Here is a 144179-nt window from a genome sequence, read left to right as displayed (position 1 = left end):
AGCTGCATCGAAAATCAGTCAGTATGTACTGTGCACCCCTAGCCGACGACATCAAGCTGGCTCATATTCGTGCTTATAGATGTCCAGCCTAACGTAAATATCTCTGTTCAACTGAATATTCCGTTAGGAAAAGACGATAAAACTGCTCTCCGAGGAGACGCCACAACATCTTTATCTTCTCTCTCTCTCTCTCTCTTTCGTTCATTTTCGAGATTAAAGAATCTTCGCGTGTCAAATAGTAATGCGCCACGGATCGACCGCGGTAGCATTACAGTTTGACTAACCAAAGGGGTAAAATTATTTGCTGTGTTTTGATGTTTGATACACATTTTATCGGGCAGTAAATTTTGCCGTTTTACAAATAGATAAATAAGCAATGGAGTCAAGCATTTATTTTAGGTAGGTTTAATTCCCTAATATCATAAAGTCGCTTTACTGAACGGGCAAACGCAGTAACATACACATACACACCAGTAACATATAGACCGCAATGATCCGAGAGAGGGTGTTTTACACCTGCCACATATCACCGCGGATTTCTCAGGATGCTGGATTCCGCGTTCAACAAGGACCCTTATGTTTAACAGGAGATGGTTCCCCTTCCCCTTTTAGTGCAAGGTGAAATTCGTAGCGCAGCAACAGATGAACAGGATCGAAGAAGCCAGGAGGAGATCCGATCCGCGTGTTTGGTCTGTTCTCCTAACATTGGCAGCCCCCTGCTCTTACCTTGGGGAGGAGCTGACTTGGTGGATGATTCTGTGGCTCTTCACATCGTTCCCGGAGAGTGTCTGAGACAGAGTCTGTCTGACGAGACAGATGTCTGGGAAATCTCATTCCGGGCATTTTCCTTCTGTTATCGCAATACCGTGTACTGAAGCTGGCAGCATACCTAGACGCCCTGACGGCGTCAGGAAAACTTCCGTGGTGCATTTTCACTCCTGGCACAGGTAAGACGTCGGCATGTCATACTGTTTCTTGCATGGGTGCAAGTCTGACTCTAAGAACAAAGTCAAAGGCATCTCGTTTCATGAGATACCTATAGTGAGGAGCGACTTCGAGTACAGTGGCTGAAAGCCATCTCTCGGCCTGACTGGTGCCCCAAAACATATTCATCGGTCTGCAGCCCCCATTTCACGGCTTCCGATTTCAAAGAAGGTTGCAAGACACGTCGGCTGAAAAGGCGTGCGGTTCCGAGTGTGTTTCAGGATACGTACTGCAGACCTCCAGCTCCAAAGAAGAAAAGGGACGACTAATGCCAATATTCCAAAGACTTTCTGCGATTTGCAGACGCCACTTACTGTCCATGGCGTGGAGTTTCTGCAAGAGGGCGAGTTCTCAGCTCCTTATCGGCGCATTATAGCCTCCGTTGCTGCTGCGCCATTAAAATACTAATCATCATCCCCATCGTCGCAAGGTTCCGGTCTCAGTACCGGCTGTGCAGACGTGAACGTTTTCTCGCAAATAGTAAATGTGACACTTACGCTAAGGGACCAAGGCGTCCAAGTCGACATTAATGTCCGCACGTCCGCATCTGTGGTCGAACGTCGCAGGTGGTCACGTAAAGAGAGTGACTTAAAATCCCGGATCAGCAAGCTGCAGCTTTCGCTTGATAGCGTTAAAACTCAACTGAAGAACTTGAAGGAGGGAAGGAATGTGTCCCAATATCTAGATGTGGTAGCCGCCGCTGAGACCAAAGACGTCCGGGCAAGCTTCCTGTTTGACCAGGTCAAAAATTTCAAACGGGAAACACCATCATGGTCCGTCCTGACCTTGCGCCATGTCGTTGTGCTGGAGAGCCTATCCACGCAAGCTTACGAACATCTAAGATCCGAGGACCCCTTAAAGTTGCCGAGACGGAGCACGCTTCAGCGATACACCGGGAAAATTTCCACGGCTGCCGGATAAGTGGGATTCACACCCTTGGTTCAAAAAAGGCTGCAGTAGGAGTCTCACGCAGTAAGCGCGCCTCAAGCGAAAGTTTGCTCCCTGGTCGTCGACGAAACGGAAATCTAAGAGCGTTTGCAGTACTTGAAGCATCGTGACGCATTTGTTGGGGAAGTAGAACTGGGACCTGATCAAGAGCCTACAGAATCCAATGACCCGAATCTGGCCAATGCCCTCCTATGCTTCGTCCTGAATGGACTCCCGCGCCCTCTCAGAATTCCAGTAGGATATTTTCTGACAAGAAACTGCTCCGGCTCCCAGCTTCATGATTCTCTACGTTTTACAAGAGGTGGAAAAGGTCGGGTTCGAGGTTGTTCGCATCGTAACGGACAACCACAAGGTCAATGTCCTTGCTATGCGCTTACTGTGCGGTGGAAACTTGTCGCACATCATCAATCATCCAAATGACCCGGCAAGAAAATTCTTCCTAGTATTCGACCAGTGCCACCTCCTGAAGAACGTCGGATCCAGTTCATAGAACGTGATCTTGGAAAGGAAGGGCAGATCTCCTCAGTACATGTGAAGAACCTGTACAAAATCCAGCAGAACAGTACGGTCAAGCCCGTTCGATGCTTGACGCGGAAACACGTATTTCCAACAAAACTTGGAAAAAATGAACCTGAAACGCGCTGTCCAGCTTCTGTCCACACCGGTGTCAGCAGCCCTAAAATGTCTTCAAGAACAGGCTGGCCATGCCTGTGACCTCAGCTTTGCGAATACTGCTTCCACCATAAAATTCGTGGAAATCATTCACCGCTTGTTCCTGCTCATGGACGTGAGCAACTGTACACAACATATCCTCCAGAATCGGCCTGAGTGCAAAGATTACCGCCATACCGGTGATGAGCGCCTTGGTTGGCTAGAAGACGATTTCCTCAGCTACGTGAACACCATGAAGAAAGAAAGCACAAAAAAGCAATTCCTAAGCCAGGAGACTTATGAAGGCCTCGTATTCACCACGCTGTCGGAACCTCAACTGCGTACGGTACGTTCTGGAGGAATGTTCCTTTAAGTTTGTGCTTACACGAAAAATGTCGCCCGACGCAACCGAATCTTTCTTCGGGTGGGTCAGGAAATCTTCTGGAAGCAGTGACCATCTCGGACGTTACGCCCCCTCATGGAGCACTCCAAGAAATCTTATCGAGTCGTTTCCCACAGCAGGCCTGTCAAGCACTCGAACGATGTCTGTCGAACCCTCAACGACGTCTTGCTACTCCCGACGATGCAGCCTTGTCAATGGTTGGAGGGTACCTTGCGCGCTGCGTAAAGGAAAACCTCGACTGCGACCTGTGCTTTGCTATGCTCGTGAAACCACAGTCTTGTGCTCCAACTGACAGACTAATTCACCACCATAGACCGGGGCGGCCTCTTGTACCCGTCCTATAGCTTAATGCACGTACTCTTTGGTCTGAAAGACTTCATAGAGACATTCCTCAACTGTAGGGGTAGGAAGTTAAAATCACCACTTCAGCAAGCGGTTAACAACGGTGGACATGACAACAATAGGACATGACATGTGATGATTCAGGACAGCACCGCCGTAAAAAAAAAAGAAGGAAAAGAAAACCCGAAAAAAGCATCTGTGCGAACCATGGTGCGCGCATTGCACTAAAGGTGCCACAGAAATTGATGCTGTAGTATATGTTCCGAACACGGGGTGCACCTCACCAATCACAAGTTATAGCGAAAAACCGCAATTCTTCCACCCAAGAAATGCACTTGAACGATGCGACCTCGCTAACTGAAAAGGGAGACTCCAGGTACAGGTAACGAGAACCTTTCCACGCGGTTTTAGTGACGTGGGGCGCGTCGAGATATCTCGGCGTATGCGCGGTGGCAGACATCGCTCGACATATTCGACACGAAACCGAAACACCATGCGCCAGGAAGCCCAGCGATATGATCATCACAGCCCCAGGTATGTGGCGCCGCCGCGCAGAGTGCGCTGAACGGCCGTTCCGCATCAACTGTTCAGGCATGGGTGGTTTTCAAGTTGAGAAGTGGCGCTACGCATGCTGGGTCTTCGAACTTCCGGTCCGAAATTGCGCTCAATTGGAGCAAAGCAAAACTTATACCATCTGGCTTAAAAGACAACCAAGATGAGTTTTCCTGGGAATACCTGCACCTCAAAGAAGTAAGGTACTGTAACAAATACTTCGCACGTACTTTTCTTGCGACAAAGATAATATTTCGTGACACATCGTGCATGTTTCGGTTTCGTTCGGCGTGCGCTTCAAAATCGCAATCTTTTGCTGCGGGAAATGTTCTGTTACAATGCGGTCAATTTGACGCTTCAAATAACAAAGATAACAGACAGCATTTCAGATATGGCACAACAAAATGTGCAGGCAGTATTTTACGCTGCAATCTTCCGCACTCTGACGATAGTACGCATGTAATCGTTTTCTTTTAGTCTGGGAAGAAGCTGTGGCTTTAGTAATATTCTGTTCACATTATGAGTTGATAATCTTATCACAGCCACGCACAATTCAAGGTGATAAGTACACAGCACGGCATTTGGTGACAAGTGCCTACACCCCTTAGTTCAATTTTCGTTCGTTGACAACATTTTTCCAAAGGCGCAGGATCCAAGGGTATGCGATACATTATATGTCCCTTTTCCGCAGAATTAGTGCATTTACGCCCGAAACATTAGCTTATTTTTAGGTTGAAAATCGCACTTACTCTATAAGACTCCAGCAGAACTTCGGACCGGAAGCGTAAATCCACGTGACATTGCTACTTCCCTTACGTCATTTTGACAGGAAGTTGCAAACCACCCATTGAAGTATATAGGATGCTATGGCTTAGCGAAGTACATTTGTGACTTCGAAATTATACGTGACTTTTGGAATTGTTTCGTTGGGGCGTTTGTTTACACTTATCACGTAATGTCCCTACGTAATACATAGAAACAAAAAACAACTTTATTTTCGGCCTTGGAGAGTGGGGAGTTTCATCGCAACAGGCGATACTCTACCCCAGTGCTTGGTGGAATGGGGGAATACATAGACAGTGGTATAAAGGAATAGAAAAAAAGTACATTGTGCCTTTAAAACGACGACGAAGAATTGAGCAATAAATACAACTCCATGCATTGAGCGAATTTTTGCGACGAAGTTCGCGCGGCACGCGGCGGTTCTTTGTATGAAGGACGTCAGAGGCTCGGCGAACGTTGTCGTTCTTTCGTCGTGTATTCGCTTCATGGATGTGTGCAGCGCGTGTTATGTCCTGTGATCTCTAGGTTGGTTGGTTGGTTGGCACCTGACCATTCTGTGATATCTATATTTAGGACATCCTACATGATTTTTCGCCGCGCTTTTTCATTATTACTTAAGAGCGCTTCATGGACTAATTTTACGCATAGGTACATGTACATAGGAACAAATACACAGCGCCCTAACCCAACGAACTACAGGCCTCTTTGTATTCCTTATGCATTGCTTCGATGGAAGTATGTAGGTGAAGCACGCTTTAAAGGGACCGAAAAGTGAAAAATAACCCCCATATTTTTGCCCACTGTCGTGCACAACATCATTGTTTGATAAGATACAGAAAGCATTACTTCTCAATTCTGCATATTTTTTACGTATAAATATTTTGAAGATTGCCGGAACATGGACGGTGCTGCCAACAAACGGCGAAAAAGAGAAACTTAGGTTTCGTCGGTTTCCGGTCCAGGGCTCCCAGGGATTGGTCAATCCTTACCACGTGAGAACTAATTTTGTAGAGAACAAAGTTGACGCACAGGATCTTACAGCGAAACGACATTTTAAAAATGACGCTCGCTTCCACAGTTTCTACGTTAATAAAGCATTCAGCTACTTCGCCGCTACGGGCTACGATCCACCGCACCATCTGCAAGGCCGTCCGTGTTATGGCGTTTATCGTTTACGTCGTGGGTGGTCATGTTGGTCGCGCGAAATAGTAAGTGGAAGTAAATGACATGTCCGTGGCTGCTGTGTCACGTATTCGGGATACCTACATATGCCTGCTGTAGTTTTGGTGTTCGGGGATGCAGAAATCATGATTTTTCTGCCACAAGATTCTACAGGAGAGTGCGCGAGAACGAATGTGGTTCGAAACACTCGGCTATTAGATGCAGCAGTCGTGTCGTGTGTGCTGAGCTTATTTTGCTGCCGTTGACTACGAAGAGGATGTCGTAGACGGCGAATTGAGAAGACGTCCGAAGCAAACTGCCGTTCAGTACCAGTGATTTTGCTTCACCGAGGTGACGAGTTCAACACAACTCTTAGGTATGTACAGGCGTCACACATGTATAAATTAATTATGATATAACGATGACGTATTCCATTTAACATATGTTATCCTACTTGTCCCGTACTCAACATTGTCAACATCAACAAATTTAATTTTAGGGGCCTTCCAGTGTTGAAGTGGCGCCAGACTGCTTCGTGTTGTGTGATCCAGGCACTCAAGTTGACATGACAGAAATAGCTGGAAGCAGGTATGCAAAGTCCAGATATGGAAGCAGTAGACTTGTTAGATGTTGCAGACTTTGTGACATTTGTGGAGTCTTTGGACAGGTGCAGAACATTAGTACGACGTCAACAGTAGGAGAAGAAACCGATGAGAACTACTAGCTTGTTTGAGGGGTAGAAGAATACTTCCTGTGTGAAGAGGTGTAGTTATGACTAAGGAACGCTAATTAATTTTCTAGAGATGCATCCTCTACACTTGAATGACCATTGAAACAGTGAAAGTTCATTGTCTTTTAAGCCCCACTACTGTGTGTGTGTGTGTGTCAGTGTGTGTCACTGCTGCAGTGAGCCATGCAAGGTTACCACATCATATTGGTCCTAAATTTGTAGAGTTCCCCTATCTCAGACGCAACCGTCATTTTTCTTTATTGCTCTCCCGATCCTACCTTCTTAGAGATTAATGTGGTTCTCCATGCATTGCCTGGGCACTGCCTTTTTCTACTCATGCTTTCAGGTTCTTGTTCTGTTAAATAAATCTTCACTTGAGAGTTTGCAGCCATCACGCTGTCTACTGTGTTTGCCTCTATCTATATTGATGTGCCATAACGGTATAGCACATCAACATGCCAACAACAACCAAACAACGTTGCCTACTCCTACTTTTGGATGGAAACTACACGATGTGGTAACATCCACATATATAAAATTTTAGCCGACGGAGATTTGCTGTCTTTGTACAACCTCCATCGTACTTTTCTTTCGTCTCACTCAGCATGCATGAAGAAAAGTTCTCAGCTTCATCAAGATGACAGGTCACTGTTGGATCTGCAGCATTATTGTTCCCGTAATCTTTTCACCAACAGAGAATACAAAAGTGCACAAATGGTAAAATATAACTAGCTGGTTAAATTCAAAATGGAAAGAAGAAACTATTAATACTTCTCTTGTTTATTTTGTTGCAGGTTTTACAACTCTATCCAGTACGTCAAAACATCAGAGGGCAGGAAGTCCTACTCTGTTTCCTAAATCCCTGGACAATAAAAAAGAAAGATATAGTTTTAGTTGTGACAAAATGTTGCTTCTGCTCTTATATTATATTTCAATTAAATGTTACGACGCATTTGTAGTGTACACTGAAGCCAGTTTCAATTTGCACGGCTGTCAAAAGTACTTTACAAAAGTACAGCTCAATTACAGTAACAGAGAACTTATGCAATAAATTATTTAGCCATTTCGGAGTACTATGCGCACAACAATGGTGCATGGTTAACTTTGAACCCAGATCAAGGGTTAATAATACTTTAAGTCAGCCCTCAAGTCCTTCTTTACAAATGTTAGTTGGTGACGTAATAATGAATCAGTTACAAGTACTCCGTTTAGCAAAACAGAGTTAAGTGTTAAATCCCAATCTTGGTTCAAATATTAATTGACATTTAGAAACGTAGTCACTAAGAAGTATACTAAAAAGTTATGAACACAGTTCAGTTGAATGACACTGATGAAAATTATCTTTCTTACTCCTCACATATACAATTGAGACATGAGATTAACCTACAAATACATCTATGCCCACAGGTTACTTAACCCTCCAGGAACAAACTAGTAATTATAATATGCTGTGACAGCAAAGGAAAAGCAATGAGAAAAACTTGCAGCAAACAAAATGGAAATATGCTGACATCAACATTTCTACAAGTCAGCGCACTGATGGGAAAGCATCCCTAATAGCATGCATGACGCAGATCGAGATTCAGTGGAGTACTTTCTATTGTACTTTCTCGGAGCACCCCATATCCTTCTTGTGAATAGCCGACAGGTGGTATAACGGAATTTCCTGCAGAAATAAGGATTTTCCGTCCAGTTTGCCGTTCAAGTAGCGCGTAAAGACCACACGGCGCTGCCGTGTATGTTGCCATGCTCTTCGGTTTCTCGGATGTATGTAAAAGAAAAGACACTTGCAGTACTTCGGTGTCAAGGCACAGCATTTCGAAATATTCATTAGTTCTGATGCAATTGTCTGTCTGCTTTTCACAGGCATTCTCTACCTCTCGGCAGCAAAAACCGTAGTATCCATCCGTAGTGTCCGTCGGTTTGCATTTCACACATGAGCACCTGCACGACGAAAAAACAGCGCTTGTTTCGGCTTACACAAGTGCTTCTCCCTGATACATGGAAACTTCACAAAGCAGTCCATGTTCACGACACGGTGAGCTACTGCTGAGGACGAATGTGACTCCGATTAATCTCTGGACGAGGAATCTTCTGTTGCGAAGAACACACTTTCCAGCACGCTAACGCACAAACCACAGTTCTGTATGAGCGACAGTTCTCGAATGCGGAATTCCATCGCACTCATGTTCAAGAGGCTCGACATTCTCGACGTAGAAATTGGTCACAAATGCCCACTGCCATTTTCGTTTTCGCCGGATTAGCGCCCGGAGGTGCGCGTATTACATGCGTCCTCGACAGATGGCGCGAGGTCATGCAATTGTTGACAGACTACTCGGTTTCCTACTAGGTCCCTGGACGTGCAATTATGGAAAATTCGGTAACAGAAAAACTACAGCAACTTCAGCGGAGTTTTTTTATATTTGAACATTTGAAGGTTCAAGCTTTTCGCTGAACATAAAGTTTCGATAGGTTTAAATTCACTTTTCGGTTTCAGTTTTTGGCACAGAAATGTCGGAATACCGATATGCGGTTGAAGCCTGCTGTACGACTTCCTAAAAAGAAGAGAGAAGGGAGCAATAAAAAATACAGAACAGGGTGTGCTCGCTCATTTGCATCTTATGTAACGACGATACATCATTGCCAGGACCACCTGTAGAATGGAACCTCGAGGGCAGCGTTAATCATATCCAATTTTGTAATAAAATCATTGCTGGGACATAAGGAACGCGCATAACAAATGCACAGCAACATGAACCAAACAAGCAGCCGTTTTTCTATTCATTGCGCATTGCGTCTATGGTAGTACCCATGAGAAGTCTGCGTTACGTGTTCCAGAAAAACGTATAGGAAATGAAACACGTGATCGAATCTGCCTGCTGAATGTAGTATTGTGCGGTATTTCTCCCTGATCCGCAACAGTGTAATACAAGAACGTGTCTAGCGGTATCAACCAAACGAACAACAGGCAATTTCGCATTCCTTATGGGTTGCACCCATGGGAGTATGCAGGTGAAGCACGCTGTAAGCACGCTGTAAGTTTTTGTCACATAATTCTGGCCATGGAGGTCCGTGTTGTCGTCTCTCTAAGCAAAGCGGTATTTGAATCTTAACTTGTGATTAATAGCTTGAATGCGACTTTATCACCTTTTAGCTACATATTAAAACTCTAAATACAATTTCGATGGCTTTCAGAAGGCGGTTGCTCGTATTATTATACTTCAGTTCAGTATGCAATATATTTCCAACTTATACGAGGGTGGTTCCATAAGTTTCCGGCCCGAGGTAGAAAATGCGCGAGAATTTGAAAATGCGATTAAGGACGCGTGGCGCCATCTGTTGGAGGGCCGGAGCACCAGCCTCAACCCTCTACATGCTTTTCTCGGTTGGAGAGCGGCATTTCAAACAGCCAGGGTGCACTATTCAGTTGAAATGGAAAGAATCGAGTACCGCGCTGTGATAAAATTCTTGACAAAAGAGGGACTTTCGCCTACAGAAATTAAAGCGCGACTGGACAACGTGTACAGGGAAGCCTCTCCGTCGTACACAACGGTAAAAGACTGGGCTAAGCAGTTTCGACTGGGGCGGGAGTCCATTGAAGGTGATCCACGCGGTGGTCGTCCAGTGGAAGTGGTGACACAAGAAAATTTGTCTCCTGTCGAGGAGGAAGTTCTGAGCCACAGGCGTCTGAAGGTGAAGGAAATCTCAGAAAGGCTAGGGCTTTCCAAAACAACCGTTTTTCGCATCATCGGCGAGGGCCTTCACATGAAAAAAGTCAGTGCGAGATGGGTGCCACGACTTCTCTCGTCAGTTCAAAAGCAACAGCGCGTCGTCTGTGCCAAAGAGTTTTTGGAGCTCTGTCATGAGAACGACGAAGAAGAAATATTGAAGACAATTGTCACAGGGGATGAGACTATGGTGCTCTACTATGATCCCCTTTCGAAAAAGGAGCCGATGGAATGGCGCAAACCAGGAGAAGCACGCCCAAGAAAAGCCAAGGTCACACAATCCACAAAGAAGATCATGGCAACAATATTTTGGGATTGTCACGGGATCCTCCTCATCGACTTCAAAGAGAGCAACATCACAGTGAATGCGACTTATTATGCTTCACTCCTGCACCGACTGCGAGAGGCCATCAAGGAAAAGAGGCGCGGCAGGTTGAGTCGAGGTGTCCGGTTGCTCCAGGACAGTACCCCTGTCCACACGGCTTATGTTGCCAAGGCTGCACTGAAGGAGTGCGGCTTCGTCGTACACTTGTTTCGTCTCTATGGCTAGTAAAAGTTCTTCGGGCCGGAAACTTATCGAACCACCCTCGTACAACCACATGAGGATCATGCGCATGTGACGGGTTTGCTCACATTTTGACTCTCTTCCTCCGTGCCTCGTCCTCGCCTCGTCACGAAGGAGTCATCGCCATTAGCATCATCGGAATGCCGTCGGAACGGTTGCAACATGTTTCCACTGCCTCAGCGTTCGCTCGCCTATAGATACGAGACGCGTCGTACGGGCAGCCCCGCACAGCTCTTGTAAAATCTGGATCAAAATGCATGTTACTGCACACGGAGCAATCCGTGCCTCTCCATTGGTCGGACGCCACAGGTGTGTTCGGAATGCTTGCCGGAATTCGAAAACGGCACTTCGCGCTTCCTCGCCTGCGTGCTTCGTACTCTCTCGGCGGTTTCATTTGAAATTTGAACGGTGGACGCCGGGTCGGCGGTGTCTTTGGTTGAGAGACAAGTGCGTTCGGCGTCTTATCTGTGTATTATGGTGTCATTGATCGTGTTGTACTGTTTCTCGACGCAAGCATCGGTCTACGAACAGCCAATCGGACTTCAAACTGAAGTGTTGTCGTGAATTCTGACTCGATGAACACGTCCGAGCGCCGTCAGATTTGCATAGCGGTGACATGAAAATGGGATTCCTGAAGCAGCATCATTGTATGTTTGACGTATAGCAGTCAAGGACATGATGATAAAGAGATTGTCCGCAAGTATGTGACAGTTGGTCGTTGTTGGGAATAGGCTGTGTCGATATGCGTGTTTTGCAAGTTTGAACTTTGTTGCAGTGTGCCAGGGAGCACTACGCAATGGACTCAGTACGCTCAGTGCATGTAAATGCGTCAACCTGCCGATTGTGTCGGTATAATGGCTCCAATAAATTTCTGTTCATCACAACACTTTTCACAGTTGTTTTGGAATCACGAAATAACTTTACGGCGTGCATGAAAGCTAAAAGCCTAGAAGTCAGGCGTAGCAGGTACAGACCAGTATGGAAAGCAGAAGTCAGCAAGAGCCAGAACCGGTCAGGCTGCGAGTCGGACGGAAAGACTTTCGATTGGAGGACTGAGGAAGCAAACGCTGCATTCTCATTGGTCGTGTGTCCAATGTTGTGTGAATTTTCCTATACTATGGCCTCTATGGGGAGTTGCGGAGGTCTGGTATGGGGTAAGCTGTGTGATAGAAGCGCGTGATCAAGCTTCACTTGTATTCGTACCATGACTGTTGTGCTGTAGGTTTTTGTTTGTTTCCAGCAGCGGCCGCAGTCTTGCGTCCCGTCAGGTAAGTGTACAAGTATCAGTTCGTGGCCGGTGTTGCTTCTGCTAATTTCATTCTCGTATTTTGCAGGCCCTACTTAACCAACAGTAACTTAACTAACTAAACGTAAGCTGGGTGAAGCAACTTTGTTGTTGCTATGACCATTTTACTCAGTTTTGCTCACTTGCTCATTTGCGATTAAACGCTCTATTTCAGACACATTTCTCTCCAGCGTTTCAGAGACGCCGCTTTCGCCGAAATTCAATGAATTTTGATGTCCAGCGTTTGATCGTGGGTCGCCAGAAGAACTCAAACTGGAGCCGGTCATTGACTGTCAATTGTGCGACGCGACACTGTGTGGCATCAAGTATGTGCACGTGTGAAATACTTCACTACTGTGTGCGCCGGATGTGTTGTATGATTGTGTGGACATTGGATACCACTTTCAAGGTATGCATTTTTGGAATAAAATAGATACATGTATAGTTTTGCAGTACTTCATTTCGAGTATTTTCTCCGTGTTGCTAGTGAGTGAACATACAGAACGGATAAATTCAACTTTGCTCAAGTCACAGAAAGTACACAAAAACTCTTCACATCATACGTGGTATGGTGCAAACTAGAGCTCTGCACGGGCCCAATTTTCAGGCCCGGCCCGGGCCCAGCCCGTACCCGACTGTTTCCATGCTCAGGCACGGTCCCAGCCCGCCTCTGCTCTATGTGCTCTCGAGGCCCGGAGGCGTATTTAGATTTACTAAAAGGACGCAGCTAATTGGTAGAGAGTGAGGAGGTACACTCGAACGGAGCGTGTGTGTTTCTCTGCCTGCAAGCCGCTCTGTGCTTGATGCTTGCTTGCTTGCTTGGGTGGTGACTGCCTTGGCCAGCGTCTCACACTTCTTCACGGAGAGAGCGGTGTCGTGTGCAGTCGTAGTACGCGGCTGCTCCTCTCTGGCTTTGGTGAAGCGAAGGACGCTCCTTCTGTTGGCCAAATCGCACAACTCCTTTCGTCTTGTCGGCAAACATCTCAGCGCCACCGCCACACCAATCGTCCCGAAATGTGTGTGAGTGCACGTGTGGAATCCGGGCCCATTACACAAAATAATCATGATCACATATACAAAACTGATAGTTCTCAGATGAGGATGCCATGATATCCCATACCTAACGGGAAAAAAAGTGACATGAGAAGTCAGCTCTCCAGTCTTGTGTAATACGTACATTCGCGTACATGCCCGACTATGGCCGGCGTTGTCAAAACCGTACCCGGCCCGGCGAAGGCCGCATAAAAAACGCAAAGCCCGGCCCGCGGGCATGGCATGGCCGGGCTTGGGCTTTCGGCTAAGGCTTGGGCCTCATTTTTCATAAGATCCCAAGCAGCACAATGTACTGAAAGTCGAGTGCAATAGGGGTGGACGGGTAGATGGAAGGCCTTGAACAAGCGCATGAAACTAAAGAACACTGATAAGGCACATACCACCCACCCCTTTTGCCCTCGACTTTCAGTACATTGTGCTGCTTGGGATAGCGCTGATTCCCGCACTCACTGCGCGTGTTTGTTCCGTGGGTAAGGCTTGCAGCCCTTTCCCCCCTCGTGTGGCGTTTCAATGTAACCTCCTTCGCACCTAACTCTTCGCAGCTTTCCGCTCGAACTACCAGCCGTCAAAAAAGAGGCGGAGCCAAGCGCTCATTCCCACGGATTTTCGGCGAATTCGTTTCGGCAATTGGCATTGCATTACGAGTGGGATTATGTGGTATACTGAGTAAAATGACCACGGGGAACCCATTTCCGCAAAGAAAACGTTAGGTTGCCTTGGAAAATTTCGGAGTTCAATTCAATAAATTAACTTTCCGTCAATTGAAATGAAATAAAAATTTTACCAATATGTGGCAAAAGTTAATGCCAGGAAAAAATCCCTCGACCGCATGTCTCTCCGGGGCCTCCGTTTTACTAAGAATTTCTATCATGGTTGGTGGACCACCCTGTATATTATATCCACGACTAGGAAGCAGTACGAGAATCGAAGTGCTGTGAAATAATATTTTATTTTACTGAGTATATCTTTCCTTTTGTGTTATTTTTTTACGACATCGCGTATTTGTTTCAGGGAAGCGGTTCTTCAACACTGTATGTAAAGAAAATTGATTGATTTACAAATATGTGGCTGGCATTAGCCTAGGCTCATGGCCTACCATGCCATCCCCCCCAAAAAAAAAAGTAACCGTGATGAAACACACGTAAAGCATGCCATTGTAAGAGCAGAAAGCCGTAGCTTCAGAAATCTTGTAGTTGTATGTGTGGAATTTTCTTTTCTTTTTAACGGAAAATTCGCACTACTTGTTTCTTTTTAGAAACCCCCCGATCTCCTCCCACATTTTCTATGGCACCCATAGGGTTTATAAATTTCAGTAAAGTGGAACGAAATAATTACATGTTCTTCATGGGTGTGCCAACGTAACGCATTTGCCCAGAATCTGTGAACATGTTGCTTTGGGTGCTGTTATCTACACTCTTAAAAATGAACTTCACCACATAGCACGCTCCTAGCCAACCATCACCCCGAATGACAACGTTCTCGCTCTAGATTTGTTGAAAACGGGAGGAGGAGCCTATTTAGTGGCCATTATGCACTGCACAAAATAGGCTCCTCCTCCAGTTTTCAACAAATCAGGGGCGAGAACGTTGTCATTCGGGATGGTGGTTGGCTAGCAGCGTGCTATGTGGCGAAGTTCATTTCTAAGAGTGTAGGTAAAACAACTCCTCATACGTCACATACACTCTAACAAAAAAAGGGAGTCTCGAGGCGTCAAATGCGCGCTCTACCCCTCATTCGCCGTTTCTCCGACAATGACTCCCCCCTTCCTTCTCGCACTCCTTCGAGCGGAACCTGTTGCGTGCGAGAACGGGAGGAGAGTGGACCCGTGGAGCCGCCCGCAGCACAGAAATCTTAAAGAGTATGCTAGAAGAGAACCTCCGAAACTGGGACGTAGGGGCGAGTGGAGCGCCATATTGAACCAGCCAGCATTGTCGCAGCGCAATCTGCTCCGCCACTAACTGTAGCGGATAGCATAACGCAATTAATAGCAACACTTATCATTCGAAAACAAGGTATGTGCGCAAATATAAAGCACATCATAAACGGTACACACACCAACGTCCACGTACACTACGCATAACAGTTGTATCGGGAGTCGAGAAAGTATACGTACCGCATGCAAAAAAGAAGCCGGTAAGCATAGACTACATAACGCAAAAAAGGCTTTTTGGAGCAGTTACACACAGCCGTAATCCATTACTAGACACGAAGACATAGACACGACCAAACATAGACACGAAGAATAGACACGCCACGGACGCGACGTGCGAACACTGTCACCACGCTTTTGGAGCAGTAATACACAGCTGTAATCCATTACTGAAACTCTGAGATTGGGAAAAAACACAGACACGGAGCAACACAGACACAACACGAACGCCACGTGGGAACGCCATAACAACGTTCGTCCACAGGATGCCCACACCCCCACACCACCTTACACAGCCACCGCCGCTGCCACGACCAGCCTTGGCTACGAGCCTGAACGGGAGCGGACAGTCACAAAATCCGTAGCCAACGGAAGCAGCAGAGCAAACGTTGCCAACGGTTTTCGAAATTGCGCCTGTTTTCACGGGCTAAAAATACGCGACATTCCCTCGGCTGATTCAATATGGCTGCCTCCGGGCGCATACATTGAGAGAGGGAAGAGCCCCGTTCGAGTCCTTTGGTCTCCTCCGATCCTCCTCCTCGCCTTTCCTTCTAGCCTCTCTCCATAAGATTTCTATGGCCAGCAGTGGCGTCAAGACGTGAGACTGCGTAAAACGGCTGCTCGCATGCAGTCAAACGCATAGGTAAAATGTTTGCTCTGCTAATGTGCCATGTACAAACAATGATTGTGCACCACTTAGACAATTAAAAAGTAAAACGCAAAAGTGAAAACATACTCATACACGCAAAATGCGCCTCCCAACTCATATTCCAGGCTCCGAGATTTGCCGCTCCATATTTCCGGTCGCGTCAACGGATTTGAAACTCGCGAGGGCGCTTGCACATGGTCTTTCTAGTTTTGCAGCTTTTCGTTCATAATTTTCGCAGGACGTTTGCGTGAGGATAGCAGGAGTGTCACTCTCTTTGTGAAATACAAGTCGTCGACGAAGCAAAATTACAGTGGGAGAATGAGTACAGGGTCAGTTGTGCTGTGTGAGGAAGAGTGTGTGTCTAAGGGTACACGCTTGATGTTTAATGTGCTTACGGAATGCTTTGGCGTTGAATATGCGTGATAACGAGCTGTGTGGCGTTCGCCACACGCACAAAAGTGCACATACACGTCGATCGTACAAACGCACAGGCCTAGAAGATCTTGAAACACTGTCGCGTCTGCCTGCATGGTGCTGTGTCATTGAGCATACAAATCAGTTGTTGTTTCTCCCCCCGTGTTTCGAATGTGCTTGTCTGCCTGTGGTCTGGCTTTCCATTATTCAGGTGAAAGGCAGAGTGGTTGGGGAATTTGCGCAGTTCAACGCAGGATGGAATTTTCACATAATGTCTGATTTTTATATAATACAGTGGCTAGAATAGCAAAATATTAATGTGAAGATTGAGTGATTCATCACGTTCACAGGTTCGCGCCCAGAATATAAGACTTGGGCGTTATGTGCTACTACAAACTCGTACAGAGTATGTCAACGTATAGAATATCACCAGGTAGAAGATAGAGATAGATAGAAGATAGAGATAGAAATAGAATCTCTCTCCAATATTGAATACCTGTCGAGAAAATGCAGGCAAGATTCTCCCTCGACTTCACAGTATGTGTGTACCTCACTCTGGTGTATTTCATGGAAGTGATACATGACAGTACTACTTGACTGTACTACTTGGAATGGCGCCTGCATCCCTGTAGCTCCCGTACATGTCCGCCCGTATCCCTGCAAGTCTTTTTCCTGAGATGGTTGAATCCCCTGCTGTTCCCCCTCACCATTTTATGTTTGTCTTATTGTATTTGTCCTTTGCATAATTTGGCGTCACACCCTCATGGCAGTGGATACAGCTATGTTATGATTTTGTGCACTTTTTGTTGTTATGGAAAGCTTTTCCTTTTTGTGTGTGAAGCATACATGTCTGCTCAGTATACAGCTTCATATGAGCTGTACTTCAGAACACCGTATTGCGTATTATATCTTCATGCATTAAGCATCTGTCTTTTTCAAGCTCCTTGCCTTTAAAATGGAAGCACAACAAGCATGTGCCAACACCCATACATGGGAGGAGGGAGACTGAGCCATGGTTTCGTTGCTGTTGACCTTGGCACCGCAGAACTTAGATGTATCTGTAATCCCCACCTCATCTCCTTTGTACTCTAGCTGTTCAGATAATTCTTCAGCACACCAGAACCATGCGAATGCCTGCTCCTCCCCAGTGGTACATGAACTTGTCTGCTGGTCAGAAAGTAGTGGCTCTCTGTAAGGTATAGCACTGCACAATCTCAATTTATTGTATAAATTACAAGTGTGTCACTTCAGAATATTTAGTGGCCATTGTAATTTGCCCATAGCATTAGGTGCCTTAGTCAGTGCTATATTCCGCCTTCTGCCACCACTGCTCAGAGAGAAGACAGATGGAGTCATCAAGAAGTTAGTAAGCAGTGTTCTTTCTGCTGTAGGCCTATTTTGTTGAGAAGGGGTCGGTGGGGCTCCAAGATATGCGGAATATTTATACACCTATCTGAGTCATTGTGCAACCTCTGTCATAATGAACATGAAGGCGCATATTGAGATTATGCACAAATATGCATACATCAGGTTAATATAGAGGGTTCTTACTGAATACGGATATTTATTTGCAGATCAAAGATAAAAGATAAAATTATTTATTCTAGATAGATTCTATAACTGTCCCTAGGTTACTGAGATTGGACCCTACAACTGGAGCTGTACGATATCGGAGTTAGCCGATTAGCTAAATGTTTGAATTATTCATTTTAGGAGTCGGTAAAGTTTGGCTAGAGTTGGAGCACCCAATTGAGATCACTGCAGTTAATATGCAACTTGGGAGGTCACATTAGAAGTTTGTTTGTGCTACAGTACACAATTATGTTTTAATATGTAGTGCATATGGACACCGTGCGCTAGAGTTTTCAGTCGACGGCGGCGGCCCCTCGAGGGGGAACACGGGGTAATGCTCTGGTACCACCGCACTAGTCAGCAGCGTCAAGTGAAAGGACTGATTAAGTTGGAGCTGCCCGCATAGAAAGTCAAAGCAGAAGATAAAATGGAAATTAATTCTATGTTGTAATCTGCCCAGACTACCAAGTTAGTGTCAAAAACTTGCCGTAAAGTTTTCGTCCTTCTCGCTGTATCGTCCCGCCGGTCACGTATTTGAGAAAGCGCCTTCACAGCAGTCCATCCAACTTCCTGCTCAATCTGTTGTTTCTAACTTAGAGCCAATTTCGTGTACTTAGTATATTTGTCAGTGATCAGTTGAGCATCACGATGCGGACTTATAGCGCAGCAGCTTGCGTGAAATAATTGCGAAATGCAGAAATGAATGACCAAAGAATATAGTGGGCTAAAATTAAAGTCCGCTATGTGTCAGACGTCATTTACTTCTATTACTCGGACCCTAATTTTGCGGCGTGCCGGCGAAGACTAGCTTTGGGAAACCTAGCCAGCCGGTATTCCTTCAATATACAGCTTGCGTGCGAACACAGTGGGAAAATGTGAATTATTTGTCCTCTTCGAGCTGTGTTTCGCAACCCGTCATCATTTTATGTAGGTGCATGCTGTCCCTATGATCTTATCGTCGCCGAACCTTGCTATCTCAGTTTACAAGTGGTTCTTTGCTCCTTCCTATTCGTCCCCCCACACAAAAAAGGAATCATGCGTTTGTTGAACAGCATATATCTGTTTCTTCCTAAAGCATGGTTCACACTAGTGCGTTCTGCTGCGTGCGGATGCGTGCGGGCGCTAGTTACCGTGGCAACAGATACGTGCGCGACCTCCCGCAGCAGAACGCAAGGAGTTCGTCAGAGCTAAACTTTTTCCGACGCACGCAGCAGCCCGCAAGCGGAGAACGAATCGTGAGGCCGCCTCCCGAGCGCGCGCAGTAGGTTTCTCTCTGCTGACTGTTTTCGACATGGCGGCCACCGGAGTGTGGAAGGCGTCGAAAATCCCGCTCGACGCTCATTGGCTTACGGTTTGGTGACGCACGTATTCGGACGCAGGTATGTGAACAGCGGAACGGATTGCTTCCAACGCACGCATACGCACGCAGGCGCCCGCACGCAGCAGAACGCACTAGTGTGAACCATGCTTTACTCTTGAGATTTTTGTTTTATTTTTTAGCATAGTTTGTCGTGTTTTTCTTTTGCATGATATTGCTGGTTGCTTTTATGCTGCATTTTGCAACAATGTCTGATCCTATGTTTGCCTATACAAGGCCCCTGTGGCCGTTCTCTAGCACTAATAAAACGTTATTATTATCATTACATATCCGTTTTCTTCAAACATAAACGCATTATTGATATCTTGAAACAATCTTGATTTGACTGACTGATTTTGATTATTGTGTCTGTGTGTCAGATTCAGGCACAAATGGCTAAAATTTCATCCCCTGCCTTGAGCAACATCTGTGTGAGATATGTGTAGAACGATGCTAGATTGGCATCAAGTTGACTGAGAAACTTATACTCACAGTGCATCATCACGTTAACGGACTATGCATGAGAAAGAAACCTTCGCTACCTTCATAATGTATATTCCAATTTGTTGTTGACTGTATTATTCATGCGAATTCTTGAGTGCGAGATTCCGATCCATAGCGCAGGTACTGCACGTAGCTAGTCTCCGATTAGTAGTCAATCATTAATAGTCCCTTCCGGGTAAATACGCACTTAACTTCACGTAAATACAGGCCACAAATACTGCATGGTTGTCTGTGCTGGACATTGTGCAGAGACACGTAATGTTCCACATGCAAAAAGCTTCCCCCTCGCATACATTTTACGTGTTTGGTATTGCACAGCAGATGCCCTGTCTACAAGTCACTTCCACACAACTAGTCTCATGGGTTAATGTGGCCACAAAGCTGGCAAATAAAATTCGGGAAACCACCCGTACGCACCAAAGCTACATACAGGAAGGCGCCGATACGGCGTCAGTACCAGACCGTTACGCACGAAATCGCCACGGGTGCCGCTGTCGATCAAGCAACAGCAGCGCCCCCCAGCTAGTGCACGGTGCCCATACAGGGTGTTTCATGTAAAGTGATGGGGAAAAAATGGAACTGACGATGTAGGCGCTGCAGCATTGCTTGACTTTTGGTAATTACCAATTCTGGCTTTGGGCAATTTTGAATTGTGGGAAATTTATTTTTAGTCAATTGAACTTCGAAAATTGCCACGCGAACCTGACTTTCTTTTTACAGCAATACGAAGTCCTCCACGGATAAGCGCCCAAGAGGCGCACCAAAACCTATGCACTGTATTGCAACTCAAAATCGTAAAAAAATAAGTTAAAATTACGCTTTAGCCACGCCTGCTTGATTTTTGGGAAGAAGCGTGCGTGTAATGTTGGTCTCCAGGAGGAAGTGTCCCCACCTTCATTTGTTGTGCGTGCTTTGTGGTCAGACTGGTTTTAAATTCTTTGTGACAAGACTTGTCCCCAGCCTCAAGGTCGATGCGGGGTAAAGAAAGGTAAAACAAGAGGGGGAGGGAGTCACTTACTCCTCTCCCCGTATCTTCCATGCGCTTTTCTTTCCGACAATTGAGCAGGCGGGGATAAAGCAGGACTTTTACTATTTCTTTGGCTATTTTTGTTGCGATAATGTTGTGCAAATAAAAACAGTGAGATTCACTTGGAAATTCTCAAAGTTCAATTGAAAAATCAGTTTCCCACAATTAAAAATTGTTCAAAGCCTTCCTGAATTTTGGCAGAAGTTCCCAGTAGGTAATTTCCGAAATTAGCACGATCATCCGGCTAGTACGTCGCTACAGCGGGCTGCAGTCTAGTGATGTGATTGCTCCGCCAATTGCGCCATACAGCCAATCTTGCTACATCCTACTACATTGTCCCAATATATCAGGAATCCGCGCCAGGCCTGCCCGAACATCCACTTGCGCTTTTGAAAGCGAAGGGAAGCCTCCAGCTGAGGCCCTGTGCTTGTTTAGCCTGTGCCTAGTCACTGGGTGGCACTACCTTAGGTAGCTCAAGTCATCGCGGAACAGAAGTCGCGTGTCCTATTTGTACAGTTTCGCTTCTGTTTTGCAGAAGTTAGTGCGGTATCCTGCCGTTAGGAAACCCTTTGCTGACACGTGTTGTTTAAAGCGTGAAACTGAGTTTGTCTCCTACCTGTTGGGGCCAGGCAATAGTAAAGCGATAGATATAAGATCACTATCACCCTTTCTTCCATTTTTAAAGTCGTTGCTGTTTCCGTGCTGTGTTTCCGCTACTTATCGCAGATGTCACATGACGTCTCGAACCCGATAACGCAAAAGACTTGTGAGAACGCTCGTAATTGGTGATCAATTAATTGGTGTTGTGGTACGAGAAGCTTGAAATAAATATTAGTCATGTTCAGCCTATGTAATTCTAGCACTACATGAACGCACAGTGCACAAAATGAGTGCGAAAATAACTAAAGATGGCGTGGTGTGTAGAGCACACATAGTACTTTTTCAACAGTAAGCCAGCTTTGGCATTTTCTTTGACTATTTCGTTTATATTTCGCATTGTGGCTGCCACATATCGGCAGAAAATGACTAATGGGGAATTATTGGCAGTTATCTATATTCTAATGTTTACTGTACTTCACCTGTAATTTTCGAATTCTGACACCGCTCTGGTCGAACACCAAATTTTTGTCGTTGCAGGTAACCTACTTCAAGTGATTCCTGTACATTACAATCGCTACAAGGAGATGGGCTTCGGGTTCGATGGCCACATGCACATCAATCTTTTAAAAGTATAAAAATAAAGTAAATAGTGTGTACGTGACGATGTAGCAGATCTGCTCAAAAGCAGAGTTTCTCTTTTTTTTTTGCTTGAATTTTTTTCCCCTGCTGCAGTAGGTTCTCGAAAATGACTTGGGTCAGTCACATCACTACAGTGCTGATGAGAAACATCACCATTTTACCTTATTTCATTCAAATACCAACTCAATTTTAACCCCTGAATTATCGTATGGATTTTCTGTGGAAGAGATAGAATTAAGAAATTATATTATCTGATAATGTGGTATTGTTTTTCTGGCATTCTTCATAATTCAACTCTTAAAATACTTTACTTGCAGAGGCCGGGAGAGGCCCATGTGTATCCTGCCATCATCCATCACACAGCAGATGACATGCAAACTTCTGCATCATTGTGCGTTTTGACCGAAGGGTTCATGGTCGGGCATCCTGCATGCTACCTTCTTTACCGTTAACATTGTGTACAGTTCTAGAGCTTAACTAATTAACTGTTTCATTAACGGGGAATCACTATTTGGAACTTATACAGATTGACGCATTGCAAGAATTTCATAATGTGCATCGATTAAGTACTACTAGTTGCCATAACTAGTTGCTGTGCTTCATTGATTTAATATAACCCTCCATCGTAGAAGGGGGCGCCTTGGAAAGCCGGCAGTTATTCATTTTTTTTTTTTTTTTTTGCGTGCTGCAACTGTGTGACAAACGCTTCTGAGATTGTAAGGACACAGCACCTGTTCTTGTTATCAGGGGACAAACTGGGAATTAATTTGGAATAGCAGTAAAATGTTACTCGAATGTATAAAACAGCATACAAAAAGATTTTGAAAACAGTGCGTAAGTGTTACTAGCACACTTCATATACAGTAACAATGGCAGCATCAACGGAAAGTATGCAAGTGTTACTTGAATTCTGGCGGCAGCATCACCAGCCTGCACATCAGCAAGATGTTCGTGCTGCCAGAAACCTTTTTGCATTCTACTTGGCGCATTTTGTAGGCAATTTTTCATATCGAATCACAACCCAATTGTTCACACAGATAATGAGAATTCGTTTTTTCTCAGTTCGGCAATTCACAGGTATCATTTCCGTATCAGCAGTACAGGAAATATCAGACTGGTAGGTTTTTGAAGGCACCACCTTGTAGATGACATTTTGTTTCACCGCAAATGAAAAAAAAAGAAAAGAAAAATCAAGAACAAGAACATTCATCCTGGTCAAAAAATGAATAATTCAGTCTAATATAATTCAAATAATTCACTCTATAACTGAATGAAACTGGTTTCAAGAAGTATAGGACAGTCAATAGCCACTACGCGCAGCAAATGCTAGTTCATAATCCATGTGGATCATCCATTTGTACAGGGCTGTGAACAAAGCCATAGTTGAATAGGTGGTTCTCAGTTTAAAGGGCAAAGCATGTGCAACTTAGTCACTTAGCCTACTGCTGCTATCTTGTCTCAAAGGAGTGGTAATTGTCAAAGCAACAAAGAGCTCTTATCTTAAGCCTATAGTCTGGAAGCATTCAGTAGCCTGTCAAAAATGGAGAATACCATTTGCAACAGAATATGTATTTGTGCTGTATGTTCGAACTGCCAGTACACCTTGATGTAAGTGACCAAACGGAATTTATATTTGTACGTTCTGGTCAAGAACTGGTGCAGTTAGCGAGTACTGCAGGGAAACAGAACTTATTGCAACGGTGCAAGTTACTGAGTTGCTTGAATTATCGTCTGTATTTCAGGATGTCAGGATGTAATTCAAGCAACTCAGTAACTGGGAGATCGAGGCTCACATGTTTGTATCATCCATATTTGTGGCCTGCCTTGGCTGACTCTAGTTGTTTACACATATGATAAAGCTCCGAAAAATTATTGCACAGGCCGCATTTCTGCACTGTGCGGTTATGCAGTTTGATTGTACAGCTTTGTACTGAGAGATTGTACGTACTATTTCTTGCGAAACAACGCAGTAGCGTATCAAAGCAATAAAGCACACCCAGAGGTGCTGGTTCTAGCATGAATTCTCAGTGCCACAGCAAGCTGCAGCACTGATAATTGTCTGCTCGCTTTCTGTATTGATATGTACCAGACAGTAATAGGAAGTCTACAATGAACAAGAACGAAAATAAGTTGATATAAGGAAAAGAACGTGAAATTAGGTGAATCACTTCGCTACAATGTGCTGCCATTATTAGTATTGTTAAAATTTACATGATTGTTTATCATTCCTCCACATTTTCAGTTATCCCTTGAGGCACTTTAGAAGTCGACACATTGCAGAAGCCGACATATTCATCCAGTTGTGGCAGCACAAATCTATGCAACTGGGCAGTATATTAATGTAGTGAGCATGGAAAACTGGGAATAGTCCGAGAACTATAGCATGACTGGGAAACTAACAAAAATTGTCAAGAAGGCGGTGAAGAGTTTCACAAATAAAAATTCCCTGAATAAGTTTACACAATTGTACAGTGGCAATTATCTTTCTCATGGCGTCACACAAGCCTCTTAGGTCATTTCGCAGTCAAAGTTAAGTGATCTGTGCCAGGTGGATTGATAGCTGCAACTCCATCACCATGCAAAATCTTTCTGAACAAGAAGCCTAAATTAAAAACCTGGCTAAGGAGTGATTTCACAGAGCGCTGTGCATGATGTGCTGTTGGCAGCCGGCATATTATAGCATGGCATGAGCTGTGGGGACCTTTTTGGCATTGGTGGTGATGGTTTGGATGTAATAGTGCGATGATAATGGTAGTGAAATTGTTTACAATGCCAGTACGAAGTCGAGAGAGGAGCTTGTAAAGAATGAGCATGGAAAAAGAGCTAAGTCCCCGACCAAGTGCGTAAAAGTTTTTCCTCAATCATATATGGCTTTTAACAAATAAGCACAATGCAATGCACGTTGGAACTGTTGTTGTGTGTGGTTGTTCCATTCCTGTTTGCTCAATCCTTGAAACTACACTATCGAAACTGGTATAAGTCCTCCTCCTTTATGATATATTTGGTTCATTATAACATTATTGAGAAGATAAATTTTACTTACATTGTCTCAATAAACAACAAATTCTGAACGGCTCGGATGTATTGTAATGGCATTCAAGTGTGGCCTTTTATTTTTGCAATTATAGCGTCTGTACGCTCAATAACTGTAATAACAAGTATATACATTGCAATGGCGTCCCCATTTTGTGAAACTTCATCCCAGCAAGAGACAGTCACAATGTGGGCTGATTCTTTGTGGGCTGAACAGAACAATCAGTTCAGTGCTTGGTGATTTGTACAATAGCCTTATATGTAGAGATGCACAAATCAAAAAGGACAGAGTTAAGCACAGCACCGCACTGACAGGGGGTCGCGACGCTAGCACGTTCCAGGCTCACAAGCAGGTAGTCCCTGTGTAACATGTGACTAAACAGAACACTAAACGCTAAACAAGTCTAAACACACACAAGCACACACAGACAGACAAGACGAGCTTGTGAACAAGATAGCACCCTGAGTACATTTTCGGTATGAGTCGTGCTCCGAAGAAACGCAGCCAGCGAAGAGATGCTCAGTTGTCTCGCGACGTAAACCCCCAATTATTATTATTATAGCTAAGAGATGCTCTAACGCGTTGCAGGTTTGTGACACGCTGAAAGTACAACGTTGATTTCTTGAAAGCATAAGTACGTAAAAGTTGTGCGTGTGGGAGTCCCATGCAGGATAAGGCCACCCTTGTATCAACGTTCTTTGTTTACATAGCTTACCGTGATCAAGCGCTTGGACACATTGTAAACATGACATCAGGCTCAAAAGTGTATAAAGGACTGTGTTGGAATACCCCAGCAATCGACGGGCTATCTTGATCGTTACAATTCACCACACAGGTCATACAACAGGCGATAAAGAAGCGACAAAAGCACAACGACCACCTCCGGGAGTATACGTACTGCTGCGCGCCTTTCAAGTAACCTAGCAAACGCTCTCCTTGTACACTGTTTTAGCGCCCATATCAATCATATGCCGCTGAGCTTTTCATTAGGAAATACAGAGGTAGACCTAACCTCCGATTACTGACACCCTGTCCCGCAACCGCCTGCAGCAGCGTCTTCAAACTTTCCTTCCGCTAACAACCTCATAATCAAAAAAAAAAAAAAAAAGAGAAATAAAGAAAGGAAAACAGGAGCCTTTCTCGACGCAGTCCTGTCGTCTGCTACTTTCTCCCTTCTCTCAACCACCTCGTGACAATGCGAATAATGCGCATGCGTTGTGGTCAACCGTTTGGACCGCTCTTCGTAGCCGGAGAGACACGTCACCGATCCAAACCCGACGTCAATAAACCAATGGTTTAAGTCGGCTGGTGAATACGGGCGAACGACTCGGCCACGACTGAGCCCGCCCCAATTTTTCTTGTGGTGGTTTTCTTGTGGTATCGAGCACGAGATAGATATGATGCGCAACCAACATATTATGTTAATAATTTTATATTACATGTGAATCTACTATGCAGGGACAAACGGTGTCAGGAAAGATGAAAGTGTTGAATGCACTCGGACGTGTATTCGATGAAACCATAATAATGGGTTTTTATAGAACTCGGCAGTGAAATGGTTGAAGGACAAAATGGTTGATCCATGCGGCCTGGTCGATAGTCAGCCCTGGTGCACCCGGCTGTTAAAGAGAGAATTCCAAATTAATTCAGGAATGCGCAATGTAAGTCAAGGTTTGAGCGAAATGGACACGTGTAGGTCAGTTAAAACAGAAACTTGGGCAAGTTGGTGACGCATATTATAGAGAACAAGCGCAGCGGAAGACAGACGTGAAATAAACAAGCACATGCACGAGCAAAATGTGCCTGTTTTTTCGACGCCTGTCTTCCGTTGCACTTGTTCGCTGCAGGATGCGTAGGTCGTTTTACGCAGCCACGTGTTTATACAAAATTTGTACTGATTTCGGTAGACCTGCGGCCGGTTTTACAAATCATTTGCCTCGTGAATACATGACGCTTCACGGACAGGTCAGTGTAGCGTATCCCTGGGCCTCCATAATGTCCCAACGAAAATAATCTTTAGATGACAACGCTAAACAAGCACCCTTGAAGGAGAGTATTCGAAACAATTCGGGAATGAGGTCCACAGATAGGAATGTAGATCATCGTAAGGAACCCCCGACATGGGCAACATAATCCTTTCTACCGCTACGATATAGGGATCTACTAGCAAGCATATATGCTTGTCACTATGGTGGCCTTGCCATAGTAAGCGGAACGAAGATGAATAAATGCTGCCAATAGCCCATACCACACCGCCGTGTTTTGCTTTGCCGAGGTAGGAACATATGTTACGCAAGCGCAAGCCCGTTGGGAAACGCTGTCACAGGTGATCTTCGAAAGGTAATCACAGTTTCTTTTGTTTCTGTTTTTTGTTTTTGTAGTCAAGAGCACTCATATGATTAACATCTGAACTGATATGACGTGACGAGGATCCTACCGTGCAATTGGTCCGACCTTCGCTTGCAATGCGCTAGTGTAGGCAAACTTTGAACGCGAGCAGTCTGCATAATTATCCATAAGGTCGTTCTCGAATCCAGAGAGCACGATGAAGGAATACACATCTCCATCAACCAGGTACGACAGGATCTTCTCTCCCTAGAAAATTAAGAAATCAAAGTGAAGACTTTCTGCCTTCACCACAGTCCATCACCACCTGTAAAGCCCATAGGATCTGTAAAGGAAGAACCCATGGTGACCATTGATGGTCAACAGAGTCCCGGCAACCAGTAAAAGGTGACTAGCTCATCAGGAATGACAAGAGTTTGCAGTCGTGCCACTCGTTTCAAAAGCGCACCATGAATATGGTCAGGTCAGGAATCGTCCTCATTCTGCAGAGGGCGCTGCTGTGGTAGTGGTTCATTTAGATGAAATGTCCGTTCCTTCGAAATATCGGCTGCTCCCGGCCTGATCTACCACGGCCGCATCCCAATGAAATATTCGGCATAAAAGTAACACGTAATTTTAGCAGTAGCGCCTCGTAAAAAAAGCGCGCGAGGTCACATTGAGGATGCCAATGCCAGAACATCATCCGGTTTAATCTGCTCTAGCTGTTCATGAAGCTAGAGCAGATTAAACCGGATGATGGTAAGCTTATACGCAGGGACTGTAAGGGACGTCCCAAAGGGGCCATTGTAGCGATTCAAGCCAACCCACATGATGCGCGTGTGAAACCGCAGAGCAAACCACATCGCCGCGTAAATATGCGGCATTGCGTGAACGCGAGAAACCGCGAGCCCCATGCGAGCCCCGCGAGCCCCAGCCCAATACCAGTTGTTCTCCTAAATCCCCGTTATACATGCGCTTTAGGTTTTAGGTTCGACTGCCTACTGCGCATGCGACACCCTTAAGCGCGACGTTAAATTTCGAACGCTCTTGAAACGCTGTTTCACAAACAGAAAACAGATTATGTGCGTGAAATTTTACGCTGAGCGTGACACGGAACGTATCGTGCGCTGGAATACGCACCATGTGGGTCGGCCATTACGTTTCAAGCAGAGACTACTGCTGTACGTACTCGAGCGAGCCACGCACTTACAGGGGCCCGAAAATGCAAAACGATCTCGTCGCGGAATGAAACATGCCACAACCGAGAATATCATGCGAAAATAACGGGACTAATCACGCACTTTTTCACGAACCATAAAGTACAGGATTTCACGCCCATTTTAATCCAAGTGCCATTTGAAATAGTCCACGCTGAATCCGGGGGCCATGTGACATATTCAAGCCGCGTTCAATTTAATCCGGGTGCCATTTGAAATAATCAAGGTTCTGTTCAATTTAATCTGGGTGACCTCTAAATTAATACATTATGTTTTTAAGCACTATAACTGTGCATTCACAGGAGGGACATCGACGGGGAATATTCTAGTGGAAGACAGAGAGAGAGAAAGAAAAAGCCGCTGATGGGTCTGAAGTTCCGCCGCGTTTTAAGCGGCAACCGCATTCGATTTCTCGACAAAAAAACGACCAACTTTCCTACCGGCACGACAGGTCGACGGAAAAACGGCGGGACGAACCGCATGCACAGATTTCCACTGCGGCGGTCGGCGGAGCCCTACCGGGCGTTTCGTTAGTCCGTGTTAAATTTTGACATCAAAGTAACTGATAAATATTTTGCTACACATAGAAAAGTTATAGTGGCACACAGAAGTTCTTGTGGTCAAAGCATATTTGCGAAGCAAGTGCTACAAAAGCGCCCTCGGACTGCAGCGAACGGGCGACAGCATGCTTCCCACTTCCCAGGTTGGTTGTACGGGCATTTCGGATGCCCGTCGGACCAACCTGGGAACTAGGAAGTATGCTGTCGCCCGCCCGCTGCAGTCGAAACGCCACGTCCGCTCGTGGAACGATAGTGCGTGGAGCAGTCCTATTGGCTGCCGTCGAGCGGCCGCTTCCGCTCTTCGCCGGACTTTTCTGTCCACGGCTGTCGTCGAGGAATCGGTGAAATTCCCATTGCTCGCGTGAGCTCACCGGAAAAACGGTGACGGTGGTCGGTTTTCCGTCGAGAATTCGTCGTATGCTTACCGCCGTCGTTACCGCTTTAAGCGGTAACCGCATACGACGATTTCTCGACGAAAAAACGGCCAACTTCCCCATCGGCACGACAACTCGACGGAAAAACGGCGGGTTGAACCGCATGCACAGATTTCCACTGCGGTGGACGGTGGCTTTCCTAGCGGGCGTTTCGTTAGTCCGTGTTAAAGTTTGACTTCAAATTAACTGACAAATATTTTGCTACACATAGAAAAGTTATAGTGACACACAGAAAAGTTCTTGCGGTCAATGCATACTCTCGAAGCAAGCGCTACAAAAGCGCCCTCAGACAGCAGTGAGCGGACGACAGCATCCTTCCCACTTTCCAGGTTAGCCATACGTGCATCCGAATTGCCCGCCACTGGTCCGGCATATCCGCTCGTGGAACGACAGCGCGTGGAGCGATCCTATTGGCTGCCGTCGAGCGGCCGCTTCCGCTCTTCGCCGATTTTTTCTGTCCACCGCTGTCGTCGAGAAATCGGTGAAGTTCCCATTGCTCGCGTCGGCTCACCGGAAAAACGGTGACGGTGGCCGTTTTTCCGTCGAGAATTCGTCGTATGCGGTTAGCGCTTAATGCTGTCCATTCGCTAGGCGCATGACATATCGGGAGTTGTAGTAAGAGCATAGCAGGTGGCACCACTGATGCTGTCGCCTGCTACAGAATGTATTGTTATTGAGTCCGAGCAGTTAGAAGATCACGAAAGGCATGACGCACATAGACGACGACACCATTGGTCCTGTCGTCTGCTACAGAGTATCTCATGACTGAGCTGCAGGATATTCCCAACGGTTAGAAGACTCATATTTTTTTTTACATTTCGTCCGCTTCATGTGTGTATAATATTTCGCAGGCATGTCCCCTTATAGTGCTTAAAAAACATGAATTAATTCAGGTGCTGCCAGGGTTACATGAATACCACCTGGACTATTTCAGGTGGCACCCGGATTAAATTGAATGGCTCGTGTATTATTTCAGATGGCACTTGGTTTCAAATGGGCGAGAAAACCAGTGGAATTAGCCTTTAGGATAAAACACACAAAGGGCAAGGTCTCAATATATTGATATTTTGGTGATCACAGCTCGCGTAAACGTCCGCAAGAATAGGAGAGGGAACCTGACATAGATTTCTGTGGACCGGTATTACGTGATAGTGCAGTACTACGTGACACACTTGAAGCGGATTAGTAATTCTATAAAGTCTACGTTTGAGCGATGACGGAAATTCCTGAGCAATTTGGTTCAGCCAAAACATCAGCGCCCATTGTTTGCAGCTCTGTTTTGCATCGTCTCAACCGGCATTGTCTGTGTCCAGCATCATATGTGTAATGAAAAGTGGACGCCGTTTTCCCTTCGGTGCTGTGCCCAAAACGTTTCGCTGCGAGCACATTCGCGTTGTTACCTCGTTTACCTTGCAATTTTGCTCCTGTTATCTTCCGGCGTGTACAAACTGCCCATTTGTGACGACGCCGGGCCTTCTATCATGAAATGCTCTGGGACAATTCCCAAAGCGGCATCAAATGATCCCGTTTGTTAAAGGACTGTTTGTTCTTAATAGATGGTGCTGCGACATACGCTACTATTGTTATGTGAGACGTTGCATAGAAGCACGGAGAATATGACAAGGTAGCTTGTGTGAACACTGTGATTGGAGGCATTGCCCTGATCTTGGAATGACTTTGTTTGGCGAAACAACTGTTGAAATGAGGTTGCTAAGAAAGCTGTTGAATGCGCGACTGAGTTATCACGTATCTGAGGCATACGAAAAAACAAAAACACCGAGGACGTTTGCATGATTAAGTTATACATAACAGTCACTAAAAAGGAGTACGCATCCTGTTTTCAGGAAATCTGGGGAGAGAACGAGGTCATTCGAGATGATGGTTGGTTGGGATGTGTTAGTAAATTCCATTCCGTTTAATGCATTAATATTGTCGTGTGGCTATGGTATGAGTCGCAAGCTTCCACATGTACATACAACTTGATGTAATGCATGGCAAGAGCAGTCGCCGGATTTTGAGTGTGAGCCGGAATTCCCCCTCTGGATATCGGAGAAAACATCACGTGGACAAGACCAATGAAGGAGCTCGCTTTGGCGCCCGGGAGCGCAGACGTCTGCAAGTCCTGAGAAGTACGTGATGGGCTTGTAGAATGTCAGTTTTGCCTTAGCGTCGGACGTGTGTTACACATCTAAGAGCGTAGCACCGTGTTCCACGCGATATGGTTGGGTCAGAGCTAACAGTGGTAAACGAAAGTCAACGTATCTTCTGAGTACTTTTCGCTTACCGGCCTCGGTGGCTCAGTTGGTAGCGTGTTCGCCTTCTGATCCCGAGATCGGGGGTTCGAACCCGGTCGAGGACGCCTGCAACTTGGTGGCAGGGTACAAGTTGCTTAGACACGCCGTCTTCCGCGAGGGACGTTAAATACGGTGTGCCTCTCATCGCACGTTAAAAAACCCTCAGGTGGGCAAAATCAATCCACAGACCGACCGCTGTGGCGTCGCTCATGATTTCAGTTGTCTCGCGACGTAAACCCCCAATTATTATTATTACTACTTTTCGCTTAGTGGAGTGAAGTAGACGAGCTCGAAGACAATCGCATGCGTACTGCTCTTATTTCTGCGCCTGGCCTGCGTCGCGATGTTATCATCGTTCGGGCGTCATCAGCTGCAGGGGCAGAACAATCTTTAACGCTGACTGATTTAACGTATAAGCTGATATCCGGAGGGAAACTTGGCCACGTAGACTGTGAAACGGTACGACACACTACCGTATCGATGCCATACACACGTTTCCAGATGTAATAGTCCCTTTAACTGCGTGGTGCGGTTTCGAGTCATGAACTGAAATCGGAACGGAACCGAAAAACTTTTTCAGGAACCGTAACCGGAACGTAACCGCAATTGACCACCAGCAATTAACCTCAACCGTAACCTCGACCGAAAAATATGATTTCGATAACCAGTTCTCACGGTTTCGTTCAAACGTGAATGCGAACTACTTTGGCTGCGATAGTTGCATCGCTTTACAACTCTGATTAGTGCTGTAGTACGTGCTTCTGTTAAAATATTCACTTTTTTTTTCGTTCATAATTTGATTTTTATTTGATTGCGTGTTAGCGCCGCGAAGCAACTGTGGCTATGAGCGACGTACAGATGTGGACAGACGGAGAGAGGACAGCAGGAAGGAGTGGGGGACAGGGGGATTAGTATGCGTCCTGAGCCGACTTCAGGGGGAACTGTGCCGACATTCGTCTGGAAAGTCTTCGGAAAACCCAGGGAAAACCTCAGACAGCACAGCCGGCGGTAGGATTCGAACCCACCACCTCCCAGTCTACAGCGCGACCTTGGTTACCAAGCTGGCACGACCTTGGTTACTTAGCCCACTCGGCCATGCCGCTGGTCGTTCATAATTTGTGCGGACAACATTCCACCTTATGCGCTAGGACCCATAATCGGATGACATGCACATCGTATGACATGTATCGCTTACGTCCCTTATGAGTTGTGAACTGTATTATTGTGATCATTTAAGCGACCAGGCGTTACACGTTCTTTGATTCCACATCTGTTTGCCGAACGCACGCAGTTTTTCTAGTCCTGTAGCTTGTTACCGTACGAGCGAAATGAATTCGCACGAGATAATACAAACTGCAACAAATTATTTTCTAGGGATTCTCCAGGGAAACCCAGGAACAACACCGGTTCAACTGTTCGGTTACAGGTACACGCAAATATTAAAACGGCGAACCCCCTTAACCGTAACCGAACCGCGTTTAGACTGCTGACACTGAACCGTAACAGAACCGATATTCGTTTCGGATACGGTCCTTTAATTGGAGCTAACCTATCCCAGACGAAATACGTGTTCTACGTCAACAAATATGCATTTACCTTTGTGGCCAAGGTGTAGTCATTCTCAAAGAAGTGAACATTCTTCCATTTGTTATTGACGGCGGGCGTGTACATCGAAGTCCCCATGCTCCAACCGATGGCTTCAGCTTCTTGGCCTCCCAAATTGCAGAGCTGAAAGTACGTCGCAAATAATATGTAATAGGTGTGTGCACCTGAAAGTAGTGAACAGCATGGAGAGTAACGTAAGAAAAATATGTGAGCCAACCACAGTACTGCCAATAGCTGATAAAGACACTGTTTGACAATAATGGATTCCACACGGGCTATAGCAGCAAACAGACAGACAAACAAAACAACAGACAAACTCACTGTTCGATGCCAACTGAGCTTTTGAATTCTAAGTCTGGCAAATGCTCTATATAATTACTGCCTTCTTCGTTTTTATGTTACAAGCAAAAGAACTAGTGGTCCCATGTTCGACTACCTCCTAAGTGTTCTTTAGCCTATAGAGTTTAGCACGATCACGACTAGAGTAACCTAGAAGACCGAGTAGAGCGAACGGCCGGTGTTTCCAATGGAGCGCGTGAAGCCGCTGCATGTAGACGCCGAGCGACGGCACTGCGGTAGCTTTCGCTTGAAGGTGTTGGCTGTCGTCTGCTACTCCGTTGCTCTGATCTCGGGGTGTTTTGCGCGCCGGATGTGTGACGGCAGTTACACTTATGACTTTTGAGCGCCAATTCGTTCCTTTTATGAACGGCAGTGAGTATATTGTGCCACGTGCAAGAATAATTGGCGGAGCGGAAAAAGAAAACACGGACGTTTTGCTTTGCGCCCGGCTGCAGCACCGGCTACGCCCACACGTTCCAAAAGAGAACCTCAGAAACCTCAGCTGCTGGCAGATATATCAGAGGTATGTGAGCGACATTTCGAGCCGAGATTTATACTGCGCGATTACGTCCACTTCGTGAACGGGCAAGAAGTGAGAGTTCCTCGTGGCAAGCCCGCATTGGCTCCGGCTGCTGTCCCCACACTACTTCCAGATTTTCCCGAGCAGTACTCGAAGAAAACGCCACGCCCGCGTCCCGAAAGAAAAAGAAACACTGCAAGCGAGAGCGCCAGAAGCTCAGCAAAAAGATCCAGGCGAGATCTTGATGAGGCTGAGGCTAAGACGTCGCACACGGTCCAGGACGATGACAGCAGAAATGAAGACACTAAACTGACTTTGGAGCTAGCAATGCAACTGAGGGTACCAGAGCACTGGTCGAAGCTCAGTATTGCGGACTTGAATGATTGGGTTATTTACGTGACATCACAAGTAAGCAAGCACCTGCACGAGATCACGCATCCCAAGGTTGTGTCCTTCTATTTGATAAAGTGTTTTGACGAAAGGACTGTGCTCACAGTCACGCAGGCAGAGCGGGTCCCGGAGGAAGCTGACGCTGCATTCCTATGCAAGGGTGCGACGTCGAGCTACGAATTTTTTCACTGTGATGGGAGACTCACTGAACGGTTGCCGAAATCTGTTGTGTGTTGCGCTGTCCACAGGAAGAAGTGCACATCAACTGTTGCAAATTCAGGTGACTGGATTTTTCCTTGCCGCACTTGCTGTAGTAGTCATCAAAAATTATGCGAAAATTTTCAGTAAAGAGCAATGGGGAAAATTATAAGAGGTAATGAATAGCGATCGAAAGATGGGAGAGGGTAAGAAGGATCTGACACCCAATTTCTTGAATTATATACTGAAATTATGGATGTCACGACAGGCTTTGTAGCACACAGAAAATTGCATTTTACCGCAGTGAGTGAATTGAGACATTGGTCACATTATTTCCTTGCACGTACCTGCTTGCCCTGATGATACGTAATGATATAATACGTAATGATATGATACCTAATGATACGTAATATATATACGTAATGATGCCAGAAATGGAAAAGTTTGACTTTCATGCAAGGAACTTGATACTGAGCATATTGAAACGTGACTCATCCATTCATGTGTCTTGCAGGAACAACATGTCTGGAATGTAGGTTCTTCAGGAAGGCATTACTAACAAGAAAGTCCCGAACAAAAAGACAACGTCCGAAAGGCCTGGACTGTAATGCAGCGCCTGAAGGCAGCCAAACAGAAAGCAAGGTGCCTACGCTCCCGTATTTCGACTATGGAAGAGAAGCTTGCAGCAATGCGAGCACAGAATGAAAAGTCCAGGATGCCGTCGTCGCCGAACACAAAGTCTGTCGCCGAAGCAGCGTGAGCCGGCGCTACATTTCTTCAAGAGTGCAAAGCAGAAGAGCACACGGGGCATGGGGTACACAAGGGAATGGGCAGGAATGACACTAAGGCAGTGAGCAAATCTAGGGGAGCTGGCGCGCTACTGCGAGGTACATTACGCTCAGTCGCTGCACATGGCGCCTCCGGCGTACGTTGCCTGTCTAATCAAAAGCCCAAGCCTTAGAAGAGCACAGGAGGTCTGGTATTGATTAAAAATCTTCCTGTTCGCCTCCTTGTCGTGTCCCAGTTCAGTCAGCTCCAACACTTCAGCTTTGCTCGATGTCGTCTTCTTGTTCCACCACAGGGAGAACGTCGTCGGGGCCCCTTTACACTGAATTAAAACCGGAGCGCGGAACACGGACAAGAACACACAGACGACACTTGCTCCACTATCAAAAGATTTTTTTAATGGTTTTAATTCAGTCATGCACCAACAGGTCCATTCTGCTATTTTGATGAGCCCCTTTACACGTCTTTGTCGTCGGCTTAAAAAGAGAAAGTCACTTCCATCAGTTAAAATGGCTCCGAAAGCAAAGACCAGTGCCTCCCTGGAGTGCTTCAGAAAATGTATGAGAGAAAAACGTTGCTTAATTCCACGACAGTAAATATAGCCTTGCCGAGAACACCTTTACTGGTGATTACGGGTAAGACAAGTCATTACAGAACATAAAATCACTCACAGAGTGTGAGAATCGGTCATACTGCATACAGAAACCGTCATACTGCAATCGTTCAAGGGAAAGCTACAACAATATTGGACCCTCAACAACGGATCTTTTCCGACTGGCCACCATAAATTTTCACACGAAGTTGTAGGGCGATAATACAGCACCATCAGAAAGCAAAAAAAAATGTCAATACAACGGTGCCATCAGCACAAGCACGCGAAATATCGCAGAAACAGAGCGACCGCGCAGAAGACGACAACGCAAAACCTTCACGGGAAAGCTATGACAGCGCCACCGCTCGGCGTCTACATGCTGCGACTTCATGAAAAGCTGCCCGTTCGCCCCCTACTCGGTCTTCTAGGTCACTCTAATCACGACCTACTAGATTACAGCGACCATGTCGTAATCGGCAAACCCAATGAGGAGCCCGTCCGCACGATCCGCTAGGTGTGCTAGTCATCGGCCCGCGAGATCTGCATAAAGGTTGGATAATGGAAATTTGAATTTTGAACGCGTAGAAGCGGACGCACGATTGCCGTAGCAGACGATAACAACAGTTCCTACGAAAACGCGTAGAATGATGATGATAGTCAACTTTAGAAGGAAGCATCTCTCGTGGGATATCCAACGCTTGTATACAAAACTACTAAGGTAAGCTAAAGTACAGAGCACTGCAGAAATGGAGGAATCAATAACAGGGCCGATGCGCTAGCTTCCAAATACGGCGCTCGAAAGGGGTCCGTATGACATGGTCGCTGTAATCTATAGTAGGTCGTGAACATGATGTCTATACAGTTAGGCCAACAAATCCGTGGTTTGTTCCACAGAGTAGCACCGCGGTCTCTTGATCAAGGAACCGTGGTAGCACTAATTATGGATTTCAACGTCTCTCCAGTCAGCTTCCGTGAAATTGCTGTGAAAAAAGGAAAAAAGAGAAAGATAAGAGAAAAAGAGAAAGGAAAGAGAAAATGAAAGAAAAGAGAAAATATTTTATATATTTCAAAATTTTTATTTATATCAACGTGACTTTGTGCAAAGTCACGTTGATATAAATAAAATCGAGTTGATTTTGCTTTTTTCTTGAAGATTTTCTCTTTAATGAACAGTAGCAGCTGGCATGGTAGGTACTTTTGTGAGGTTTATGTTAATTTCATTTATTAACCTTTTTATGACGACTACTTGAATTATGGGTCTGTATGGGTGGTGGGTAGGTAGCAGATAGAAATTTGCAACCTTTTGGGTAGAGCATATGCAACAACTATTACCTCCTAAAAGTGTAACTTCTCCACCCTTTTTTCTAAGAGTGGAGGTACAGGGAAGACATACATGACCACTCCCTCCGCCATTTGTTTTCCTTTTTTTTTTGGTGGGGGGGGGGAGGATGCAACTTGGAATATTGCTCACGAAACCGTATAGATTGACTACATTCATTCAAGCATCGGCTGATGACATGAGCATAGCACCACACTTAAATTTTCTCGCCAAATGTACGGAACACAGTCAAAATGAAAACAGGAATTGGCCTACGCGTTCGGCTACACAGTACTACTTGATCCTCATTCAGAATCACATTACGACAAACAGGCGTGTGGTTAGTGGTTGTATTACCTGCGCCAATAGCGGAGGCCAGGAGCGAGAAGTGCAATTAAGAAAACGCCACTGATTAGAGACTTCTACAGGGTGTTACCCTATGAAAGTCTACCCGCGCCGGCATGCCGTGCTCGCCAATTACTCAATGCATGCGATACAATGTGCTGCCTACGTGTAAAACTCATGAGGACATTCCGTCATGGTAAATATCGAAGTGATTGAGCACCGTAACGCAAAGTTATAGCGCAAAACGTGAGGTTCCTGTAGTCAAAACAGCCAAGATGGCGCCTCTCAGTAAGCAGACGACATCCCTTTTGGGTGCCGTCTGCCGAGTACATCAGCATTTTTCGTTGCTCACGTTGCTTACTTCTGAGCAAAATACGACAGTTACACGAAAGCGAAATGAAAACTACAGTTCCACCCGGCTGGCAGGATATGCGACACGTCGTCGTCTGGGGAGCAGCATGAGTGCTCTTCTCAACGCCGCCATCTTGATTGTTTTGACTACGGGAATTGCACGTTTTGAGTTATAACTTCGTGCTGCGGCGCTCAATCACTTCGAAATTTACAAAGAATAAAGGTCCTTATGAGCTCTATATGAAGATCGCACAATGTGCCACCTGCATTGAGTAATTGGCGAGTACGGCATGGCGACACGGGTATACTTTTATGGGGTAACACCCTGTACTTCGTGGGTATCGAGCGACCCTTGTGTGAAACGCCACACGGAACGAAGGCTGACCACTAAACTTTCATCATTGCAACACTGTACTACGAGTAGTAGTTCAGCTCCCACTTTCGTTGCTCCTTGCACCTTCCCTTCGGAAAAATTCAGTTGCCTTTGCAGGGGGTAAACACGCACAGGCCACGATAGCAGGCTCCGACAGCTCCCCATAGGGCCCATATTTTGATATAACTCACACAACACTAGGGGCGCGACCAATGAGAGCGCAACGTTGTTGAAATTATGCATAGCCAGTCGACCAATCAGGAGCATTTACCTTTTGCTGACCTTTTGGCCGGTTCTGGCTACCATCGACTTGTACTGCATTTTACGCCTGCCACCGTTACTCGGTAAGTGAAGCTTCTTTTGGCTGAAAGAAACATTAATTTGACCCAAACCAGTGATTCAAAAATCTGATAAAATGGGTGCACTGTGAGCATAAAGTTCACTGCGTTGTTGACACGCTGTAACCAAGTTCGAATTTGAAGGAAAACGAACATATCGTTGAATTCCTAATACCGATCCAGTCTCGTGAGTGCGTACTATTTTATGATGAGCTGCTTCTTTCGCGGCTTGAGAGCGGCAAGCCCTCGTGTGGCACGTATTCCTGTCTTTGTTGTCAGTCCTCGAAATCCTACGGGACCCGAACTTGTTCTTTACTCTTTATCCGTTCCAACTCATGAAGCATTCCAGTTTCGCAGTTGATGCACTGTTCGCGGGGTAATAGTCGTGTCCAGAAACAGCACAATATGTGTAGAATACACTGACGCATGAATAACCAGCGAACATATTTCTACAAACTGTTCTGTCGATTGACACCATCGAAACACGGAACACAAGAGGACTGAACTGAGGTGTTGTCGTGAATTATAGCTCGATGAAAACATTCGAGCGCCGTCATATTTGTATAGCGGTGACAAGAAAATTGGGTTCATGAAGCAGCATCATTCTATGTCTGATGTATAGCAGGCAAGGACATGCTCATCAGGAGATTATGCGCAAGTCTGTAACAACTGTTCGTTGTCGGCAATAGGCCGCGTCGACAAGCGTGCTTTGCAAGTTTGAACTTGGTTGCAGTGTGCCGGAAGCGCTACGCAGTGGACCCTGTACGCTCAGTGCATGTAAATGTGTCAACCTGCCAGGCGATTGCGTCAGTATGATTCAAATGAATTTGTTTATCAGAACACTTTTCAGAGTTGTTTTGGAATCACGGAATAACTTTAGGGCTTGCATGAAATATGGTAGACCTAGAAGTCCGTGGTAGCAGGGACCTGCAAAGCCCAAACCAGTATAGCCTACGGCAGTACAGAAGTCAGCAAGAGCCAGAACCAGCCAGGCTGCGAGCAGGACTTCTGATGAGAGGTTGAAGGACACATTGCTGCATTCTCATTGGTCATGTGCCCAGAGTTGTGTGAATTTTCAAGTACTATGGGCTATATGAGAAGTTTAGGGGGTTTCGGTTGTGGTTCCGTTCGCTTCCCTAGTCAACACACATTGTTGGTAGAATGCAGAATTAACGTTGAATATTGCTGAACAATGTAGAACGCAAAATGCGAACATTGATTCCGCGCTGACATTACGTAGTCAATTCAGCATATCAAATCTTTTACATGAATATAACGTGGATTTGTTGCACACAAATTAACAGTAGATTGTCATACGTGAAAACAGCGTCGATAACTGTAATGGAAAGTCACAGAAGGACAGACATCGAATATACAACGTTGCTTTTGCGAAAATTTTGCCTTATGCCTTTAGCAAAAAGATGGATCTGCCGCGCAGACCGTTCAACACCGCTTTACCATGGTTGCTTTTGCGTGACTCTGCTACTGTTAACATTGCAGAAGATAGTACAAAGAAAATATTAATATGGTAGTAATTCGATACGTCGGAAACCTACAGCTGACGGACAGCCAGTAAGTGCTCACCCAGTAATCCAGACACAGGTATTTTATCAAATTCAGAGCATCTTGAAAACCCTACCTATAATCAAATTCTATTCATTTCAAAGAAAAATAAAAGTTTGGGCGTTTCAGCCCCCTTTCCTCCGCCATCCGCCTTCACCCCATCTTCTTAACTCTGCCCCCCTGCCAGCTGAGACCCCCACACCACCGTACCACCAGCCGCCGGCTCTAAAGCGAAACGCACCGCCTCGAAAATATTGTCGCCACCGGCGTGCCAGCTCGGAAGATCTCTCATTGGCTGCGCATTATATGTATAAATATTTGGATGTTCATTGGTCTAAAAAACTGGTGTCAGTTTCCTTCGCGCTGATTGGGCGAGAGTCATTTGACCGAAGAGCGAGCATCCGAACGCGCGAACCGCTCAACGGAAGCAGTCGAACGGAGGAGAAAGAAGAACGACATCGCGTCTGTCCGGCCACGCGTGTTCTCTTGGACTGCAACCGTTGTGCACGTAGACGCTACGTGGTAGTTTGAGGGTTTTGTATGCTTTAGATTTAGATTGTGGCGAACTGCTAATGTGAGAACGGAATGGCACATCCACCTGATCATCACAACAGCGGGAAGACGAACATGACATGGAATCCCTGCACTTCCAAAGGACGCAGAAATCGTCAGAGAGGAAGTCTGCACTCTTTCCGACGTACTGCAGGTGAACGGTAAGACAAGTTTGATTAGTTTTTTTGTGACTGAAGGAAGTAATGCAGGTTTATCACGTTAAGTGTATTACGTACAACATTTACGAGTCACTCGGTACGTTAGCGGCGTTTCAATGTGCAGTGCATTGCCGTAACTTGTACGTTTCTGATATGCTGTTAATCAAATTATGTGTGGTTATGCTAGTTGCCCCTCATGCGCGTCGCAGCCACTGTGATCTACGAACATTCGTGACAAATGCCTCGGTGTTCAAATACGAAATCAAGATAGATTGCCTATCATAGCAGTGATTTTTGTGCAGAGTTACGGATCATCAATATATTTTTTGTTTTGTTTTAGTTCTCCTGCAGCCATCGGCAACAACGACGCACATAGCTCAGCATTGGCTTTTGAACGGCCCTTGGATGTCGAAGCACCTAAAGCTCCAGTGAAGCATGTTACAAGACGTAAAAAGATATGTACTGTAGCTTTTTCGAGGCAGTTCTCGAGGACAAATAAAGTTGATTTGTCATACACAATCGCTTTTTGATTGTCTGCTTCGGGACAGCATGATCGTTGCTCTACAGCAAGACAGCAAGCGCCGAAGACAAACCAACGGACAAGTCTGGAGGGGCAGGGGGGACGAGAGGAGAGACGAAAAACCCGAGCAGAGAAGGGGAAGGAGGTTGGGAAAGGAGGTCGGTGTGCGCATGCGCACTGGGTCTCAGCTTTTTTCCCGCGCAGCAGCTCGGGGACGCTGTGAGTGGCTCTTCGAGATCACGTGGTTTTGGCGCCCGCCATTTTCCCTGGACCATTGCGTAAACGGCAGCTTCCGGCGGATGGTACCACCGCCATGGCGCCCGGCCAGCCGGTCACAGGAGAAATCTGCGCAGAAGGCGTATTTTTTCGTCAGGCGCAGAAGAGAGAATCACGTGATGCCCTCGCCCGTTGCGCCGTTGCAGCGGTTAATTTCAAACTGTTCGAGACGCCGCTGGAGGATGGAGCTGAGGAACATGTCGGCGTCTCGATAGGAGTGCGGTAATTTCCAGCGCGAACAGCTCAAGCACAGGTTGAGTGAGTATCCCTCGTAGGTAACGGATGCACCACATGCGGCCACAGTGTATACAGGTAAACGGGCGTGGTGTCTTTGTTTATTAGCGTTCGTTTGAGACTCTGTTGTTCTTCCAGTCGATTCAGCCCACCGAGTTCATGAAAATGAAAACGATCCTGGCTATGCTTGTAGGCACATTAGCCTGGTGTGCTACTTTTAATTTGTGGTCGATTCACTGTAGTTTTCATCTTACATATTCTTTTAGGACTCGGAAAGTGTCTCTTTGAGCAAGCTTGGAATCATTTACCGTCTAGTGCGCTACAGGTAAGAATGCTGCGTAAATCGAAAAATTATCTAATGTCGAAATGTCTGTATCATGTCTGTGTCGTTTTTCTCAGTGTTCTTTGACGGCGGAACTTCTACTTGGCCGGTGAGTTCCAGCGATTGGAAAACACGAAGGAACAATGAAATCGGTAGCCGTTCATAAGGCAACAAGGGACCAGAGGCTACAGTTGCGTCGCTAGCAGGCAGGACCCGAGCTAATTATACTGGTGAGTAACATCGACGATCCTTCTTATTTACATATGGTGGTGATATTGTGATCGTGATCTATATAAACGGACGCTCTGTGATTTGCAAACATAAATAACCACAAAGTGGTCTTGACACAGGCATGAACAGATGAAATGAAATGAAATGAAATGAAATGAAACAGCTCATCAGTTGACACTTCACGATTTTTTACAGATGCAACATCCAAGTGCCTACGTGTACAGATAAGCAGAGGTCCCAGCACAACCACAAACCAATAGTGCAGGAGATAAACACGAGGGCTATAGCAAATTCAAGTCAACGCTTAAGCCATATGTGCTTTGGGTAATAAAGTGATTCGATTCCCCACTTTCCTGCGAAATTATTTTTATACCAGACTTGGGATGTCTAAATGAACATTCAAAGTGCCAAGGGGATATACTGAAATAAATGTAAAATTACACTCAACGTGTAATTTTTATCGTCATGGCAGCGTTGGAGAAACGTTGTAAAGCGCTGTTTATTTTATGCTCTCATGTCGTACAGTCTGGTACGTTGTATTCACATATAAACTGCATTTCATATACGTTAAATTTACGTTGATCGGCACTTGTTAAATTAACATGTTTTCGAGCGGACATTTGACATCATGATTTCACGTTCGCTTTCATCGTCGATTCAACATTCATTTCGTTGATATACAACGTTTTTTCTACGTCGAATTTACAATAGTGTGTTGACTGTGTCGGGAAGCCGCAGCGCCAACCAATAGATTCTTTATCAACCATTTATCAACCATTTTTTATATTTAGATACAGTTCGTGAGTACAAATATCTTGGTGTTTTCTTTAGCAGCGATCATAGGTGGACCCACCATGTAAATTACGTTGCTGCAAAAGCAATAAGAACGCCCCATTTTATTTTTCGCAACATCTGGCTGGTTTAAAAGCTAAAAGCGATGCATATATTACTATGATCCGGCCAATCTTGGAATATGGGTGTACGGTTTGGGACCCGCACGAAATGTTACTAATTCAAAGACTTGAGAGGGTTTAAAATATTGCTGCTCGCCTGGTGTTAAGTTGTATGGGATATATTTAAAGTCAAGGCTAGGGTGGGAAGACTTAACAAATCGAAGAAGGAAACTTAGGTTGGATTTTTTAGGAAATATCATAAATGATCAGATGGGCATAAGGAAGGAAATATATCTGAAACCCCCTCTGTATATTTCTCCAAGATCCGATCACTACAAGAAAATCCAGCCTTATAGGTGCAGAACAGATGTTTTTCTTTACTTGTTTTTCCTGAAAACGATAGGCGAGTGGAATCGAGTGCTGACCGGAGAGGTCGGTTTGCTGTGTTCGCATAGTGTTGTACAGGTGTTTGTGCTTACCGATGTCAATATTGTTACTTTCTTGATTTGTTGGTTATTGTACCCCGCTACTGTAATGCCGTAAGGCCGTGTAGCGTATACGCATCATTAAAAAAATAAAAAGAGGGGGCGCAGCGCCCTCCCATGCGTTCTCTCATGCGTATACTAGCATACGATAAGGAATTTCGCAGACGGGACGTAATGAGTTTGTACACCAGGCAGGAAACAAGGGAAAACTCTTCAAGGACGGTGTCATCCTTTCCAATTGATTTCGAATCTATAGTGCAATTTTATTCCCCTGGACCACTGGCCATTTTATCGAAAATCCCACGTCGAATAGCGGCCTAGTTTGACTGTTATTCGACGGAATACATGACTAGAACAGACGCCGGATATTAGGAGTGTTCCGGAACTCTCTCTCTGGATGGACGAGAGAACGTCACTAACTCAGAGCCAACGAGGGTGCGACACTGAGTGGAGGAAAGCCGCGGCCGTACGGGCGTCTGATGGAGTGACGAGGCGTCTTGACGGCGCCTTTTCTCCTCTGAGCACCGCGCTCCACTCCTTCGGTTGGGTACTGGCGTCATACCGCCGTAGTTTGCCGCGGAAGCAGTGCTCATCTTTCAAATTCGCTTATTTCACATCCAAGAAGTTTCCGGAGGAAAAAATCATTCGGGTAGATTGCCAGCCGATGCCGAACATAGCAGCATCGAGTTCATAGGTGGGTTTCTGGATGCGACAGTCCCGCTAAAGCTGCTGTGGCAGTGGACGGCTACACGGATACCCAATTTATTCGATATATTATTCGGCCTCTCCGACTCCCGATCCAAAATGCGGCAACTTTTGGCGTCTTGTGTCTGCTTTTTGTGTTTTAGGTTGACATCACACCTGTTTAGAATACCACCGCGCTCTGGCAAAGATGTGTTTATTTTATTTCCCAATACAGATCAACATCGCTCGAAAGCTCAGCACCCAAATATATATACCGTCAATAAACATTACGCGCACCACCAATTTCTGAAACACCATAGATTCTAACCCTCCAAGGGTAGGTGCATGATGCCATCGACAGTTGGTATCCCACCAACAAAGAAAGCGTATTTGACTTTCTTTTAGCGTAGGAGGACTAGGAGATGCGGTGGAGAGCAGAGAAAGATAATAGAAAAGTTAGCAGAAACGGAAATGGCATTATACCGCGAGTACAGCAGGTAACGATAATAGAAACACATATCGCGAACTCAGAACACTTAAAACAGAAACGACAATAATTTACGGTAATGATGCCGGCACGGTAGGACCCGAATTATTACAACCTTTCAGCGTATCATTCAGATACTGTAGATTTCACTGTAGAAATTTCACTGATGGGTCATTCCATGCCAAATATCCCTGACATTGCGCTCCACCATCCGCGATTTCTCTCAAATACATTTTGATTGATATTTTCCCATGAAGTCAATGCTCTCCCGACTGATGTTTGCCGCAAAAAGTTTTTTCGCGCTTTGCCCGCCTCTTGAAGATTGCGATGGGGGACATGGCCTTCCTGGGGAGAAAAAAATGTAACGAAATAGCTTTTTCGCAAATTCCAACCAAATCTTTTCTGAGGGAAGGTGAAGCATAGAACTGTGATGCCAACACACGAAGAAGATTGATGGACACTTTTTTATCGTCAGTTTATGCCCAAAGGAAACTAAAATTCGAGAATTTTTGAATATTTTACGAATGCGCCTTTTTTTTTCTTCATGGCCTTTTAAACTGCTTAGCGCTGTAGTCTAGGAGGCATAGGACGTGTTAAAATATTTTGAGGCCCGCAAGCTTCGAGGAGTACGCAAACAAAAAACTATTACTTTCGTAAATATTGCTTTTTACCACATTTTCAACCGTCAATTGCACACTGAGGTGGTCCTGCTAGAAATATGAGACAAATTGCATTTCATAGTACGCCCCTTAAACATCTATTTTAGAAGGTATCATCGAAACACGTTTTGTTTTCTCAACGAAAATATTTTTTTAGCTTAACCACTCCCGCACTCCTCCGGTATTGCCTCGCAAGGCTGCTTCAAGACCCGTCGCCGTTGCTAACGCCAAGCACACACGGGAGCCGTCCACATCGATTTACGTTCTTCAGCGTAAAATAAATCAACTTATGGAATTCATCTTCCATGCTTCAGGTTCTCATGAGAACGACCTACTGCGGCGACGCAGTTCATAGAAGCACTAGGCTTAGGGAAGCACTTCGGTGACAACATGCACTGGCGGGCTATACCAAAGTTCAATTTTTTTTCTGCGTATAGTCTTCTATGTATTTTGAACACGTCCTATGCTTCCTAGGCTACAGCGTTTAACAGTATAAATGGCCTTGAAAAAATGGCAGAGTAGGCCACGTGTCCCACCATGGTCTCACAAGAGCCAGCCACGGCGCGAAAAATATTTTTGCGGCAAAAATAAGCCGGAAGATCATTTGCTGCATGGGAACAATCAACCACAATTTATTTGAACGAGATCGGGATGGTGGAGCGCAATGTCTGGGACATTTGGCATGGAATGACACTGATAAGATTCACGGTAGACTAAAACGGAACGAACTACAATGAACAATCAATCAAGCTGGAGCACGTATGTAAATAGTATATAGTAAACAGACGGAACATAGTTTTCATGTGCTTGAAGTTGCGAGTGTGAGTAACATCCAAGAAAACCCAGTATTTATAATAGCACACTAAAAAAAAAAAAAAACACGTACTAAGTGTTTGAAGAAATATTGTCTGTTGTGTGCACGTATCCCTAACCTCCTCAGATTGAACTCTTAAAAAAAAGAGTAATTTTAGTCCTTTGGGGGGTTAAATGCTCCGCCACAAAAATCGTTTTCGGGAGTAAATGTATGCGACTTAATGAATGTCCCGGAAAGGGAACTGCATTTTACGCTCTGTTCTAACAGCACCAGGTACATATAACTCGTGTACACGAATGAAAATACTTTCAATTAAACCGTCAACGGTGATATGTTGAGTGATAAAAAATCTTACGACATGAATAGGGCACAATCTGTCAAGCAAAAAAAAAAAACCCAGAAAATTGCTGTTAGCTAAGTTATACAAGGTGTTTCACTTAAGAATGACCCCTAATTATTAAAAAAAAAATGTACTTCGAGATGAAAATTAGAAACGTTCTGTCGCCCAAACAGGTGGTTTCCATCAGTGTACCTCATTAATTTGTCTAATTAGCTTAATTGAACTCAAACAATTCCAAAGGAAAGGTAACTTTTTTTGCGCTAATTAGAAAGTCCATGACCACAGCACCCCATTTCAGTCACAATTACAGGATCTTTCACGATCTTTCCGCAAAAATTTCACACCCGAAAACACGTAACAACTGCCCGAAAAACCGTCGGTCATCAAGGAGTGCTCGTTCAAGTTGCCCCGCCTAAAGTATGAGGAGGAGGAAAGGACAACACAGGAAAGAGCAGAGAACATCCGATGTCGGTGATTATCGGTAACAGATGGCTGCGAACAGATACGCTTGTGAAGACAAAATGCGTGATTGGCCCGGTACCCGCCTTCCCTGTTTTTTTTTTTCTTTGTTTTTCTCATGCTGTTTTCATGCGCAGTGGGAGTGTCTTCGGGCCTTCCCGATAGCGCCGCCACTGATGAAATTCGAAAGCGGGCTTGCGGAGATGGCAAGTTTTCGGGTGTCGAATTTTTATGGAATGATGCATGAAAGATGCAAGGACGCATCAGCTACACTGATGGAAACGACCTGTTTGGGAGACAAAAAACTTCACAAGTATGACGCAGAAGGTTTCTAATTTTTATCTCTAGTACATTTTTTTAATAATTAGAGCTCACTCTTAAGTGAAACACCCTGTGTTGTCTTATTCCATCACTTTCACAAAAAGCACACGCTGACGTTGAATGTTGCACTCATGAGGCCATTTGCGAAGTTCATGACTGCTACCAGTCCACGAGAGTAAGTCTCCGGAGAGCATTCCGGTTATGAGACTGGAATGGGGAGTAATTACCGTCTAGGGGACTAGAAGTGCAATTGCTTCCTGTTTAGTTCATTTTCTTTTCTATTTTTTCCCTTAGAGTGATAGGGTATAGGTATTACGTATTGCTACGTTCTCAAATGAAGCTTTCCAAGAAAAGAAAGAAACGGGCGAAGCCGAAAGCCGAAATGAAAACGGAAAGAAAACGAAAACAACTATTGTTATTTCATAAACTGGCACAAACAAATGTTGGCCAGTAACGGAGGGAGTAACGGTAACGAAAAAGATTCCGTTACCTTTCCCTGTTGGGAAGACCGAAACGACCTTCGGGGAGCAATTTTGCAAGATGCATTGCGGTGGCGCACCGTATGACGTTATACTTGGAAACGCTTACTGAAATATCTCATAAAAGACGCTCTATTGAACACTACGCGGACAAAAAACAGATTTTCCCGTGACGAAGCCCACCGTGAGCGTCTCGTCCTCTATGGCCCTTTCTGGCCTACCCTGGAGCCGCGTTTCAGCACCCTCGGCAACAGATGTGTTTTCTGTTACTGGGCTGCTTTCAACCGAGTGAAGTGTAGAGCGGAGTACGCATTCAAAATTCCCCGCAACGCATAGCGCGCTCCGTGAGAAGCAGCGGGTGGCAGCCCACCGATCGATAGATGGAGCTAGGAAAGGGCAAAATGACCGATACCGCTATAGGGATACCGTCTATATGTTCACGGGTAACAAGTTGGTTGTCTATTTAGTATAGCCGGGAGCCCTTCTTGCTGGCATTGTACCATGTTGTTCGGAAGCAAGCACCCATCATCATCAGAGCTCATCGGAGACGTTGTGAACAAATATCAAATTATCTACTTGACTAAGTAGAAGCACCTACTACTCACTTTCCTTGTGGCGTTCCAGTCATATGGCGTTGGCTTGCATTCTTTGATAGTCGTCTTCTCGTAGATGTCGCCATCACATTCAAACAGGAAAAGACGGAGGCCGATGCCGACGAGTCCCATTCCCGATGCTTTCTTTGTGGCCACAATGTCTTCCAGCGTCCGAATCTTTTTAATGGACAATTCAGTCACTACAACCGACTTCGGAGGCTCCGTATTCAGTTATACGTGCAAATTTAGCACCTCTAGATAGAATGGCACTGACGTTCGCAGATGCTCCTTGTTCTGATAGCGATTTTTGTTGTAACAGTGCCGCATCTTATTCTGATTTCTTTTATTTATGGTTTTCTTAAATATTTCAGGATGTGCAGAGTGACGCATGCTTTACAGCGAGATCAGGCCATATTCAACGAAAGACTACGCCTCTGCGAAAGAGAGCGCCTCACTTTTCCTGAATTTACCATACTCGTCATCTTCAAATTGAATGTTAATGTAAATGTTAAAGTAAACGTCACTCCCCAGGAGGGCGCGACCCTGAGGGAAGAAAAAAAAATACCGAGACCGTGCGGGTGTCTCAGAGTTACGGTGCATCAAAGTATGCAAAGGTGCATGGCGGTGCATGGTGTTTTTCCTACAGCGAGCGCCGCACTCAAAAGCTTCGGGAATGACGCCAAGCAACCGGAGCTTCCGCGGCCGCATAACCAGCGCTGATCTTTCAAATTCGTTTATGTAATATATAAGCAATTTTTGGACGAATCAGATGGCCTGGTAGATTGCAGCCGATGCCGAGCATATGGTGTAACGGTTTCGTACATGAACTTCCGGACGCGACCGTACCATCACGGGAACGACAGTTGTTCGCAACTACAGGGTTAGTGTAGCAAACGTTACACATTTGGAGTGGATCGTAAAAATAAAAGACGGGGTTTAGCCAACCCGAAACTTTGCCGACTGGTAGCCATTTGCCTCAAGTTTTGTTGGAATTTTTTGTGAGCGCTTTAGTCCTGTAGAAGAAAAATTGAAAATCAAGAAAAATCTCACTCTGTGCATTTTCTATGGCCTATCTCATTAAAAAGCCACCATTTTCTCCCATGTGCGCCTCAGTTTTATTGCACCGCACACAGGTGGCACCACCGTATAGAAGAACAGGATGAGTGCATAACGCCACAATCATGGTCAGAATGGGCATGTCTCATCGTTGTAGGCAGCGCCGCCTGTGTGACGTCATGTGAATGTGAAGCAGACGCAAGGAAAAACGGCGGTGCTTCCGTGAGATAGGCCATTGAAAATGCAGACAATTGAGACAAATGGCTAGCGGTCTTCAAAGTTTGGGGTAGGCTAAAGCCCATCTTCTATTTTTACGATGCGACCGAAATGTGTAACGTTTGCTAGACCAACCCTATAAATCGCACGTCGACTACTGTGCCGTTACTTATATCATCGTACGTGCCACTCGTTTCAACGGCATGCTTTCGTGTTCTGTGAGCATAAGCACTGAACGACTGACTGAGTGGTGGAGGGCGTTATACACGGTGGGTGTTTGTTATCGGCTGGACATGTCAAAGTAGAGAAGCAACCTTCTGTTCAATATATCAGCGCGTCGCGATGTTGGTTTAGGGTTTGAATGCCGCGCACGACACTGGTTAAAGGAAACCCAGATTTGGATGTATGCTTACGACGAAGCACAGTGACAACGGCATAAAAAACCTTTAGTCTTTTCGAATTTCTGGTGCAGCCTACTGAATCCGGAGGAGGGGATACCTTTCTCTTTGCAATCTATTTTACAATTCTGGAGGGATGGTTTCTGCAGTCTACAGTTTTAAAGGAGAACTCCATCGCAGAGCAGGTTAGTAGCCAACTGCATAAGTGTCAGAAGAGAGGCGTATGCCTCCTGCATTCAGCAAATCAGGGCAGAGAACGATGTCATTCGTTATGACGGTTGGTTAGCAATGTGCTATGCGATTAAAATCATTTCTAAGAGTGCAGGAAGCTGCGACGTAGCACGCTCATGGGCTTCACTCGAGCACAATAACGCCGTTACTCCTTCGAACTCGACTCGAGGAGAAAGCTTTTTTTTTTTTTGGCTTTCCAAGAATAGCATACACATAGAACAACATGGAACAACAAATCGACTTCAACAAATCAGAATGCAGCGCGATAACACTCCAAATAATGCTATGCGGTTCGGGGCGAAATACTAACCAAAAGGAAGCTCTCACTTGGCGACTCCCGAGGCGACGTCGTGAGCGGGCGGCGGAAATAGACGTGCATTTCCGGCGTTAGGAGAGGAGAGACGTGGTGCCAAAAAATTGCCATGCCGAACTTCTTTCACGGCGACGGCGAGAGCTATCGAGAACCATATACTGGCTACCAATAAGATGATACCGAGTGGTCACACCTATAGATTTTGCGTCCGGTTTGGACGACATAATGCCACTGTGGCGGGAACATGAAAATTGTGCGTTCTGATGGGGTGGCGGAAATACACCTCTACTTCCGCCGCCCGCTCACGGCGTCGCGTCGAGCGTCGCCAAGTGAGAATTGGCCCTGAGAGTGTACGTACGTGAACACGTCCTCTATCGTTAGACTGCTGAGTTGAAAACTCTTCGCTCATGTACGCGCTGCACTGAGGACGTCAGCGTCGGTGTGCTACTATAGGAGCCCTTTTCCGGGACTCCTCTTACGTAATTCGGTTAATAAGTAAACGACACCGTTGTTCCTCTTCTTAACCCTAACCTTGTTCATGAAGCGAGAGAAGAACCGAGAAACTGCGGGGACCTAAACAGGACACGGAGGGCACCGAATCTGTAATTAAGATGTGATATATTTATACTGTTGACACAACAGTTCATGTGGACTAGCTTTCTTAACTTCTTAAATATACTGAATGTAACGCGTGAAACTAAATCTGATTTGTGCTAAATACCTAAAATTTAGTAGGGACGTTCGATAATTGGGGAGTCGAGCGCTTCAGTGGAGGTCAGTCGATGCCGAAGTCTAAGATCCGAGTTTCCGATATTTCGAACAATGCTGGTGCACTACAGGGCTAGGTGAACAGAAACACACTTTGTCGAAACATCTGCGACGCCCGATTTGAGCTTTGATTTACGAGATATATTATTGACATTGGCACACACAGTAATAATATATTACATTGGGCGTGATGGTGCCACAATACATACGGACAAACGTAGCCATAGTATGCTTGTGTACCTAGACTGCATGTACTTCACCTAAAGTGTGGTATCGTCCTTAACAAATTGAAGCATATGCACTTACGATGGAATAGTTTTTTTCACGAGTTTCGCAGAACGCATTTGGGAGCAGCGGGTTAGGCATGATCTTGCTTAGCGTTTCAATGACCAAAAACACTCCATTCATCCTGCAGAAAGAATGTGAAGTCACTTTCTCATGTCACCGACGATATACTTGTCGCATGCTTTATAAGCAGACTCCAAAGAGTAGAATGTTAGTAGAATGGAGCGAAGGGAAAGTAAATTCGTACCCTCATCCTCAGATGTACCACCCGCAACAGTAGCTCGCGGCGCGTGATGCTGGCATGCTCTCGCTAACCGCAACTTGCAGCGTACCGAATTTCTATTCGCAAATAGCTAAACTGTGAAACGAATCGGAAAAGTGAGCAATATCATTGCGAAAGGCGTTTAGTTCTGAGCGGGTCATCCAGTGAAGTTTTCTGTTTAACGTGCGATGATAAGTTCGTATGTTGCCAGATAGAGTTGATTACACTGCCATACCAAAACCAAGGTTCTCGGCTACTTGTAAATGCGTTCAGCGAGCTCAAACAACAACAACTTGATTTCAGAATGATGGGTGGGGAGGTATTTGTATTTGTCAAGATAACTTTTTCACATGGCATAAAATCTTAGCTTACTTAATTGAAGGGTTTGCGTTTTCAAGTTATGCCGGATAAATGTAAAACACACTTATTTGAATCTATGTGAACCTGCGTTCCAAGTTTTACAAGAGGAGGGGTAAAGGCCGCGTAGAAAAGCGCCACGCCGAACCTCATGCGGCTCTAATGTCACGCCCGGCGCCTCCACTTTATGAGGAAGCGCGAGAGAGGTCAAGTACTTAAAGGGACTATGAAATTTCCCGAACCCCCATACTTTTTTTCGATGGAAACTGTTCTTCCCGCAGAGAAACTAATATGCCACAAATTTTTCCGGACGAAATCGCTCCACTATGCGAGGAGCGCGCGCTGGAAATGTCTCTTCCGCGTTCCTCCTCTCCCGCGCATATTTCCCTGCCGATGGTGTAACTGTACGGACCGCTCCTCGGTTCCCCGTTACGTCACCGGTGTTGCACAATGGCAAGTAATGCCGCGAGCTCACGCTGTGGCTGCCGCCACTGCCGAAATCTGCCGATCACGCGAAAGCTGCTGTCATGGAGATTACCACTCCCGATGAACGCATACGCGGGATCCTACGGCGCATGCTCCTGGCGGGATTCCTCGGCTCGGCAACACGTCACGATGACGTGTTGCTGAGCCGGCCGTGGTCGCGTCAAGTTACCCGTTGTGTCTCCGCTCGGCAGCTCGTCACGGCGCGGCGCTAGCTGTCCTCCCTTCGCCGCTGCGTTTAAATTCGCTCCCGAGAAATCCGCTCGCGCGACGAAAGTAAAATTTCGGTTCTAGACTCAGAAAAATGTCTTCTTTCGAACGAAACGAAGAAAAAAATCGTTTCATAGTCCCTTTAAGATTACCAATGAGAATGACGGCAGCTGTGATGCCGGTGCGCATCGAGCACATGTGTTAAGCCCGAAACAAGTGGGACATTTCCTAGCGTCAAAACGTCTCGCGCACGCCGTGGCCTTGTACGCGCGGCGAGGACGCCTCCGCGAGCATAGGTCGGCATTTTTCGAAATATTCAGTCAATATCACATCATGTCCGGCCTTGCCCACAACCCATAAAATCGCCTCACTATCTCATCATTACCCATCATTGGACATCACAGGCCCATAACATCATTACTCATCATTTGATATCACAGCCCATTATATCATTGGCCGGAATTCAAGTTCAGAACTCGAGTTCAACTTCATTGTGTATGATGGACTTTGAATCTGAACTCCAAGGACCCGTTATAAGGCTGATGACAATGTATGCTACGCATGCTTGCGTCTCGGCGGCGACTACGCATCAGGGCTTCGGCGACCGTGCGTCCCAGCTCCTGGCCAGATGTCATCTTTTGGGTGCAGGTCGTTTACAGTGACGTTCCTAAATTAAACAGGTATTGCGTCGTTTGTGATGTCGCAATGGTGGGCGGGGATTGGTGGGGCACCCGCCCACTGCTCGGAGCAAGCCTGGGCGGGGCACGGTGGCGATAGGGGTGTACTGAAAGCGTGAATGCAAATACCAGGTGCGTAAGGTGAGGATTCGTGAGTGTCCTGGCGGCTGGTATGCGGCTGCCCTCCCAGTTTGCGGGTTGTTGCGCAACGCGCCGATCGACTGTTCATATCGTTACACTCGAAAAGGCGTAGCAAGATATTGGTTTTGGTCTCCGGTGTCTTTTTGGTATCAACTTCGTCGGCGCTGCACCTCATAGGGCTGGCATATTTCCGTCGTCTGTTAGGTATGTATGTGGAAGGTGGTGGTCGTGTGCGCGGGAGCGGGAAAGGGTTATGAAACTGATCGTCGTTTCTCAGTAACGATCTGCACCGACCTGCTTGATGCTGCACTGCGGAACGACGGGGATCCCATGGTGGGACGGATGCACGTGCCAACAGGGGGTGCAGGGGAGAATCGTGACTTCTGCGTGCGTTGAGATTCCAATATTGCTCTTTTCCTATTCGAATGGTTTTTATCTCTACGATAAAAAAACCTTCGGTCATGGTTTGGGCCGATTAGGGGATTCTAGAGTGGATATAAATGAATGTTTGTATGTTATGGCATATACGGAAAATAGTCGCACAGTGAGTATTTTGGGGATATTTCATTGTTCTCCAATTACCTTTGTGGGTGTGTGGGTGTGTGTGTGTGTGTGCGTGTGTAAGAGCTTCCTGATCCTTTGCCACTGAAAGTTTTACTAGCTTCGGTAATGCCTCACTATCACACCTAATGATAATGACACCTAGCGAAGGAACACATTTAGCTCTTTCGTCCCGAAGAAGGCAGAGCTTCCGCCGTAACGTAGACATCATCCCTAACTTTTATAATTTTTAAGTTTTAATGAACCCCTTTTTCTGTTACTTCCCCTACTTTCGTCTTCTGTCTCCCATTTATTTCAACTATATATATATATATACAGGGCGAATTTTTAGTAGATACATATTTTTCATAAAAACTATAAGGCCTATAGACATGCTGTTTTCACTTCTATCATCTCTGGGTCGGCGGACGTCCTTGGCCGTTTCCAGCTTGTTAAATCTCATCGGCACAGCGTAGGAATGTGACACACTCTAGGGTGGGCACGAACAGTGTGTCTCTGCAAGACATCAATGTTCCAGGATGTTTGCAACACCTCTAGAGGTACAGTGGAAAGCTAGTAAGTACATATTCAAGTAGAGAGATGAGCGAATGCTCCATGGCTGCACGTGAGTATGTGTTTACACGCCAAGCGTGCCACAATCCCAGCTGTGGACGGCCATTTCAAGCTTGTTGGCTCTGATCTGCACAGCGTACGCATGTGACACGCTCTCGAGTCCGCACGAACAGCGTGTCTCTGCAAGACATCAATGTTCCAGGGTAATGGCAACAGCTCTGGAGGCCGCACTGCAAAGCCAGTAAGTACAGATACAAAAAAGAGAGACGAGCAAACGCTCCATGGCTCCACGGGAGTATGTGTTTACAAGTGAAGCGTGTCACAATCCCAGCTGTGGACGGTCATTTCAAGCTTGTTGGCTCTCATCCGCACAGCGTACGCATGTGACAAACTCTCGAGTCCGCACGACCAGCGTGTCTCTGCAAGACATCAATGTTCCAGGGTATTAGCAAGAACTCTGGAGGCCGCTGTGCAAAGCCAGTATGTACAGATCCCTATCGCTATGTGATTGTTCCTTCCATCCGTGGTCCTTCCACCCCGTGGTGAATGTCTTGTACTGGACCCATACAGACACACTACATCAAAAACGACCAATGGAACTTCCCTTAGTTGAAAAGGTGGTGCGTCCAGCCCTATTATAGTTCCATCGCACACGTAATGCATACGGTATTTAGTCGTTTTTCACTGTTCTAGAAATTATTCTTTGACTTTAGTAGTGTACCATGGATTCCGGAACTTCAGTGTGATCACGATTCCCATTTGTAGTCAAGGAATGTAATTCCATGTGCCCGCCTGGGCCGCACTCACCTACTGGCCATCCACACGAACTTTTGAATTTTCGGACTCGCGGCGATGTTACTGAACTTGAACTTGAATAGCGTGTAGTACCCAGCGTTGTACTCAGTAGTCAGGCTCTGCAAAAAATCGATGAGGGAACCCATAATTAAACTTGTTCGCAAAAAAGGCACTACGCGGCGGAACACAAGACAAGGTTGCACGAGCCCACTTTCTTAAAATTGATTTAAAAAAACGTTACAGGGCGACACCTAATAGACAACGCAAAACACAACACAAACCAAAGACTACATTATCCGACCTCCGATGCCTATACCTGCTCTCCCCTCTCCTCTTCTTTCCACGTCTCGTTGAGTAACTAATTCCTTTCATGTGTTCGTTTTTCTTTATCCTTACTGATGTGCTCTTTTATGTTTTACCAATATTAATGTCACACCATACAGCCAAATTTTTTACTCTTTTTAGTGTGTCCACTTGCTTTACTCACATTGTGTCGTTATAAAAGAAGGCGTAGGCTTTTTCATTTCCTACTTCTGAACGTTTGAACGTTATAGCTGTTTGTTGTTGTCCCTTGTAACCGCCCTCGGCGCACCCATAGCGGCCACACGCCATGACGCACAAATGCCGCACATAAAACGACAGGAAATACCAATGTGTCATTAAAAGTAATGAGGTGTACTGACAGGGATATACACTTACAAGCATGTACGGTCCATAGCGTCGTCTGTTGCTATGCTTCATACGACCTACCAAATAAACATTCAAAGGAAAAACTCGCAAGTGACGCATACTGTATTCACCTCGCGGGTGTGTTCTATCAAGACAGCACACATAATGTGTATATTGCATAGAGGAGCCACTGCCTGAACGTGCGCGTCAGAAAACCACCTCTCTCTCTAAAAAAAAAAAAAAATCAACACCACTTATTCTCTAACCGTTCATTGTTCAACATGCAAGTGTCAGCCATGCACTAGCGAAGTGAACATATTATACCGGATCAAAAATTTATCAACCAGAGAACTACTAGAGGTATATCGTATGAGAACAACGGGAAAGGAATGCATATGACTCCTTGATTCACCTGTTTGAAAGGGAGATCAACTTTCCTAATAGCATGTTTTAACCAAGAGCGTAAAGGGACCATGGCATCCGGTGACATAAGTAGGAAATGGTTACCAGAATGCTTGGCATAATTTGACAATCGACTTCAGCGATTTTCACTGCTGAGACATGTTTGCGTCTTAAATAAACGAGCTTTTTCGATCAGCGAAACCTCCGATGACATCATTCTGACGCAGGAGCCAACAGGCCCAATGCGAAGGCGGCGCGCCCCCGGTGCCGTTCCCACATTTTTTCTCGGAGACATCGTCTGCTTTGGAGATGGCGGCGTGCATGGCTACGTGATGAAACAACCTATTTATTCGAAATTGCTGTGAATTTCGCTAAGTGGTGAAATTGCAACGTATCGTAGAGTTCGGGAACGCGTCGTTGTGTTCCTGAGGCGAAAAGTTGTACGGGGCGAATCCAAAAATGACATTTCACGAGCCCAAGGACAGGGACGCAAAACGAAAGTTGGAAGCTGCAATCGCCGGCAGGCTTCTTGTCGTGGGAGAAGAATTGCACGTTTCCTCGCATTTTGCTGAAGAAGCGTACATGGAGGCGGACCTATTGCGATCCCGTATGGGAATGTCAGCAAAATGCAACAGGCCAAAGTCCTATGCTGTGCTCACATTGTTCCATGAGCAAATGGACACCACCGACGTACCGGATGACCAGGTAAGCATTTTTTCCAGTACATCTCGAATGAAGCCCCACAAAAGTGTGGTGTATTGATATCACATGCCACGAAGGGCCTCCAGATAGACGCGCGAGATCTAGATGACTCAATGTAAATATACACTCGGAATTTAAGTACGTACAATAGAACGGAGAGTATCTCACTCCGAACAATATAACAAAAAGTATGTACTGCGGTACGCTCTTTCACGCTCTTTCCGCGGATTTCAAACATTCTTTTCCGCGAACATACGTCTGAATATGTATAAACCACGGCCGGCAATCATGTACCAAACCCCTTTAGGCCACACTAGCATATCAAGTTTTTGACGGCATCGCTCTAATTTTTCCGGTTTGCGATTTAAAAGTCACTGCTATGTTCTCACAGAAAAAGTGAGGCTGAGAAAAAGTAAGCCCATCTTTCTTTGCTCATGTAACCCAGCATGTACTGACCATCATTTTTGTGAGCAAGCCAAGGAGGCAGCCTTCCAACAGAATAGCCCCATTCAGCATTACACTTTTATGCATCACATTGTCCAACAAAGTGCTCAATTTCTACAACAGGTGGAGAGAAGCAGCTTGATGGCAATGGTAGCAGAAATCTGCTTCAGGTGGTGAGTATGACAAGTTTCTATTTATTAGGAAAGTTTAATATCTGTGTTGTGCAGTGAACTAATTTAATTCTGAGTCAGAGTGAATGTTCATGTTGTGAAACCGGCAGCTCATGCAGCGTATCAGCCTCCACGAGTGATATACTATATTGCTTACGTACTGTGAAGGCTTGATATTGTTACATAGTGAATTTTTATGTTTAGGTTCTAGAGGTGAGGCCTCTACCTGCGTTCCACACTTAGCGAGCCAGTGAAACCCAAGTAAAAAAAGGCCCTTTCCAGGGCCACCACGTTTTATGCAGAGACAAACACTGTGTTATGAACCCTCCAATACGCACATTGTTTTTGGTCCAACTGCAAACACTTTTCTGAATTACGTTGGTGATTCTAATGAACTTCTTTAAAATGTAATTTTAGTAACTGGCTACGAATGGTGTCTAATGAACTACATGCACACCTGTGACTTTTAGTATAATTCCAGTTCCAGTGCACAGAGGACACTCCAAAGGTTCAAGAATATGGTGGTATTGGGCATTGATATGTGCATGATAGTAAGTTTTTTTTTTTTTCTTCGTCTTAATTTTTTTCTTGTTTCAGCATCTATTCGGCGCTACTCATATATTGTATGGAAAGAAGGAACCTGTTACCACCCTGCCAACGTGAACCTATATGCCAGCACTCAAGATAGCGAGGAGGAGGGAAATAAAATGTACTCACGTAATGTAATCAGCTTTTGTTTGACACATTTAATATTTGTATCATATTCACAAAGCTTTAATGTACACAGGAGGAGATAAAACTGTGGTAATACACACATTGGCACTGACCTCTATCATCCATTTAGAAATGAAGCATAAATCCATGCTCAGGGTAAAAGGCACCAGTTTCTTTTTTCCTTCTTTTTTTTTTTCAGCATAGGTGAAAAACGTGGTACAAACGAAACTCTATGGAGAAGCTGAAAGCTGGTATTCAACATATGCATTACACAAGTACCAGTGCTTGTCCTCGTCGTGGGATAAGCTTGGTTTGTGCTCCAGAATGATTTGCAATGAAAATTCCGAATGAAAACATTGAATGTACAATGAAAAACCGTACTCGTACAATGAAAAACCCATTCCACTGTAGTTCCAATATTTGATTACAAGTCTACACTGCTTGTGAGGCATGCTAACTCGTACAAAGTGTTAAAACTTTCGAAACGGCCAGTGCATGCACATATGACTAACACTATGACTAGTATAACCGCTCAATAATTTGTGAGTTCACAATACAGCATTTCTTCACCGCATATGGTTATGAAAAGTCGGAACCCATCGATAATGTTTTGATAGTGTGCACAGTTACGTCTTCTCATTAGCAAACCAGCTTTGATGAACATACAAAAAGAGCAATGACAATAACGATAACTCCTACAATGGATATGCCTCTCTGCATATAGTGGCCCACTTGATACTTACGTTGCTCGCATTATCCACTCTATCTTTTCTTTTTTTCTTAATAAACATACCCCCCCCCCCGTGCTCTATGAAGTTGATGGGTACAGCGTCCTGATCCTGCGCACAGGACGTCCTGGTATCTACCTTCGGTTTCTTATGCCAAGGTACCTATAAATCCACATTGTGAATAACAAATACGCAGTGAATCGAAGTCGCTTGTGTGAAACAATAATAAACAAGAAAAGTATTGATTTATTTGACTAAGAGCAGCGAACTTTTAGTAAAGCGTTATCCATTTGCTCGGAATGAAATGGGAATGAAATAACACCATTTACGACGTATGAGAAGTCTTTTGACACTGCACTTACTGTCAAGTCGATCGCTCTAGAATACGCGGCGGTCATCACGACAAAAGATGGGTGCGTCAACCAGCGAGCTCCCTCCGCAGACAAACGTCATTGAGGAGCAGGTGATCGCCGATCCAACAGACCCTGCAATTTCCGAGGTAACCGACACCCGGTGTTCGCCAGGTTCCACTGGAGTACGGCGAGTACAGAGGCATTTGTCATTTCCAAGTGGACGAATGTCAAAATGCCCGGCAGTACACAATCATAATGAGCGATCGGATATGATAGGCTTACCGGTGTGTGTCGTCACCGGTAGTGTCGTCACCACCGGACGGTTCGTTTTCACTGCAGAAGGTCTGTGGAGTAAGAGTCGTCATTCAACACAATTTCTTCAACGCTGTAATCTCCAGAACCGCATGGAAGCGAAGTGACGTCACTTTCGTATTACGACGATTCCGACATGACGCTGGCTGTCTGCTCGAGACCTCGCATTTCAGATGCTCGCCGACCCCACTGATCAGTTGTGCGAGAAAACGCGTTCTCATTGCCCCTGTTGGGCGTGACGTTTTCAAGACTTTGGAGAGAGCTGGTGGAAAGGGACTTCATACTCCATCGTCTGCTCTTTCGATGTGATGTATTTCATTCGATTGCTCAGCGTATACTCAATCTACCCACTTGGGGTTTTCGCAGCTCTTGTCAGGGATCACCGATGAATATTGTGATACTAAAGTTTTGCAATCGACGGAGATGGATGCGATAGTCCGTTTAGGGATAACGTGTAATTTTCTGGAGAGCATCTTTGAAGACGCAGGAAGTCTAGCTCTGCATTTTGTGTAACCTGAGTAAATCAGGGAGGCTCAATCATGCTAAATCAGCTAACATAGCATGCCAAGTTGAAAGTGTACTTCTCTCGTTCATTTCCTCTCCGTAGTTGTTCTCGTCTCCTTCTCCTGTAAGTTCCCCTGTTAGCCAAATGCACCAAATATCCCACAAAGTTTATTAGTACAAGGTTCCTTCAATGTTCAGCGGTACATGTTTCTTCAAATACAATGGAAAATTCGGGAAGCACCAAACTACATCATTTTCTTTTCAAAGTATTTAGCAGGCAGAAGAAAGTGCGTTGCTGTGGTAGCCACTGTAGCACACATTTTTGGAGGACCTTACCTGCTGCGAAACGCCTTTCCTCAAAGCTGCTCGTTGAGGGGCCCAAACAAGTGGTAATCGCTTGGTGATAAGCGTGCGATGTAACTGGCGTGGGGCAATTCCTCCCGGCGGCGCATTTTGGCCAGGGGTGCTATCGTAAAATTCGCCGCGTGAGGGTCAGCATTCATGGGGTGAGAGAGTGAGCAACAACATTCTAGGCCTTGTCGAATTGCTTTCGAACAGCACCCTTTATCAACATAGAGTAATGTTTGGCATTAATCGTGACCCCCTCCTCTGGGACCATATGGATCACACTCCGCATGTCTCAGAAGACAATTCCAATGGACTTCCCAGCAGACGTCTGCATGTTGCTTTTCTTTGGCGGCGGGGAAGCATTATATGGGCATTCCATGTTGCTTCCCTTTGTCTCTGGCGTGAAATACAGCCAGGAATAAACTCTGAACAGTAAATGCTCCTGAGCTATTGTCTCTACTCTGCCGATACTATTATTACAGAGGATGCGACGTCCCCATCCGTTATTCGTAGGTTTCCCCAAGGATGCGTCAAAGCGGCGATGTTTATTGTCGTGTCTGAAGACAGACGGACGAACGTGTTCATGTAGTCCATTCGTCATCATGGGCCCAATCTTATCAACTTGTCCTTATCCCGCGCGCGTTAAATGCATCACTTCGGCACGCCATTCGCCACAAGCTCTACCATGAGCCTATGACATCGGCTTTGGAGCGCACGAACCTGGAATATGACGATGAAGATCGCTATGTGAAAGCTGAAGATCCCGCCCTTCGCGAGACTGTCTGCACCATTCGTAATCTCTTCCCCTTGACAGCGTTTATTCCTCATACTGTGCTCGTAATCTTTGCAAAATCTGAGCTAATTTGAGGTTCTCCTTCACAATGAACATGATTATGCATCGCTGTTCCACTACTGCAGACACTGCTCGCTACCATGTTGCCTGCTGCACGTGAATTGTAGCACGTGCCGCTGTCCCGATAAGCATTGCGTTCGTCCTCATAAAGTTTAATTTCTATAAATTTGCTTACTCATTTCTCTCGAGCAAAAGTCTGTCAGCCATGAATTACTTGTATATATAGACCGACTTCTATGTGTAAACAAGCCGGTGCATCTGTGCATGAGCATAGAGCAGACATGGGCATAAGGGAGTAGGAAACCGCAGTGTACGGCGTAGTTGGCCTTTCTGTACCGCGCAGCACATCTAATAGCTACACCACTTGTCGGCATGCCTTTAATAACGACCGAAAATACCCAGTGACTCAATGATCGCGCGATTTTCGCCCACCAAACAGACAGCAGCGCAACCGCATCGCTATAAAGTCACGCAGTGAAGTCAGTCTATCGCATATAAGTACCGCCTGTGTGGAGTGCAACGAATAGCGCTGTTACTACTTTGCCAAATATTGAAGTTGGACAGAGATGCTCTCCGCATTTGAATTCCTCACGCAAAAAAATAAAAAAAATAAATAAATACCATACCTACTTTTAGAAACGCCCATGCATGTGCAAATAATTTGGAGTATTATCTGGCGTACTGCCAATGGCGTACGAAATGCGATAGCATTGCGGCAGACGAAAGGTGGTCCCTGCCCTGTCATAGTATATGATTTGCGCGCGGCGCAACAGCACAACCTACGGTACGTTGCCATGGGCCTCCTGCAGAAACACGGGTTTTGCCAGCGAACGCGCTCACACTGTATACAGTGCACTCTTTCTTGTTCGTACCTCACCATCTGGTCGAGTATTTAGCGGCACGTTTCCTGGCATTATCCGTCGCACGACACCTATTCCTCAATTTCGACCATTGAGACTGCATCTTTCACAGCCGTGGTGACACATCTTTAACACAAAGTAATTGCTGTGGTAGACGCGGTGATGACTGAAATTACAGTGTCGTAGTAGAACTGTCAACATTACAAGTAATGCTCACGTTTTGTGTACATTGAAAACGTAAAGGTTCGAGACAGCCTACGCTTGTGCGTATGCCTTTGTTCGAATAAATATGCGGCTGGTGCGGTACGCACCTGTAGCATTGACTGCGTTTTGGAAGCGTCCGCTTCAGAAAGCTCGTCGTAATAAAGCATGACGCCATCCAACTTTGCGTCCAGGAGAAGCTGACTGATGCCTCTCGCCAATGTAGTCCTTCCTGCGTCATCGTTCAGCTTGAGGCGTCGTACGGAGTTGTACGGCAAACCCACAGCGACTTTGCTTGGCAGCCCTGCTTTCTTCTTCATGAATTGCTCCATCTTGTCCCCTGAAGGACGAAAGATTCAGTGCGGTATTGTACACTGAAACCGCGACCTCGCTCGCTCGTTTCGAGGTCCGGCTGCTCAAGCAGTCCCCAAAAAGTAGCGGAAATGAAAGTACACTTTACAGGCGTTTTGTAACTCGGAGTCTACCAGTTGTACCCAAACAGGCTCATGTACCATAACTGTAACGAAAACGTGTATGCATCAAAACATTTTGGAAAACTATGCTCCTATATTTCAAGCGTAGTTACGTGCGGAAATTCAGATAGGGCATGTTAATGTTCACCGCAAAAGTGCACTGCCAAAAATAAACGGCACGATGGACAAAGTAAATTTGTAGCACATGGGAAGCTGAATAGGGAGTGATAACGCATGAGTGAGGATATGGAGAGCTGAGCATGGAGTGAGAACATATGGAGCTGAGCTGTGAGCGAGTGAGCATGAGGAGCACATAAAGAGCTGAACAGGGAGTGAGTACGCATGAGTTGGCATATGGTGAGCTGAACTAGGAGTGAGTGCGCATGAGTGAGCACATGGAGAGCTGCGCAGTGAGTGAGTGAGTTGAGTGAGCATAGGGGGTGTTCAGCAGGGACTCAGTGAGCATGAGTCAGCACATGGGTATCCGAGCAGAGAGTGAGTGAGCATGAGGAGCAGATGGAGAGCTGAACAGGTAGTGAGTGTGCATGAGTAAGCAAATGAAGAGCTGTAGTGAACGGTAACAAACTTCTCCTGACTATGTAAATCAACCGGACGATAATTTCTAAGTGGATCCCTCCCCACTATCAACCTAAACATCGTAGCGTAATAGACCGTTCAGAATCTTTGCATAACCTGAACTGTGGCAATTCCGTTGTAACAGGGCTACGTGTAACGGTGTCCTATACATACGAGACTGCTCTAACCTGGTAGAATAATACGACGTGCCAGTCTTAACCGCCTGCCACTGCTACATGGACGAACGAGATATACTTGACGAAATGCACACTCACGAGCATGTTCACTCATGCTCAGTGTGACGAATGAGTTGACCATGAGTGAGCAAACCGATAGCCGAGAGGCGGAAGAGCGAGCATGAATGAGCAAACAAGGAGCTCAGTTTGAGGTGAGTGCACGGGTCGTGGCGACCTCTACTTTGATATCGCGGCCACATTTTTTCATGATCCCGGCGCAATGTACGTACTCGTGGCCGCTGAAATTTGCGAAATCTAGATCGTCATGTTAGTGCTGTAATCGTATAAATGTCCCTATCGTATACTCCCTTACTACAGGGTGTGTGCAGAAAAACGTGACCCGCATGTTTACATGTAACTCGTTGTCTACTTACCCGAGCAACTTCCGATGGCGTATGATGGCGTATTTATGCGTGCGAAAGCTACAAAAAAAATCCTGGAAGCCGTACTCAGCGTAAAAAAAATAAACAGCGCGAAAACATGGGCTTCCATGCACAGGGCGGGCATCACAGTGAATTTCGGTCTCAGGAGAGTTATGTGCAGGCACCGCTAGGGGTACTGCCGATGAGCATCCATGTGGGACATCTTTCGATTTATGCACCGATAGCTCCCCTAGCGGTACTTAACTCCCCTACGTCCACCATGTTGCCCTATTCTGATGCACGGAGGTCGACGTTTTCGTTGCTCCGTCTATTTTTTAAGCTGAATATGGCTTCCACAATTTTTCTACAGATTTCGCACGCATAAATGCGCCATCGTGCGCCACCGGAAGTTCGTTAGTTAGGTAGACAACAATCTGTGTGCCTAAATGCGGGTCATGTTTTTCTGCACACACCCTGTATTTTAGATGAAGTCGCATTTCACACTTTTTGTGCAGCAAAGCTGTCCAAATGATTACTTGAAAACAACTCTAAAAATAATTCATTTGTATTTCGTATTATGGCCGTCCATATTTTTTCCTTGTTTTGTCTTCATCAGCTACGGCGTACGTCCTCTATTGACCTGTCATATCTTGTTATTTTACACGCAATAAATAACACGCCACTCGCACGGTTCCCAACAATATTGCTATTACACACTTCAACATAAAATTTTTGAAGCAATTGTCCCAGTGCAGAGAGAAAGCATCGATAATCTCTCAACAAGCCCAAGAATGCTGAAGAAACTTATTTACACATGAAAAACGAGACTTTCGTTCACGAGACTGCACTTCTCCAGGTTATAAAAATATTAACATGGCCCAGTCACATACATACTATTGACGGGGAGTTTTTGCGTGAGAGGATATGATATGATATGCAACGGGGTTGCATATCACTATAAATCTTGCGCCGCTTGACTACTGCTTACTCAGGAGTGACAAAACAGCAAAAATGTGGCCGCTGAGTTAGAGGGTTTCTACACGGCTTTGAACCGCGTCCTCAGAGCTCACCATCAGCCGGTTGCCAGTGCTTTGTATTTTCCCTCGCGGTCTTTCACCTCCCCATGCTCCCCTGCCCCTCCGCCGTGTTCCATGCTATGTACCGCGTTTCCCTCACTTGACCCATCCGGTTGACAAAGATATGCACGATATAAAAACAGAATTCACTTTATTTTCCAGTGTCACGATATCTATGCATGGGATTCCAAGAAATACAGCCACATACAAAACGAATGCAGTAGGCATATTTAAACTACTTTACCGCGGTCATCCAACACTCCTGCGTTGCAACGCTTGGAGCCGGAATGCGGGCGTATGAGCAGGGAAAGGAAACACGTGCGCACACAACAAGCACTTTTCCGGTTGAGTTGTCGATAAAACACCGATAGATAGAGTCTTGCACAGAACGCAAACTCTGTTGACACACATAAGAGTGCGGCAGAGTGCAGTGCACTGTGACTCCTCACTGTGGATTACTCGCTGCTTCATCCACACGAAAGTCCAAGCAGACACACGGATAGCCGAGAATACCTGCTGACGAAATATTGAGATCAGAACTTGAGTCAAGCAGTTCAGGTTTCAAACCTACGTGTTGTGATTCACTGTGCGTGAAACTTACCTACTCGCACGATGTCAGGGACCTGCAATGTTTAATTAAAGGATTGCAAACATTTAGATACAGTCATCGGAGACGCACGACATGTTATATTAGGCAGCTCAGGTATCCCGGTTCCCGCGTCGGTTTCTTCAACACTGGAACACAGAACAAGATTTCAAAATAAGTGGTGTGCGAAAAAAAGAACGCCATTCAGCGAGATAGAATTCCGGACTCACTTGTGCCTTCGAGCTGTCTCCGTATGTCATTTGGCACAGTAGCAATCACGGGGACCTGCGAGTTTCCAAGGAAACATTAAAACTGCTTCTGCCCACACAAAAGGCGAAGCAAACGAACCTTTTGAAACATCTGTTTTCAAAGTACTGTCTCACAGCAAGCAATGAAACAATGTGGACATATAAGTGTGTACATGACAAAGCACAAGCAACGAGCTAACGAACTATGCGTATCTTCAACCTGTGGAGTCGCGCTCCACGGCTGGGGCCCAGAGAGGGCGCACATGCTGTCGGGATTAAGTTACACGCCCAGAGAGGGCGCGCATGTTGGAGGAGAACCTTGTTAAGGCAATGCTCAGCGTCCGGAAGACAGACGGAGTGTGAGCGAACGACCGAGAAGGAAGATTGCACCACTATGGCGTAAGTGAACGTCCTGTGGGACAATAAACGAGGTATTGATTAATTTGTGTCTGTGTCTGTCGGTGCGGTGGTTTCGGTAGGAGACCGGTTGGGTTCTACCCCAAGTGGGATCGAGGGGGCGGAATCCCACAAATTGGCGCCCACACGTGGGGCTCGACCGGTCTCGCCGCACGCCGGGAGGCACTGACAGCTACTGCATTCGGAGTGTTGTTCATAGCATTTGTCGCCCGTGCCCTTCGCTCGCTGTCGCTTTTGCTGTTTATTTGTAGTTCGGGAGTGTGCGTTTGCTGGCCATGCCGCCCAAGAGGCCCACTCTCGAGCCCGTCTACGAGGACGACCCGCCAGTAGCGGAGGACCTGCTTCGGCAGATGACAGCCCTTTGCGCTTTATTGTCGCAGCGGCTCCCCAGTAGCACGTCCGCCGCCCAGCCGTCCTCGGAACCCCCGCTACGCCTGAACCTGACGATACCGACATTTTCGGGCTACAGCGACGCCAAGTCCGTCGAAGATTTTCTTGCGGACCTGGAGGCTTACCAGACAGCCGTGGGAGCAACCGACGAAGCCGTCCTGCGCCGGATACTACCCGCTGCATTGGTAAGCTCAGCTGCTGTGTGGCGCCGGTCTCAACCCGCATTTCCGTCTATGACCGAATTTCAGCGGCTGTTTCGGGAGGAATTTTTGCCCCCGGATTATGCAATGCGTATGCGTGAGGAACTCATGACTCGAACGCAGCACGCGGAGGAGAGCCTGTTGGAATATACCCGGGCAATCCAAGAGCTGTACCGCAGAGCTGAACCGCTCGCGACGGAAAGCGAGAAGGTGGCCCGCGCTATTCGCCAATGTCACCCTCATTTTAAGCCTTATTTGCGGGGGCGAAGCTTTTCTTCGCTCGATGACCTGGCTAAAGAAGTAGGCGTCATCCAAGCAGATTTGTTGGCGGAATTGCAGTACCGCCCACCGCCTAGGCCGGAACAAACGCTGGAGCCTAGCTGCGCATGGAACGGGCCGAGACAGTCGTTAGACGCGGAATTAAACCCCCGTGGGACTGTTGGAACACACGGCGGTTCGTCCGCCGGGCCAGTTTACCGTGCATTGGATCCCTTTGCATATGAGCAGAGGAACCGAGCGAGGTCGGCACGAGCAGAGCCGCGCGAGCGCGAAGTCGGTGATGCACGTCATGCACCACGGCAGGACAGGCGCGACTCTAGACCAAGTAATAACGCAGGAACACAACCCCGTTGTCACGGTTGCGGTCATTTTCGTCGTAACTGCCCGCAGCAGACCACTACCACCCCCAGACAACCCCCGCAGGGAAACCCGGGACGCCGGCGGCGGTAATTGGGAATGACTCAATTCTGTCGTCGGCTGCTGAAAATGTCGATAAGAAGCAAGCGAATTCTAACCATGCTATCTTGTCTGATAACGTAGTGGCCTTTGTCCCACTCGCATGTCGAGCGCAAGATGACATATGCAACATCGGACCGTTTATCGTGGCGCGCGTTCTGAGTAAGGACGTTGCAGCTTTGGTGGACACTGGAGCGGCTGTATCCCTGATAGGTGACACCATCCACGATTTGTGCCGGGAGCGGAACATTTCCGTACGGACAACCAGGAGCTGCCTAAGGCCCGCATCAGATGCAGTGGTACCAGCCGGAGGAGCAGTACGTCTCACTTTGACCGTCGACGGACAACGTGTCAGACAACGCTTCATCTACCTGCCCGGATTGGCGGGACTGATGATCCTGGGACGCGACTTCATTGTCCGGATGGGACTCGTCCTGGACTTACGTCGCGGAGGCTACCAGCATGCAAGCGGTACTACCTTCTACCACTTCATGGAGTGGACGACGCCGGAAACGGAGCAGAACCGGACTGGTGAGGAGACCCAGGATCCCGGAGCTGGACAATCACGTCCGTTGAGCTATTTTCCGGAGCAGAACACCTAACAGCGACGGTCGTACCCACTGTTTTGGAGGACGTCCTGAAACGATTTCCAGGAAGCCCAGACCAGCGACGCATGCTCGCTAAAGCATTGCGGCCATTGTCCTGTATGTTCACAGAGAGACCAGGTCTAACCCATGGATTGGAGCACCGGATAGAAACCGGCGACGCAAGGCCCTGGCGATGTAATCCTCGGCCGTTGAGTGTGCACAAGCGCAAGCTCCTCGATGCTGCGCTCGATGAAATGATCGAGACCGGCGCTGTGAGACCTTCCCGCAGCCCTTGGGCTTTTCCGGTGGTTCTTGCGCCGAAAAAGGATGGAACCGCAAGGTTGTGCGTGGATTACCGCCGACTGAACGAGGTGACGGTAAGAGATTCGTACCCTTTTCCCTCGATAGACTCGATCATGTATTCGTTGGGATCCGCCCACGTGTTTACAGCTTTGGACTGCAGTAGAGGATTCCTGCAGATTCCGATAGCACCGGATGATGTTGAGAAAACAGCATTTACCTGTCACAGGGGATTATTTGAATTTGTCCGACTGCCCTTTGGACTGTCTAATTCTCCCGCTAGTTTTCAGCGAGTGATGGACGAGGTGCTCGGCGATGCGAAATACAATTTCGCTATGGCGTACATGGATGACGTAGTAATTTTTTCACGTACATTCCAGGAACACCTTTCTCATTTGAAAGTGGTGTTAGAACGCATGCAAGCTGCAGGATTGACTGTCAATCCCCGGAAGATGCAGTTGGCTACCAACAGCATCGATCTCCTCGGGTTCAAGGTGGAGTCCGGCACGGTCAGGCCGAACGAGGACAAGCTGAAGGCTATCCTTGAGTACCCCCGCCCGACGGATGTGAAAAGCTTGCAGCGCTTCCTCGGTATGATTGGCTTTTATAGACAGTTTATACCGCGATGCGCAGACCTAGCGCAACCGCTAACTTGGCTGTTGCGAAAGGGAGCACGATGGTCGTGGGGACAAGCACAGGAACAGGCGTTTACCTCTCTCGCTAAAGCGATTGCGGAAACTACCCGCTTGTATCTCCCGGACCTCAATCGCCCATTTGCGATGCGAGCGATTACGGCCTTGGTGCAGTCTTGTTACAAGAGCATCACCGTGAACTCCAGCCCGTAGCATTTGCAAGCCGTACGCTGACGCCTCCCGAACGCAATTATAGCGTGACGGAGAAGGAGTGCCTAGCAATCATGTTCGCACTACATAAGTTCGACATGTATTTGGATGGTGCGAAATTCACTATCCAAACTGACCATCAGGCACTATCCTGGTTAAAGCGGTTGAAAAACCCAGCCGGACGGCTCGCACGTTGGAGTTTAACGTTGCAGCGATATGACTTCTCGGTGGAATACCGGAAGGGAACCTCAAATAAGGTGGCTGGAAACGTCAAACCTGGAAGGCACAGAAGGCGCTGAGGAGAGGTACGACTCCTATCAGCTGAGTGAGGATGGTCTCCTGGTCCGGTACATTCCCCAGGCGGACGACGAGGAGGTTGGTGATAGCCCCTTTCGGATCGTAGTTCCAAGGAAGCTACGTAAGTCATTCCTCAAATACTTCCATGATTCTGCATTGTCGGGTCACGGTGGCGGCAGCAAGACTTATTCTAAGTTGTGTCGTATCGCGACTTGGCCAGGCATGAGACAGGATGTTTTGCGGTATACACGCAGCTGTCCGATATGTCAGAAGTCTAAGCCGCGTGGAGGGCAGCCTCCCGGCTTGCTGCAACCGATTGTTAGCCAGAAACCTTGGCAGATAGTCGCATGTGACGTAATGGGTCCTTATCCTAGAAGTCCCCGTGGTAACCAGTATCTGTTAGTTGTTACAGATCACTTCACGAAGTGGGTTGAGCTTTACCCGCTGCGGAAGTTGGTGTCCGCTCGGATCTGGGACAGACTGCTGGACGTTTTTTCCCGGTTTGGATTCCCGGACCAGCTCATCACGGATAACGCCTCGTACTTTACAAGTAAGGTGTTTGTCGATAGTTGCTCTGCGTTGAGCATACGTCACGTAAAGGCGTCGCCTTATCACCCTCAGGCGAACATAACTGAGCGGGTTAATCGCAACATCAAGATGATGTTGGTATCTTTTACCGAAAGGCATAAAGATTGGGACGCCCGTCTTACGGAGCTTGGCTTTGCCACTCGTACAACGGAAAATAGGTCGACAGGCTTTACCCCGGCTTATTTGAATTTCGGACGGGAAATTGTGTTCCCCCTCGAAAACACGTTTGTGAACACAGCACGCACAGCCTAGTCGTTCGTACGCGAAGTATGCTAATGATCTTCGCGATAGAATTTCGACTGCCATTCGTTTGGCACGAGAGAGTCTTGAGGTCGCAAGACTGGAGCAGTCTCTCCAGTACAACAAAGGTCGGCGCCAGGTCATTTACCGCGTTGGAGATCTGGTACTAAGGCGAACACATCCCCTTAGCGATGCAGCGAAAGGCTTTGCTGCCTCTCTCGCTGATCGATGGGACGGTCCTTATCGGGTAAGCGCACAGCTAACTCCGGTCACTTACAGGCTCGAGCGTTGCAGCGACAACGAAGAAACGGGCCCCGTCCACGTACAAGACCTCAAAACCTTCAGCCAACGCATCTCGGACAACGGCAGGCGGGAGGAGGACCACGATCGAGCATCGCAAGCCCGCTCTCCCTCAAGTCCCCCTAGGGCCGGTCAACCATCCCCCGAAGAGACTACTGCCCAGGGCGGGGTTCCCGGGATTACCCGTTATAACCTTCGCCCACGTAAGCAGCCGAGATAACTCTTCCTCCTTTACTCTTGCAGAACACGAGGAAAGCATGTCGGACGACAGCCCTATTGTCTGCCTTGTTGACGTCCTCGCAATGGGAGAACGGATTCCACATTCCACATCAGCTCGTTGCGGTCTGGAAATCTGAAACGCGTATAAGGACGCCACGCAAACCACGCTGGCCCAACAACATGACTGAACACGAACCCAAGTAAGCGGCTACTGGGACACTGCACACCCATTCCTCCTTCGGGGAGAACCTTCATGAGGTTCAACTTTTTTTCTTTCGTTTTCGTGGCTGAGAGAAGGTTCAAAGGGGTTTAACGGCGCAGTTACGCGGTTCAACCCATGGGTGACTTAACAGACCCGCTGTGTACCGCTTAAAAATTTGTGGTGCAGCATGAACCTCATGAATGAGACGGTTCACGAAGACGCGCCGTCTACAAACCTCCTGTCTTTAATGAACCGCTTACTTGATTGGGCGAGCCCAAGATCGCTTCTCGTGTGATCCCTTGGGCTCGCGTTATGTTGCGCTTTTGTTGTGCGTTATGTTTTGCTTTTGTATTTATGTCATTTCGATTTGTACCTGTAGTCGCATCCTTTCCATGACGTTGTTACACTCCCATGCAAACACTACCCCATCAACTATATAGACCATTTTCTCCATAAATCTCTGGACGCCGCCATATTGGGCTCACGTGGCCTTCCGCCATTGCCAGCCTTCAGCAAACTCGCTATCGTAGTCCCCATATCGCGATAGCATTCCGCATGCTTATCGCAAGCTTCCTTTTCCCTTTATTACATTTTGTTTGCAAACCCTCGTCTTCCTTCATCACGGACATACTACGTGCAAATAATAACTGCCGTAAGCGCTCACACGGAATGGGTGGACGACACAGGACGATGGCTCAAGACACCGAGATCACGTAAGTGAACTAAATATGCTTTTATTCGAACATATGATTTTCTACGGCGTGTTTATCAGTGCAGTGCCATACAGTTCCGCACTATGCACGGTGCTTGTTCTGTCCTATGTTGTCTAACAAATACAATACGTAACGGTACAACGACTACAAAATTTCACTTCTTTATTTCTATTCTTTTTTTTCAGTGGTGTATAAATTCATGATAAACAAAACAGGCGTTGATGGCCGGCCAGCAGAATTTCGAAACTACAGCGAATTGCCTGAGGCAACCAACCACCTCGACTATGGGCACATCGGAATTCTGCTCTGCAAAGTGGGTGGAAACGGCTGTTGTCTGCAAGCCGGCGTTACGTTAACACCGACTATATCAAGTTCGTACAAAGTCACCGTTACTTTTCTTGACAGAGAAGTGCAAGATGTGCCTTGCCCGTGTGCGGCAGGACTGGGCAAAGCATCGTCTCACGTAGGGGCTGCTTTGCTCAAAGTGGCAGAAACTACAGAGTAGGGACGCACTGGTTCTTCATGTGCGGACAAAAAATGTGTGTGGATCTCCACGACCGCAAAAACATGTTGTGCCACAGATGATGGTCGTACAGATTTACAACCACAAGGGCAGAGAAACTGGCATTCTAAGGATGATCTTGCAAGCATTGCTTACGAATCAGTTGCACAAATCTCCTTTCAGGACAGAGTATCTTGAGGGCACAGTGCTTCCTCAAGTGTTGAACGCTCCTGAGGCATACTCACATAACGAGAGAACACAAAGACGCAAGATGTTTTGTTGACAAAGGAAAGGAAGATAAATTTGCTACGGTCCTTGTAGCTCTGACATGTTCCTCAAATACTCTTTTCGTAAGTCCAGTAAAGTATGGGAATTGTTCTTCTGGTAGAGTTTCATAAAAACTGAATGTTGTTTGCACAAAGTGATCACAGACAAGAGTTGGAGAACTGCTGCTGTAGTGGTGGACAACGAACTCTTCCTTATCTCCCGTGTACACTGCACACATATCTCTTCAGTCTCCTTCATCACGGAACAATTCGTGCATTCTGATGCTGGTAGAGCGTCTTCCTCTGTTATAGCCGTGGGATGGTCTCTGATATTTTATTTTGTGATTGACGTCATGCTGTTTTTACGTGAAAGGCTTGCATGAATCCCCTTAGGGAGATACTGAAGCAACTGGGCGGTAGGATCTTCAGAGGAAGATGGGTCATTGCAGCATGTTGCTGTTTCGTCGCAGGAATTCACGACATTTGCGTGATGACTGTCGGGCGTGGAAAGTGGCTTCCTCATCAGGAAACGTCGTCCTTCGTGCATAATGCTCTGTAAAGCAGATGATGTAAGAAATTGTCGAAGAACATCAGAGGACTCGCCATATAAAACATGCTTACATATCAATGTGAAACAATAAAAACATATATGCGATGAAATTAGACAATCGAGTAATGCATGTTATAAAAATAACGAGTATGCTAGAAGCATGGCTGGTTTCGTAAGACAAAGATGAATATCAGTGGCAATGTCCAGATAATTTTACCGAAATAAATGATTATGTAGATTACTTACTGGCGTTGGCAAACGAAGTGTTGGCCGGCCCGGGTACGCATTTTCTTTCGTGGGCCACTCATCAGCAAATGAACCGAGCAAACCGAAAGATGCCAAGATACCAACCAAAACAAGTCACAACCTGCGAATAGCTTACCAGAACCGACTTTCCAGGATTTCAATGAGGTTTCGGTCCCACCGTTGACGGAGATCTTGATTTTCTTTATCCGAAGGCAATGTGTGCATCAAAAACTACACTGCACGAACAGTCTATGTGCGAAAGCGGAGCGTCCAAATCTGATACGGAATATACTCTCACGCTTTGATTACGTCTTCGCAGTTGCTGCACCCTACGACTCAGAATGTCTTCTCAGCTTTAAATTCTTTTGACATTGCATGTACCCGTGCGAGTCATTGAACTAGAAAATACAGCACAAAACCTACGTCACAGCAATAAGCGGAGACGCAAGTCGAAGACGGCGTCAACGACGCCGGGTTCGCGAAGACAGGTTCAATGACAGCGTGCCAACAGCGAGACCTGAGGAAAGCCTACCAAAACAGTTTCTGAAAAAGGTCTATATATGTGCCTGTACCATGTTCATATTTTGGCGCCCTGAAAAAGCGCAGTCTCGTGCACAAAAGTCTTGTTCACCATATGTAAATAAATAAGTTGCTCTACCGTTAAGTATCACTCTGATTAACTCACCATCGGCAAACTGACATCACCTCTTTTATTATTTAATATAAAATTTTGTACGCGTATGCCACCTTGCATTCTAGGGCAGGTAGCACCTGCGTGCAAAGAAGTCGAATGTTATGATATCGCAGCAGCGAAAGCGAACTCTAAGCGATATCCAAGTAAGCGTACGCGCATGCGCAGCAACCTGTAGGTGGTCGCCATTTTAGTGTGTGTGTGTGGGGGGGGGGATCATCCGCATCGACGTTACGTGGACGTTTGAGGTCGAGACTTGACGGCATGTGTACTGGTAATGACTGAAAATCGCTTTTGCTCTTCCAGCATGTCTTCTCTTGATAATTTACGACGCGACGTGCAAGTTTCCACGAGTGTCGCCATGATTACTCGGGGAATAGGCGACGTTCGATATTGCTCCTTTACGGGAGATGCGAATATGACAATGGTACATCTCGAGAAGCACAACCTGTTACTATGACTGGCAGCAATATTCTGGGTCATGACGATATGGTGGAAAGTGGGATAGTACAAAACCATAATTACAACATCCAGCTTCATTTTACACTGAGGGGTTCCCCCTCACAGGTTCGAATCCTGTAGACTGCGCCAGTCAGGAATGAAGCCAATGACCTGCAGAGCAATTATGACCAAACAGCGTTTAATCAATCAATCAATTTATTTACTCCCAAGAGTCCCTCGGGAGGGCGTTACATGGGAGGAGTGGGTTACAGGAAATAAAAAAAAGCGACACGGATCATTTTAAACAACACAATAACAACAACAACAACAACGAAGAAAAAAAAAGAAAGAAAAACTGAGCATAAAAGGTTATCCACAGACGTTATACATTACTAACAGACACACGAAAGCTAGATGGGTCAGGTATGGTGACGATACGAGATGGGAGGTTATTCCACTCTATGATGGTTTTAGGAAAAAATGAATTCGAAAACGTGGAAGTGTTACATTTGACACGTGCTACTTCGAGCTGATGGTCGATACGTGAAGGTATTCTATGAGCAGGAATGATGTAGGGTGACCGTATTGCATGAAAGTGATAGAATTTATGAAATAATGATAAACGCGAAACCTTTCTACGAATGCACAGTTGAGCGAGATCGATGCGTTCCTTGAGAGAGGAGATGCTCGCATAAGGTGAGTAGTTATTGGTGATGAATCTGGCTGCGCGATTTTGGACGGCTTCAAGATCATGGATGAGGTAGGCAGTGGACGGGTCCCATACGGCAGAGGCGTACTCTAGCTGAGGCCTGACCAGTGTTATGTAGGCCAAGCGTTTGACGTGAGGAGGAGCAGTAGAAAGATGCCGTTTTAGATACCCTAGAGTGCGGTTAGCCTTTTTCACAATGGAGGTTATGTGCGTGTTCCAGGAAAGGTTACTTTGTAGATGAACACCCAGGTATTTGAAGGACGTGGAAGATGGAACTGAAGAACCGCAAAGGGAGTATGAGTGTAAGTACTTAGGTGTTGTTCTGCAGAATGGAACATAACAACACTTGTCAATATTAAGCGGCATGAGCCATTTCGTACACCATTTATCGAGTGAAGACAAGTCTTCACAGAGAATGCGGTGATCTTCTGTTGAAGAAATGCGGCGATAAATGACACAATCGTCAGCGAATAGCCGAATGGATGACTGAATTGGCAAGGGGAGATCGTTGATGAATATTAAGAACAAAAGGGGCCCTAGGACAGTGCCCTGAGGCACGCCTGATGATACAGGTTGAGATTCCGAGAAGGTACTGTTAACAAACACTGACTGGGATCGGGATGTTAAAAAGGAAGAAATCCAAGATAGCGTTGTAGGATCAATGTTTGTACTGCGTAGCTTGGACATTAGACGCCCGTGCGGAACACGGTCAAAAGCGCGGGAGAAATCTAAGAACATTACGTCGGTTTGAAATCTGTTATCAAGGTTGGTATGGAGATCATGGATGAAGGAGGCCAATTGAGTTTCGCAAGAAAAGCTTTTGCGAAAACCGTGTTGGTACGCAGAGATGAGTTCATTGTTTTCAAGAAATGATATTATGTCTAAGTGGATGCCGTGCTCAAGAATTTTGGATGGGACGCTGATTAAAGAAATTGGGCGGTAGTTAGCTGCGGAATGCTTATCACCCTTTTTGTGAATGGGGATGACTTTACCCGCACGCCAATCATCCGGAACCGCAGCCTGTGGCAGCGATTGACGAAAGATAGCTGTCAAATAAGAGGCAGAAACCAATTTAGTGCCTTTTAAAATTTTTGAATATACCGTTCAAACCACACGATGAAGAGATTGGGAGCGAATCAATGAGCCTTAGAATTCCGCTTTCAGTTATGACGATAGGGTTCATGTGAGGGCAAGAAGCTGATGCGCATTCGGGAATATCGCTCAAATCTTCAGCAGTGAAGGCACCAGCGAAAGTGATGCTGAGCAGTTCGGCGCATTGGTCAGGTGGTATTGGATCTCCGTTGGCCTGCAGTGATATTGTACCGGTGGTTTGCGATGGGTTAATCGCGGACCAGAATTTTTTAGGGTTCTGGACAGGGATGTTGGAAATGCCCTGAGAGAAGAACTTCCTTTTTGCGTCTTTGATTGCTTTTTTGTACAACAGAGCGCATGACCGATATCTGCTCCACAACACGACGGAATTGCTTGCTCTGGCTCTTCTGAATAAATCCTTTTTCTTCTTTAGTAATGACTTGATAGATTTGCTGTACCACGGAGCATGAGATGAAGCAGTTATGGTCATGGATGGCACATGCTTGGTCACAAGGGAACAGAATAGAGATTTGTAGGAAAGCCAGTTATCTTGGACGGAACGATGTGGCATGTTTGATAAAAATGAATCGAGTGACAAGGAAAGAGCCTCGTTAATGGCAGTGAAGTTCGCTCGGTCGTACAGTCGAATAAGCTTTTTCGTGGTATGACACTTTGCGGTATCAAGATGCAGACTAAAATAGATGACAGTATGATCACTGATTCCAGGCATATATGTAAAGGTACCAAATACATCAGGCACTGGTGAGAGTACAAGGTCTAAAACACTTGCCGTATTTTCGGTTACACGAGTGGGGGTTAACACCATTTGGTGGAGATGAAAATCTAGGCAGAGGTTAAAAAAATCTTTGGTAAGCGAGGAACAACCGGGGATGATACATGGTTTGTTCCAGTCGATACCAGTGATATTAAAGTCGCCAAGAAGTATTGTTTTATAATTAGGATAACGTACAATAATGTCCGACATTACAGTGGTTAGTTCTTTCACGAAATCAGGTACATAGTCTGGCGGTCGGTAACACACGCCTAATAACAAGTTAAAGGATCTACGTTGAATGCATACCCAGACAATTTCCAGTAGCGAGGAAACGGGAACAAGGTGTGAAAACAGATTATTTTTTACAGCGATGGGAACGCCTCCACCTCTCCTCCCCTCCCTGTCCTTGCGGTAGTATTTGAAGTCAGTAAAGGACGGCATTATCTCCGAATCGCTTATGTCGCTATTCAACCACGTTTCTGTGAGAACGACAATGTCGGAACAACTCGATGAAACAAGGTAATCGAGGCGATCACGTTTATTTAATACACTGCGGGTATTTGTGTAGAGCACGGAGGGGAGAGGAGGTATGGGCGCTGAAGAAGGTCGGGGAGCACTGAGCTGTCTGTTACTATTACACTCTACAACGTTCCCGTGTGCGGCGTCATACTCGTAGGCCTTCCCATCGATAATAGCTTTATCGAAACGAATTTTAAATGGCTTTGCTTGAGTTTTGGCATACTGTATGAGGTGCTTGCGAGCAGTTCGGACGCTCAACGAGTAGTCGCCGCTCACCGAGTACTGACTGTTCCTAAACATGTGCCCCTGGCACAGTACATCTTCCTTCTTTTTATAGGAAAGGAACTTTACGATTATTGGGCGGTTTTTGCCGGGGCGGTATGTACCCAAGCGGTGCGCGCGTTCAATGTCCTCCGGCCCAACAGTTTTATCGAGATTGTGCTCACAGAGGTCAATGATGGGTGCCTCTGACTGCGCCCAAGTTTCATTGGGTTCGTCCGGGACACCGTGGAACACTAGATTGGAACGTCGCATTCTGTTCTCCAAGGCATCAACCTGGGTGCTGAGGACATCAACCCCTTCTGACACAGTTTTCGAAGTTTCCATCAATGTGTTTACTGAGTCCTGGACGTTTCCCAGTGATGCCACCTTCGATTCGATAGAGTGTACCCTACTAGTTAATGCTGACACTTTATTTTCCGTTGCCTTCAAATCGGCTTTCATGTCTCTAATATCCTTGAGTATGGTGCCCTGGCCAGCTTCAAGACGTGCAAGCGAAGACATCAAACAGGTTATTTGCTCTTCGGTAAGGGGTCCGGGATTCAACTCGATATCACCCGACAGTAATAACACTTCTGTTAACGCGTGCGACATCTCACTACATAATGCGAGAAGCACTTTGGGGCCAGGAAACAACACAAGAAATAGATCGTCTGAGGCAGTGCAATAGTCGAGGTGGCGATTACCAACCTGTATGTAGAAGATTAGTGGATTGGGCGTCTTCATATTTGTGTTGCCGCCTCGCCCACTAGCCGATTCGTCAGGTCGCCTGCTGTTAAATAGGGGCTGTGGCGCTGCCGATGGTGACGTGAGGGTCCACGTGACTTGAGTAGTAGACGTGTGCGATAGAGCCTGTTCGGTCCACGTGAAGCAAGGTGAAACGTCACGCGCCACAAGAACCGGTGGAACTCCCGGTAGGTGAGACAGCGATAAAGCGTCTTGCGCAGCGAACAGCGATAGAGCCTGTATGTAGAAGATTAGTGGATCAGGCGTCTTCATATTTGTGTTGCCGCCTGGCCCACTAGCCGATGCGTCAGGTCGCCTGCTGTTAAATAGGGGCTGTAGCGCTGCCGATGGTGACGTGAGGGTCCACGTGACTTGAGTAGTAGACGTGTGCGATAGAGCCTGTTCGGTCCACGTGAAGCAAGGTGAAACGTCACGCGCCACAAGAACCGTTAATGAACTCCTTCTCGGCCAGGTCCGGGGCCCAACCGTCGAACATCTGTTCTTGCTGGTCCCTTCACAGCTGTGGCATTTTCTGCTTCGCTTCTCCGCTTCTCGAGCCTCTGCCTCTTCGTCGTCGTCCGACGTCACACCTCCCTTCTTCCAGTGCAGCGAACGCTGCTAGATCAGATAGCATCTGGTAATAGTCTGCTGAGAAGCACACTCGGGAACATTCGCACACAACGTCACACACCAGCACACGGGATTGGATCCGCCCTGGTGCATTCCGCGAGATGCCAGAAATGCAACACACAAAGTTCACCGCGTAGATTAAAACCCGTAAAGCCCCAAAAATTAACCAAACCCCGAACGTAGACGAGGAAGCACGTCAAAATACTGGATCCGAAAATTAGAAGAAACCTCGCATCTGACCAATAAGACTTGGCCCTCTGGATAATCGATGCGAGCCCCACAGACCCAAACCGCAGACTTCAAATCAGCCATGAAAATGTGTCAGCAACGAGGTTGTCCTTGCCTCGGACATATTCCACTTCAACTTCGGACTTTTGGAGTGCGAGTGCCCAGCGTGTTAGCCGTGCGCTCGTGGGTGTTGTGCGAGCTACATAGCTACAGCTACATGGATTATGATCAGTTTTGACCCTTACCTTCGCCTCAAACAGCCACGTGTCTAGCTTCCCGAGTGTCTACACGATTGCGTATGCTTCGCGCTCTATTGTCGCCCACTTCGTTTGGATCTGTGACAGCCTTTTTACTGAGGAACGCAATAGCTTTCTCTGAACCTGCCCCTTCGTGCGTCAAGACGGCTGCTACAGCTACTTCAGAAGCATCGGTCGATAGAATGAAATCCTTATCTGGCCACGGAGCGGCGAGTTCGGTAACCTTTTTCAAATCTGCTTTAACGCTCTCAAAAACTTTCTCGAGCCTTGCGGCTCCAGCTCAATAAACCTCTACCCGAGAAACGTCATCATGACGTTTGTAGACACACCGAAACCAAAACAGATCGGAAGGGGAGGACTGGGTTCCACGAATGGGCAATTATTCACTGCCTCCTATTGAAAGAAAAGTAGGACCGAAGGTTGCGTCCTTTTCAGAGACCATCGTAATCCCCTCAAGACCGTGGCTTTTGGGAGCGACCTTGTTCGCCACTAGCATTGAACGTAATTCAACTCTACCAAACTCATGGCGCTGTCGAACATTATGACGTCATTTGTTTACAAACAGGTAGAGGTCTATTTGTTCGGCACCCCTTTCCTCGTCAACTCCGTCAAAGGACTATTTTTTCCGCGAAATAAGCTATGTAATCTCTATAGTAGTGAACCCCCCCCCCCCCGGTCTCTGCCGGTACCGCCGACTTTCGTAAGCCTTCCAAACCTTCTGCAAAGATGATATCAGGTCCCCCCTCATGTCCTCCGGGCAAATTTTCATGCTCTGGTAGACGACAAGTTTTCTACGTTTATGGCAGCATATACAGATGGCGCATCCCGAAACAACAAGTCCGCCTCAGCATTCGTCATACCATCCGAAGGCATAGTGCAAGGACGACGCCTTTCACATCTAACCTACTCCACAGCTGCGGAACTCAATGCCATCTTTTTCTCTGATTTTACCCCACGGGAATGGGCAGTCTTCACAGACTCCAAATCTGCACGTCAAGCTATTGAAAATTACGGCATACAAGGCCCATCCCCTAGTCACAGATGTGTTAATGGCTTACCAGATTGTCTACGCAGCAGGCCACAGGCTAGTTCTCCAGTGGGTTCCAGCATATTGTGGTGTCGCGGGGAACGAGCGGGCCGACAGCGCCGCAGAAGCAGCATTCTCGTCTCGGGAACGGACCAGTACTGTTCTGCTGAGAGGAGACTGCCGTTGCATTCTGCTACGCCTCGTGACACCCCTGGCTTCCCGCCAATGGACAACCGACATTCTCGCCCCATCTATGTTGAGCAGAGTTGATGCAACGCTCGCTTTGCGCATGCCACGAAACACCTCTCGTCAAGATGCTGCCTTAATCCACCGAATGCGACTCTATGTGGCCTTTACCGCTCAGTGGCGTTACCGCTTGAAACAAGTTGACTCTCCCACCTGCAGCCACTGTGGTGCTCTTGAGGATCTGGAGCACATTCTTCTTCATTGCCCCTCTACCAACCTTCCTGAACCGCACTCTCCGAGTCTCTTAGTCACCTGGACTATCGCCCCTTCTCTCAATCGAAATTGCTTGGTCCCTGGCCCAATCCAGCCCAGCAACGATCTGCACTCAAAGCTCTTTTGAAATTTCTGGACACCATCGGACTTCGATCGTTATTGTGAAGGGGCTCATTTTATCTCCCCCCCCCCCCAGCGATGGAGTAGAGCATCGCCTCCGGCGATGAACCTCCCCACTCTCCATCTCAAAATAAAGTTGTTGTTGTTTTACACTGATGACAGTAAATGTGTACATAGAAGATGTTATAGTACTCAGTAGTTAATTCATCCATAGTGTCTATCGAGGAGGGGACGATATGCAGTTTATGTAGCCTGGGTTAATCTCATATATACCTAAAAATCACGCCGTCTACTGCATTTATTCTTGCTAGGTTTGTGTCACCTCCTGGTGTGAGTGCAGTCTAACTTAAGTTTTATTATGATTTTTTTTCGAACTGAACTCCAAAATTTGCCAACAAAATGTCGCTTTTTCACCCACGAATAGGAAGCGAATGCCGACTTTACTCCAGTTCATGACAAGTGACAGGTATATCGAGGAGCCATCCCATCGGAATAAAATAGCGGCACATCATGCTTTTCGGAGCGTCCACAGCTCGACGACTTTTTCAGCGTCATCGTTGTCAGTCAGACGAAGGAGTTTGAGGAGTCTGCACAGACAACGGCGGAATTGTATAAAAAGTGATTTCTTCAAGTTGGTAGAGAGAAGGCATGGATCCCACCGAAAGCCAGATGCCATAAGCCATGCCCGTCTTATGTCTTTCCACTATCCGTGTGTGGGCTGGGTTTAGCAACCTCCTTTGGTCGGACTGGCAAGGAGGACGCGGAAAAAGGTCACCGAGCGTTATAGTGCTCTGGGCACCATGAAACTTATTATGTTCGGCTATTTTTCCCCCCGATAGGATAGCTCCTTAATATCCGTATCAATTATCAAGAATTTGAGTAATAGCATGCACCTCACATTGGACTAAAAAAGCGACCTTTACTTGGCAACTTTTCGAGTTCAGTTCGTGAAAATTTACATTATAAAACTTAGACCGCATCCACATCAGGAGGTGCCAAAAACATAGTAAGAACAACAACTGCCTTTGCCGGCATGATGCCAGGTGGCATAGTCTTCTTTATTATAATTCAATTATACGTTTCTGGGACACCCTTATACAGGGTATTGCACAAGAGAGTCACTCCTAATTACAGTCAAACTCCTTTATAGCGAACACCTTTTTAACGAAAATACCACTACAGCAAATTTTTTTTGCGGTCCCGCTGGAGCCTATAGGTCCAATAATGGACATCCTTTTGAACGAAAATACCTTTACTGCGAATTTTTTTTGCTGTCCACTGAGCTTCGTTGTAAAGGAGTTTGACTGTATTAAAAAAAATCTACGTGAGATAAAAATGGGAAACCTTCTGCATGATACACGGGAAGGTTTTTGACAACCACACAGCCGGTTTGTATGAGTGTACTTAATTATTTTTGCTATTTATCTTAATTTGACTTTTCCGAATCCAAGGTAACTTTTTGGCGTTAATTAGAGAGTCCGTGGCCACCACATGCTATTCCAATCGTAATTTAAAGTTTCATGAACTACTCCCCTATTATTTGACAACTGAAATCTTGCCATCTCTGCAAGCGTGTTTGCGGATTTCGCAATGACGGGAGTGTTGGCACGGCACGAAGACTGCTCATGGCCATGGGAACCACGCGAGAAAAACAATTAGAAAAAGGGAGGGCGAGGACAGGGAGCAATCACGCATTTTGCATTCGCAAGCTTATCTGTTCACAGCCATCGACTACTCACAATCACCGATATCTGATGTTGTTCTAAAAAGAGGCAACACAAAGGGGGTGAACCCCTTGTGTTTCGTCCTTTCCTCCTCCCCATGCTTTAGGCGGGACAACTTGGATAAGAGCGCGCCTTGACGAGCGATGGATTTTCTGGCGGTTGTTACGTGGTTTCGGGTCCCAAATGTTGGTGGAAACATTCTGAAAGGTCCTGCATTTGTGACTGAAATGGTGTGGTGTAGCCATTAATTTTCTAATTAACGCGAAAAAAAAGGTTACCTTTTATATATGTTTGTTACGTTATATTTTGAATTCACTTAAGGTAATTAGACTAAACAATGAGGTACACTCATAGAGAACACCTGTTTGGGTAGCAAAAAGCAAGTGCAAGTGCAACTCTCGTGCAGAAGGTTTCCAATCCCTCTCGAGGAACACCTTGTATATACACAGATCAACATCAATCGACGAGACCGGCTGCATATAGTTCCTTGTCGTCTGGCGCAAGCTAAAATATTCTTATACCGAATAAAATGATTTACGAAATTTCATAATTTTATCAATATTAAATCCCGAGTCTCATGAGATAAAACGGACTACGAACATCCCAATGATTATAAGGCTCTTAGGAGTAATTGCACAACTCAGCAAGGAATAGAGAGCCGATAGAAAGGACGTATTCTCGCTGGCGGAAGAAATTCGGTATCTAACAGTCTCACACATTCTGCTTACGTGGTAGAGTGATGCGTTATGATTTTACATTCAATGGCATTCGGCAGGGCTGAGATATAACTCACCATCTTCAAGTTCCACTTTGAGAATGTAATTATACTGAGGATGAGTGGCTGCCGTGAAGTCAAAGTCCACAATAAAGAAGTCGCAGTGAGGACTTAGCTCATCAACCGTCAGAGCATTACCAATGGAGGTCTCGCACAACAATGGCGGAAGCTCTGCAAGACAATGTCTACTTGACAGAATGAAATAACTCAAACGTAATCCTGTAGATCAGAAAGAAGAAGTAACTGGTCTTGGTCCTACACAAAATCGCGGAACGGTACTCTTCGTCGCTCGTCCTCGTCGGGCTTCTTCGCGGAAACGTTACAACAGGAAAACACCACATTGCAGGCTCACAACCGGTAATTTTAATCTTAAATGTCTTGGCGTGAATGTGCACATATATGTGCTTCAAGATTAAAATTATCAGTTGTGAGTCTGCAGATGTAGCGTCATTGTGTCGTAATCATCTATCTAGTCCTGCGTTTCTGTGCTGCAGTGTTTGCGATAACGTATTAGAGGCGAGAGAAAGGAGGCGGCTATGAACTAGAAATAATAAATATACGGTGACAAAAGTATAAAAACTGAGCACGGCAAGACAATTCTGATCTATGACTTCCTAATAACGTTAAAGGAATCCTGAGTGTACTATGCAAAACGCGTTGATCCTGAAGGTGCGGACTAAGGACACACTGTCCACAGCTCATTGCCACTTATAGTTTAATGAACACAGTCGTTTGTTTTTAAGTCGGCGTCTATCATTATTCAGCGCTACAGGGAGTTTCGCAGGCATTTTCGCTGAGATATAAATCTTGATAGATGCGCAGCACAAAGTGGGAAAATTTTGAAACCTGCCAGTGCCCCTAGAGGTGCCGCTGGCAGAAGAAATTATTACATGTTGCATACAATGTCCTTAACAAAAACGTTCGCACACTATGATGGAATGAAATGGAACAGTAATGAAGACAGCTCAGTCACTTACCCTGCTGAACCGGCGCAGAAGGAATCTGTGGCTTGTCTGGAATACAACACAACAAGTAATATGCTCGCACAACGCACTGTCATAAAGCCAAGAAAGAAAGACCCTGGGGATACGAAATCCCGTCCAAGTCTCGGCAGATACCCAGTAACGTTCCATTTATACGTCACGTCACTGTCAACGTAGCAAAGCGTCGAACCGCACACGAAATGGAACCATCGCCACGAATGCAGGCACTATACCAACCTACGCTTCAAAAAGCTACTTCGGTTAATTATTCGATCTGCACTCATGGTCTGAACTTCAATACGTATAACGTCGGTGCGATTAAGATAACAGCTGCAAAATATATATCTTTATAATGTATTATTTAGCGACATGGAAAACGATGTCTGCTGTGAACAGCACACGGCATGCATTCTACATATGTTTCCTACATCAACACACCTGTTTCTGCATATTCTCTAGGCAGCTGCTGTGAGGCGGTCGTCATATCTATGTTCATGTTCCCCTTCTGTTTTCTGTCGTACGAAGCTTACTGCTGATTTCAATATTTGAATAGAGTTCTGTAGACAGGCTACGCGACAGCCATGTTTGCTGTCTATGCCGCCTGCTCTTCCATCCGAGTATTCTCGCTCGCGGACCGTGCTGATTTCCCCATACTAGCGTCTTCCCCGGTGCTCGCAGCAAGATTTAAAGGAATCTCAACCCTCGCGTCACGCCTTTCAGTTCCTCTTCGGCGTTCATGGATTACAATGTGAAACGTTCAATCTGCCAGATACGAAGTATTAACGCCTATCAATATTAGCTCCTCCTCAGTGTCATTATCCGACAGTGAAGTAGCCCTGTTAGACAGATAACCGGATGCTTTCGCTTCCTGAATCACCTGCAGGGTTTTAAAACCATTGTGTGTAAACAACATCAGTTGATACAACGCCTCGTTATTTTCGTTTTCCCAATAAACATTTATCATAACGTCAATGCAAGCGCGTACAGCCGGCCATGACGACAAGTCAACGAACTTTCGTCACAGGCTAGATTCAATGGAAATTGCCTTAGGGTATCTGCCGCTTGACAATTGTAATTGGTAATCGAAAATGTGTATTTATTTATTGATGATATTTATATGATGGACACTCATATATTTGTCTTTGACGGAATGGAACGCCATGCACAAACTAAACGTACTGCACCAGAATGATTACTTACAGGTGGTGGTGGTGGTGGACGATGAACCTGTAGAGAGATCGTATCACGCTGTAGATGCGGTTAAGAAAAACGAAAGGATGAGGCGACACATTAGAGCAAGGAAAGGAGTCACGATCATCGATTTAATCCCTCCGCAGTAATGCTCCTTGAATAACTTTTAATACCTGGCACTAGGCCATCCGGTTGCAAGTGTACAGGCTGAGCTGGGACGTCGAACAAAATAAAGGCTAACGAGTATATTCAACGCACAATTGGCGGTTCGCTTAGACATACCAGAACAATAAATGAGATGTGTACTATGATATCAGATAGGAAAACAAAGCACTAGAGACATGAAGTCGAGTTCAACAATCTACAGTTCGGGGATCACAGCAACATTCTAATCGAATATTATGAAGTCTGGAGGCATTTCTATATGGAAGAAGCGCGGTGCCAGTAAGACGCGGACGGAATGATGGCGCTTGTGTGAAAAAAGGGAGCAGGTCTAGCAACCAACATGCATATCCGAATTGTTCCCAGAGCGCATGAAAGCAAGCAAATGAGCCGTCCAGTAGATTGCTTGCAATTGCATCATCGGAATACCGTGAACGTATTGGGTTGCATTACAATGGTAGCTCTCGGGTTGGATAAGAATCGTGCTGAAACTTCAACACATTTTCTTGTGCCGACGAATGCGCCCCATATGGTAATGTTTCCGGTCATTTTCCATGTGTTTTGCATATGGCATCGCACATCTTTTCAATTTCTACTTTGTTGAGTGAGGAGGCCTCAGATATCATGAACAGGTGACACAGTGATGTAACTCATATTCTCAACGTCGCTTGAGGATCTGTTTAGTGGATGACAGAAGATCAAGAGGCAACGTAACGGAATGCTTCTGATTGGACGTCCATGCACGCATCCCACGAGCAATTTTTTTAGCGGGCGTGATACCTGTGTAGTTTTGTTGCTACAAGATCATCTTCACTTAGCAGAAAGATGACTGAGGTGTGCGAACAAATTCTGATAACAAGGTAACCCGCACTGTAATGCGCGCTATGTTGTCTCTGAATCATGTTTCTGTTTCTGCGGTTATACTGGTTCAAATGAAGATGACTTACTGTGGTACTGTGCACGTGGTGTGTGAGATGCTGATGGATTATAGCCATAGGTATCTGTAAAGAAAAAAGCGAACAAATGTCACGTACCCAAATTCTATAATACGAACATGGAAAACAAAGAGCTCGCAAAAGCCGTTTAGAAGTCTCCTCTGGCCGTTTAAAGGGCCTGATACTGAACTGAACCTACCGTTCTTTATTATTATTACAGTTTTCGTACATCGTACGCTATCACCTTTGCGTACGTAAGGGATAGCGTTGATTGCTCTGCACACGCCCATAAGAGAAAGAGCTTCGCGCAATGCGCAGTACCAACAACGCTATCCCTTACGTATACAAAGACAATAGCGCGTACCATGTAGTAAAACTTCCCATTATTATATTTGGCGCACTCTAAACGTCACGTCACAATTGGTGATCGCTTGGAAGCCCGTGACGAACCACAGGGGAGTGATGTATATTTCGCTCGGTACGGGATAACGAAAGCTGAGCGTCGAGAAGGGAGAAACTGAATACCACGCCAAGGTTGCCGTCATAGGGGTGAATAGGACGGTATCTAGGGTAGCATATGTACGCGTAGTGTAACATTGCTGATTTGTCAGCAATATTTGTGACTACCCTTCCTGAAGATATCCAGCTTCCGTTTCGCGGTGTGCGTTATTGCTTGGTTTCCTTGTCCTCCGCATTTATAAATGCGGAAATTACAGTTGAAACTAGCGACTCTCCGCATCCGCGACTCCATCATTACAATACAGTTGTTGCTGTTGTCAGACCAGCGACTATTAACATAGATTCCGACACAAAGCACTGCGTTTGTTAGAAGTGAGTAATTATGGCCCAACACGGTTTAGGCTGGAACTTTAACACCATGCCCTGTAGCGTTCAGATGTGCAAAATAGATTCTGACATTAGTTTTGACAAGATATTGATTTTGATTTTTTCATGATTTATAGAAACCTGACAACTTTTACTAACTGTGAAATTACGATGTGCAAACATATGACACATTGTATGAAACCTACACGGATTGTTTGTTTATTTATTTATTTATATACGTTGAGGACCCCCAAGGGGGTGCTGCACAACGGAGGTGCAAGAGACAAAATAGGGAAAAAGACAAGCAAGACAAGCTTGCAAAAAACCAAAAAGCAAAAATATCTCAAACAATCACTATCGGCGCCACACAACAGAATAGATGCGCAGCACTCACTCAGAAATGGCGTTAGATGAATAAAAAGGGAAAGAATGCGACAGTCGAGGTGAGAAACAAAGAAAAAAGAGATGGCGGAAACTGACACTGGAACGATCATGAGACAAACTGTTTTGTAGTGTTGGATTATGGCAGCCTTAAAGCGGGCAGGGTGAAAACCAGGGACTCCGGCAGGTGATTCCAGTCCCGATTAGCTATAGGAATGAAGGAATACATGAAAGAATCAGTATGACAATGTGGGGGACTCATCTTGTGAGCGTGGCCGTGACGTGAAGAAACGTAAGCCGCAGCGGGGAAATGGGAGATGATCAATGTCAAGGTCTTGTTTTAGTCCGGAGACACTACAATCCAATGAATAATTGGAGGTGATAAAATGTGCGGCCCTGTTCTGGACAGTCAGTCACTCGATGTTGTTCAGACTACATCGGTAATAAAACAAATATTAGAAGAGCAGAAATCGTTACTTTGTTAACTCCTAAATGTTTTGTATGTGTAGTCTAAACAATGGCGGAATCCCGTGTTAAGCGACGGAAAAACGAGGACACACAACAGTTCGACAGGACTGTGTTGTATCGCGTTTCTTATATATGCATACTTTCTATCGGTTGCTATACGTAAGAAACAGATTTCGTATCTCCTGTTTTTAAGCGTTTACGCAAACACATGCCGGATTAGTCGACCGTTTCAACAAGTGTGCAGTATAGCAGTTGAGAGTTTGCAGCACTTTCAGAAAGCATCTTTGGACCGTGCGCGCATTACGTTAGATGAGCGGTTTCCTAAATCGTCTTGCGCTACAAAACGATTGTTGGTCGTTGCTATATGGCGATTGTTTGCACGAAGCCTTTGCACCACTCAGCGCAGCCGTTCTTTACTTTGCTTGGCGGCCACCAAACTAGAAACGTAAATAAACAATTTTCAACATGGCAACTGAGGACGCAGTGCAAGGTTCCTGGAATGGAACAGATCTGAAAGATGTAATCTCCGACGCAACGAATGCTCGATGTGGAAAGAGCATGTACGCACACACACACAAAAGAAAAAAGAAGGAAATTAGTTGGAAATTACAAGCCATAGACACTGGGTGTCACACGATGAAAGCGGGAAAAAGCTATACAAACCAATAGAAACATCAAAATGTGGTGAACAGACGAAATGTGAACCGGGAAGAACTCTGTGCAAGCAGTATTTATTCAGCTACTCTCGTTAGTCATCACTGTCAACTGCAAGTGCTATTTGGAGGGACAGTGGCATCTGTTCCAGTCGATTTCGAAACTACAGTGTCATATTTTATTCTTCCTGGATCGCACACGACGGTATCGAAACTCCCACACGAAATAGGAGCGTGTACCTCCAAGGCCGTCTCTCTGCGTTTCGCGCCTCCTGGTGAGAACAGACGCAGAGCACGCAGGAAGGAAACACAGGAGCAGCCCTTCCAACTTTTTAGCATTGCGACGGGAGTGTCAGCGATCGCATTGCATTCTGGGATGCTCCCGTCTACCGTATGACTGCACACGTGACCCCAAGAGCATGCGCATGCCAGCTCCAAAAGCAGACTACAGAGTCGTGGTTGCCTTGCAGTTCAGATATTGGCATTGTGATGAACGCCACGCGTGCAGTGTTATTTGTGTGTGTTCGGGGGTTCACTCTTGGTTTACTTTTCGATTACAAGACCTGTCATGGTCCGTAGGACAAAAATCATTCGTGGCAGTGACGTTTATGTGACGACGTGGCCACGTTTTGTGTGTTTCTTGCTGAAGTGGTAAAGCATGCCAGTAATCAAAGTTGTACAACAACGGAGGAAAACGAATGAATTTGCAGCTGTAGTACAGCGCCAGCTTGCAAACGGACGATTCAAGTTGACTCACTCACAGACAGGGGTACGAAACAACCGATAAGTATTTACTTACGGATGAAACGTTATTCCCGTGACAGAGCGAGAACAAAACATTGTTTACGCAGTGATGATCACATTATAAAAGTATTGAACACAGTTCATTCATTGAAGGTCACACTCACAGTTCATTGAAGATGCTTGCCCGGTCTTACGTGTGGTGGCTGAACTACGGCTTATGCCGTAGTTGTGAAGAATATGCAGAGTTCAGTGAACAAAAGCGGTCTGTTCCTCTCCACCAATGGGAGCCTCCAGCTGGACCGTGGGTTCGCGTTCATTGTGACTTCGCTGAATTCAAACATCAGCATTTCCTCATCACTATCGACGCCTACAGCAAATGGCCTGAGGTGGCGTACATGCCGACAACTTCTGCCTCAGCCACCACGACATCGCTGCAAGACATCTTCGTCCGCCAAGGGTTTCCTGAGCAGCTGGTTACAGACAATGGACCCCAATTCACCAGCCAGACCTTCAAGGACTCTGTAACAAAGCATGGCATTCAACACGTTCTTACACCCCCTTACCAAACAAAGTCAAACGGACAAGCAGAAAACTTCGTCCGCACGTTTAAGTCCGCCTTGCGGAGGGGAGGAACAACCAAGGACGAAATTCAAAAGTTCCTGACGCAGTACCGCGTCACCCCACATGCAACGACAGGAAAAATCTCCATCTATGCTCCTCATGGGAAGACAAATCAGAACGGCTATTGACCTCTTGCGACCTGCCTTAGACACACATGCCTACATGCTGCGATCAGGCAGAAACGGAATTACGACCGGAGTGCGCAGGACAGACCTTTTGAGGTTGGCCAACCTGTTTGGGCTGCTGATCCGATGGACAGGCGACACTGTTAATTCCGTCGTTAATTCAAAATGACATTGCAAAAACGTAAAAGCACGGAAAGCAGCGCGAGCAACAAAGCGTTGCCAACCCAAACTTTAGAGAGTATCACGTGGTGGACAGAAATAATGGCAGTTTTGACACGGGCGACCGCCAGAGGTGTCCCATCTCCATCCCGATCTCCATGGCCACGACGGTGGAACTGTGCAGCGGTTGTTCCAGGCGCTTGTTCATCCTTGTCGTTGTCCACGGTCCGCTACATCACTCCCCCCCCCACACACACAACACCCTCAGTCGCCGAATGACGATAAAGCAGAAGCCCACGTCTTCACTGGAGGAGAGCAGCGAGGGCGACTGTGGTTGACGCGCTCGGTTGAACAGGTGTGCAGACTGATACCATCGCTCTCTACATTTGGTGACCCGAACAACGAAAACGAACACCATGTTCGGCATAATTCCTCTACAATGGTATCCCTCTAGAGGAGCCTTGCCGTGACGGCACACGTTGGCGAACACTCGCAGCTGGTGAGCAACGGGAACAACGATCCGTTAGCCCGAGAAGAGCGGAGAAGACAGTGAGGCGCTGTCTAGTCCTAAGATAGCTAGTTCCGTAACTCTCAGAGTCTCAGGTTAGGTGAGAGTGAGGCTATGCGAGACGTGGTGAGTTGCCGAGACGCCAGCTGAAACGTCGGCTGCCTCGACTGCCTCGACCGGCAAGTGAGCGCGACGCTCGAGTGTCGCGGTCGGGAGTGAAAGAGCGCCGGGGTGCGGTGAAGAATTCTGGGGTGCGATAGGAGTGAAGATGGATCCAGCTTTGAAGCGCATGCGTGCCGAAGTGATGTGCTTCGCAATATGGCATCAGTAGCACAGCGGTGGTCTTGCAGAGTAGAGGAAGCCATTGAAAATGTGACCAGGTCGAGGCATGTGAATGAACCGATTCCACCGAGTCGAGTCTCAGTTGGGTGGTCGGGTCGTTGCGCATGCGCAAGGCACCGGTGGTTTGGGAGGCTTCCAGGATGGGATGCTCGGCACAATGCCGTCGAAGCTGTTGCAAAATTCGGGATGGCTGAAGGGCCGAATTACACCGGTGATGGTGTTCCTGGTTCTGGTCACCAAATGTAGAGGAGATGGTGTCTCTCTGCATGATGCCACGGGAAGGTGATGACGATGACCTACCTCCATAGCCGCGCCGGTGGAACTGAGGAGCGGGTGCTCCAGACGCGTGTCCATCCTCGTCGCTGTCCACGGTCTGACACAAATGGTATGTTAACAGTGGAGGAGAAAGTCGAGGCCAAATCTCAGATGCAGTTGGATGTAGGGAGTACGAGCTTCCAATAACTTTTTTTTTATTTGGAGCCAAGGGTTAATGACTTTCCCTCCTTTTATGTACATAGCAGTGACGCAACGCGATTGGTGCTGAAAAAGAGTAACTCCCAAAAGACAATGCCGCAACAGTTATTGAACGATAGAAATCTTGCACTACGGTGTCAAGTGACCATAATGCTGCTTACTTTTGCCGACGCACAGCCCTTACGACGTTATCTTTCATACGGGTTGTTTGGTAACCGGTGAAGTTTCGTGCCTGGTCAGTTCTTGTATGTATTGCTGCGTCCCGCAACACAACAGATATTCTTACCCGTTCTCACAGTTCTGCGAACTGTTCAGTAGCGTGTATGCTAGCTGAAGTAACAGACAGACAGCCCTCGCTCCCCCTGAGTAGCCACACAGCGCGGTAGGGGCGCCGTGGTCGGACTTTGTTCATCCTTACACCCCCTTACACCCCTCTTACATCATCACTATCGACGCCTACAGCAAATGGCCTGAGTTGGCGTACATGCCGACAACTTCTGCCTCCGCCACCACGACATCGCTGCAAGACATCTTCGTCCGCCAAGGGTTGTTGCTGGACAAGCTGGACACAGACTCCTTTTATGCTGGACACTCGCATCTTCTGCGAGTGTTGCGAGAAGTCGGAAGTTGCATCCGCACGGGGTTTATAGTGGCGTTAGTTTGACGGTTATTCGACGGAACACCTGACAAGAGTAGACGATGTATGGTGAGAGTATTCCGGAATTCCCTCTGAAAACGAGGAAACGTCACTCCCTAAGGACCAATGATGGTGCGACCTCGAGAAAGGAACGCCGCGGCCCTGCGTGCATATCAGAGTTGCGGGGACAGGTCGCATTTTTCGAAAAATTCAGTGGACATCACATCCCATAACATCACATCACTATCACTATCACTATCACACCTCCTCACATCATAACCCATCTTTGGACATCAACATCACAGCCCATCACATCACTATTAGAACCCGAATTTTTAGGCACGAAAAAGACATCTCTTAGACGCCTGTAGAAAGCACTGAAGCTCTCGATTTAGGCACTACAAATGGCATTATAGGTCTTATAAATTGATGATTTTTTTCGTCTGTAGCCCGATAATGCAAAAACCAAGAGAATAAATCAGTTGCATCCTCAAGAGCAATACAGTAAATGGTTGCTGGGACTGTTTTTCTAATCTTTTTGAACGAAATCCACCTGTTCCACGACACTTCTCAGAATGACGTGCCGCGGGCAGCATACAGGCGATATGCAAGATGGGCAACCCAATACGCAAATTTCTTACTCCTCGAACCTTTTAAGCTTGGCCTTGATTTCGTTTTCGTTGCCCAATAATTTCATCTAATAGAACTGCAAGTAGTGCAGAGAAGTGGGATCAGAAGTATCTTTCCTGAAGTAAGTAGCCTACTTTTCCTAGTGCGAAATTCTTCCAATACGGGTTTGAGTGAATTAAGTTTGTCTTTCCGTGGCCGTGCAGCTGTGTACATCAGAGTACCAATGTATCCAAATACTCCTTTATTTTTGTAATATTCACCCAAACTTATAAATTTCAACATCAGAAACACTTTACTAAGACAGCATTGACTAGAGGGCACATGCCGCTCAGCACCAACCTTATCCCAGTTACTCATATTTGTTTGATCCCATCTGTCATGTTTTTGTTCAACCATCTGAGAAAGGCACTGAAAGAAGCAGTACAAGTTACTATGAAAATAACTGCATTTCATATACAGGTACACATACATATAGGAGCGCATTGTATTTTCCTCAAGCTACATATAATACAAGCACTCAGTTATTTTCACTCTAGGAGCATGCCAAGCAGATGCTGCACCATCCTATGAACAGCTCTCGGGAAGGCTCTGTTGTGATGGGGATGCATGCACCTGTAGCAGGAGATCATATAGTTTTTCCGACACAATTCAAGATACATTATGCATGCGCTACATAAAAGTAGAAGGCCCTACTTCTGTTGTTTCTGTAATAATGTTAATGGAAATTTGTTGCCCTCACATGCTTCTCCAACATACGGAACGATATTCGAAATGGGTCTACACTAACTGCAAACACGACCTCATGTGCTCAAATCATTTTCAACAATGCTCCTTTTATGCTGGACACAGTCGAGCTGTACTAAAGCCTGGTGCATGCTCTGGCGTTCCAGCACCAAATCAAGAAAGCATACATGTTCAGGTGATGGAGCTTACACTGTTTCATTCCTTTTATTGTCAATGTGCCTCTGTACCTCTCTGCGAATTTTCTCAATTTTATCCTTCTTGTGTATTGGTCATACAAGAGTATATCCACAGCGAAGTGCGTCTCAGATGCAAACCCCTTGAAGCATTCGCCATGAAACCATGACGGAGGAAGAGTCACTTGGGCCATTCAGTTGAAAGTCTGCCTGTGGCGTACGTTAAAAAGTAAAGTACTAATTAAAAGTACATGATCGCAACATAAATATAATTCTTAAAATTGTTTTACATGCGTGGGTAAGCCAGTTTGAGTGACATTCATCCAGCACATGTTAAATGACTAAATTCATTTACTAACCCCAAGCCTATGGCTTAGATTTTTGTGCAATAATGCCAAAACGAAGGAAGAATCTTCAGCAAAGTGCACGAGCACTACAGCTGTCTACATCAAACGGCTATGTGCTACAACATGTTCTACATCGTGGCTGCTCAGTCGATCCTCTCCTTTATATGGTGAGTACCGACACTGACAGCGCAGCTTCGCGTGGTGAAGGCGCCTGTGTAATACCGTCACAGCTTGTTACAGAGAGTCAATGCAATAGTAGTTTCATTGAATGAAAATAGAATCATCTCTTGATTGATGAAATTGGAATTTGCAGTGCCCTTTCAAACAAAACCCATTTCCTTTATTATTGCAAAATTACAAGGCCCGATTTATTAATCTCAATTAATAGTAATAATATTTTGCAGGAACATTGACCGTTCATATATTGTGTGTTAATTGTATTCGATACAATAAAATAGAACATTCATGATCACCATCCATTCTTTTAATATAGAGGTGAACTTGTGTCGAACAGCCTGTGTACCTACAACATTATATTTACGGTCTGACACTTTCAAGTTAAACTCATCTCCTACAGATTATTACCCCGAATCAATTTTTTTATTTTTCGTTAGCGCCGCGAAGCAACTGTGGCTACGAGCGGCGTACACACGTGGACAGATGAAGAGTGGAGGCGGGAAAGAGTGGAGGACATGGGGCTAGTATGCGTCCTGGGCCGACTTCAGGGGAACTGTGCCGACATTTCGGAAAACCCAGGGGAAACCTCAGACAGCACAGCCGGCGGTAGGATTCGAACCCACCACCTCCCAGTCTTCAGTTCGACCTTGGCTACCACCAACGAGCGGGACGCATTAACCGACTCGGCCATGCCGCTGGTCCCGAATCAATTGAGCCCCAGTTTGGGTTGAACATAGCCTCTGTAAGAACTCCTATCATGTATCATATCTACGATTTAGTGGCAATGTGAATGCGTATGCATGAAGTAAAATTATTTTAGTGCAAAAACAAAGTATACAAGGCACATTTGATATCACAACATTCGACATTTGTGACCATTAGTGTAATAACCGTATACTTGACCTCCTTTGCCTGAGGTCCAGTTGCACAGACGGAAGGGAAAAGATGACGAAGCTTATAACACCCAAATGCATCAACACCTGATGTCATCTTGACTTACAGATGGGAAACTGAAAGACTGTACCTCCACATTTTCTTCGCTTTTCTAGGGAGCATACTTAAAAAGAAAAGAAAAGACAGACACAAGTATCGTTTGTTCAGACGTAGCCTACAGAACAACATCCACAACTATGTTTTGACATGTGCCTTGCCAGCAGCTACATGTCTGTCGACTACCCCGCGCCCCGCGACTACCGCGCTAACAGCTTAATTTTACTGTACTGTCCTCTAATGAAATTGTGACTTGCAATAATAAACAGATTTTTCTTCTTGCAGCAAAGTTCTGTGTTGCTCTCTCATTCATGTTTTCCTCTACTTCGTGCAGCCGAATACCTACTGCACCTGAATCATGGCAGATTTTGGTATTGGAGATCGACCTACAGAGCTGTGTGCCAAGTACCGTCAACATGCGCAATTCATTCTATACAAACAACTGGATGTATCCGCTAATAGTTCAATTGCATGACGCTAACACGATGATCCACATGCTGCGTACTTTACTGCGCTAAACTTGAAACCAATTCACAAAAACGAACGCAGCTAATTGTTCATGATAGCAGAAGGGCTGAATGGCACGCAAAGGTAAAGACCACAGCACCGAGAACACTACTCCACACTACGACATAAACAATGCTTGAAGCCCGGAAGCCACAAATCACCCATTTCAGAAAACTGTCCACCATATTGTAGATCAAGAACTTCAAAATACGTTTCCTCAATTAAGAAACCGACGATTTCGCATTATCTTCGCCTTCGCACTGGGTATTGTTGACATTAGGAGCAGTTAGGCTTGGACAAGTTGCCAGTTGGATGGCTTGGATTGAATCTGTAATCCACTTGGATCCAAACAATCATCCGGCTTTAGGCACAGTGTGTCCAGACCAGTGTTGTGCGTAGCGGCGCTACTTGTAGCGCCGCTTCTGTAATCGCTACTTTTTTCAGCAGCGGAGGTGTAATTCCGCTACATTTGTTATTTGTAGCGGGAAAGTAATTTCCGCTACAATTTTGAGTAGCGGAACCGCCTCCGCTACCACTACTTTTGAGGGAGAAAATAAAATAAATTAGGCGCTAACCCTAGTGTCTAAAGGTGATTTTACTACATGCTCCGTATCGTATTCGACTGCGAAACCGGTAACGATACATGGTATTCACTTTAGGTTCGACCGATTCATGTCAGACCAGGGGGCTTAAGCGCTTCATCGTCGTTACGGTCGTTACAAGCTAACAAGTGGCGGGAAATTCAAAAAGGTGCGCACGGGACACATTGCGCGTGACGTGTACCATGGCCTTCACGTATCGCGCGAAGAGCGGCGTGCACGTGTTTTATCACGGTCCCACATTTTAAAATTTCCCGCCCGCCGTTTTGAATTTCCCGCCCCACGTTAGCTTGTAACGACCGTAACGACGATGAAGCGATTAAGCCCCCAGAGCCTTCAAATCGCTGCTGTCTTAATTCTGCTGCTCTCATAGCTCACGGATGAAAACCAACGAAAGGAAGTAACCAGCTTCACCGTAAACGAAGTGTTAAGGTGTTCGGTTGCCTCAAGTGAGCGCGCCGAGGAGTCCACGAGCGAGCTCCATGCAGATGATTTCTTTTCTTTTGGGGAGTCAACTTCTGCAGAAGTTCCAGCTCGTCGTGAGCTTACTCAGTACCTCCATGTGCCAGATAACTAATTTGACGTCGCTAAAGCAGGGTTATCCAAGAGTGCACGTGGCGTTCCTCAGGCTGAATACCGCCGTTCCGTCAAGTGCGACTGCCGAAAGACTTTTCAGTATTTGCGCCGATACACACCAAGAAACGTGTTAGGCTCAGTGACGGGAACTTTGAGCGGCAACTGCTCTTGAAGTTGAATGCAAGTGTGTAATGACTTTTTCAGAAAGTACTGATCGCAAGAAATAAAGTATCAGCAAGAGCACATATCATTGAATGTATCGAATCACATATATTCATAGGCCTTTGGCGAGAAAGTAGTGGAAGGGTAATTACGCTACATTTTTTTGGTAGCGGTAGCGGTATAGCGCTACGTTCGTAAATTTGTAGCGCCGCTAGTATCGCGCTACTTTTAAATAGGGTAGCGGGTAGCGGTATTTCGCTACCTAAATTGAGTAGCGGGCACAACACTGGTCCAGGCACTTTATACTCTGCGCCATGTATGGGGAGACAAATTTCTGTGCTAATAACTGTGGGACATCTGATGACTGCCGCCTCCGTTTGACATACACTGAATAGGGAGAAATGCATGGGAAGATGGCGACTTACGCCCACCTGGCGACGAATCTCAAGTATCGGCAAAAGAGCGACGGTGACGTTGTATCTCCGCCCTCACTTAGCGTCACGATCTTTCTCTTGGTTTATTTGTTTTGTTTTTTCTTTTACAAATAGATTTGCGCATCACCACTACATATCACCGGATCACATATCATCAGATTGAGAGAGGACAGCGGGAAGGATTGGGGGACAGGGGGGTTAGTACGCGTCCCCGGCCGACTACAGGAGGAACTGCGCTGACATTCGTCTGAAAACTCTTCGGAAAGCCCAGGGAAAATCTTAGACAGCACAGCTGGTGACAGGATACGAACCCGTGTCACCTCCCAGTCTCGGCCTGGAAAGCAATCATCTTAACCACTATGCCACGGGAGCTGGTGAAATGTAATTGAATCACATTTGTTCGCACTGTGAGTACTCGAAAACAACGTTTAGTTTGCACTTACATAATTTGAAAAACAGGAAACATTTGTTTTGAAGCAATTTCGACGCTTTTCTGCGCGCACACATTTGACATGGAGTGCAGTGGTTCGAGGGTATCACTAGAAACTGACGAGAGATAATGAGAAGCAAAGTGTGAATATTCACCAGAAAAACTCAAGGCGTAGAGAAAAAAGTTCGCGGAACATTACTTCGAATCGAAGGGAATCTGTGCCGTTTTGTTCATGGCGTTTGGTAATGAGACTTCCGACAGCTTCGGGGGAACGCCGTAAACTGTGTTGCGGGAGCTTCGTTGCCCTTACACCTCAGTTTTGTCGCAAAGACCGTATGACTGACGGTCTGGCAAGAATTTAATCACCGTTAAGGCCGTAAGTACGCCCGTCCGACAGAGGTATAATAGGTGCAACAGCGAGCAGACTTAACGGGAAACACGAGTAGGCGTAGGCGGCTTCGTTGGAGTGTTGGCTGCTGTATTTAGAGATTGAGTCTCGTGAGCATGCGCTGTATCAAAACTGTGGCATGCCTCGCTTCCTGTCTGATCAGTGAGCTTAGAGCGCACAACGGTGGTGGGCTGGACTCGGCCAGGGACCAAGAAAATTTTGATAGAGAGAAAGGGCGAGAGTCCAGCTAAAAGACCCGGAGAGTGCGGTTCTGAATATTGGGAGAGTGGGCAATGAAGAAGAATGTGCTCGAGATCCTCTACAGAACCGCAGTGACAGCATCTGAGAGAGTCAACTTGTCTGAAGCGTTTTTCTGTCTTTGATCCTGCCCAGATTTTAACGTTATTGATATCGAGTATATTGTGACGATACGTTGTGAAGCTGTAATTTAGCCTTACCGGGACACTATTTTCGCTGCACAGCAGCCTTCTTAGCTTTGACTTTCCATACTTAAGGGGCCGTATGTGTGCACGCAGAATTCGACACATTTTAACTGCAACATGCGCGAACAGCATCCCAGGCTGGTTCCTACACACACAAATAGCGAGATATCCCAGTTCACTCCTACACTGTAAAAAAATGCCGTAAAATTTAAGGTCAAAATCCATTTTTTGCCGTAAAAAGAATACGTATACTACCGTAATTGGAAGGGTCCAAGTAGAGTAATTAATACGCAACCAATAAAATATGCCGTAATTATAACGGCTATCACCGTAACACAACAAACAACTCTATTTGACTTTAGAGAGTGGGGAGGTTCATCGCGAATGCAAAATGCGTGATTGCGCCCGGTCCTCGCACTCCCTTTTTCTATTTCTTTTTCTCGCGTGGTTCCCATGCGCAGTCTTCGTGCCGTTCCAACACTCCCGTCATTGCGAAATCCGCAAGCATGCTTGCAGAGATGGCAAGATTTCGGTTGTCAAGTAATAGGGGAGCAGTTCATGGAACAAATTAAGATAAATAGCAAAAATATTTAAGTACACTCGTACAAACCGGCTGTGTGGTTGTCAAAAACGTTCGCATGTATCATGCAGAAGGTTTCCCATTTTTATCTCACGTAGATTTTTTAATTAGGAGTGACTCTTGTGCAATACCCTGTATATACAGGGTGTCCCAGAAAAACGTATAATTGAATTAGAATAAAAAAGACTACGCCACCTGGCATCATGCGGTCAAAGGCAGTTGTTCTTACGATGTTTTTGGCAGCTCCTGATGTGCATGTGATCTAACTTAAGTTTTATACACGTAACATGAAAAATGGTTAGGAGCAACTAAGATTTATCTGAACAAGAACTTTCGTGCAAGAGACTGCACTTCTGCAGGCCCTGAAGAACATGAAGAAGTGCAGTCCCTTGCACGAAAGTTCTTGTTCAAATAAATCTTAGTTGCTCCTAACCGTTTCTCATGTTACGTCTGCGATTCCCTCTTCGCGGGCTTCTTGACAGTGTTTCTCTCTTTTTTTTTTGTTTCCCTTTTCGACGTATTAGTTTTATAATGTAAATTTTCACGAACTGAACTCGAAAAGTTGCCAAGTAAAGGTCACTTTTTTACTCCAATGTGAGGTGCGCGCTATTACTCAAGTTCTTGATAATTCGTACGGATATTGAGGAGCTACACTATCAGGGTGAAAAAAAGAAGAAAATAGCTGAACATAATGCGTCTCATGACGCCCAGAGCGCTATAACGCTCGGTGACCTTCTTCCGCGTCCTCCTTGTCAGTCCGACCAAAGGAGGTTGCTAAACACAGCCCACCCATTACAAAACTCGATATTGAGTTTCTTGTATGATCATGATGAGTTTGTAATGAGTCAACAGAAATTCATCAGAAACTCAACGTTTAATGTGATTCCACATTACGTTCCTATCAGGAACTCCATTGAGTTTTGACATTAATTTTTCTCATGAAAAATTTCCATATTTTTTCTGCAGAGTTTTTAATGTATGAAATCATCAGGACATACCACTCGTGCTGTTCAAGACAAATATGCTTGAACTGACCGTTGATATGTTTTTATACTAATAACGGTGCAGTGCGGTGACATTTACCATGTCTCAAACCAGCCGCAGATACCAGGAGGGGGACGGGCGATAACGTAGTTTTATACATGGGATTTTCCTCTGTCCCCTCTCCCACTACGCGCTCCGACAAAAAAACCGCCCCACATCCCCCTTCAGAAAAATAAAATAAAATAATCAAAAATAAATAAATTAAAATAAATAATAGTAATAAATAAATAAGAGAGAGGGAGATAAAGCTAGTCTCTGGGTCCGACCTTGGCTATAGTGCTACTGTGCTACTAAAACTTACAAGAACAGTCTATAAGAAAGAAGCTGCGCTCACGTACGGGGTATAGCTGCAAGACGTCTTTCTCTTCTGTCGTTAACTGAGTACACGAGCTGCGCGCGCCATACGCATTTGGATCTAGCAGATAGCAACCCTTGTTTGATGCAGAATTCACTGCCTGCTGTCAAAAAAAAAAAAAAAACAGAAAGAAGAAAAAAAGGTCTCCACAGTGCTCCGGCTGGCCCTGACCCCTCGGGTAATCAGACAATAGACTACAGCCGACTAAGTCACAAGTCTCGTGAGGAGTAGAAAAATCGCGGGAAAGTAAGTCTTCGCTCCTCCGTCGAACATGGAAGTTCGAAAATATCCTTATCTTTGTCGGATTCGCAACACTTCTGTCGCTCTCACGGCCTGTGTGTCGGTGTTCACAACGAATCTTTAGTTGTTGCTCGAGCTTGCAGTCTGTGTTTAGTTCGAATCGGTACAGTACAAACACCATTATAATGGCACTGCTTGTATCTTCTCATTTTTGGCATTTTACCAGCAACATGCAGAACACATTAGAAGAAACAACACACAATAGCGACTTTGCTATTAATTAGCGGGCTTCAGTTGTCCAAGCATACAGTTTTTATTTGAAAACTTTGAAGGATATTTCGGCGTATGAAAAATAGGCAAAAATGCTGAGAGGGAAAGTAGTCGGGCAAAAGATCACGAAATTCGCAGAGCACGGATAGTTCGTTCTCTTCGTCTTAAGGCGGGGTCCCATAGCCTCGATTTGAGCAGCAGCAGCAGAGCAACAGCAGCGGAGCAGCAGAGCTGCAGCGACACGAGCGGTCCCATAGCACTGGGCGAGAGCAGCAGCGCTGCCGAGCTGCAGAAATTCCCTGCTGCTCTCGTATCCGAATTTTTGGTTGCTGTGCTGCCCTGTTGCTCTGCAGCCTGAGCAGCCGGTCTCGAAAGCCAATCAGGAGGCTGGTTGGTATTGTTTTCGTTCGACGGTGTTTAGGGTTAGCAGGGCGGTGAGTGACGGCAGAAGGTTTGTGTCTGGTTGTTCTGTGATTTGTTTCCGAAGACCTGCATACGCTTGTGATTGCCAGTAGTTTGGAGCGAGTGTTCAATCATCGGGACTGCGTGAAGTGCGCTTTCAGTACATAATTCAGTTCATAAAGTTCAATAAAGTGTTCGACCGAACCTACGTGATACATATGTTGTGTACCAGTTTAGCTACATGTGCGCTTGTTTTCTGGAAAGTACTTCAAAACCCGTGACCTGATAACGTACAAGCAAATTGCCGTGTGAAAACCATACCGACCACATTTCTTGTGGCGGGTATTCCAAGAACTTGCTAGGTGGTTGTAAATGAAACTGGCCCTTGAAAAGGGTTAGATGGAGATAGACAACGTTCAGACAACAAAAAAAGGTTCGATAGAGATAGATAATGAACCCATCCCTTGTGAAAACAGGCAGAAAGTGAATACTAGCAGAAGGGGCATTTGTTTTCGTTAGACAATTTTACGCAATTTAGAGCAACATACGCATTTGACAGTCACTGTAAATCAAAATATCGAATGCTATAGCAACGAGGCAATATTTATACAACAAAATCCCGTAGAAGAATCTCCACACAACACAGCAAGGACTGTTCTGCACAGCAGTAGGACGAACCTACGTTGAATGTCACGAAACTGACTACACATCAACGAAGAGTCAATCAGGTATTACGAGGGCTCAGACCACCACCACACTCATTTCAAAGTCCACTTATGAGCTCCAAATCCACAATATATCTCTCACACAAACGCCTTTCACCTAGGATTGCGTTTCTAGGTGTGTGTACTAAAAGGCTTAGCCGCTCCGTACGGGGCTGCCTATCTGCCGGGAGTTAGCGGCGGGGGAGGGTCACGTGAGCCTCTCCCCATTTTACCTGTATCTCTCCCCTTCCTCCGTGGTCTCGTCTCTCTCTCTCTCTCGTCGTCCGCGCTCTCTCTACATCTCTGGCTCTCCCGGTTCTCGCGTCGCGCATCGAGCGTACGTGTGCGGGCAACTAGTGCCACCGCTAAAACAACTCGCAAGCTTCGTGGTTCTCCAAAGCGGTGTATAATATCGTATGTTATGGGCCTCGAAGTATTTTTCTCTTTCTTGTTCATTCTTATGTCTTGCTGGCGCTGAGACCTGGAGCTTTTGGAAATCAGTTATTCTCATAGAAAAAGAAAGTCCGTAAAATGAGAATTATACACCAAATGCAAAGGTGTCCATCGTCTTTTCGCCGAACGGCACAGGAGAGCACGGTAAAACTGAGTATCAACCCCACTTTTGCGAATTTTGATGCCTCCCACAATACACAAAACACAGTATATATATGTAAGTAATTTATTGTTAAACTGCAAAACATTAGCATTTTTACGTACATGACATAAGCATTTATGTATAATTGTACACTAAACCATCAAACAGCGACAAGCTACGACCTGCCTTAGCTTACTACGTACTTCAAAGCTGTGCCACCCCTCTATTTCTGTGTATTGAGGGGGTCAACATTCAGAGTCCTTCTGAGGACATCAACACGTTGTCCAACCCTGTGCAGGGTTCTCCAGTCTTCGCTCATGCACCGCACTTTTGTCCGCTTGAGAGGTAGGTACCCAGGCGGTGCACCCCCTGCAGCATTGGTGTAGGATCTTTTGGACTGGCCTGAACAACCCTTTGTTGGTGACCCCCTCAGTGTAAGCCCACCAATACTGGGGGATCCTTCACCAAGCAGTTGCTGAACCCTCTGCATAAGCTCCCGTGCTTCTTCAAGCTTGCCTTTGTCAGTGCAGTATATAGCTAATGATTTTGCTTTTTCAGCCTGCTCTCGGATATCATGTCGCAATGCTGTCAAGCCTCTCTTACTCCTGTGTGGAAGTTCCTCAATTGCCATGTGGGGCTCTTCATTTTCATTGGTGGTGCAGCTGCTATTGACATCTTGAGGCAATTCTGGTGCGTGCAATACACCCCTCTCATTTAGCGTAAGGCGGGGCCCATTTCGATATTCTTCAGGAAGCTTATTGAAGGGCCACTCCTCAAGCAAACGAAAAATTGCACAAAAGTGCTTACATGGAAGCTTTGTGTTTGAAAAATCCATGCAAGTGCATGAAGGCACCATGAAGTTTACAACGTGAGACATGCCCTCCATGGTCTCGGATCTCACAGAGAAAGTTCCCTCGTCTGACAGAGCAAATATGTCTTCCATCTTGTATGCACATGCTCCATCAAATCGGGAAAGAATATGCTTCACAACTTTGGGTGGTCGATTATGTAAGTAGTCTGGAACTGCCTTGTGATACCTTCTATATTGTGACGAGCATTGTACATTGGCTTCCAAAAAAGCTTTCCGTCTGTCTGGAAGGAACTCCTTTGTTAACACCCTTACAAGTCCGCTCAAACTACGTTTCCCACATTTTGATGTGAGGTATCCGTTGTTTTGAGATTGTTTTGATCCGTTTGAGTTGTATCCGTTGTTTTGAGATTCCGTTCCATTGTTCGTTGTCAAAATTTCATGGAACCCCATTCTGTACATTTTTACCCACTGCTCCTTATATGGTAGCCAATGACTTGTGATGTAGGTTTGTAGCCGCACATTTTCCCAAAACTCTGAATGCTGCAGGGATGACAAAGCAACCTCAAACTCTTCAACCGTCACAGAGTGTGCCATTTTTCGTAAGTATGCAACAACAGTTTCTTTGTCAGAAACATTGTTTTCTTTTCGGCTGAGCCACCTGTCCCACGCCTGTTCGCGATGAAAATCACAGAACACGACCTTGCTCTCAGGGTAGCTTCTTGTTATCGCATATAATTCTGTCTGCGAACAATCGATCATCCAGTACTCCGGTTGAAATGCTGGGCACCAGTCACTGAAGACAGACAGGGCTTCAGCAATGCAGTTCACGGTTTCAAACTGAGTTATAAATACACCCCCAATCACATATCCAACTGGTGACTTCAGGACAATGAAAAACAACGGGGTGGTGTAGTCTGTCGTTTTGTAGGTGGCGTCAAGGCATGCCACGCTGTTCCCATATTTGTCCATCATCTCTCGCATGAATTTTGACTGGTAGCAGAACAACAACTTCTGTTCATACTCCTGGGCAACAGCTTCTTCAGCATTATCATTGTCGTCGAGCTGCTGTGTCACCGAAGACTTTGCGTATGGTCTGAACAATATCCTAGAATCGCTCTCCTCCTCACGGAGCCCAGCAAGAAACCTGTCAAGTGTCTCCTGGTCTACACCGCTGGCCCTGTCCACCCTGAGGGCAGCCTGTATGTGGTTAACAATATCTTTTTGCGTCGGAAAAAATGCACGACACGAATCATCGGGGGGTTTCTCGCCAGAAAACAACACATCTTGTACATAGTACTTGATGCACTTTTTCACTTCACGCACGGATGTAATCCCTTCTTTGGCAAGTTCCTTGATGCGTTCTGACACAGACGGATGAACAGTTTGCCCATACACTACAGCACTGCCAAAGTCATGTTCGGTATGGCAGCACATTTTTGACATTCTGATGTAGAACCTGTCTTCTGTACGAACACTGTGCCCAGATAGCAGATGATCTGCAACCAGCTTCAGTTTTTCTGACTTCAGTGCCTTGAGCTTGGTCTTGCAGATGTCAGCAGTAGCATTAACCTAAGCAAAAATGAAAAACATATGAAGCCCCTATATAGATGCTACAGATCCAAATATATATGGAAAAAGCCTACCTTGAATTCTGAAAACAGCTGGATGTGCTTGATATGCATTGTTGCTATGCACCCCTTTTTCTTGGTTCCTTGCAGCTTCATTCGTTTCTTCTTGAAAGTCTCTGCTGTCCAACCTGTTTCCTCTTCACCTGGCTACATGCAAGAAAGAAACAAAAAGAAAAATTGGCTATTTATAATGAAAATTTCCTTTAAATCCTTGAACTATAAAGCAATTCTCACATGTTATGATGATTTTTAAACACGAGGCGACCTTTATTGATAAAAACAGGCATACAGAAAAATCATAAGTGAAATGTAGCGCTATATAGGTGCATGGAGTGAATCTCACAAAAGCATATTATTGGCATGGTTGGGACTTATGAAATGTTGTTTAGAGTTATTTGCAAATGATTCTTCTGCTGCCATATGGATAATTGAATTTGAAAAATGGCAAGTTGCTCCTTGGCTGTGTTTCCCTTCTCTGACTGAGTATTTTCTTAATTTATACAACTGCAGTAAGAGAGGAAACTATAGTGGGTTTCGAACTCACCGGCGCAGTTCCCTTTTCATGCGTATTATGCTTGTCCTTTCCATACATGCATCCTTTATCCACTTGAGAAATGACTCTAAAGGGTGAATCAAAGTCCAACGGCACTGCTCCACGGTGTGAAGAAAACATGAGTTTGCCTGTTAAGACAAAATAACAACAAAATCAAAATCGAAGTTCACTGGCTGGAACTTCACCAATGCGTTATGTAGTGCGGAATACTTTATTTTGTAGCATAAGCTATATAGCCGGACGGTTAAAAGCATCTATAACTATATCACTATGACATGCCCTATCTCTCGCAGTTACTCAGGCAATCCAGAACAACCTCCGTGGTGATGTCGTTTGACGGGGCGTTGCAAATAAGTACTTACGGTTGTCATCTTCTCCACGATCTTTATAATAATGCGACGATTCGATTTTAAACGACACTCCGATTGTAAGAAGGTCTCGATCGAGTTCTCCAAGAGCCTTAGGATTGGTGACATAGCCGGTCCAGGAATCACCGTCTTCATGTAAGTCACTTAGCCGGGAACGCATAATCTTGCACTCTTCTTCCTCCATAGTGCGAACGGTGCGTGCGGTGTGCACGTGGGCTGTACAGCACGAGGAAGCCGAAGAGAGAGAGACGAGACTACAGAGGAAGGGGAGAGGCTCACGTGACCCTCCCCCGCCGCTAACTCCCGGCAGATAGGCAGCCCCGCTCCGTACGCCTTCCGAATGTGCGGAATGTAAACAACGCCACAGTTGCCAACGCGTTTTGTGTTTCCTAAGCCGCTGCTGCCGCTAATTCAAAACGAAGCTATGGGACACCTCCAGCAGCAGAGCAGCGGCAGCAGAAAGCTGGTCTGCTGCCATGTTGCCGTGTTGCTGCTGCCGCACCGCTGCTGCTCGCATAAAGCTATGGGACCCGACCCTTACGCACATTTCGACATCCAACGTATTTACTGATAATTAAAGTGCATAATCATTTATAAATTAATTTTTTAGGCTACGACATGTTTAATTATAATAATAATTATTGCTATTACATGAATGGCAACAGTAAGATGCTGATATTATATGGATTATAAAAGGTGTTGTCTTGTAGCGCCCCCTCGTTATGTCGGAAAATGCCACTGTATCCTCGGCCTGTGTTCCCGTCTGGTATGTCTACCGTCGTAGCACGTGTGTTTTTACGCTTCGTTTTTTTTTTTGCTATAATTTAATGATTTTACACGTCCTGCGCGTGTTACTTGTGTCATTTGGAAGGAAGGAATCGCTGGCTATAATCGAACTGCTATGGTAAGTGTTCATACTGCTGGAAGCAAGTTTGTGTACCTGAATTGAGCCATAACTTCCCGTTTTGTGTGTAACGTATCACAGGTGAGGAAAAAGTTACGGAACGAAGTCATGCGAGATACGCTAAACAGGGTGCACGAGGCGACACGGAGGAAGCGTTAAAAGTAACGAAAGCCACAAAAAGCACGCTGAGCAGCTTTGGAAAAGACGAAAGGTACGTTTTGCACCACTGTGTCGTAATTGCACGAAAACATGCATTGTTGAGCTTTCTCCGTGTGACGCTACGGTGTGTTCCTGTTTTGTTTTAAAGGGACTCTGACCAGAAGTTGTGGGAGCTCTTTCGTACTTGCAGTCGATAGAGCACCCAACACGGACTCACCATGCGAAAATTCACGCATTAAAACCCCACAGTTTCTCCAAACTCGAATTTTAAACATTCGACTTCATCCGAGTAGAGCACGCCTAGCGTCAAACCGAGAAAACATACGTTTATATAGAATATCCACCACGGCCCACCATCAACATGACGTCAACATGAGGGCCACTGGCAACACCCACAATTGGCTCAAACGCGTCACATGGTCACACAAAACTCTGTCAATTCCCTTTATGAAATGTCATTTATATGTTAATATGTTTTTGTTACAGAGTCTCAAAAAGAAAAATATACATTGGATTTAACACATGCAGTAGGTTTTGCGATTGCTTTTTCAATCTGCGTTGATGTTGTCCTGCGTTCCATATGGTTCCGTATCCGGTCAGCTGTAATGGCTGCCACATGACGAGCTTGCGAAAGTGTGCGATTCCCGGCTCATCGTACCTTTTTCGGGTCATTGTATATTTTGTGTTGGAGTTGCTCGCCATAACCTGAACGTTTCACCTATCATTGCGGCGTACTGTTCGTGATCTGCTGCAAAGCAACGAACCGCTACGACAGTCACTCGCCTCAGCAAAATTCTGTTTGCTGCATATCAAAGGAGCATCGGGACCTGATGATGTACTGCAAACGCGGAAGTTGAATTCTTTGAACCTGAAGAAACAAAGTGTGCTCTCGTGTGGTTCTGACGGAAAAGCAGTTTCAACAAGGTTAGCGCATTTATTTTTCAGTTACAAGTCCACGCACTCAAAACAATACAAGTGCATTCGATCATTCTCGTAGCTGTTCTGTAACACGTATGCTTTCTTATACGTATCCCACAGAACCCTCCGCTTCAGGAACCCAGTTATACTTTATGTGACCCATCTGATGGCTCCTGACTAGGCTATGCCGCTCTGAAGCATTGAGATGGCGAAAGGTCGTGAGGGCTGCACTTCTGCTTTCGAAAGATGAATCAGTCATTCCACACTGTGCTTACTGGCTTTGCATCGAGTCTAACAAATTCGACGTGCCTTGACTGCCGTTTTCAAGGAAGTTTGAAATGTAAGTATGTGTTATGTTGGTTTCACATATCCCCACTACATATTGAGTGTGTATATCGCTGTACTTTTGATGCTATATAGCATATCTACGTACATTATTATTACACCTAGTGTGGAAAACTCGACACCAGCCACACAATGCAAACAATTGTTTATGCCTTTTCTTCCACTGATTGTTATTTTAGTATAATCGTCTGATTTTTAATAGTCACAATTTTCCCATGGTTATGGCGCACTATAGCCTGAGTTGTTTATGCGCCATTAAAATTGAATCTTCATCATCATCTTTAACTGCCATTATTCAATTGAAGTGTCATGTTTCAGTTGGATACAATGATGTGGCCAGAGATAGTTTTTCCTTTCGTTCCGGAGTTGCTCATTTCAGAAGAATAGTCACTGTGAAGTTTGTTTTCGGAAACATTAAGAGGGCTAACACCAAACGCTTTTCTTTCAGAGCATCCCTTATGCACCTACATTTCAATTAAGATCTGTGTTACAAGAATGACAGACCACTCAACAGTGATGAACAGGTGGAAGTGCTGGAACGAAGATGCGTTAATCTGTGTGAAAGGTGCTTTGCATGTGTCTGAGTCATGGCCATAGGTCACAAGCTAATTCCTGTCCTCATAAGAGATGTCAACTATGCTCTTTCTATCTACTAACCTGCTCCACTTTAGGGTTCCCTGTAAACTAATGGAACACATCATATACCAGCATGTTGTTAACCACGTTTAGTCTATAAATTTCTTTTTTTTTTAAATTCCAGCATGGCTTTACAAAAGGGCATTTAGACAAAAGTAACATAATTCGGTCACAGCATTTTAAACTGTCTTGATTTCTGGGTTCACGTAGATGCAGTATTTTTTTTTATTTTGTGAGGGCTTTTGGCACTGTGTTTTATGCTTGCTTGTTGGCCAAACTAGCCCCATTAAAATTTGATCTTGCTACCATTAACTGGATATGCAGTTTCTTGACTAACCGCAACCATGCCAACAATTCGTGAGGAGAACCTATCATATCGCCACCATGCAGCATTCCTCGGGTTACATATGCATCACATTTTAATCAAGTGTGAAGCAAGGCCTTTAGGAGATCGGTCTTGTATAATTACACGTCCCTCCGTTATTTAGCACCACACGGTTCTTCAACCTATGACAGATAAATACATATATTGCGAAGTAAATTGTTTACAAGGCTGATTACCCCATTTCACCACATTAACGCAAACAATTGTTAGAGTAGTGGCCCAGGGTATGAAGCTTGCCACTAATCATCATTCAAACAAAGTTTGTAATGTAGAATCCTTTACTGAAAACACCGACTTAACACAACAATTGAGAACAAAGAGAGTGAACGTTTCGTCGCCTATCCGGGTGGCATCATCGCTACAACAGAGAACAGTCACAAACAACATCGACGGAGTCAAATCAGTGGTGTGCATTCCTTTCATCCAAGGTGTTGATAGGCCATTTGAAGGGAACTGTGCCCATCAGGCATTAAGACTGTGCATATAAAGTTGCACAGACTGTGACACAACCTACATTGGCAAGACAGACAAAAGACGTGGGAAAAGACTAAAAGAGCACACAAGGGACGTTCCCAAGGCTTCTAATGCTACTGAAACCAGGACCAAATTAGTCTACTATTGTTGGCCTGATGAACATGTATTAAATTTTGATGGTGCGGTAACTTTTGCACATGACTAGCGATGAGGCCTTAGAAAGTGCTTAGAGTCCTGGTTTATCGGACGTGATGCATCAGCCTGTAATACAAACAGTGCCCCCCTATCGGATGTGTATGATGCCCTCTTAGATAAGTAGGCTGAGGTGCTTGTCTTTGGCCCTTGTTGTACTGATGATGCCACCCAGATAGGCGGCAAAACGTTTACGCTCCGTTTTTAGTCGTTATGTTAAGCGGTGTTTGCAGTAAAGGATGCTACATTGTAAGGTCGTCACCCGGCGTTTGGAATATATTTTCAAATAAAGTTGTTGTTTTACAAAGCTCATTACATTGTACATCTTGTTGCCTATTGTCTAGGGGATACCATTCTTGCAGTCACGTGGAGCACTGAAGGGCCAATTTCAAAAGCAAAGGCAATCTGATTTATGTTCTTGCCAACATGGCACAGCGTACGCACAAGGTAGCTCCATTGCAGGAGCCTGAGAACACTCAAAGCAACTAGTGTGCTAGAATTAGATATTGTCTTCAGCATTACATATTTGCTTTTGCTAGGGCAACTAAGAAGAGTGGATAGAAAGACAATGACAACCTGTTTCCACAGAAGACACTCCGATTCATAACAATTTCCTGCAAGAGAGCTAAGGCTTTTCCAGATTACTAGAACACAGGTACCAGATTGTAGATACACCATACTCATACACCAGAGCTCAGAGTTGCACACACCCTGCTTTCCATCAAAACTGTTAAAAGGCGTGACCCCCTAAACCTGCACAAAATTTCTGGAGTGTCTTCGCTGGGCACTGTCGCTGTTCATCTCATAAGGTGCTCTCTATGAACCTGACTCCCTGTTCTGGATGCACTGCCTGAGGGAACTCCAGCATGCTTTCCCAACATGAATGGTCGCAACTTCTACGAGCAGTGTTGTATTTACTGAAACCAATATGAAATGCTATGCCTTGACAGGTTATGTTGATATCCTTCTTAAGACCGTAGAGAGATGTTGCTTGCTGCCCTTATTCCAAATCGCACTATCAGAAACAAGCCCACTTGCCACCAAGCCGATGAGTATTTCCTCACAGTCAGGACAATCAAGGGAATCAATCTCTGAGGCTCAGAAAAGCTGTTTTCTATATGGATCTCATCCAGGACAGAGACATGAGTAGCTCCAAGAAAGCACCAGGTTTCTTTGAATTTAGATGTTCATCTTTTAATTTCCTCCTTCCCCCTTTTTTTATGTAGTACCAGATTTAACCTTTTACAGCTTTAGAGATTGAGGATGTGGAGGTGATGTAAGAGGTGGGAATTAGCCTTTAGGCACAATGAGGCAAAGTGTGACAAACAAACAAACAAACAAACCTTCTGCGAATGTTTATGTATCGTACACACAGAGAGGATAGGTATTACAATAGATGTTACGCCATTTTCTGGTTTTGATATTTATTTCTTCATGAATATACCTCAAAGGCCCTTGCGGGCCTTTGAGGACTTACTTGTGACTTACTTGTGAATATGGTCGCTCATACGTTCGTGCTGCCCACGGAATTCAACATCCACCTTCAGGACATTCGTATTGAGGCATAGAAGTTACAAATCTTCGTGGGTTGTAATGCACTCATATTGCTGTCATTCGGCTGCGCTTTCGAGCTCCTTGCAGCACAAGCATATTCGATCTCCTTCGGCAGTATGACACACCAGCCGCACCGGCACCTTAAACAGGAAGTACGCATTAAATATGAGGACACAAAATTTAAGAGAACACGCTTACATGTTTGATCACAGTGTGCGTTAAAAAGCTCATCGCTTACCTGTCTGTCGAAGACAGGCGACTGATCCTGTTTGCTTCATCTGTGACCGATGTTCGTAGAGCGTGACTTAGGCTCGCATTTGCGGCATCGGCGACGTTTCGAAAGCGAGGCTTCCGGACTGTTCAGCACACAGAATTTCCTTCTCCATCGCAGAAAGGTCAGAAAAAAGTTCCGGGCTCGAAGTCTCCGCATTCCTTGCTTCGACGTCCATATTGAAGATCGCTTTCCGGATGCCGCCGCTCTCACAAACTAACAGCAGAGCTTCCGGTCCGGGCGGCCAATGAAACATGAACCTCATGTTTTCGTCACGCACACGAAATTTGGCGGATATCCACTACAAAGAGGCTAGATTTCGGCGCCGATTGCGTGAGTTGAGGAGGAAAAGCCAAGCGGGTTTTCAGCTCCCCATTTGGCAAACTTTGCCGCCGCGCACAGCCAAAATATTTCGCGTGTAGCTTGGAGGCATATTATACCTTCGTAATAGATGCAAACGAAAGATTTGTTGAACTTCTGGTCAGAGTCCCTTTAACAGCATGCTCGCATAATTCCTGTTGTAGCATAATTTCTGCACTACAGATAATTTGACATGGAATGTTGTTTAATGCCCCAGGCCTCCGGATAAGCGAGACATGACTACATTCTTATGCTTCACGTTCGATGTCTATCAGATATTTATCTCCTGATTTTTCAGACTGCATTGGTATATTGTGGAAGCCACGAAAATTACGAAGAGCCTCGAGTCGTCCAAGGGGGTGGCAACAGCCGAGGATTAAAAGGTAATGTGTCTCATCTTGGAAATAGCAGTAATGATATATAATTGGGTTTGGTTAGACTCTGCTTTACTGACACTGTTCATCAACATGGCATGCTTTGAGAAAGTAAGGCTTTACCACCATCACATGGGGATCTCAACACCATCAAACACATTGTCTTTATCGCTGGCCAATTTCATGCTGCCATACTGCGCTTTACAAATGGCTTCAGTTCAAGGAAGCAGCTGGAAGAAGCTGCAGCAGCTCTGTGGGTACTGTGATCATATTAGTGTAGAAATTATTAGGTATACACTAACGTAATGTTGCTTGAACTTTTATTTTGTGCTAAGGAGCATTTCCATGTTTCGACTCTGCGAGACAGTTGAGAACTTTCGGGTAATGGCCTTATCGTCAATAAAGCACACACTTCAAGATGTGTTGTCAACAGTTTCCACACGAAATATAGCTCCACTGGTGTCCACACGTCTGACCCCTTTACAGATATTGCAATTTTACTGCTGTAGTTTTTTTTTATACGTAAATCAGAGTATAGGGGAGCTAATATATGGAGCCATTTTTCACTTCATGTTTGACTAAAGTTGAAGCAAACATAGACAGTCTTTGTGCAGCACCACATAACTCCCTTAGTTCGATGATGTTCAACGGCCATCGACTTGATGTCTGCTCATCCTTGCCAGTGTGGAATGAGTATTTGAACAGATTTTATATTGAAGTGCCTAAGTTATTTCAGTAACATAGATCGCTTTTATGGTTGATAATTTCCAATCTTTACTGGCAAAAGTTCGTGTCACGACTAAATGGGAATATCCTGAAGCTGTAATGCAAATGTGTGTATAATAATTTTTTCAACTTATTTATTCGCTGTAGTGGTGAATATCAGTGCAGGTGCTCTTGTCGAAAAAGCAATTTTAGGCAGATTGTACTGCAAAGGTTACAAAACCTGTTCTCCGTTTAAGAACATAGGTAAATGGTCAAATGCGAATAAATTGCTCTGAAAGTTATGAATGTTATGTGAAAGAAGCTATGAATCCAACAGGGGTCAGTGCACTAACTGGCAGGTGCTTTGGTGGATTGGGATATTGCACACAACACATTTGTCTGAAATCATAACTCGTTGTGAACAACAGTGTGTAAAATTTCCATCTGCTGCATGATTGCAAGGGCAGCTGGCCATTTCCAATATTGTTGTTCACACGTGCTGTGTATGCTGAAATCGTGATTTTACTGATGGTTCCGCATGCTACCTTTTCAGATCAGGTGATGAAAATATGTAAAATGATTTGAGAAGAATATGTAGTGCTTTACAAGCAATTATGACATTATTCAAGAGCACTGATATTTTCACCAATTTACGCACTGTATTGTTGCCTTTGCTCACAGTTTCAACTTCGACAATAGAGGTAGAAATATCAGGAAAACAGCTAGCTAACGTTATTAATTGTCGGTTTCTTTGAGTCTGAGCTTAATTTCTTTTGAGGTGGCTTCCTTATATTTGGTGGCCAAAACAGGCCACCGTGGGTCACATGCTCACCATGTGTTTGTGATACCCTTGTTCTACTGAATTGGAGTTCTTGCTTGTGATGCGTTGCATTGAGTTTCTGTACTACGGTACTTATCAATTTGCAACTTTTTGTCGTTTTACAGGCTGATGACACTGATGACACTACACACTTGCTACAAGAGTTGCAAGACTTGCTACTACAAGACTTGCTACACACAGATGTGTGTAGCAAGTTCGACAACACCGTTATTCAGCTGAAGAACAGTTTGTCCTCGATCGTGTAAAGAGAGCTCAAATAAATGTTCTGTGGTGGTATATTTTTGTGGTGTCGTAGTGCAAACACTCTTGCATAATACTGCAGGAGCATGTCAAAAACTCTACACGCACATCAGGTACCTATCAGAAATTCAGTGCCCAATTTTCAACAGAAACACATCATAAATTTAACAGAAACTGTCAAGAAACACATTATAAACTCTACAGTAACTGTCAAGAAACATGCCAGAAACTCAACAGAAATGTACTCATCAGATACTAATCAGAAACGCGGTGGCCAATTTTCAACAGAAATACATCGGAAACTCATTAAAAGAGTCATCAGAAATTCTGATGAGTGTGATGTCAAAAGTCATTGACTTTTCTTTAGAAACTCATTAAGATTTTTTGTAAGGGACGGCGTGCAGCACACAACCCTTATAAAAATTGCAGTTCAGTTGAGTGTCAACTGAAACTCTATCGACTTCACTCAATGTACCATACATAGTTTCAGATGAAATGCAACTGAGTTCCTAACGATGGAGCTGTTGAGTTCTTACTGTGTGGTATTGAAAAGTGGCCACCGTTTGCTTCTGGAAATTCTGTTGAGCTCGAGATGAGTAAATTTCTGTTGACATTCATCTGGATATGAACTGGAAGACAGGAACTGCTGCAGGTACGCAGCAGTTCCTGTAGAAGAGGATAGGGCATTTGGTGGCTTGGCTGGTTTCAGGATGGGAACAACCAATGCCTCCAACGTATGTAAAAAAAATCCTTGTTGTAAAGACGTATTATACATATGAAGGAGAGCTTGGAGTGACCGCCCGTCAAGGTTTCGCAGGGTGGCATAGGTGATTTTATCGGGTCCAGGGGACGAGCCGGCGTTCACAAGCAGCAACTGACTTTAGCTCGATTAGTGTGAAGTCGCGGTCCATAACTTCCAGAGGACGGCGCCAGTCTTGGTGAAGTTCAGCTGTCAGACTGTGGACAAAACTGCGGTGCAGTGGCGTGGTCGAGGCAGCCGCCGGAGTCGTTAGTACCACACAGAAGTCCGTCGCTAGCGTGTTTTCGTCTACACCCTTAACGATAGCCAAGGCCGCGAGAGGATTCCTTTGAGGGAGCGCCTCCTTCAGAGATTGGATTGTCCGCCAGATCTTTGTGGCCGGATCAAACGGTGAAAGGTGGTGGCAAAACTTACGCCAACGCTTCCTGTCCTCTTTCTTAAGTTCTCGCGTTACTTTAGCTTTCATCCGGCGGTACTCCACAATGTCCGTAAGTTGCCCTGTCCGACGAGCCGTTCTTTCTGCTCGGTGACGTAATGCTCTAAGGTGGTTAATTGCTGGGGAATGACCGACATTGCCTGTTACCATTTTAGACATGACCATCGCTTCCTGAATACCGTGGGTAATTGCTTGAGAGAGAGCCTCTGGGGACATACCGGTGTGCACAGATGTTCTGAGGAGGGGGAAGTCCTAGGAGGGGGCATCTCTTTTCATGGTTTCTCGAGACACTGAATGAGTATTTCAATTTCTATCATCAATCAGTCTTGCATCACTTTATCGTTTCACTCCTTCACTCTGCTGCAGCACATTTCAACTTGAAACTGATACTATTCTGGCGTATTTTCTTTGACTGTATGTACTGACGTTCTTTAGAGACTGTAACACATGCTTGTAGTTTTCATAACTAAAACGTCACACCCATGTCTAGAAAGGTAGAACCTAAGGAGCTGGTGTCTCTTGTAACTTCACATGAAATTAGGGTCTTTTGTTGGGTTGGCATGCTGCTTGTTCACCCTTGAACACTAGCATTCCTTTGCAATTGAAATCGCGCCTTTTTACCCACATAGAATTTGCGGCAATAAGTGCATAGCATGGCGGTGTCCCTCTCTTCATTTTTGTCGGAAACAAAGTCGTCGAGTAAAGCCACTGGTCACTGACTAATACATGTAGATACCTATCTTGTTATATATTGAGAGCTTCTGTTTCTCCCTAGCAGTAAGAAGGTGTGGTATCCTCTGTAAGGCTGGTGCAACCCGATTCTGTGCTCTGCTCTCCATAGTATTTATTCATCCAGAATGCAAGAAGCATTACAGAGTTGTCTTTTTGTTATGACTATAGTCTAAAAACTGAGTAGTAAAGAAAGTTCACTTAGGTCACAAAATGTTATCCTGGTGCGACGTGCTTGCAGTATGCTGTTTTAAAATGATTAGTGGGTAAAACGGATGCGAGGCAAATAGGGAGGTAGTTCCAATCATGATTTGTGCGCGGAAAAAGAAATCAGTGTTAGAGTCAACATGGAAATTGTGTGCTTTCTCTCCCTTTTTTCTTTTGGTGATGAGTATAGTACAGGTGCGGGACGTGCATGTGGCAGTATGTGGCGAGTGCAGCGAATTTATGTGGTACATATTTTATGGAAAAAACACAGGCATGCAATTCTCTTCTGCACAGTGAGATTAGTGCAGTGATTTGCTATAAACTAACCATCTCATTCCTGCATACATCACCCGTGGCACTAGTCATCAAAAGCAAAAATTATTTACTTGCTTCACCGACGGCGTTGCTGACTCTTTCATTTAGCACATATCTTGTGGTTGGAACTACCTGTTGAATGGCTTGGCATATATCTCCTCGATTAATCTCAAAGTGCCATTTTTGGTTATATGACCAAAGCGTGGTTATTTTGCAACCAAACATTCTTTTTTTACAACAATTTTAGACCACATCCGTCATGACAAACACTCTAACATCATTGCGTCTTCACACAGTCACTCCGCACAAAATCGTCAATATCTAACAAGGTTTAAATCAATATGTACTATCCCAATATGAGTGATTTAAGTTCTTTATGACCAGTATAAGACCTTAAGGTATTTCTTCACCTGTATTGGAAAGTACTCAGCCAGCACCATAATGGTGTCTGTACTAGTGCCACCATGCTGAATGGGTAATGTGCACAGGTGTGAGCATGTGGAGCTGCATTCCAATGGTAGCAGCTGTCGTATGGTGAGCATGGTAGCAAGCTGAAGAACGGAGCCACAACCTACGATGAAGTTCTGGGGATTGTTTCGAAAACAGCAGAAGTGTAAGTTGAACAGTAAGTTGAACAGTTGGGCAGTTTGCAAGTTGCAAACTGCAACAGTTGGGCAAGTGAACGTTTTACTTGGTAACCGGATACACTTCATGTGCTTTGCAACTCTAATTAAGATGTTGTTCTGATCGCTGGACATTCAACAGACTTCACAGATTTTTCCACCCTTTCTGTGTATGAACAATAAGTGCTCTATCCTGTACTCTGACTTGTGTCACACATTACTGCATGACTTGCAATTCTATTAAAGGAAGACACACAATTACACATCCTATGCTGCTGTTCCCACATTTGTTGGAATCAATGCACTCCACACTTCAACCAAAAGCCGACTCTCTCAGGTGGCCGTGAAAATTACGGTAAAGACCCGGCAACATGGATGTCATTAAAATCCCTGCAAATTTTACGGCTGCATTTTTTGTAAGATACCGCAATTTTAACGGGGGAAACCAGAATTCTGGCTACATCAAGATTACCGTAAATTTAACGGCGGTACTTCTCCCGAAGTGGCCGTACTTTTAACGTGAAAAGTCCGACATTAAAAGCTGCCATTAAAATATGCGAAAATTCTACGGTAGTTTTTTTACAGTGTACGTCATTGCACGGCCGACATGTTAAGTTTCCTTACTGCAAGTTTTACTCTGCTACTACCGCTACTTGAGCGCTACGTTACTACCACTAAACGTCACGGTCCAATTTTCGTGCAGTATTTGCGTTGAGTTTGTTGCGATTTTATGTTAACGCGTACTAACTTCTCCAATATTGAAAACAATTTCTCTGACGGACCGCTATCCTCGTGCATGTTCGTGAAGAACACAGCACCAGGGGCTTATATTGGCAGTTCCTGGAACTTAACAGCTGGAACTCAACTAGCGGGCTCACGTTCACACTTTAAGGAAAAAAGGTGTGAAAAGGTGGTAAAAGCAATTATCATATATCCAAATTACTACAAAAAGACGGGCGCCCACCACACTCACCAAATCAGAAGAGCCATATCATTCATAGGTAGCAGGTGCAACTTTGCAACTGTTTACGCATGACATATGCGACGATTAATACTCTCTAGGAAGTGTAACTGCTCCACCATTGCTCTCTAAGAGTGCAGGCACAACACTCCTGGAGCAGTTCTTTTGGCTCACACAGCCCTTCCAATTAAAGATGCATGCACTGGGCGAGCAGATACAGGGTGAATGCTTGTATCTGTTGTAACGTATACCGTAAGCAAATATCATTAACGCTTCGGATGTATTTCCAAAAAGTACACCACAATGAACGACATATCCTGTAAGAGGTGGTCCCTGCAAGAAGTTCATCTTTGAAAAGTCGATTATGTTTCGTCACGGCCAAGAAGAACAAAGTAACGAAATAATCAAAATTCGAAATAAGGCTGTCATGGGTAAAGCTCGTTTCGTCATTTTTAGGAGATGAAAGCCGAGCTCGTGTATTGCTAATCCGTGTGCGCTGTCCCAGGCTTTACTTATAGCCCTCTACCCGAGAAGCGTAACCATGACGTTCGTAGATAGAATCCGAAACAAATCGGAAGTGGAGGGCTGGGTTCCACGAATGGGCCCTTGTTTATGATGGAAATTGGCACTTGTTCGCTGCCTCCTAGTGAAAGAAAAGGACAGGAAGTGGCATCCCTTTCAGGGACCATCGTAGTCCCCTCAAGACAGGTCGAAGTCGGGCGCGACCTTGTTCGCTCCAAGCTTCAAGCACAGTTCAACTCTACCAGATTGGTGGCGCTGTCGAACACTATGACGTGATTTGTTTACAACAAGGACAAGGTCTATTCCAAGCAGTATCGGTTTGTGGGCTTGTTGCATATTTGGCGATAAAAGAATGTAGATATGTACTTACTGTAGAGATAGAACTTACCATATTCCTGTGTTCTGGGTGTCCCGTCCGAACCACCGCCTTCTAAATAGAACGAATCAAACATGCGTAAATATTCATAACCAGGGATCTAAAGACGGCAACTAAAATTACTGCATGACAGTGAAACATTCACCCAAAATTTTTTACGTCTAGAGCAGGGTGTCCAACTGAGACGCTTATGAGTTCGTTTTGGTGGTGGTGGTGGTGGTGGGGTGATGCAGGCAGAAGGTGCGGTCAGCCTGCTCTGCAGTGGCGGTTTGGTGCACCCAGGGGAGGGAAGAGAGGGAAAAAAGAAAGAGGGAGAGGAGAGACGATGGTGGCACAGGAAAGGGAGTATGTCCTAATGCTCTTGCTCAGGGATTCGAGAACTGCCCCCCGCAGAAAACATGCGAGCATCCCACAGTAGTCTTCATTGGAATGCTCCCTGTACCATGGTAACCACCACGATTATTGGCCAAGTTGCCACATCATGTTCCGTTTCAGACATTTCTGTCCGGATCTGGTCCAGTCTCAGGACGAAGAAATAACGGTGAGAAACAGTTTATTTTGAGTTCATAATTCTTCCACGTGTTGCAGAAAAACTGGTGAAAACATCATTTGGTAATATGCTTCAGTGTATACAAAACAGGACGCAAGCTTTCCCACGAACGGATTAAGGCAGCAGCGTGTTGACCAAACATTGATTTATTTAAGATGTACATGATGAGTTGACAAGAACAGCAATCGCTCATGCGGATTGTTCAACCCAAGCACAAGAAAGAAAATGTTAGTAAAATAATGAGTATATCTTTTATTAGTATACACTTCGTGCAAAGCGTTCGCCGCGCCACGGAAAACCCTGGCGGCTGCCATAAGAACTAGTTGTCTGAGTCCGCTCGGTTCTCGAGGGCTATTCGTACACTTTCAATCATCACCTTGCTTCGGTGACGCAGCGCTTGAATTGATAGCTGCTAAGAGTAATGCCGTAGCGCACGAACTGTTGCGTCGCTGGGTGAACAAATACGGATGAGAATGCCGGGTGTAGGAAAAAAATGGTCCCTGGTGATGCGGGCAGAAGAATGGTCCCACATGTTCCTGCGCGCCCCAAAATACACATGCGGGGTTGCGGATAACCGATGAAACATATCACAGCCGACCGAGTGTTACTATTCGCTCTCCCCATTCATTGCATAGGCCTTTTTCATCTGTTAATATATAACATCTATGCACGCCATTCAGTGGGTACCATAAAAGCGACATCATTCGCAGCACTAGTCCGCTAGCGATATCGTTCGCTGGATGCTGGTATTTTTCTGCTGTTGGTCAGGCACTAGTTTTGTGTTTATAAGTTTGAGCTTGATTGTAAGAGAAACAAAAAAAGGACACACGAGTTTTACAGTTGCCCCCTGCATCTTTTCCGTGTTGATGTTTATGGACAATAAAAGCTGTTGCGCTCACATTCATTGATTCATTGGCTTTTCAACTCCGCTTCTGCTCAAGATACGATTCATCGACATAGAAAGTATGACAAAAACGACTGTAAAAGCCAGTCTGACCAACAACAAGAAAACACTAGCTTGAAGTGGGAACTACATCCAACGTGTGTGAGGTGGGAGCCTGGCTAGTGTGTTCAGTGCAAAGCGTTTATGTGTGTTTTATTTTATTGGTACGAATACAGAAGGTCATGTGCCTCTTTGCTTACTCTTCTGTAATCGGTCCTTTTACAAAAGAAGGCGGGTACCATTTTTTCGACATATCTGCAAGAAATCGCGTTACCTGTGCTCCAAAAAAATAGAGAGGAACAGAAGGAACAGTCGTAATGCGCTGAGTACAACCGGTGCAGCGAATGTGATCGCTTTTATGTTCCCCAATGAATGGCGTGCAGCTTTTATTGTTCATTAACATCACTGCAGACGAACAAACAATCAGGAGGCCGAATGATAGCACTTGGTCCGCTAGGATACGTTTAATCGGCTCTACGGCACGGCTGCTGTATTTTTGGGCGTAAGGAAACTCGCGGAACCATTATTCTCACCCATGCAACCAGGGACCATTTTTCTCGGGACCCGAGAATGCTCCAACGGGTACCGGTTTCTGCAGTTTCCCGTCAAAGCCACACGAAGTGGACAGGAGACGATGGGTCTCAGCCATCAAACCTACGTGTCACAAAATAAGCTACTCCGTGGATTATATCTGTCTTTTTTTGGCTAATGATCCTAATTGGTTGCCGTAATCAGACCGTATATCGTTCCTGATGTGTGTTCTCAATTCAGACATGAACTTCCAATTAGCTTGGACCTTGTCACTTTGTCCGACTCAGGTAATGAGACTTCTGCATCCCTTCGGTGTAGCTGCAACCTTTGCAAGGTTGCTGTAAAAAGCTTAAGAGAAAACACACGCAAGTGCGGTGCGCGCGAAGAAAAACTCAAAGAATTGTAATAACGCTGACATGCCAGCTTTTGCGTATAGTCTTATGCCTTATTGACCGCTGAGGACAAAAATTAGTCGTTCGCAGTTTAAAACGATTGAAATCGGCGAAGTTACACAATCGATTCACATATTTTCGATTTTCATGACGCCCGCAAAATACACTTTTCACTGATTTCGATATCGGACGACTCACAAAAAAAGTTCGCTTTCCCGTCGTTACGTGGCCACGCAAACTCCCACCTTTAGTCTCTGCACCAGGCGTATACTAATAATAATAATAATAAGCTGTACAGCTTATTATTACATTAGTACATTGGTATAGTATCCTTGTCGAAGCGCCTTACGAAAGGTAAAGGAAGAAATAACGCTGCACTGCTTTCTGAACCGATTCGGAAAATTTACTTTTGATTTGATACCGTTCAGATTGAGTTGGAACATGGCAACGAAATAGTGCTTCGGTTCCTCTGGGTTTCGTGAAAAAAAAACTGTTGTAGTTCAGGTTTTCTTTTCGGTTCGGGTAGGTTTCGGCACCCTGGTCCGGTACACTGCATGACATCATTTGTAACAGGCCAGATGATTAGTGATCAAAAAGAATCGGCACCTATTTGCCACTAGTACAAATGATGCAGATGTAGAAAGCGTCTCAAGAGGTTCGTGTAAAATAGTTCAAAAGCATGACAGCAATCATGAATTGGTTATAGAATATTTAACTTCATACAGTCATTGTATCTCCTATTACACACAAATACTACTGATGTGCTATTCGTGGTTCATGGAAACTAACTTTACTATTAAATTATTTCGCAAAAAAGACATGTCTACTACACAAGAAAATATCTAAGTTAAACCTTGCCAAGTATGTGCTACAGATTCATGACCACTTTCGATGCACGGAAATGCTGAGACTGCGTTCGTATTGCCCATCTTCATTGAACACGAAACGTCCAAAGCTTAAGCGCGTAATTCTCTTGGATATCTCCCAGAGCATTCTTAATACAAGGCAAGCAGACTTCCCGCGGGTGATCTGCGTGCTGCGACCGCCACACGTGGTCTTCTGACAGTGACAGACTTTAATTCATCTCCAGTCCCCTCCACCGTTTAAGGCAGCACTGCAGTGCGGCGATTCGTCGAAATTATATCAGCAGACAACAAACTTCAGCAAAGCTGCTGCGCAACATAGAATCTGCGGATAACCTGCAGCACGAAAAAAAAAAAGAAAAGAAAGAGAGACAGACAGAGAGAGCTAGAACACAATAATAAACTGTGCAGCAACAACCGCCTAGTTTAGGTCACGCGAGAGACAGAATCACGTGGGTATCTGTGTTAGCGCCGCGAAGCAACTGTGGCTATACGAGCGGCGTACGTGGGTCTCCGCTGATGTAGTGCGAAAAGTGGGTCACCTGTCACCTCGCGTATTTCTTTGTGTGCTCAGAGTCATTTATTTCACGATATTAAAACGAGCTCCTAATAAAAAAAAAAGATTTTTCGACTTAAGGTCAAAGCACATCGGTTACGCGTCAACTCGAGATGTGATTTTGTCGATGCCTAATAGCTGTCCTTACCTGTTGATAGCGCCACCACCATGGCACAAGGCTCGTATGCCACGGAAATTACAAGTTGATTAGCGCGAGAAAGCATCCTGTATTAATAAATTTAGTTGTTTGTGAAGTTACCGTCCAAGGCATCCAACAAGAGTGTGACTCCAGATATTTTGCGCTTTCTTCCTTATCACTGGCGCATGATTGATCTACGTTTTGGGCCAGCAAACAGATAAATAACATTCGTGGTTGTCAAATTGTGTGTAGAGATCCATTCTCCTGTAATCAGTCCTTGTCACTAGATACCGGTCACTGCAAACTATATGCTACACTTTGTTTCTATACTTTGGAAAAAGGTGACGTCATCCAACATCAACATCACGGATCTATTGCTGTATTCAGAGAAATTTGATGTTTTCTTCATCAGCGGATCAATGAATCTATAGAACAAAAATTACTTACCCTTTGATGTAGTAGTGACGTCTGAAAAGGGAAGGCAGGTGTGAACTTAATGAAGCATCACCTTGTTGGACGTGGAATGGTATTGCAAATAGATGTACGATAGCCGCGTTTATGCCATATTGACCACTCACACAGGACAGTGGAAAAACAAAGTCCTGAAGCTGCCAACAGTGACGTCTCGGTTGGAACGCTGCTACCGGCTATATAATTCAATGGTAAACAGTTAGGGGAAGCGTGAAGGAGCGCGCTCCATTTTACTAAAATGGACGCTTCCTTTTGCGGAGAGTGGCGCTCACGCGCTCCAAACCACAAGTCGGAACCACATGTCTTCTCGCGCTCCCCCCCCCCCCCCCCCCCCCCTTGCTCTCCGGTTGGTCCCGCCTGCACCTTAATTTACATTTTAAGGCTGCAGACAGCTCGATCATCACACGGTTTACCGGTAATGAACATTTAGTGGCACCCACGGTAGGGCTTCGCGCCGGGCTTTTTCATTTTCTTTTTTTTTTGGGGGGGGGGGGGGCGTGTACACACAGATGTTGCGCCATCGCATTTTGCGGCGTCCAGGCGTAATCTACAGGTCCCTTCGATTTCGCGTGTACCTCCGGTACTAGATCAGGGAAGTGCCGATTTGGTGCACGCGCGTGCGCCGCCGACTGAGATAGTAGATCTCTTCGATTTAGTCCGCACCACCGGCACTAGTTCAGGGGAGTGCCGATGTGGTGCCAAGTGTGTGCGCCGCCGACTGAGACATCACAAGTGTAGGTTCAACACTAGCGCTTCCAAAACGCTAGTGTGCTCCATTCGCTTTACTACACTCTAAATCCTGTGACGGACACGTGCCGGTTAAAAAAGTTCCCTCAGAAAGTACAGCCGGTACACAGCCGTAACCGTCTGGAAACAGTCGTGACAGTTATCAAATAGCAAGCACAGCGGTCCCCATCGCCAAATTTCAGCAGGCACAAAGCCATCACGTCGGTATGCAACGGCTTTGTGCCCGCGCAATAATATGGTGCGCCTCATGAGCCGTGTGCCGGCTGAATATTGTGACGACGACAATGAGGACTCATCTCACGCGACTCATGTCACGCGCATTATCATTCTGTCATTAAATCATTGCCATCGCCACGCTGTGCTGCCCGTATTATTTGGTGGAGGTGCTGGCTCGCCCCGACCGACCTGCTGTTGCCATGGCCATCGACACCCCAGCCCCGACCTGCCGACAGAACTATGAGACCCAAGACGACCCGACCTGACCAGAAGCCCCCAGCCCCGTTGGAACCGACACCCGTGACAGCAGCACCCAGTGATGGCTCAGCTCCCGCCCTCGGACCACCGACCTTCCAGCGAGCAGCACAGCGTCCCCATCGCCTCATCGCTCTCATCGGTGCCGAACGTCATTCCTAGCCCTGTGCCTTGTCGTCCACGTCGCCACCATCCATCAGGCGGCACCGCTACCAAGGAGGCACCGGGCTACTATTACGGGCAGCACAGCGTCACTTCATATTTCGCTCACTTGACCATCATTGACCATCGTTGACCATCGTGCCCGGGAGGTCACGACTTCGAGGGGGGGGGGGGGGGGTATTGTGACGACGAAACTGAGGACTCATCTCATGCGACTCATGTCACGCGCATTATCATTCTGTCATTAAATCATTACCATCGCCACGCTGTGCTGCCCGTATCAATATGTGTGCCTTCGTTGGAGCCAGACTTGCACATATTTGGAGTATTGTATTTAAAATACTGTCAATTTGTGATATTTTGGTAATTACTCAATACTTTTTTGTTTTGTGTATTTGTACTCTATTTAAAATACATATTATTGTATTTTCTACTCAATACTCCAATTACATATTTTGGATTTTGGATCTCCCTCTCAAACTTTCTGTGCCTCGTCTTTCCATTATCTTGCCTGTTCAGTGGAAATTTCCTGGGTCCCTCGGAGTGGACCCGGACACTGGCCCTTCATAGAAGTCTCCATTTAGAGATCTTGCCCTGTGTGTACTAATCCTTGGCCAGTGAGCGTTCTATTATGTGTGCCCTGACGCTGTGACGCCGGATTCTGACCTCGCCGAGCAGGGACCTGCTAGAAGTTTGCTTTGTTCTGGGTCACATATACTTAGTGGAGTTATGTGGTATATCTTTGTCATCTTTTTGGGACTTGTGTTTAGATGACTACTATCACACAGCGGCGGCTAGCGTAGTGCCTGGGGTTTAGGTGATTCATGTCGCATAGCCGCGACTTGCCGCATTCACAAGTGACCGGTGACTTTTTGCGTTCAACGGTAAATGGTATCTTAATTGTATTTCAAATACTTTTTAGAGTATTTTGTAGTCTATCTTAATTACTTTAATTTTCATGTATTTATACTCTATCTTAATTACATTCTAGCGTTAGTATTTATTATCTTTTCTTAAATACATTTTCGAGTACCTTGTACATGTCTGGTTGGAGCGTGCTACGTTGCTCCGCGCTCCACCGGTGAGGAGTGACATGGCACCGCGTATTGTTCCGCAGTGCATTGTTCTCTGCTTCCTCGCCCGTTGTCTGCGCTGCAACCTTGCTTTTGAGAAGGTTGACAACCGTGCTTTTGAGTACAGGTTTAATGTTTGCTTGAGGTAAGTCAATCTAGCTATGATGCATCGCGCAACGCGTGCGTTTTATTTGTGTTTAACCATCGAAGTACACTCGTTTACAGACGGTGTACGCATTGGAAATAGCGGCAGGAGAAGAGCGGCTACATGGGTGAAGCGACGATGTACATTACAAGTGAGGCTAATTCTTTGTTTCGTTATAGGTAACCGTGGTAAGGCGACTCTATCGATTGCAAGGACGTGAGTTACAAAATGGTGTACTATTCCAACATTCACGTTGGAACAGTACCAGCGGGATATTCACTTCGGTTTCTTTACAGACTGTTTCCTTTCTCAACGGTCACATACGTGTGCAAAATTCCAACTGCTTCTCACGTGGAAGCGTGCCTTGCCACTTGCTTGGACACATGCTTGGAGAATTGTTCGTCGGCCATTTCGTTAGAAGAACTGTCGTGCGCGTCACTAAGGATGATCTCGATTGAGCTTTACAGTGCCAGCGTGTTCGAAGTTTCGAGGATTGTGTGCTCGATGTTTGGAAGACTGCCTGGTGCATCGGATGGGTTGTGTGTCCGTACGCTCTGTATGCGTATGTTGGGATTAGTGAACCGTGTATGTTTTCCATTCGGCAAACGTTGATGTACTGGATTCAATTTAAAGGTATGTGCACGCCAATAAAATTTAGTGTATCAAGTTCGATGTTCTTGGTGCATTTCTTCCTTTCTTTTTCGTTTGGTTTGCGAAACCTGGAGGCTATTTTTCTGTTAGGGAACTCCGTTGGGGAACTCGAGAGGAACAATGTGTCTCGCGGATGAGGGGTACGAGTAACCCTTCAATACGTCAGGTACACTGTGGCTCCTGGCGTTAACAGGGATGTCGTACCAGTTGTTTCAGGGGGTACAGGGCACCTGCAGGTTTCTCAGGCAACGCGTGCCTCTTGAAGTCATCTGGAACATTTAAAAAATAATAATAATGTGCCAGATGACTTCAGATGTGATCAGATGTCACCTATCCGTCACTGGGTTTAGAGTGTAACCATTGGTATAAGTGTTTATTATGGCTGTACCTGTAAGCAGAATTGGACCTGTTGGATTCCGACAGTAATAGCGAGTTGAAAACGTATGCATTATATTTGCAAGCGGACGGGAAGGTAGAACGCAGTCGTGTTTCCGGCTATCACGGGAACATTGTGGGAAGACACTACGAATAGAAGTTTTGTGTTTCCTAATCGGTCCTTCATGTCTGTGTATTTTTATGAAAAAAAAAAAGATTATCGGCTGCTCCAAAGGCTGCACCTTTTTCCAACTCAGCAAAGACAAGTGTAACATGCTTCCCGTGCGGGCAAAATTTCGAATCATCCGTTCAGTAGGTCTCAGATATGAGTGCGTTATCGCTGCACACGTGTTGCATCGCACGCATATCGACGAACCGTCAGCCTTACAGACGTGTCTTCTGAGCAGGCTCGTCGTCTGCCGTCCGCACCGCAGCCACTGCAGTGCTTTTTCTGCTTGCTTTTCCTTTCATATATACTGTTGGTGTGTGTTGTGCTTCATTCGTTTTAGTCGTCATTCCAGTAAATGTTTGTTATGGCTCTGCAGCTGTAGGCAGCCAGTGGACCACATATGCATTCTACTTGCTCGCACGAAAGGAAGGGCAGATCGTAATCGTGTTCTCGTTGTCACGAAAACATTGTTGCAGACACTACGAACACAAGTTATCCTGTTTTTCCTGCTTGGTTCTTCATCTCTCTATATCTTTATTAAATAATTATTCTCAGCCGCTCCAAAGTTTACGTCATTTGCCGCAGTGAAGACAAGCGTAATAATTAATTGTCCCTGTGCAACCTAGAATTCGAGTAATCAGCTCTGTTAGGTCGCAAATTATCCCACGCGCTTATCGCGACCATGCAACTTCACTGACTGTTGCATCACACATGTCCACTGTCTTGCTGCAGGAGGGAACCGTCACCGCAATAACATCAGTGACACCGGCGTGGACCCGTGTCGTCGGCTCCACATGCACTCGTACAGCACTTCCTATCCAGCAAGTGCAGACCGGCCGTGCACTCGTGCAGAACTAGTGCTGCACAAATACGAGAGTGCGGAGGGCGTGCGTGATACTCGGAAAACGAATACGAAGGATCTGCATCGCCTGAACCTGTTAGTGCAGCCAAATTGAAGATACTTGACGAATACAGAACTGCTGTACTGCAGAACTAGTTCAAAGAGTGCAGTCAAATCGAAGGTACCTTGTGCAAGTGTAGGTTCAGCACTAGCCAACCACAGCCACAGTCACGTTCTTTATACATGAAAGGGAAAGCAAGCATATTGTTTTAGGGTTCGGAATACCGAGCCATTTTTTCAATCCCGGGATGTCGGGATTTCGAAATGTGGATCCCGAGATCCCGGGACGGGATCTTCTCGCAACTATACCCAGGATGTCGTATACGACGGTATTGGTTTCTATATGGCTGCACGCAGAAAAACAGATACTCATGGAACGATACGACAGCACCAGAGGACACGTGTTTCACCGTGCTTGCGGCTCGTCAGCTCTGTGTGGCTACGCATTGTTCGGAATCGGCAAACCAGGGGTCGCTCAGCGAGCGATATACACCTGGGAGGGTGACTGAGCACTCCTCAATGCCACAGTGCAAGCCAGTGAATTATAATGAGGAAAAAAAGCCATTAAAGAAAGAAATAAATGACACTAGACGTGTTTGAAATTCAAAATTACAGAGAACGATGCGCAGCTACCCAGAGCTGACGAGCCGCAAACACGGAGAAACACGTGTCCTCTGGTGCTGTCGTATCGTCAACCGCATTCGTTTATTTCAACGTCGTCGTATTTCGTTTATTTCGTCGTTTCGTATATATATATATATATATATATATATATACATATGGGTCTTAGTATCTCTTTCATTAAAAGAGCACCCGCGACATAATGTTCCGTTGAGAAATTGAGCAACCGGGAGAAAGGAGACGAAGGCTACGTGCAAACGGTAGAAATATTGATAAACATTGTAAAATACATGAAATTTTACCACTCATGTGTTCGATTCGAGACGTGTGGGTTTATCAAAGAAAGCCAGGGTTTGGCAGATTAATGCAGTTACCTAAGGTGTTGCCAGTTGTTGGGTTAAATCTTGAAGTGCCCTTACGTTTGTTTTTACTTCCTGAATGCCTAAGGCGTTTCAGGTAACAGCCTTGTGCGGATCATGACCGTGCTGCATTTCTCTTCAATATGATACACAAAACGTCCGTTAAAGGCAAAATAATCGTTCGTTCCTTAAAAGCAATTACATGTGAGATGGAAATCATGCTATCGCGGTATTCGGGAAATATATCAACGAAGATCGGGACTTACAGAACACAATTCCAATGAGGAGGCCCAGGAATAAAAGTAAACAAATGGCCAAGAAGATGAGCACCGACTTTTTACTACTTGATTCATCTTCCGTCTTCAGGGCACTCACGGAGACGGAGCTTTCCAATGGAGGAGCCGGTTCTGCATAGAAGCCGGACATCTCTGTGCCCCCTTCGTAGCTGTAATGACAGTACGGAGCAGAATTATCTGATAGCCGGATGGGTTATGTCGTTAGAATAAATAGCGTAATACCGGTACATTTACACACTTACAGTTGCTGAGGTACTTCCTGGTAATAATCTGGAAAATTTCCAGATTATGACGTTACAAAAAATTTTCACCAATGGAGTCTGAACCAATGAAGCCACATGTGCGTCACACACATGCATATTGACCGCTCCGACATTTGGAATACCATGACGCTTTTACTCCAAGAATGTGTCTTAAAGGAACTGTAAAATGAACGGCGGCGAACCGCTGGACTTTTTAGAAATCTTGTAAACTTGGGTGCTTCAGATACGTAGTAGCATCGCCGTAGATTGAGCATTTTTTTTGAGCAATCGAATATCAAAGCGCAGCTCGCGGGCTCCAGCCGCACCGAGCCTCGCACGATATCTATTAGAAAAACAAGCAACTAGTCCATCCGTCTATATAGACGAGATCGTGGCAGTTCTCGCGAGTGCAGTATACGTTTGATCGCCGAAGGTGCATGGTTCGTGTATCCCGGAATACAAGAACGTACACCAGACATTCGTACAAATAGCATGAATGAGAGGTTTTACAAACGGCAACGATACAGCGCACAAATGACACAGAAACGCGGATAGAGAAAGGCAAAGTGATAGCGCGGATCGCAAATATTTCTCACAGGCAAGGAGCTCACAGGCTCCAACCGTTAACGTTCTAAACAGAACTTGTCTCAAATGTGTTACAAGGTAAATATAGATGGTAGCGAAGCTTGCATTGGCCACCATTGGTCTCCAAGGGCGGCCATGATAGAGACCGTCAACGCCATCCATCCGTTGCGGGGCAAACTACAAATTCCGTCATGATGACGCCATCTGGTACGTCAGCATTACGTATAGCGCGGGGCGGGCGCTCGCGCTGCGCGTGCGTTCCATCGCGATGTCGAGCCGCGGAATGCAAGAACCGCTGTTGAAAGCAAATCCAAGAGCAAAAACTCAAACAATTTGTAAACACAGAAGAATCAACACTAGCGACATGCGTGCAACAAAGGACACAGGAGACCAGGTGGGGGCTTGCTTTCTTTTATCATAGGTAAATTCGCCATGCCGTTGTAAACAACATAAATACCCACATGAGACAATTGATGTTCTGAGGCTGGAACACAGTGACTTTTCAGTGACTTCCATCTTTCATCATAAATACCCACGACGGAATAATGTGCAAAATAACCAGTATGACAGTCCATGTACTGAATAAGCACGAAAGGATAATGTACAAACTCCAGCAAACACAGGTGGGATAGGAACAATCCGGGGTAGTTGGTATAGGTTCATGATGACGAATAGCAGCAAGAAGTCCTGCAGTCGTCCTGTCTATACCCTGTCCTTGCCTTCTTGCTGCTATTCGTCATCATGAACACATGTGGGGCCCTGGACTTTAATGTCCAATGCATGCTGCTATAGCTGTCCTCATGTACATCTGGAACTTTCCACATATCTCTCGTACAAAAAAGGTGGAAGTGAACATATTTGCACTTGAAGATCACATTATATGATATTTGCATACTGTGTGGTGCTAAGTCTTCCCACAATTTTTGGCACTGTAACGAATGCTATGGGGGAATAAGAAGGCACAAGTCCATTAGCTCAATTTAGAAGTCTGATACTTTATCTTGCAAAACAGGCACAACAGTATCAGCTTCCAGCAATGACACCCTTGTTCAGTGTGTACACACCCTGCTGATGATTACTTCTACTTTGATTACAACAGCATTTCTGTACTAAAGGAATGTCAAACCGTCGACAATGTTCTGTGCTTCTGCTATTTTGTGCACATTTTGCCATGTGGTGTAGATTTGCAAGCTGCACAAGGTGCTTAGCCCTGCACATAACTGCTCCTACATACTTGCACACAACTACTGAACTCAGCCCAGGATTCAAAATATAAAATTGCGTGCTAGGGATCTATGTACACAGGTATACACTTAATACGTAACAAAGAATAGGCAAAATGCTGAAGATTCAAAATAGAAAATGTATGCTAGGTATCTATGTACACAGGTGTACAAACACTAAACATATAAATAACTGGCACAGAGTACTGAACTCTGCATGGCTGTCAAAATACAAATAACACAGTAAGGAGCTATGTGCAAAAGTGCACTTTGACAAATCGTATGCTTCACAGGAATGAAAGAATTACAAGAGATCATGTGTAATCTGTGTGTTACATCACAACAACATGCAGAGATTACGAACTTAGTCTCGCTGCCTGCTGCAGTGCCTTCTGACGTAACGTACTACTTCGCACTTCCTCATTTCTTTCTCGTGCAAACCAGAACAGTCGTACCCTCAGAAAAAAAGTAAAATAGGTCATCATACACGGATGAAAAACACAAACTCCTACGCCTTTGGCACAAGTATGTCCAACGCTTCACACAGCTTGGACCTGACCCCTTGGGAGGTGAGGAATGTCTTAACGTTGGCTTTGAAGGCTTCCTCACACGCACCCACAAACGTCGCAAAGGCAGGAAGAGGAACCGACAGCTCCAAAGTCAGTACTGTCCACATTCTTGACACTCAAATAAAGCAATAGCTGGCTACTGTCCTGAAATGTGGCATTCCCCCGAGGAATGTCCCAAGTTGGACTTGGTGGCTTGAAATTGAAAATACGACGATGAAGAAGAAAACGGCTATGAACAGTCACAAAGTGCGCAGTCAACGTACAGCAAACTCATGGCTAACAACATGGAGAGCGACAGAACCGGAAGAGTACTCGGCTCTGTCTATAATCTTACGTATTACTGGCAGACCGCGCGAATTGCCACATTCAAAACATGCATATTGTATTGGTACAGACATTCTTCGCGCCTCCGATTAAATTATTTTTGTTTACATTCGTAGTTTGCCCCTCAACAACCACGCTCGCATGTGTATCATGAAGGGCGCAGGGTTGCTAACACAGATTTCGTATTTTTTCACGCCTTCGCTACCATTTATATTTGCCTTGTGTGTTACGTTAGTACTTAATATCACGTGGTATCTGTCCACCAATCCAAGGCGGACTCTTCACTCCTACAAAAAAGGTAGAATTTTCAACCCATGCGGGTAGAACGACAGTATTTGTACGGGCACCGTTGAACAGGCGCACCCGTTCTCCTTTCCGGGTACAAACGGGAGCTTCATTTTCCCCAGTCGTCTCTCTGGCATGATTACAACGCCGTCCTTTTCTTTTGAAACTGAGTTTTGCGTTTCTTCCTTTTGACCGTTAAACAAGAAGGCCCCGGTAGCACGGTCGGTAACGTGCTGGTTTGACGAGCTCAAGTTACATGGACACTAGCAGTGTGTGGTGGCAAACATTGCTTCCAGTACCTTCTGTCGGCGATTTCCGAAGAACGTCAAGAGAACGCAAGGTATGCAAAATTGTCTGTTGTCCTATCCTGCGGCATGTGGAGCACGTGCAGACAAACTTCACGTGTAGCATAAAAGCACGCTGCCTACTAGCCGCTGGGTAGCCCGAGCGGCTGGAGCAGCGGTGCTTTGAATGGATGGACTCGCGCTTGGCTGCCAACATGTATAATTATGTTATAATAACTGAGATGAGTGCGGGTATGAAAATTCGTACCCGCAATTGCACGGCACCCACGGGGGCACAACTCGCATTCGCACTTGCATCCGCAGCAATGTTATTGGCTCAAGCCACATCCGCACATCCCGAAGCCTATCCGCATAGCCGCAGCCAAATGCGTACGCATGTTTCAGTTATACCACATGATCGTGACAGCACGAAATGATTTATTGATGCTGAGAACACTGTCCGTTAGCGAGCCTCTTTTCCAACGCGTACGTTGTGCTGACTTAGTTGACAGCTTACTGTTGTGAAGTGTGTACCAGTCTTGGTGTCGAAAGACAGCCAAAGGAAACCCTATGTGGCAAACAACAACTTTAGTTTGAGATGATGAATTGGATATGAACGTCTTGGAAAGTATTTTGGGCCAAATGTTCGCCATGAATCGCGTCATACACCAAAATCCGACGTGCTGGATTTGCGCCTGCGTGTATTGCAGGTATACCCGCGTAATCCGCGGAGGTAGTGTGGGTCTACCCGCACATTACCCGCAACGACACGGAAATGTGTACCCGCAAAGAACAAACTTGCGCGAGTACCTGCGGATATCCGCGGGTATACCCGCACCGCACTCATCTTTAATAATAACAGTTGAACTGTTTTTGAGTACAACTGTTGTACTATCAGTTCCCATCATGCAAGTAGAAACGTTTGTACCCTTGCAGTTCTAGTCATTTGAGTACAATTCTGGCTGCAACGCAGTTCTACCCAGACGGGAGGAATTTTTTTCCTCTTTTTTTTTAGAGTGCAACTTTACTCTCTCTGAACGTCGATGGTCGCCGCCTCTTGACTTCTAGGGGCTTTCAAAAAATAATTACTGCGAAAAGTACGAATAACTGAGGGTGCACGATGATGTGCATAATCACGCAGCCAGGTCCTACATGGTGGTACGTTGAAACATGGTGGTTATTTTTCAATTTACAGTTCCTTTAACTGCGTTTTCGAAACAAAATTTCACCGCACAACAAGCACGTCGCCCACTATAACGCAGAATGGTAGTGTACTACGTCGTGATCTGTGGAAAACAGAAGGCGTATGCCTTTTTGTGACACTTATGCCCGGTTGCACGAACACGAGTTATTGCCTGCGCCGAAAGGGGCTCCCCTACGCTTGGTATAAATGATTAATCCTGTTTCACCAACATGGGATAGCGAGATTTCACGTCAAACAGGGTCACATATAGAGACATTAGCAACGCTGGTTTGACGATTAAAACCGAGTTCAGGGCAGTATAATCTCGGTTCAAGTGTTAAGTGGCGTTGGTGAAACTGGGCCTTTTAAGCCAATGTTAGCTTACAGAAATAGGCGTACGCCTGGTGATTTCCACTAATCAGGGCTGATAACAATAAAATTTTCCTCAAATGTAAGCGTTCAGCGTTTCAGACGGTTCACGAAGGTATTTATAAAATACACCGCTTACCCATTTCGATGGAGTGCCTCGGGTGACGCAGACAAATTCTTCTTCTTTATGAACGAAGTCCTCGTGCAGAATGGCTGAATTATGCCTTCCTCTTCTTTGCTAACCTACCGTTATCTTCGCTTTTAAAAAAGATGAACCTTTATACTCAGTAGCAACCTTATAGCTATTATTTGCATTCGTCCTGGAGTGATGTGAGCGGTTTATAGAATGAATTACATACATCGCTGAGTGCTTGGGATAATGCATTTCAGTTGAGCTACACCTTTGAAACGGTGACTTTTAATAGTTGTAAAATATGTATACGCTTTTTATATGTGTAGACGCTTTTATGTAAACGCATTTTTATACGCAAAGTAGAAAGAGTATAGGATGATCTGTAACAAGCCAAACTGAGCGTTGGAACGGCATTCCACAACGTCGCGTAATACCGGGACGTGGTTGGCTCTCGAAATCGTAGTATCCCACAAGTACACTAAAATTAATTCTCAAATCTGCCCTTTCTCTGCACTGTGCGCGGTGAAGTTTCTACACAGAGATTTATTAAATAGGGTGTGACTAGTTCGTTTCACGGCAGGAGCCTGAAGGTATTCTGCTGACACAGTGCACACACAACCGTCAAGAGCGTTACCTGTTTACGAGTAACTACTCTGTGTAACTGCGAGTAACGACCGTGTAACTCCTGTGGGTGATTACTTCGGAAACGTGTATGCGCGCTACAGCGCATCGTTGCGAAGGAACAACTGAGCGGGTCACTCACAAAACACTAGATGGAAAGAAAACACTAATCAGTCGCATTATTGAACAGCAAGTAACGATTGCAAACACGTGTTTCCACCCTTCCACTCACGAGGGTTTTGTAGTGAGCGTTCATCACTCTGGTCATCTTGTGCGCCAACGAAACATTTAGCCAGGCTCGCAGAGCTGGGTAGTGGGAGATAAGGAGATATAGTGATAGAGGTCGCTTCATCCTTTATGATACCATAGGCTTTTCTCCGTGGCAGCATCCGTCAGTCGAGTCATTGAGAATGAGTAGAGTAATCACGGCATGAGCAGTGATGAGGTGTTACCTGCACCGAGTACAAGCGGGGAACGTTTTCACTCAGTAAGTTCCTGCCGTGTGCCATTCTTTCTTTCATCCTTTTTGCTTTTTTTGTATGTGTGTGTTCACGCATTCCTGCATTGGAAACAGATTAGCATCCTTTTAGCTACGCACTCCTCTTGCACGTATATAAGTCTTACTTAGTAGCTGCGATATATGCAATTTTATTTCTTCGCTTTGCGCGCCAACAGTGCAAATCTACATATAAGAGAAAATTGTTTTCTCTCACGGGTGGTATCACTTTCGATCTTAGAAAAGGTACTTCAGGGCATATATGTTCTGTACGTACGAGGACCGGTGATACTTATACTATTTGTTATGTGGAGATACTCTAGTGCATGAACGTGATCCCTAAAAATAACTTCACGGGGACCTTTGACTTTTCGGCTTGTTCCTTGGAACCTCATTAGTGCCATGAAACAACGGTCACAAGAGGTCAAGTTAACGGTTTTTCGTAAGTTGAACTGCAAAAGTTAAGACCGATTTTGACAATTTTTTTTCTACATCATACGCAGATCAGCTTTGTTGTGGCCTTCCTGTTGTTGTACTTTTGTCTTGTCTTGTTGTACAAGTACTTTCTCAGTCAAGTCTCAACTTACCTTACTCAACTCAGCCTTACAATAACAGATTGCATTGCTGGAAGGGAGATGCTCCAAAATGTTTATCAAACACGCAGCACAGTAAAAAGAGAAAGCTTAAAACATAACCTAATTACCTAAAAATTACTCGCTGGGCATATCACCTTATGAAAGAACTGGCTAGAGAGTGTTCCTTTCTCTATGTCACATGAACTTTGTGATATCCGTGTAGAATAAAAATGAAAAATGACCATAAAAATGTCATGGCACCAAAGACTGCAACACACTACAAGGTACACACAAAACAATCTGTAAAAACAAACAGAAAATGCGACCTTTCATAATACCCTGGCATTCAAACACTAAGAAAAATTCCAATGAAAAGGACTCTGACTTCGCCTGAACAAGTTGATGAGATGCGGCGATCAGGTATCGTTCTTCTCGCAACAGTGTGTTAGTGTGAATAAAGGATGGTACATAGGCGATGGCAGGTTCCAATAAGACAAGGAGATCATCTCAAATGTATCAAAGTTCCAAGCATGGTACACTTATCGGCATGTACAACACGTGAAAGGTGAAAAAATACTGACTTGTAAAACGTAAAAAGTGTAGGTAGCCACATATTGAAGCACACATGATGCTTCAGGTATGAAAATTGCAGTCAGTTTTGGAAGTGCTTCCTCCGGGTGGGAAGGCCGCGATTCAGTCAAGTTCGCACCGTCAATGTCACGAACCTCATCCACATCACTGCTCCCGTGGTCGCCAAGACTTTGATCTACCAACACGGGATGTGGCTCATGATCACTAGGAGTGTTCACCAACATCGAAATCGGTTGGCTTGACTGGCCCACAAACATCGAACGCGTTTCGCTGCCGGCGTCACCATCGTAGCGACAGTCATATGATGCTCCTTCAGTTTATCACGCAAAAGCTTCCCACTACAGCTTGGCTCACATGACGATGAAGTGTTCGCCTTGATGTTCGTTTGCTGTGTCTCGTGATGAACACACTTTGATCGAGGAGTAGCTCACGATATTCCTAAACCGAAGTTAAACGAAGAAACACGCGCGCTTGAGCACTACAACGCTTTGCATGCTTTCACACGAACAGCAAGCTTCACTTTCGATTCCGAATAACACATCAAAAGTATACTTACAATTCATAATGCCGTTGACAGCAACATTGACAAGGCCTGGCTGGAGTACATGTGATCGCAAGAAGACCGTTGAAAATTGAACCCCAAGCGTGTAACACGGCAACGGTTAACCGCGGCATAAAATAGTTCCCGGATGCGTGGAGCCTTCGACTTATTTAGTCCGTTGCATGAAGTGCGGCGATCACTGATAATATGGACGTGTATTTTTCAGTAGGTGTGAAGTGGACAATAAGGGTTATTTCAAAATGTAGCTTCTCTGCACGTAACCGAAGGCAGACTCATGAGATGGCGCAGTCGGGTGTACCCTGTTACCCACTCTTAATAATAAAACTTTTGAAACCCACACTAAGAAATCCACCCTTCAAATTCCAATCCTTTGAAATTCAAGCTGTCAAAATAAATCACAATGGGTCTATGCAGTCCAGTGTTAAGCATGGTTTTACGTGAGAAAATCGGTGTTTAAGAGGGTCACACTCCAGAATAACGAGTCTTTATGCAATTCTGTGTCGTATTCGGCATGTATCTCTCAATTATTCATTAATTTAATTAAGTTACAGGCGTAAATAACTACGCGTATGAATACTAGGAAAACAACGCTTCAGCGGTTCGGCCGTTCGGCTACCATTGAGGACGAGGCTATTTGAGAAAATGGAGTAACGACGGAGCCGTATGGTATTGCGGGATGTGGTGCATAAAAAGGATCATCACTGCAAGCTCTAATAAAGCCTATGTTTCTTCTGCCGATTTCGTCAGGTATTTATTTTTCAGACGTGTAACGACATGGTGTGCTAACACGCGCGTGCAACTCATGAAGGAATTCATGGGTGAAGTGACATTGATGCAGTCGTAGCTGTTTTGGACAGGAAATCGGGTAGCGAAAAAGGTCCAGGATGAGCAACATTTAAAACGTACCGCGAAACTGTTGTGTCGACCATCTGTCATGACGGTAATCACGTAAACATCATGTAAACGTCTCTTGCGTTCCTCGGCCTCAGCCTACGAAGAACCGCTAATGTTATGTTTGATAAGAGCCGCGAAAAGTGGTTCAACAAGGTAAAACTGTGCCGGAAACACCGTCACATGAGGGAGGTGTTTAATTAAATCACAGTGAAAGATAGCAAAGGACTGTTAGTGGTCATGTAGACAGCAGATCTCGTTCACCAACACATCAATGGATTGTATAAATAGTCAACCTGTCAATGGACAACTGACATTTTCCTCCCGTCTCTACACTCTAAACCGTTTTACACCTTAAAGGGTGTAAATCAAAATGTTCATGGCGCACACCTTTTAAGGTGTATTCCAACACCCTCATGGCAACTGGGGTGTAAAGGGAGTTATCATATCTGATGATTGTATCTCGGGTTGCTACCTGCTCATATCTTGTTTGGGCGCGCATGTTGTTCCTGAAAATAATTGTCAAAGGCGCTGTTGCGTCATGTGCAGTGCTTCCCCTCAGAGTCAATAAAAGAAGGCCCCGACCGGAAGACATTTTTTTCAGGTTCTCGGCGCTACCAGTTCAGGTTGCACTACTTGTCATATCTTGTTCTTAATGCACAAACGACTATGACAGGTGTAACGCCGAATAAAACTGCTGGGCTCATGGCAATATGCGGGTTACTGTGTATTCACAATTACCAGCACATTGCATATAATCACATTGAGGTCCAAATATGTATGTACATCAAGGTGATTTAATATGTGTGTGAACATGCACAGCCGACATACAGAAAATCATGTATGGCGTGGTAGCTGTAAATAGCTTTTCGTGAAATTGTAGACCTCAGCAGGTACCTCCCCGATATGCATGTTCATGACTTAGAACGTTGCATTTATTCGTTTCTTCAAGGCTTTGCAGTGTTGTATCCACAAATATCTAACCCCTGTAAAATGCATTACATTGTTCAGTATCCGCGACTCATCAGGATGTTTGGTCCAATCCTAGCTGTATGGTGTATGCGTTTCGAAGGGAAGATGTTGCTAGAAAAACTCTACATTTTAAGAACATAACCCTTTCATTAGCAAGAACACATCAATTTTATCAAATATACGTGTGGTCCCAGTCCTTCATCAGAAATGCCACATCTACTCATGGTTCCAAGGAGATACTACTTCAACATGCCCCAGAAGCAATTCAGTGTTGCACTCATGACCGTGATATTCACGCAGAACCTGTAGTCTATGTGAAAAGTGTAGTTGACAATGATAACACTCTTGATTATTAACTCTGACACAATTTCTCTCATACAAACATTAACTACAGTTGAGTATGATGAGCACTATCATGTATTTGTTTTGTCTTGCAATGAGGAGCAACGTGTTTTAAGAAATTTATGCACTACATCAATAGATCCTCCAAATCTGCATACATTACTAGATGCTAGACGCGTTGTAAATCCACGTCATGCACTTTTATAATGTAACTTCCCGTACCTTGTTGTTGTATACATTTACTTTTGTTCACGTGAACGAAAATAAACACACTCCCTTCCTACACCCAGGCGATACACTGATCACCATATTTCACCTGAGGGGGTATTACACCATCGTTACACCCTCAGGAACTTCCAAAACAAAGTTGTAGGGCGTGAAAGGGGTGTGATCTTTGTTAATACACCTATTTTACACCTTTAAAGGTGTGAAACGATTTAGAGTGTACTGAGCAATGTTGACCCAGAGCTTGGTTTTTGTTGATGCCACAAAACACTTCTCGCCAAGATGATGCACTGTGACTCATGGACTGTGACTCAATGGGGCATTTACAGCTCAGTGTCATTACCATCTGAGGCAAGTTGACTCTCTCAGATACTGTCACTGCAGTGCTGTAGAAGACCCAGAGTATATTCTGTGTCACTGCCCACACTACCAAGCTTTCCAAACTGCCATTTTCAAATAAAATTGCTTGGCTTATGGCTAAATCGAGCCCACGAATGCCTGCTCTCAAAGCTCCTTTGGCAATTTTGGACTCCATGGGACATTATTTCCTTCCTCACACCACAAGCAGCTATGGGGTAGAGTATCGCGCCAGGCAATGAAACTCCCTGTCCATCTCAAAATAAAGTTGATGAACAACATCTGCAACTTCTGCGAGGTGGTTTACACCACTCTTATAACTACATGTTATATAAACAAAATACAGAAACCGACACTGAAGATTTTTGTTTAAGTTTAATTTGTAGAAGCTTTCGCTTGGAGGTCCACGCTTCCTCAGGTCCTACCTGAGGAAGCGTGGACCTCCACGCAAAAGCTTGTACAAATTAAACTTAAACAAAAACCTTCAGTGTCTGTTTGTGTATGTTGTTTATGTGATCTACAGGAATTGACTCCCCTCTTCGTACACACGTCAACCACATGTTATGTGTAACCTAGGAATGCTGGTATGTGGGTGGAGTGGCTAGTTTGCCACAGTACCACAAATAGGAACACAAATGGCTGATAAATCTGCTACAGAATCTTGGCCAAGAGGATGAGCACTTGGAATCATCGCAGTTTTTTGTACCATGCAGAGGAAGATAGAGTAGAGCACCCTCAAATTTTGTACTACTTTTTCTGAATTACTTGTAATTATGCTGCAGCTACATAGGTGGCAGTTCAAATGCTACTCACAATTGCCAAAACTTCATGCTAGCACTCAATTCTTTTTACAAACTTTGGTTTGTGATGTGATGAATGTTTCGGTGACTTCCATAGGCCCGGTTTCACCATCTCTGGTTATAACTGAACCAATATC

General features: G+C 45.5%; 1 protein-coding gene and 1 long non-coding RNA gene across 4 annotated transcripts; both read right to left on the bottom strand.

The window, feature by feature from the left end:
- Positions 1-26564: 26564 nt before the first annotated feature.
- Positions 26565-137693, bottom strand: LOC135369001 (uncharacterized). 3 transcript variants are annotated; one of them, XM_064602596.1, is made up of 16 exons: positions 137617-137693; positions 132656-132683; positions 132384-132562; positions 126420-126440; positions 122011-122052; positions 88637-88690; positions 87537-87563; positions 86331-86366; positions 85372-85524; positions 63861-64090; positions 56503-56609; positions 52474-52576; positions 49198-49362; positions 33557-33688; positions 27568-27725; positions 26565-26749 (listed from the first exon to the last, which is right to left on the bottom strand). In XM_064602596.1, exons 1-16 carry the CDS (start codon positions 137618-137620, stop codon positions 26731-26733), a joined length of 1458 nt encoding a protein of 485 aa, XP_064458666.1. In that variant the 5' UTR covers positions 137621-137693; the 3' UTR covers positions 26565-26730. The 3 variants fall into 3 exon arrangements, with proteins under 3 accessions (XP_064458666.1, XP_064458674.1, XP_064458682.1); XM_064602604.1 differs by having other exon boundaries at positions 122011-122049; XM_064602612.1 differs by lacking the exon at positions 85372-85524.
- On the bottom strand, positions 66588-67329 carry LOC135368994 (uncharacterized). Its single transcript, XR_010414918.1, has 3 exons — positions 67290-67329; positions 67075-67208; positions 66588-66986 (listed from the first exon to the last, which is right to left on the bottom strand). It is a non-coding gene; the product is annotated as an uncharacterized LOC135368994 (long non-coding RNA).
- Positions 137694-144179: the final 6486 nt, after the last annotated feature.

This window comes from Ornithodoros turicata, chromosome 1 (assembly GCF_037126465.1).
Source record: "Ornithodoros turicata isolate Travis chromosome 1, ASM3712646v1, whole genome shotgun sequence".
NCBI lineage: Eukaryota > Metazoa > Arthropoda > Arachnida > Ixodida > Argasidae > Ornithodoros > Ornithodoros turicata.
The sequence above is the reverse complement of the archived record's forward strand: the minus strand, read 5'-3'. Positions and strand labels throughout refer to the sequence as shown.

Excerpts from the sequence above, each read along its gene's own strand:
- LOC135369001 (XM_064602596.1), bottom strand. Across the intron at positions 64,091-85,371 it reads CAAAGTGGAACTTGAAGATG|GGGACAAGATGGAGCAATTC; the intron begins GTGAGTTATATC and ends TTCGTCCTTCAG. Across the intron at positions 49,363-52,473 it reads GTGAAAAAAACTATTCCATC|ATTCGGACGCTGGAAGACAT; the intron begins GTAAGTGCATAT and ends TCCATTAAAAAG.